This window comes from Epinephelus fuscoguttatus, linkage group LG13 (genome assembly GCF_011397635.1).
Source record: "Epinephelus fuscoguttatus linkage group LG13, E.fuscoguttatus.final_Chr_v1".
NCBI lineage: Eukaryota > Metazoa > Chordata > Actinopteri > Perciformes > Serranidae > Epinephelus > Epinephelus fuscoguttatus.
In genome coordinates this window covers 27,074,989-27,196,884 of record NC_064764.1, presented here as the reverse complement: position 1 = coordinate 27,196,884, position 121,896 = coordinate 27,074,989, and the positions used below count along the sequence as shown (strand labels likewise).

Here is a 121,896-nt window from a genome sequence, read left to right as displayed (position 1 = left end):
CCGCTATCTGACAGATACACACACATTTACAAAACATGATGTAACAGCCCCCTTGAGCTGTAATCCAGGGCGAGCATCCATTTAAAAAAAGGCCTGTTAGGAAGTTCAAAGGAAACCACAAAATATGACGATAGCTGGAGGTTGAGCTGCGCCATTAAACAGCCACCAGATCTGGGTGCTGCAGTGTGTGTGTGTGTGTGTGTGTGTGTGTGTGTGTGTGTGTGTCTGTGTCTGTGTGGCTGGGGTTATCGTTTGGGTACTTCCAGTTAAACGTCATCTAATCCATGGAGCTCTGTTTATGTGTGTGTTCATAACTGTTGTTGTTAAGTACAACCAGGGGCTCCAGTTGGCTGATTTGCATGTGTGACGATTTGTTCCTACTGATGCGTTCATACGAGGGAAACTCCCACGCTGTGTCCGGAATTGCTCACTGTCTGTTGCACTGTCAGTATAGCAGTGTGTTCCAGGGTCAGTATCCAGAATGAAGCACACAGGAGGGAAACATGCTTTTACTGGAGAGTAACTTAAGTGCTTTACTTAGAAATTTGAGGTATTTTACAGGAGTATTTCTGGCAGGACACAATGTCAAGCTCAGCTCACATCCCAGCTACATCAGCTGATCTCAAACAGCCCAATCAACTGATGGAGCAGCTGATTGACGGAGGGGAGTCAGCTGATGATCACATGATTCCTTTCTATGCAACCAGTTGGCAAATCTCATTCAGCGCACCCTTTTTAAACTGGTCTGGCCTGCCTACTGTTGCTGCTTCCTCTGCAAGCTGCTGTGCAACCTGCCTCCAAACCCAGCTCCTCCTTTTGCATGCTGTGTCTGACTAATTTTGTCAATGATGCTGCTCTGTTCTGTTTCTGGGGGGCTTTGCTGCTGCTCTCCCTGCCTTAGGCTTTCCATGTAGGCGCATGGAAGGGCAGGAAGGTTTTCTGCATAGGCCCGAGGAAAGGCAGAGAGGCCCCAGAACAGAGCCGTACCACCAAATCTAATACTACAAATGGAAATAAAGTTTTCTTGGACTACAGTGTTCCTGACTGAACTTAATATAATGCTACCAACTGCATAGGTAACTATTAGAGCCCTGACACGCCAAGCCTACAGTCAGCTGTTGTTTAATTTCAGGCCATCAGTGAACACACTGTTGGCCCTTGTAGGCTGTTTTTTCCGATTCAGCATGTTGATTGGTGTTGGACCTGGGGGAGCCCATCAGTGAATGAAATCACTCTGATTTGGCAGTTCAACTCAGCACAGGAGAAGAGGAACGGGCGGGAAAGCAAAGAAGAAGAAGAAGAAGAAGAAGAAGAAGAAGCCAAATGAAGAAGCCAGAAGAAGAAGTGAAAAGGGTGTCAGATCAAAACAGTCTTATGAAGTTGATTTTTTTTTTGTGTGTGTGTGTTGTTAATGTGCTAACTGGCTAACTAGCATCTTGGATCCATCCTGTCAGTCTCTCGGTTTCCCTTTTTCAATGATGAATACAGACTTCTGCCACCTGTTGCTACGGAGAGTTATTTCCTGTCATGCAGGCGCAGAATGTACATGCTAGGTGACTGTTGACTGTAGTCTTTGTGGTGTGTTTAATTGCAACTGTTTGGCCGAGACATAGGTGATGAACAGCTGGCCTTCATCACCTCTAGTCCTTTGATGTCAGTGTGGTGTGTCTGGGTGCTAAAGAACTATTTCACTACTGAAAAGATGGTCTGTTCATAAACATGGTCTGTCTATACAGTAAAGATAAGAAAGTACAGTCACTGTAAAGCTTCTGCGGTGATGTGCTCAGCTTAAGTTTTCCACTTCAGGTTATTGCTAATGTGTGTTTCAAGGAATATGAAAGAGTCAGTGGTGGTGATGTAGCCTCCATTTATCTGTATTGATCTTTTTTGGATTTGGCATGCAGCAAAAATCAATAGTGAGTTCCTGGGTTTTGGCTGTGTTAAGCATGAGGTCACTGCTTGTGAACCAAGTGACCTCACTGCCATACTGGGTTTCATCATAACTGAAGATGAGGCCTGTTAGCTGTGTAATTAACTGTCCTATAACATAAACTGTCTGTTACCTCTCTCAATGACAGCTTACCTGCTCCGTCGCTGGCTTATTTGCATTAGTTTAGCTTGGCTTGTTATCAGCTGGTAACTAGCTTCTAACAGTCCAGACCACTCTGCTGAAGGAAGGATGGTGAGGCATTCACCAACAATGGATTTATTGCAGTCTTAACCACGAAACAACAAACATGACCTTCTCATGAGGTTAAGGTGGAGCTTATCTTCACACTTAATGCTTCTGACTATCATCACTCTGCTGCATGCAGTCTTCACCACAACGCCCCCATGACAGAGATACTTCCCTCCACACATAACAAAGCACATGTAACACCCTCGCAAGTTGCCCACAAGACTACTGCCCGTGAAGGGGTAAAAGGGTGACATTTCAGCTGTTGCTGCAGATTAGACCTGCTCAGATTGCTCTGTACTAATAAGAATGAAAAAGTCAGCTGCGGGTTTGAGCTTCCCAGCAGTGAAAACAAATATTTTAAATCAGGCTTATGTCAACCTGCTACCTTAAAATGCTGCTTTAAATCTAACAAATAATAATTCACTGTAGATTTCACGCTCTGCATGTTTAGTACTTTTAGTTTTGATACTTCACAAGTACCCTAGCTATACATTGATGATAATATTTCTGTCTTTTACTCCAGTGGAATTTTGAATGCAGGAAAAACCCACAGTTTTTTTAGTTACAGCAAGAGTGTTTCACACACACACAGCTACTTTAGACAAAACACATTAGATAAAATACAGAAACAACTCAGCAACTGTTTCAGTGATAATAGGTCCACCAGAGTAAAGGCATAAACTGACAAGATTTGTTCAGGTGTTATCTAGAATAGAAATATAGTTCTGTCCTCTATGGAGGGGGGCTGTCTCCTTAGGCCTCCCTGTGGAAGGGACACAGGCAGGGTTGAGCTGGGAACAAAATCCAGCCCTGGCTATGTTCTCCTGGACCGACGCCATTGCTACCTGCCATCTAAATGGTTCAGCATGGACACTGTCAGTATCGCTTGTAACTGGCTAGCTGAATTAGCAGTATCACCTGCTGAGAAGTTTTTATGTTGCTCATCCTCATCATTGGGCAATGAACTCCTCTTCTTGCCCCTGGCCTGTAATGTTACTCTATTGATAGCCTGCTGCTGCTTGTTCAGACTCTGTCCTACTCTTCATTTGGAACTGGAGGCCTGTTAATGATAGCAGTGCAGCTAGCAGGAATATGCGTGGCACCAGCATCTGTGATGTTATTTTTGAATTATAACAGGTAGCATAAAACATTTCATAGTATCTGCCCAGACATTTTTTTTCTCTGACCTTTTCTGCTCCATCTTTTCGCATTTTTGATCCTTTAATTTCCATTTATTTTGTACTGTACATTCAAACTCCACTATTTCAGTCTTGATTCGATTATTTCTGCTTGACTTTTGACATTACATGGACGCATAAACGAAAGGATGGGGGAACGTGATTGCCAGTACCACTGCACCTACAGCAAAGGCAGTGTTATGATAGCTTTACTGGTAGTGTAATGAATGTCTTCTGCATGTGGTTTAGGCAGATAGGAGGCAGGGTCAGCATGGCATGGTACCTGAAGGGTGTCATGAGGGGCAAGAGCAGGAAGTCCAGGCACATGTCTCACATCTAATGCAACACGTTACGGGCTTGCTAGCCTTAGCTGATGACATTTTATGAGCCTGGTTAAACGAAGCAGCATAACAGTAGGCTACTGACACTTTTGGGACCATATAACCTCTAGTCAGATGAGCGGTTTCAACATCATGTGGGCTGCAGCCGGCAGGCCTCTCTTTTATTCCCCTACATTTTTTTTTTTTTTTTTTTTTAAATATTGCGGGTGGTGGCCTTGTGCCAAACCTGTGACATTGTGGCCCACAGGTTTGGCACAAGGCCACAGGTTGGGCCGGCCCATCTGGCATTTGACAGTCAATTACCAGCCCAAGCAGGGGACACAAACACACCATTACGTTGTTTTGTCAAAATGTCTAGTGAAAAGCATTATACTCTGTGCCGGAGTCAGCAACCTTTACTACCAAAATAGCCATTTTCGGCCGAAAAAGCTCTCAAATAATCTGCCTGGAGCCGCAGAACATATTTGAGCCTTATAATGAAGGTAACAGTAAGTCTAAATTCGCCTATCAACATTAGTAATAGACGTTAATAAGCATTTATTAATATTTTTTACCACAAGGTGGCGACTTTGCAGTGGGCTATTTATGATTGTTTGCTTTTAGCACCAGCCCTGCAGAGTTAAAGTACCAAACGATTATGTCCATGCACCGTTAAATTCACAGTCAACAGGCCATATGATGCACATTTGGTTGATGAAATGTAAAAACATTTTTTCACTCTGTGTATAGGCTACATATTGTTACAACTGAGAATGCAAGAGTCACTTCAGGCCTTTGACAATGAAAAATGGAAACTAAAATGTTAAAAAAAATGTTTGCCAAAGTCACAGGGAGCCACTGGAGAGGGGTGAAAGAGCTGCACGTGGCTCCGGAGCCACAGATTGCCCACCCCAGATCTTTACAATGGACAAAACATATTGTAGTGTATAACCAAGGGTCACTAACTGAGAGCCAGCTACAATCATGCATTGGATACCAGATTAAAGAAGTGAACAGATTAGTGTCCCATATGTTGGGTTTGTTTATTTTGTTAATTTATTTCCAACTACACATTGTCCTTTACATAGAAATCCCTAAAACAGAGTAATGAATGAGTGATTGTTATTGGACTCAGACGTGCTGGGCTCATGAACACCTCCTGTAAAACATTCTGCATATTCAAAATGCATTGTCAGTATGCTAAAAACCAGTGCAGTTCCCATCGAGGGTGCGCTTTTCACACACAAGTGACAGACTGTGGAACAACATTTGCATATTTTAGAGCTCGGCTGATGTCCTTTCTTTGCAGCCTGAGTGGTTGATCAGAAAGGTTTGGACTACAAAACAGCCATATCAGCAGATCAATACAAGCCACTTAATGTAATCATTAGAGAGGGTTATGACCACGTCCGAGAATAGATCTGTGCTGCTGGTTCCTGACACTGTCTGATTTGTAGCAGTTACACATTGTGCACAAGCCAGATGTAACAGGATCCAAAATGTGTAGTCATTTTAACAGGAACATGAATCTGGTTAAATCCTGAAGACAAGCACAGACACCTTCTTTAAAGCCGCAGTGGAAGTGAAGCTGCTGGAAATCACTGCTTTTAAAGACTTTTAATTTATGGGCGGCACAATAAGGAGAACGACAAGCACAAAAGGAAGAGAACAATAGTGCTACTGTTCAGAGACAAATAATGGATAACGGCTGGCATCGTGCAGATCCAGGCCTGTAGTCTGAGCTGGTGTCAACAGATACAGTCAGTGCTGTGGTGCCATCTAGTGTGGAAAAATTAAATGTTGATCACAGTCAGCTGAACTGATGTCTGGTCATGGGAAGCAGGCTGTGTGTAAATCCCAAATCTGTTTGACAGAAAGAAAAAAAGATGAATACGGATTTAAATTCAAGTTTTCTTGTGTACTGATTGGTCTGGCAAATCCATCTACTACCAAACTAGATAAAAAAATGAGTTAATTAGCAATGTCATTATCATCCCATAAAGGCTTGCTTATCCAACATGGCCATCTGTAACTGCCACCAACATCTGCCAAAAGAAAAATGCTCATCATCTGTACAGCTGTCGCTTCCATTAATTTGGCAGTACATCCAATGACCTCATGTAGCCTCACAAGCTCAAGACCTCCACATCCAGCATCTTAACCTGCAAGATCATCCGAGACCAGCCACATGTCAGAAACCATCTTGTTGTCCTCACCAGGATCTTGACCCGACAGTAGGTCGTCATCATAACCGACTTGTGAGATTGTGAGATTGGTTGGACATACTGCCAGATTCACAGACACGACATTGGAGATGGCGTCTGTCCATCCATTCATTTTCATCCACTTATCCGGAGTTGGGTTGCGGGGCCAGCAGGCCAAGCAAAGCACCCCAGACGTCCCTCTCCCCAGCAATGCTTTCCAGCATTTCCCCAAGGCGTTCCCAGGCCAGATGAGATATGTAATCCCTCCAGTGTGTTCTGGGTCTGCGCCGGGGCCTCCTACCAGTGGGACATGCTCAGAACACCTCTAACAGGAGGCGCCCAGGAGGCATCCTGATCAGATACCTGAACCACCTCAACTGACCCCTTTCAAAGCGAAGGAGCAGCAGCTCTACTCTGAGTTCCCTCCGGATGTCCGAGCTCCTTAAGGCTAGTTCACGTTACACGATTTTCACGCCAATTTTGACGTGGCAGAGGATCTTGAGAGCCACTTTGGGTGGGAGGTGAGTCGGCAGATAGTCCACCACGACGAGTACTCAGGTGTGAAAAAGCCTACGAGATAGTCGCCCCTTCTTCTGTGACTGGGACTGGATATCTGGCATGCTAGAGAACTGGAGAAGTCTGACACGACTGACAAAGAGCATCAGCCAGTGAGAGGCGGGCTACTTCCCACATCAGGAGGATGGAAGAAATGTGAGGAGGACAAGTTGGCAAGCAACAACAATGGGAGCATCCACAGGATCACGGGAGAGCGCATTGTGTTTGGACCTAGGCCCTGGAGGCAGATCTGATTCAACACTGGAAAGAATATTCATGCCTTTATGACATGTCGTCTCCAAGTTAAAAAACATAGTTTGGTGACGTCACCGCATTATCTGGGGCTCTGTCGACGAGGGCTAGGTGGAGAAATCTTGTGGTGTGCACACAGGTCGTAATGTAGTTGGTGAGACTCCTGATGACAGAAACACACGTCACCAGGTATGAACACTCAACAGATTACCATAGTCTCCGTGATGCAAAATCTGGGTGAAAATCGTGAAAATCACGGAGGAAACTCATTTCAGCCACTTGTATCCACAATCTTACTCTTCCAGTCACTCATGGCCATAACTGAGGATCTGGACATACATGGACCAGTAAATCAAATGAAATAAACATGAAGTTCAAAGGCAACAGCTCTGATGGAGACTTTTTAAAAGATGGAAGCAAAAACAAAAGAGCACGAGCATGTTGGCAGGCCATTTTTAGCATTTAATGGCAGCTTGACAGAGATTAATTAGATAGATAAGGGCGGCTGTAGCTCAGAAGGTAGCGCGAGAAGCTCAGGGATTCGATCCCCAGCTCCTCCAGTCCACATGTCAAGGTGTCCTTAAGCAAGATACTGAACCACACATTGTTCCTGATGGCTGCTCCATTGGTGTGTGACTGTGTTAAAAACCGAGTAGCAGGTGGCACCTTGTATGGTAGCCTCGGCCACCAGTGTGTGAACATGAGTGTGAATAGGTGAATGTGACTCGCAGTGTAAAAAGCGCTCTGAGTGGTCGGAAGACAAGAAAGTAGCCATACAAGCACAGCTCCATAAGATGGATAGATATAAAATGCTGATGTTTCCCATCTTTGTTTAGCGTGTTAGCATTAAACACAGACAACTGAAGGCTGATGGGAAGGTCTTTATATTTGTAAGTCACATTTGTTGTTTTAACACATGCTGATTTTAATGACATTGATCAAATCCCCATTATACCGCCTACTCTCTCTGCCTGGCTCCGCACCACCAATTAGCCAATAAACTCTAATGTGCTCATTTTCTTAATATATTTCTGACAATCTTTACACTATTATTAACTCTGTGAATAAGCTGCTCAAAAGAAGTGATCCTCGCCAGCTCATCACTCCATAAGGCTGATTTTCTCTTTTGACACCCAATGTCTCAGCACCTCTGTTCCCTGTGATGAGGGCTAGTTTCACCCGGGAACATACTTTTGAGGTCAGGTTAGTCTCCATTGGTAAGATGCTCATTATACATAATGCTAGATCCCAAGTAAGGTCTGAGCAGAAGTTTCATTTCATGTTCATAAAACATAAAGACCAACGTAATGTGCTCACTTTAATCTTTTATTGAACAAGCGACTTATCAAAACAGTATCAAAGATTTTACAAAGCTTCAAAAGCACCATTCAGTGTGTGCAGACACCCGTTCAATTCACATTACTTGAATTTATACAACCAAAGAATACACAGTTATGAGATCAACATGCAAACATGTATTTAAAAATATATATATGTATATATATATAACACAAATATATTCATATTAAACAGCATCTCTTTGTCTAAATATAAATGAAAGGCAAAAGGATACACTCTGTACAGTATGTTTCATACTCAGTGCTGGTGAGTAACAGTTAGTTGCCTATAGGTGGCATAAGAGAGCTAATACTTGGAGTGTGAATGTGGCACCTAAAGTCTAAAGAGGTGGAAAGAAAGATTTAAAAACAAGATTTTGACACACAAGGAAAATATAATATGAAACACAAGTTACAGCATTTGAAAGAGCCAAGTCTAATCCTATATTTACAGTACTGTACGTTTGTAGTATCAACGCATAAATGCCAGTGTTTATAGTCTTTTGTTTTTGCTGAACAGTTGAAGATCTGTCCGTCCCATAAAGCAGTGAAACAAGACGATGGTCAAGTAACCTTCCAGTGTGTTGAACAATAAGTGTTCACTTCACCGGTTGTGGTTGGTTTGGAGTCAAAGCGTGCGAGCGTTTCAGCCTCAGATCATGAAGGAGTGAGTTTGTTTGTAGTGCTTGATCTGTGGAGAGCAGAGAGACATACAATGAATCATTTCCTTTAATTAGCCGGGGACCAGTGTTATCAGCAACTTATCAACAGAATTTAATGGCAACCCAGCGAGCAAAACAAGCCCCGGCACGATAACAATCCCTCTGATCACTCACGTTGCGGACGGGCGGAGGAGGAGGGGGAGGAGGGCTGTAGGACTTGGTGCTGAAAGACAAAGGGTGGCCGTTCAGTGTGAGCTCATTACGAGCCAATAACACGCAGCTACAGGCAAAGCAAGAGTCAGACTGACAAGTGAGTTCTTCTCACCTTTTAGTTTTCTTGTCCTCTGTTCAAAGACAAAGAAGAAAAGTCAGTGTTAAAATACCAAAGAAGTTGTACATGTGTCTCTTTATCTGTTGGCAGCGCTGTGTAGTAATTAGTACATTTACTCAAGTATGCATTAAGACTCTTGTCTCTGTCCACCTGATGAATGCAAGTCCAATATTCAATCTCTTCTCGCTCTCCTGAGGGGAATGTTTGTCTCTTTAGCAGCTAAATGCTCCACTATGTTCAGCAGCTAGTCCCTAATGTTGTCTGTCTGCTGTATGGTGCTGAGCAGGTTGTGTACAGTGGATTTATCAGAGCTTTCTTACTGGATGAGAACAGTTGACTGAACCAGAACAGTTAGAGCTGAGGGAAACTCCAGTGATGGATGATCATTACTGGACATTTAAAAAAAACTCAACAGCAATGTCTCTTTCCAGAAATCATGACCTGCTTACTCAAGATAATCCACAGACCTTGTTGTGAGCAGTTTCATGCAGGGCAGTAGCCACTATATATATTGAGGGGGAAATTTTGATGTCGTGAATGGTTATTGTTTTGAAAACAAGAAACGTATCTCATGTGTTAGTGAATTTGTACATATTTTACTATAGAATTTCAATGGCAGGAAGTAAGGGTGTATGTTTGTGGGGGTGCAGATTTGGTCTCCCCCAATGTTGACTCCATGGCTACAGCCTTGGTTTCATGTGGGAACTATTTTCTTTCTACCAAACTACACCCGCCAACCATATAACTGTGCAGAAGAAGTATGAAATCCACTGCTAGCTCATCTACCACCACTGAGCTAGCTGATGTTTCAGCTCAGCCAAGAGACAGATTAATGTTTACATTTCCTGCTGTCATGAGCGAGAGCCTCTCGTCCATGAGTAGATGCACGCATCTGTCTGTGCAGTGATACGGTTGGTGGGGTCCTAATTAAACTGCTCACAACAAGGTCTGTGGATTATCTTGAGTAACCAGGTCATGATTTGTGAAAAGAGACATTGCTGTTGAGTTTCTAAAATGTCTGTTTTTTTCTTTTTAAATTTTTTTTTTTTTAAAAAAAAAGGTGGCCTTGAGTTTCATTTTATTGGAGAGAAGGCACAGACATCTCTGTGTACAACAACTCCAACACTCAACAACTCACACCAAAACAATCTAGACCAGGGGTGTCAAACATACGGCCCAGGGGGCAGAAGCAACCCACCAAACGGTCCAATCAGGCCCACTGGATGACTTTGCATATCTAATAGTAATACACTTGTGAAGGCTAAGAGATATCAGGTTTTAGAACCAAGTTTAACAGTGAGTAACTTTCTTCATGCTGCCTCAGAGGTTTTTCCCACCCTGAGCAAAATAAAGTTCTCTGAAAAAGCAATGCATACTTCATATATACATCATATTTTAAAGATATTGAACACTGTGCAAAATATTGTCAATTAACAGCTTCAGTACAAAAGAATCTGTATTAGTCTTGTGTCTTAAAACAATATTGGTGGAACCCCATTGCTACACAGGAGAGGAAATGTATAGAAAAATGAACATGTGATGACAGCGAGTAATAGACTCAGTGTGGAAATACTGAGACACATTGTTGAAATTGCATTAATTCTTCTCACGATATCACAGGCTGTTTGTTATCTGTTTTGTAAATGGATTAGCATTTTTAAAATGTACTTTATTAAACTAAAAAAGGGAAATATTTGGTGGTGTTTGTTAGTTGTAGGATATTATGCAATGGTTTTACTAGTCCGGCCCACCTGCGATCAAACTGAACTGTATGTGGCCTGTGGACTAAGTTTGACACCCCTGACCTAGACTGATAAATAACACTACATGTGAGAGGAAAAATATGTATTTTTGATTTGGGGGTGAACTGTCCCTTTAAGTCCCTTTAAGTAAAGGATCTGAATACACAGGCCAACACTCTCTCCAGCATTCACTGTGTTTCTCACTTAATATTTGAGACTTTTGCATGGAGGCTTATACTTAAGCCACACACATAATCCAATGCGTTCTTTAACAATGTTAAAAAACCTGACAGGTTTCTTAAAAGAATATTAGGCCTGTATTTGTATCGATGTCATGTCTGTAGTCCTCAAAGACCATTCTGTTATACAAATTAAAAAACATTTCCTCCGGTGTAAAATTACTTTGAATTCTAAAACTGTCTCGCAAGATGCGTCTTCATTCAAAGTCAAAACTCTAATTTTCACTGCAGAAGAAGGTCATACTTAAAGTACTGGCAGGATACAAGAGAGGTTGAGATCTATGAAAATGCTTTTAAAAAAAACAACAGGTTTTTACCTCTATTTTTCATACAATGTTTTTCAGATTAAAGTGTATTTATAAATGCAATCAGCTCAAATGTAAAATCAAAGCTTACATGACAGACAAAAACTGAGGCCTCTCTTTTACACACACTCTCACAGCCACATTACTCACTCTTGCAGCAGCCTCGGCGTCGGCAGACACACACACAGATGCAGCAGAAAAGGACGAGCGCCAGAAAACCTGCAGCGCCTGCTATCAGAATCGTCAAATTCACAGGATCTAGACAAAGGGAAAAAGAGGATTTCCTCAGTCTCTGATGTTCACATGTCATGCTCCACCTCAACAAAGACGAGTTGTACCAAAACTACTTACACTCAAGAACTTTGAGTTGTTTGGCCACACAGCTTTTGGGCGCCCCCACGCTGTTGGAGGACTCACAGCGGTACATCCCTGCGTCTGTTTTGGACACGCTCCTAAACTTCTGCTCCAGACAAAGACAAGGTGAGAGTTGAGTTACAGAGATCAACAGCAGTGTGCCTGCACATGTTTATATCTCTTTAAAGACTCCTGAGTGCATTTAAAGGAACAGAGTGTAAGATTTAAGGGGATATAGCTGTGGCTGACACGTCTCCAGTTGGCTGACATGAAAACATAAATGATCCCATCTAGAGCCAGTGTTTGGTTTGTCTGTTCTGGGCTACTGTAGAAACATGGCGGTGCAAAATGGCAGACTCTGTTGATGGGGGGCCTGCTCCCGATGTAGATATAAACAGCTCATTCTTAGGTGACAGAAACACAAAATTCTTACTTTCAGGTGTTTATACACTAAAGAAAACACACTTGTTATATTTAATTTCTACCAATATATCCCCCTAACTGGACACACTGGACCTTTAAGTGTAATTTAGTGTGTACTCACCAGTGTGCCCTTGTTTGTGTCGACGCTGTATGGTGTATCGACTGAGGTGGTCAGAGCCCTGTTGTCTTTGTACCAGCGGTAGGTAGCAGGAGGCACACTGAGTTTGTCCTTACAGTGCAGCTCCAGGCCAGAGCCCACAAACACAGAGCTCGGCACCTCGCAGGACGGGATGTGCGGAGGCACTATGGAGGCAGAGATGAAAAACAGTTCAAGTTACATAAAAACGTATGCTAAAATAGAGGATTTGTAATTTCTGGGAATACAAGTCCACCTGAAAACAGTTTGCTGATGCATTTTGTTGTCTAATGATCAATTTAATGCATCAAAGCACCAATTTTGAATTTTCAGGACTGTTTTAATGTTTATTGGAAACAGTTTTAAGTCTACACTGTTCATATCAGAATATAAAGTACTACCAGTAGAAAAATTATAAAAAGAAATGTCACTCTTGAATTTATTTAACAATTTAAAGGAGGAGTAGGCTCTCCCATCCAAGTACTGACCCGGCCCAATTTGCTTAGCTTCCCAGATCGGATGAGAGTGTATGAGTGAGTGTATTCAGGGTAAGCGAGGGGTGGGCGATATAATATTACAGTATGTTACATAATCAATAAATATCACAATCCAAACCATTTATGAACAAAACAAAGTGGAAATTCTTTTTGTAGACTAATCTAGCAAGTTTAATATTTCACGGATTAGAAAAATCATCATGCTAATGCAAGAATCATTTTTTTAAAGTCTAATGTTGCCATAAAGCAGACTCATCAACAAAAACTGAACAGTTCTTTACAGCTTTGTATCTCTCCACAGAATCTGAAATTTGATTTTGATCTTGTAACTAAATCCTGCCCACATACACTCAAAACTACAGCATCTAAAGAGGTATTATCACTAACTTTTTAAATGAAGCATTCAGGGTTCCAACATGCTTTTCTGGACAAAACTAAGCAAGCATTCATCCTCATGTACGGACATTTATATATTCCAAAAAAACATAATGATTTCCCATCATACCGAGCACATTGAGGGTCACAGTAGCCTCTCCGAGGTTGACATGGTCCTCGCTGGCAGTCACCTCACAGCGGTATTCTCCTGAGTCTTTCTGAGTAACGGAGTGTATCGTCAGCGTTGCTCCTTCTATCTTTGCCCGTCCTGTGTAAGACCCTGTTAGTGGAAGGTGACAAAGGATGGATAAAGCTTAACTAAATAAGAATAAATCAAAAAAGTGATTATGAAGAGATGATGGGGAGAAAGGCGGCAGCATATCAGCCACTTCAGTTCAGAGAAGTCAAAGGAATTCACGCAGTGAGAAGATCTGTGACTCACCAGTAAACTTGTGATTAAAGTACACAAACGTCACCCCCTTTCCTTTCTTCTTCCACTCGATTCGTGGGTTCTGATCTTTCTCCGTCCTGAACTCGCAGGTGAGTACAGCATCTGGAAGTGGATAATTAATATATATACACACTGTTGTTTTTGCAGGTATTTTTTCTCATTATCTGATGCTAAAATTGTCACATCTCTGTCACAGCTGTGTCCTCATGAAAACTGTTCAGCAGTAATTAACACTGGAGGTGTTGATAAGGTTTAAGGAACAACTCTTCTGTACAGTGACTGCCATAGGTGTAGATTTCAGGGGCAACTCAGGGGACACATCCCCCTTAATATTTAGAACATGTGCACCGCCCCTCCACCACTAAAAACCAACACATTCTCACTACGATCTCGTCACATGTCTACGTTTGATCATGGACCTTCCATGTCCAGATACGATGCGCAAGGTACCCTGGGTGTGTTGGTTGTTAACATTCTGGGCCACTGTGTCAGTTTCTGCCTGTTACATGCATTGTCGTCTTTCAAAATAAACTTCCTTTTTCACTGGAAATTTACCGTTTACATACAGTCTCTTTCAAAATAAATGCACTAGGTCAGTACAACAATGCCAATTGATGTTTTTTTTCTCCAACATCAAACACACATGGTTAGGTTTAGGGAAAAAGAACAGGGTTTGGCTTTAGAATCCTACAGGACACGAACACCACTCTCCTGGGTGAAAGTCTGTTTGTTTGACCCATGCACCACCCCCACACCTGCCCCACTCAGACTTTCCCCACCATATTTTGTTCTTGTCCCGCTGTCTTTCCTCCTGATGCCACCAGCTGCTGTTAAATTATAATGGCAACCAGCCGTGTAACATGCAGACGTTTAAAGAGATTGTCTGACGCTGCAAGTCACTGCCCAAGCGCCAGATTTCGACAACTTAGGAGTGAGACCGGGTTGAAACATGAAGTATTAAAGGACTTTCATTTTGAAAAATGTTAAGACATTTACACCATAAACCGATGGATAAAAAAAAAACAAAAAAAAAACGCCTGAATAAAAGAAATTAAGTGTTTGATGCTCCGAACCCTGCCAAACTTGCGCCCTTGGTGACTGCTGCCAGCACCCCCATCTGTTTTTCATTTATTTGTCTATTATTTTGACTTGTTTTGGAATGACAAGCAAAACCAAAAAGCAGATATCTGAAGTAATATCTCATTTCCTGTCTCATCTCTGCTGAAAAATTGTTACTAAATGTGCACATTAATCACTCCTTCGCTGCTCCTTCTTAATACATAAATTAATAAAGCTGTTATCTAATGTTACTGTTCAGATGCACAAATTCATAATGAGAATGTCAACTTCTCTTTAATGGTTATATTTACACACAAGTTTGTAATCAGAGGTTGTTTTTTATTCCCATCACTTGGAACTGGATGGCAAACTGCATCTGAAAATATGGTTTAAATTAGTGAAGGAGGTATGTTGAAGCTAAAATGCGGTGTTAAGTCGCGCTTTAATTAAAGTGAATCAAACCATTAAAGATAAGACAAAATATTTGAGAGCAAAACCTTAAGCTTAAATCACATGAGACAATTTTGTTCCTTAAAGTTGTGGTCATTTTAAAAGATGACTAAATGACACTGCACAGTCTCACCTGTGTGCTCGTGGACCTCCACTTTAGGTTTACTGCTGCTCACTGACACTGACAGACAGACAGGACCTTCGGGGGAGAGGATCAATCAGTTAATACACTTTCATCTTTTATCCAACTTCTGCTCACATTATTAAACAGAACACGAATTACATCTCGCTGTATTTGACTTATCAAATATATTAATAGTTTCTGGCCATGTTGGAGCTTTATGGACTCCAGTGTAATCAGAGGGACCAGAAAAAACACACAGACGCGTAAACAGGATAAAAAGCCTGAGAATGAGTCACAGCCTGCACATACCAGACATGGATTCAAAGCAGACAGAAAAAGAAAAAGTACAAAATTAATTTCCCACCACAGAATATGTGCATATTTGCTTTCTTTCTGTCTGTATGTGCGCACAATCACACGGACATATAGAGTGTCTGTCTCCTGGTGGTGCCAGGAGCGGTGGTGTGTAGGAATGCAGGTGATGGATGACTCTCCGACAAGCTGCTTTATCCTGACCCTATCCCGATAACCTCTTTTAGTGATCTGTCCCTTTGGCTCATGCACACACACACACACACACACACACACACACACACACACACACAATCAAACCTACATTCCCCAACAAAAATGCACACATATTTAACATATTTAAAATGATAACACACCCAAAATCTTTTAATTTCAGTGACTGCAGTCTGCTTAAATTCATGCCTATCAAATGGATTTCAATGGCAAATTTTCACATAATTAAAAAATATTTCTGTGCTTTGTGAAAATCTGCCATAAATCTACTGTAACTAACTGCTGTTCCCTGCGAAGGACAAAACTACTTTTAACAAGACAACAGGCAGCAAATGACAGTAAGAAGATTAATTCTCTGCATGGAATCCCTTCAGGAGTTTGACAAATATACGTCTTGTTTGGTATTATGAAGAGAATATCTGGGAGCGGTGAGTGTGTGTGTGTTTCTGCTGCACACATGCATGGAAAGCATGCTTTTCTTGCGCAGACAAAGTAGCTCTTTGTGACAGTAACCTTACCCTGCTCAGCTGGCACCACACACACACACACACACACAGATATCTGCGCTGCACACTTGTGAGGATCTACACTGATTGAACCTTTAACCCTCTGCCGAACCTAAACAGCAGACATGAATCTTTGCCATGAACTAACCTGCAGTATGTCAATGGAAAACCTGTTTGAACACACACGCAATAAATGTCTAGCTCATATTATTTAATGTGCATATTGTCACTGATGTTTTAAATGAAGTGAATCAGGGCTTAAAATCTATTTTAAATTCAGTATGACTGTCATTACCATGTACTGGACACTAATGAAAACAAACACATTTCTTCCGCCTTGTCCTTACAGAGGATAAGGATTTCAATCTTTTCATCTCTGTGAGGAGATTCGGTCCTCGCAATTAAATACAAGAAAGATCAAAACCAACGTCAAAGCTGCAATTATCAACATAACGCATGTTGTTTGGAGAGCAGCCTCTGCCCCTTAGAAATCCCACTGCAACTTCAAATGCATTTTTTCTAGATAGCAAGTGGTCGTTTTCATCTCGGTCCAAACAACAGGGTCAGTCAGGGGCCATCTTCAAACTGAAAACGTTGGGATCTCAGACTCCTCCACGGGGCCACGAGATGCATTTCATCAGCCCTGTGGATCTCCGGTTCAACAGCATCAGAGCGGGTTCAATGTAAACACAAAGCTGAGTCACAACCACTCCCTGCACAATCTCAGGCTCTGACGCAGTCCCTGAACACAGGGACTAAACTCCACACAAACTAAAGATCAATAAAACATAAACTAAAATAAAAACACAAGTCTGCTTCTTGTGGAGTTATTAAAATACATATATGGCTGATTTGTTGCACAAGGCCAAACACACCACTGTTCTTTAATTGAGGAGTCAATTATTAAAAATCACATCACTATTCCATCATAATTTTCTGCCGCTGATTCATTCAACAAATGATGAAATCATTCAGTATTAAGGTTAATTTTGAAGGTTATTGTGCACCTTTCTCAATTATGTATGCTTTGACTCTTATTAATGGTGCACTGAGTTGTATTAAGATATTTTGGGGCAACACATTCTCACTCTGACCTGGTCACATATTGACGTTTGGTTTCCACGTCCACATACGACGTGCAAGGTACCCTGGGTGCGTTGGTTGTTGAAGTTCTGAGACACTCTGTCAAGTTCTGCCTGTTACATGCATTGTCTTCTTTCAAAATACACTTCTGCTTTCATAGGAAATTTAATGTTACGCACAGTCTCTTTCAAAATAAACGCATTACGTCGGTACAAGTTTTTTCCCCTTCAACAACAAACACACACGGTTGGGTTTAGGAAAAAACAACATGGTTTGGCTTAAGAATCTTCCGAGACGTGAACACCGCTCTCTCGGGTGAAAGTCATGGTTTGTTGAACCCATCCACTCCACTTGGACTTTCACTACCTGAACTTTCGTCCTTGTCCCGTTTCCCCCTGACGCCACCTGGCGCCGATGAACTATAACAGCATCCTGCCACATATCATTCTGACATTAAGAGACACCTTTTTTCATTGGTTTCTGATGCCGCACTGCCCAGGTGCCACATTTTGACAACTTCAGAGTGAGCCTGGGCTCTTTGGGGTGTATTGCAGTCTTTTTTTCCACAAAGAGGAGAGTCCAAGTAAATTGTTAAAATTATGGATGTATGTTTTTTAAAAAGTGAAAAATTAAGTTGAACCCCCCTCCCTACACAAATAATTTCCATACAGTCCCTAACTGTTTCCTTTGGCATAGGATTTACATTTACTCCTTTTCTTCTATGCAAACCTGTAGAAACTTTACTTTTTTTCTCTTTAATTTTACTGAGATCGAGAAAAAATTTCAGTGAAATAAAATATGAGACATCAGAATCCCTACTTGTGCAAATATAGGAAAATATCATAGGAGCATCCTGTTAAAACACACCACAAACTGGATGTAGAGGCTCTTCACATCATAAACTGGCCTCTTCCTCTGAAAACTTCATCCATATATCTAGTAGCCTACTGCAGCTTATTTTTATGTTAATAACTTCAGCAAATTGTTTCATATAAGTTTCTATAACCAGGGAAAAAATAACTCACTGAGCATCAGAGTGATGAGAAGAGGCAGCGCCAACATCTTCACGGTGTTCATGTCCAGTCACGCTGAGTTGAGGTCCGTCCTGAGGTCTGTGTGTGTGTGTGTGTGTGTGTGGGTGGGTGGGTGTGTGTCCGCTCAGTTTTACTCCAAACTCTGCAGCTTCTTCAAGTTTCATCTGCGGCACGCGCGCACTCTCGCGTTTCCTGGACAACTGGCGAGGGGCGCGCGCTGGGGTGAGACTACAGCGGGCTCTCAGCAGGCAGAGCAAGCAGGAAACACGAGCCCGTTTTATTTTGACTCGGGTGTTTTCTCTGATCTGCCATGTCAGTATACAGTGTCATTTAAACAGTGTTCAAATGCCTCTAATATTACCTAGTTCATTCATTTATTTATTTGGACACTGTAAACCTTAAAAATGTCACAATAAAGTCAAACACATATTTACATTGTGTGCAAACAGACCAAAGATGCAGGGCTCCAGGTGTAAATTCAGCATCACACAAACATTTAACTGGAGGTGTAGTGTAACTAAGTTTATTTATTTAGGGTAACAGACATTTTTTAATTTCAATATAGTTTAAATTCACGTTCAGAAACACTGAGACGACCTGAAAGAAGTCCCTCATAGTGATAAACCTACAGAGAATTATCACCTGAATCTGCAGCTTCCTTCGGCTTCACAGAGCTTTATAAAGAGTCAGCTCTCAGCTCATTGTTTCTGTCCAACCACAACTTAAATGTTTTGATTTATTCTAACTCTTGTTTTTAAAAAAGAAACTCTAAAACCATGCTATACGCTTAGCAGCAAGACACCTCACACAGTTAGCCACAAGCTGGTGAAACTAGTGAAGCATTTAGCAGCTCAAGAGACAGATATTTCCTTCAGGAGTTGGTGGAGACCAAAAACAGAGCTAAAACAGAGTCAATAGTGGACTTACAGTCATCAGGTGGACAGACACTCTACTCCACATGAAGTCATAAAGTTGCTCCATGAGTGCTGGATGAGTACATTAGCAACTGTTTGCTAACAACTTGTTTGTGCTGCCGCCAAGAGGCCAAAGAAAAAGAAAATCAGTGATTAAACATAAAATCAAGAATAATTTTGAGGTACTTGTACTTTACTCAACTCGATTGACAGAAAAAATGTTGACATTTTAGGTTTTTGCAAACAACGGATATTTAACATTTGTAGATTTTTTTGTAGCGGATGCACTGAAATCTGGAAAAGATCATGTTGTGGCTTCAAACACGAGTGCAAACCCAAGTGTGAAAAAGCAGGGATGGGTCGGTGAAAGACAGGTTCGGTGCCACAAACAGAGGTGGAAGCACCACAAAGGGTTGCCAAAACACAACCAGTGCTATTTTAAATTGGTCTCAAACAGTGGTCTGCAACTTGGTAAACCACACCCAAGTTCAATGGCTCCAACACATCTGGCAATTTACAGAATTTGTCAGTAACAGACACCCAGGTTCAGTGCCACAAATCCTAGTCAAAACTCCACAAAGGGTCTCCAAATGAACAGCCAGCGTTGTTTAATTGTTGGTTTCGAACAGTGGTCTAAAACTTGGCAGGTGTCTCGCCTAAGTGTAACTCCGTCAACCAGCCTCTCCACCCCACAATGTCTAACTCAGATTGTATAAACGTCACTATAGAAGCGTTGATATGATACGCAAGAAATGTGCAAATGTCACAAATCTGTGGTGTTAAGAAACGTACAACGTCAAATACAAACAGTCTCCTTTGGTGACTGGGCAGCTTTACTCGAGTTTTTCTGCTTTTTACCTCCACTCCACACATTTCAAAGTCAAATCTGGTACTTTCCACTTATCTGACAGCTATAGTTACTAGTTAGATTAGCGATTAAGAGTTTATAATTTATTGTATTTATTTAACTAGAAAAAACAAGAGCCAGTGTAATGGGTTAAAAAGTGTATAGTTAAAAAGTGTGTAATGGGTTAAAAAGCTCATGGTCAAGGTTAATGTGATTAAAAATGGTTTAAAAAAAAGTATAAAAAACAGTCCATGTGAAATGATTAAAAACATGATAGTCATGATTAAAGTCTGAACTTTAAAAAAAAAAAAAAAGATAAAAAGTATTTAAAAGGATAAAAACAGATACCCCATAATTTTTCTGGGTTTAATTCAAGTAAATGTAATTTCATCATAACGGTCTCTTCCTAAAAATGTTACTCAGGTTGTTTCCTTTGTTTCAATCTGTTGATGTTGTTTGTGGTATATTGCATGAGTACACCGACAGTACTTCGAGCTTATTGTCACTTTTATTGTTTTTGTGCCTAGCTAATGCTGTTGTTGCACATGGGAACCGTAGAAATATGGCGCCCGCGCCAGCGTATGAACGTAACTTTATTAGGAACGTGGCCTGATGTACATACGCCATCTTGCCGTTAAAGGAGCAGGCTGTGATATGTGTTTTCTTAATTTGTGCTGAAAACAATCGGTTTCATGCAGTTAATGTTTCATTCTTGGTATTTTATGATGTTTTATGAATGTTAAAGCTGAGCAAATGTATAACAAAGGTTTAAATATTTTGATATTGTGGTAACAGCTACAGTGATAACACTAAATTGTCACTTACTATACATTGGTATGAAATGGTTATGTTTATGATTTGTGTTAGAGATTATTTTCTGTATCGGAAAAAAGAGACATAAGACATTTATTTGATACAACATATAAACAAATGGTTAAAACTGTAATAGAACGGTGAAGTTCAAATAGCTGAAGTCTGTCAACAGTCAGGTTGTTTCAATAAGTGCATAATATTTATTTGCCTTATTAGACAGAATAAATACTGTGGTGAAGCTGCTAACACGCTCTTCGTGTGTCTGTTGTTTTCAACGAACAGGATTAAATTCTCACACACGCCCACCTGGTCAACGCTAGGCCACGGGGGCAACAACAGCAAACCCAAGTGTACAGGACACAGTGATGAGTTAGTGGCTTGCAGTTGGTGATAAATCTCAATGCACCATGAGTCCAGAGTATGCAAACACTGGGTGGGTGCATTCATATATAATACACCTCCAATAACAAATAAAATACATGATAAGACACATAGGTCTAAACTAATAAGTTGTTTCATTCTACTGTTGTGTCGCCTAGTCAAGGTTGAGCATTTAAAACTAGAAAATATGGAAGGTTCTGCGTCAAAAAAGGTTGCCAAACTTTAATATTTTGCAAAACCATCTTGAAAATCTTTGCAATCTTTTGTTGAAAAAAATTTATTCAGCTTTTTAGGAACAGATAAGTGCAGTCTCAGACAATTTTTAAAAACCGTGTAATTGTCCGTCTGAATTCAAAAGATGAAAATCACCATGGTGAGAGTCGTGAGTGTAACAGGAGGTGCAGAGATGTGACAGCTGCTGGCTGAGCTACTGTGTCCTTGGCTATTAGGTTTCTCACCACCAGCAGCAACACAACAGCTCATTGTCGCTCACTCTGCTTAATGTGCACACATGCTTACATTTGTGACCACATGCACACACAAAGACACACACACGGGGGCCATACATGCAGACACGTGTGCAGCCGCATAAAAGGGAAATACAAAGTCGCAAAATCTCTGCTGCAGCACCTGTTCACCATCAGCAATCCCAGCTGCTCCGCTGCGGGCGGGATGCACTGATGTCATGTTACACACAGTAACACACACACATAACAACACAGCACAGCACCCACTGCTCACTTTACACATACATGTTTCACATTAACAATCTCCCCCACACAGTGAACCTTGTATGAACCAAACATACATGAAGCACTGACACTGATCTTTGGTAGCAGCCATGTTACAGATCGAGCATCACTGAAACAACTGTCTCACATTTTACTGCACAGAGATTAACGAAACACTGTGGCTGTTGGTGAAGACTGTCAGTCAACCAGGTCATGGTAATCTTAAGTGCTATATTGTAGGCAACTGGAGTAAGCAGGTCCAGTAGCCTACGATATAGCACTTAAAAACCCAGTGGCAGCTTTAAACCTCAGTGTGATGTGCTAATCAGTGGAGTTCTCTTTAAAGTAGCACTTAAATGTTCAAAAACTGGGATTTTGCACAATATAGGGCAAAATCACCAAGTGCATTGTAAATACAATTCAGAGGAAACCCAATCTACAGACTTTAACAATGACTGTAAGTTTCACTGGGGGTTTTAAGTGTTAATGGTAGGAGATGTTGCTGACCTATCTGTCTGGCAGTGTCTTCATTTAGATGTACTTGTTTGCATGTGACAAGGCTGATGAATTCCAGCAGGACTCAAATGTAGACAAACACACACAAGGGAGGGAGAGAGAATGAAGGGACATTTTCTGAAGGTTGCAACAGGAAAAGAGTCCAAACAGTCCAATAAAGGGGACAACAGGTTTGGGTTTGAGTAGCAGGAAAGCAAAAGCATCTTTGAAGAGCTGGCTGTGATTAAGTAGAAAAGGGGTCGGTTTTACGCTGCAGGGCTGATGAGGGAAAGTGGGAACAGGTGAGCAAGTGAAGGAGAGAGTCAGGTCACTGGGGCAGGTTGGAACGACTGAGGGCATCTGGTGGCTGGATGAGGAATGGCAAGTCTGGAGATGCAAAATTCATAACGCTGGAGAAGTGGCTAGAGACAGAGACCCAGGGGCGGACTGAGTCAAATGAAAACAGGTTAATTAGATTAAATAAAGGTTTGATTAAATTTGTGTAACACCTGATTTAAATGTTAATCTAGCTGCTGTCAGTTCTGTTTTGCTGATGTCACCCAAAGCAAAACGTGTGTAGCAAGTGACACAAATGTAATTTTTCTCTGGGGACATTTGTTGCACATCATCCTCTCTTTTCTTACATTTCATTTCTGCCTGTCTACTGAATGGACTTTTTTGTCAAAATGTGTGCTGTGAAAAAAGACCTATATCAAATAAAGGCAAAAAACAACAACCAAGGAAGCTACTAAAGATCGAGCAGCAGCCATCTTCCCTACCAGCCAATCACAGCTCAGAACAACACAGATTTTCAGAGGGACTCGAACAGCAAGTTGCCAGATTTAAAGGTGAAATGGCTGCAAGATTATAGATCCCCAAAACTGGATAAACAGAGTGAAGAAATATTCATTCTGATTCAGTGAACCCTGGTTTCTGTGGAGATATGCTGATATAAGGAAATACACTGAAACACAATAAACCAATTAATTTTTATAGCTCATGTGTTGCTGTTCACAACGAGTTTAAAGTGCATTTCCTCTTGGCCACAGTCTGCACCTCTCCATAGTTTATTTACAGCAGCATTAAAGAGAGACAGAAAATACTTAATAGTTTCTCAAGGTTATCAGTTGTGCCAGGCATGAAGTGTTTTGCTAAAGAAACCACTTAAATACCGGCAATTATTTCCTGTAGTTTAACAGGTCAGGGTCAAGATGTAGAATATCTGAGTAACTGGAAGGTTACTATTTCAACTTACACAAATGTCTAACATATAAAAAGGGTCAAACATTTTCTGTTAGCACTTCATATTTCACCTTCTGTGCTTTTTATATTTCATATTTTCCGTTACTTTTTACTTTTAAGCACCTTAAACACACACACAAAGAAAAATCTGTATCTGCACTGGTATCTGTACATACACTGACTGTCCACTTTATTAGGTACATCTGTTGAACTGCTCATGAATGCAAATAGCTAATCAGCCAATCACGTGGCAGGAACTCACTGCATTTAGTCATGTAGACATGGTCAAGACGACCTGCTGAAGTTCAAACTGAGCATCAGAATGAGGAAGAAAGGTGATTTAAGTGACTTTGAACGTGGCATGGTTGTTGGTGCCAGATGGGCTGGTCTGTCAGAAACTGCTGATCTACTGGGATTTTCACACACAACCATCTCTAGGGTTTACAGAGGATGGTCCCAAAAAGAGGAAATATCCAGTGAGCCAAAATGCCTTGTTGATGCCAGAGGTCAGAGGAGAATGGCCAGACTGGTTCAAGATGATAGAAAGGCAACAGTAACTCAAATAAGCACTGGTTACAACCAAGGTCTGCAGAAGACCATCTCTGAACCAACAACACGTCCAACCTTGAAGCAGATGGGCTACAGCAGCAGAAGACCACACCAGGTGCCACTCCTGTCAGCTAACAACAGGAAACTGAGGCTACAGTTCACACAGGCTCACCAAAACTGGACAATAGAAGATTGGAAACACGTTGCCTGGTCTGATGAGTCTGGATTTCTGCTGCCACATTCAGATGGTAGGGTCAGAATTTGGTGTGAACAACATGAAAGCATGGATCCATCCTGCCTTGTATCAAGGGTTCAGACTGGTGCTGGTGGTGTAATGGTGTGGGGATATTTTCTTGGCACACTTTGGGCCCCTTAGTACCAACTGAGCATGGTTTAAACACCACAGCCTACCTGAGTATTGTTGCTGACCGTGTCCATCCCTTTATGACCACAGTGTACCCATCTTCTGATGGCTACTTCCAGCAGGATAACGCACCATGTCACAAAGCTCAGATCATCTCAAACTGGTTTCTTGAACATGACAATGAGTTCACTGTACTCCAATGGCCTCCACAGTCACCAGATCTCAATCCAATAGAGCACCTTTGGGATGCGGTGGAACGGGAGATTCACATCATGGATGTGCAGCCGACAAATCAGCAGCAACTGTGTGATGTTATCATCAACATCTCTGAGGAATGTTTCCAGCACCTTGTTGAATCTATGACACCAAGAATTAAGGCAGTTCTGAAGGCAAAAGGGGTTCAACCTGGTACTAGCAAGGTGTACCTAATAAAAAGGCTAATGAGTGTGTATTTATCTTCAGTTGCATCCATATAATCCATATTAAACAGAGTGAATGAACAGGTGAATGTGAGAATACAAACATATATACTGTGAGTCTGTCATAGAGTTGTTTTGATATGTCTTGATCAACAGTTCTGATTCAGATATGATTGTTTACTTTCCTGGTCATTAATTTCTTTGGAGGAGCCTTGAATGTGACCTTTCTACCCACTGATTTATGACCGACTTCATGCCAAGAGGAAACAAAAAGAAAAAACATGTTCTTTAGTCGAGATAAGGTAACGGGAAGGTCCCGTTTTATGACTTACTGAAAGACAGTAGAAATAAAAGGGGTAGGACTTATGGTGTTCATAAAGATTAGGTGTACCATAAGCAATCACTGATAAATAGCAGTCGCACACGGAAGAAGGAACACATTAACAGGTGGAAATAACTCACAGACACAAGGTGTATCTGACAGTAAATCACAGTCTACAATCTGAAACACAGATTCAGTCAAACAGATCAGGATGAAGACGCTGGCATTGCTCTCACTGAGCCTGGCAGGTAAGAGATTTCTTTTACATTTTTCTACGAGTGTGTTCTCCAAAAGACTGATTCCTACTTCTCTTTTTTATTGTGTCTGAAGTTAAAACATATCTGCCTGTGATTTGGTCTATGAGCGTTATCACTTCCTTTGAGAGAGTCTAGTTAATTATCAACGCTGTGTTTATCTCATATCATGTACAGGTTAGTCTGTTTTCTGTAATAGTTCAGGATTTGGAAATGCTTTACATGGCACATTAACTCATTCAAACTTTACCTGTTTTAGCAAGAAGTAATATAAATTAAAGTAAATAATGAGCAAAATTTGAGGCAATTGTGTACGGATTCAATATGCATGCATGGATTACTGAACAAGCCCACCTGGCACAGACAGGCCAGAGAATTCGGAGTCCAGCCTCCATTTGATAGGGGTAGGCTGAGCAATACCAAGATATCAATACTACAGATACTACAATTCCATTTAAAGTGTCAATACGATCAATATCAAAAAAGGGATCAGTATATCTCTTCTACGCTACGCCAATTTGTACTTCTAGAGTGAAACTGTCTACATAAACAATGTTACGAACGCATCAAGTGCTTGAACTCTTTGTTTTTCACTGCTGTTGCCCTGTTATGCACACTCACTGGGGGGGGGGGGGGGGGTCCTTACTTGTATAATTCAACACATAATTGCAGCAATGGCTGAATAAACAGAAAAAAACAGGAGAAAGAGAATTTGGGGCTGTTACAGAAAATAAGCCTCAGAATCCAGACCCCAGACACAGAGACAAAGTTCACTGGCAGAGTCTTTTCAGAGAGGTTCAGGCAAGGAATATCAAGGTATACTGTAATGAAATTAAATCAAAGTCAAACCGGATCTTCAGCATTGGTTAATTTTACATCTTCAAACTGTAACTGGTTAGCTTTTACTCTAGTAGACTGATTATTCACCTCGTAAATCAGCACACACTGCTGACCCCTGCATGAAAGTATGGTTCGTTATCGTCAATTCTGGCCGTGTTTTATGTGGCATCAGATCAAAACCAAATTTTGTGGTATTGTCTACCATCTGCAGTGACTGCTGTTGACATTTCTTGTTGGAAAGTCTATGAAATGACAACACAAAGACACCGAAAGATCACAAAAAGACTCAAAATAACCACAAAGAGAAGCAAAATGACCATAAAATATGCAGAGTGACCACGAAATGAGCACAAAGAGACACACAGCCTGACAGTCTGAATGTCTTGCTCCTATCTAGGAGGGCTTTTATATGTCTGTTGTCTCATAATCTGTCTGTGGATGCAGGTAAGGGAATCTGTCTAACTTCAACTATTTTGTCTTTTATTGTCTCTTTGCAGTGGCTCTGGGGATGCCACCATTTGCTCAAGACATGGCACAAAACCCTGTGTTGACTGAAGAAAACCAGAGCCCTGTCAAGGGAGACTGGGTTCCTGTGCAGGGTCATGTGGTGGTGGAGGAACCCGCACCACAAATGAAGCCAAGCTCCAAGGAGCAGCAGGAAAAACTGGCTGCAGTGCCAGTGGACATGAAGCCGAGCGTGGTGGAGCTAGAGAGCAAAGTGAAGCCACAAGTAGAAGAGAAGCAAGAGGTTGAAGTAAAGACAGAGGATAAACCGGAGCCAGAGGTGAAAGTGGAGCCTGAAGTGAAGGTGGAGCCAGAGGTGAAGATGGAGCCTGAAGTGAAGGTGGAGCCAGAGGTGAAGATGGAGCCTGAAGTGAAGGTGGAGCCTGAAGTGAAGGTGAAGCCAGAGGTGAAGATGGAGCCTGAAGTGAAGGTGGAGCCTGAAGTGAAGATGGAGCCTGAAGTGAAGGTGGAGCCTGAAGTGAAGGTGGAGCCTGAGGTGAAAGCAGAGCCAGAAGTGAAGGTGGAGCCAGAAGTCATGGCTGAATTCAAGGTTGACATGAAGCCAGAGGTTGAGATGGAGCCAGAGCTCAAAGATGATCCCGACTTTATGGTGGAGTCAGAGGTTAAGGTGGAGCCAGATGTTCTAGAGGTGTTTCAGAGGCGAATGAACCTTGAGGCAGAGACTGAAGCAAGTCAGGACATTGAAGAGAGGCACATCGACATGGAGGGAGAATATGAAATGGTGGCTGTGCCAATCATGGACTTGGAGCCAATGGATGACGATGATGACACAGAACTGTCAGAAGTAGAAAAGTCTTTGAGGGCAGCATTTCAGAATCAAGTCCCTGTCAATCAACCTCTGCCAGAGGAAGAGGAGGGGTTCATACGGGAGAGGACCTATGTTTTGAATGAAGAGCCAATCATGGAGCTGGAGACACTGGATGACGACAACGTGCCTGTAGAGAAACTGAGCAATTCAGTGCTGTTAGGAGCGAAGGGAAACCCTGAATTGGTGGGTGAGCCAATCATGGAGCTGGAGCCACTGGATGACGACAACGTGCCTGCAGAGAAACAGAGCAATTCAGTGCTGTCAGGAGCAAAGGGAAACCCTGAAGTGGTGGGTGAGCCAATCATGGAGTTGGTACCACTGGAGGACGACGACTCAGAGCTGTCAGAAGTGGAAAAGTCTATGAGGGCGTCATTTCAGAATCAAGATCCTGTCTATCAACCTCTGCCAGAGGAGGAGGGGCTCATAAAGGAAAAGATGTATGTTTTAGATGAAGAACCAATCGAGGGGCTAGACCCTGAAGAGCCTCTTTTATATCAACAGATCATACCAGATGCTGCTCTCATGGACGAAGGGCCAGCTTTGGACAGTTTGGGGCAGCCGATGCTACCTTTAGAGGAGTATTACCCAAATGAAGAGGCTAGGGTATGGATGGGGCAGGACGAAATGCAAAACTTTCGCATGATGGAGGGGCCGGACTATGTGATGATGGAGGAACCAGGGAAAGAGTCAATCAGAGAGAAAGAGCCAGCAATGGAGGGCGGTCCTGTGCATTAGATCAGAGATCAGATTGGTACAGCACCTCAAAGAGAAAGAAGGTGTTTGCTGACGCAATCACCAAAGCAAGGTTAAGTGTAAATAAAATAGTATGAATATACAAACATACAGTATGGACATGAGGAATGATTACAGTGACCAACAATAAGTGTTTATAGGTGCATGTGATTTTTGTTTGAAGATAAGTTCGGAAAAAAAAAAAATGTGAACGTATCCTGTAAAGAGAAACAAGTTTGAAATGCTGTAATTCAATAGTGTTAAAATGGATGTAGTGTTGGTGTCATTTCAGCATTTATATGCACCAATTTGTGCCTTTTCTGCTTTAATGTATGGTGTCGATGTCTTTTATTTTTACCAAAATAAAAGTCTTCTGCTACTTTGATCTTTTTATTGGGGGGACAAATGCACATGTTATATATCCTCCTGGTACCCGAATGTTTGTTTGGTATGCATTTTTAATTTCTCATAGCTATTTGGGACCAATAGGACCTTATAAGTATAAAAAAAACTAAGCATCAACAATTATTAAGTCCCAATGTCGTCAAATGAGACAATAATAAATAAACAGCATCTTAGCCTGCTGCCATATCAAACTACAAACATTCTCTAAACAGTTTACACACAAATTTGTCCTGCTCACATTTCATGACTGAGACCCACTGAATAAAGCAGTGTCACGTTTTTCCAACGCTGCTCATCGCAGAAGGGCTGCTAACCACCGTGGCTGAGGTGAAAATGTGAATAACACTATGTATAGCCATTGTCTGGTTTGTTCATACTGGGCTACTGTAGAAACACAATGGTGCAACATGGTGACCTTTGTAAACAAGGCCCAACATCCTGGGTAGATATAAACGGCTCCTTCAAAGGCGACAAAACCACAACAGTTGATATTTTCAGGTGATGAAACACTAAAGAAAACATACCTAGTAAATTACATTTAATCTCTGCCACTACACACTGGACCTTTAAATATGCAAATGAGACATGTGCTTTTTAAATAGATCTCCAGAACAGAAGTATAAACTAAAATAAAAACCTAAATATTTGGGTGTTTTCTGTTCGCTAGTCCAAAATTCTTTTTGTCTTAAGTGTTTTATTCCTCTTTCGGCATGAAAAAATATGAAGTTCATTTTTTAAAACATTTTTTTAACAGTTTTTCACATATCCACTTGGGTGGACAGAACAACAAAGTTGCAACAAAGTCAGTGGTGCATGATGCCCAGCTCAGTGGACAGATGATTAATTGTAATTTCCTCACAACATAAAATTAATACTTGGAAAATTTAACAACAGTATCAATCATTAGATGTTACTTGATTTTTTCTGATGTTATTTACCTGCCAGGGTCTCCTATTATAGAAGGATTGGCAAAATATTCCTGAGCTGCACAACACTTCTTCCTTCCTGTCGGCCATCTTGGTTTTGAAAGCTTTGTGTTGCACTGACAACACCTGGCCAGTAGGTGGCAGTGTATGGCATGATGCACAAAGGTCCACTGTGGTGAGTTAAATGCAACTATAGCATCAGAACCGATGCACATACAAGAAAATGGCTTTTAAATAGCTGTCCACTGTAGTGACCACTATGTGTGAAAGGGTTAAACTGACCCACCCAGACAGTGATCAAGTATAACAGGAAATATTTGTAAGAGTTATTCTCAAAGAGTGACTAAAGGCAATAAAGACTGGAGTAATAAAATAAATGCTGCAATTCCACCTTTTGGCCACAGGGTGGAGCTGTTGCCACGGTGTGATACTCCAGGGGAAGTGTTACCAGTTCAGAGCCAAAGAGGGCTGCAGATGCTGAGGTATGAACATGTTCTCCACTATCTCATAGATGCACTGTGGCATTTTTTCCAATTAGACTACTTCAGCCATACACAGACAATGTTGTGCATAATCACCACTGTGACTGCTCCTCTCTGTTTCACTGCAGTTCTTCTGCCAGGAACATTTCCCTGGTGGCCACCTGGCCTCCATCGCAAGCCCAGTTGCAGTAGAGCGGGCCTCACACACACTCCTGGATCAGAGGACTACGATATCTGGAGGTGTGTATGTTCAGTCAGGGAATAAAGCGTAACTACCCACTCACTTATCACATCATGAGAGTGGTTAATTTCATTGTCGTGTTTGTATCTGGAGAGTGAATCAAATAAACGACTCCTCCATCTGATTTCACCTCGTTAATCTCCTATCATCTGTCAGACCAGTCGCTTTATCTGGTTGGATGGCTCCCACTGAGCTTATGCTGATTGGCTGTCAGGGGAGCCCAATAACGCAGCAGACGTGGAGAACTGTGTGGAAGTGGTGCCACGTGGTCGGAGTCAGCTTGTTCTTTAAAGCTTAACTGAACAGATAGTTTTGAACTTTCAAGTTGCACTAAATATAAACTTTGCCCCTTGTGCCCCTGGGTTTCTCATCTGCTGATTGGTTGGTATATTAAATTGCACTTAATTAAAGGGGACCCTTTTTCAAAACTTATACATGTTATTCCTATGTTCTAAGATGGTCCAAAAAGTAAAGTAAAAATGAACAACTCTCCTAAATCCAAAAGCTAGAGTGCTAAAACTCAAATGTGTGATGTCATAGGGTTTAAAGTCTGGAGCTGCTCCACAGACTTACATTTGGAAAGATGTTACAGACGACACTGAGGTTCATTTTCTGTTTCAGAGCTGAGAACACTACAATAAGAAAACAAAAACTATGTGTGTCCACAAAATCAGTGAAATGATGATGACGAGCTGCAGACAACAGGCTCTTACCGCACCTCTGCAAACAGCTCACCTCCATCAGGTAAACTTCTTTTATCTGCAATGCTGTGAAAATACACATGGAGCAAAAATAACAGGGGACTTTAGCTGTGGATCAGCCCACTTCTTTTAAACGTCACTCAAGATAAGCCATCACCAGTTTAAGGTCGCATTCACACTGGCGCTATTTGGTCCGCTTTAAACAAACCTCCTCCCATGAAGAGTTTGGATGATGTGGAGTGATGTGAACACTCATTCAAACTCTGTTGCGGACCAAACGAGCAAACCCTGGTCTGTTGTGGAGAAAAGTTTGACATGACAAGAAATGAGAAGCTTTGCTAATATATGAGAAAGAAGAAGATAAAGAAGAAAATCAGCATATCACGTGTACTTCAGTTGACAGTAATAATTTTTGAATGATATCAAACCATGTCTCTGAATGTGATGATGTGCATGATGTAAAAACACCCCTAAGTGTCCTCTGTTTCCCTGTATGTGCTTTGTTGATCTGGGGGTTTAACCAGCTGTTTTTGAGATTTAGGTGATGAGTGTTACCAGGAACAGTGACACAACCATCAGTCCGTTGGGTGTATCTAAACCTCCAGTCCACCCAGCACCCATATATGGCCAACCAGCCTCACCCAACTCATGGAGTCCAGGAATTCTGGCTTATTTCACCAGATCAGGGAGCAGTTGTTGGAGATTGATCTCCTCTATTGCCAAAAATCTGTCATGATGATATAAAACACTCACACCCACATTTCAGATTTTGTGTTCACTGTCTGCAACATTGCTGCCTGGATCTTTATGTTCCTCTGCCGGTGTGGTATCTAGCCTCGATGGATTCCAATCCTCGCCTTCCCATTTTAAATTACAGCAGCTTAGCGCCCATTAACTGATGTATTTACACACTCACGCTGCACATGCAGCTACCGTAAAGCCTGCCAGGACTCACATGTTGCTGTGTGTGACGGTGACTCATTTTCCACTGGCCTACACAACCTTTCCCTGCCCTTTGGACGTGGAGGTGAGGATTACCACCTCTAAGGTGATGACTGGCAGCTCTTTATCCTTCTATTTTAATTGCCGTCAGCTCCATATATATTGACATCCACTACTGCGCAAACTTACTAATATGAAAAAAATTACAGTCCTAAGCTATTGTTTGAGAAACACAATATTTGACACATGTGAGTGTTGCAGATTCTCTATTGTCCCCTTCCTGGAAAAGTGACTTTTGCTGGATTTAAGAGATCACAGCTGAATGTGTATCTCCAGTCTATAACTGGCTTTGCTGTACATCATGTGGACACATTACAAAATCATATTTTTAGACTCCTATAAACATATTTGGATCTGGTTAGTCATCATCAGGTGGGTATATACATTGAAACAGATGAATGAGAAATTAATTAAACCAGAAAGCAAAGCAAAACAAGAACATCTGTGGAGACCTGTTGGAAAATGTCTTTACCCACTAAGGGTAACTCTAGTATTTCCAACCTGGCCCCTATTATCCCATGTTCTTGTGTGTAAGTGACTAATGGGAACAACAGTTTTTAAAATTAGTCCAGTATTGAGTGAGACCATTTCAGCTGCAGTAGTGAAACAGGCTGCAATGCAATCGCTTGGGGCATTAATTTATGTCCACTAAAAGTGCTTGTTTTTGCCACTGACAGGCTCAGATTTTTATTCTAAATATCTGACAACATTATGGAAAGAATCCCTACAGAGAAGGTCCTTTTTGATGAGGTAGGATCCTTTTTGTTTAACCAGAAACTGCCCCAAAGTCGCTGTCGCCAAACCCACCAGACTCCATTTAAATAAACAGTTATTTCAGCATGTATAGAGTCAGTATGTTTTCACATCTAACTGGGTGAATTAAGAGTTTATTTCAACCAACTCAGAGCTGGTGATAGTTGGGCAAGTGGAAAGACGAACCAAGATTGCTTTTGTGACGTTTGGTTTGTTTCTGTTGACTTTAAAAGAAGGCCCATTATGATTATAAAATAACTGTTTTTTTAAATGGAGTCTGGTGGGCTTGGTGATAGTGATCTTACCTTTTAATCTAAGTGTCTCTCTGTGTAGGGCTCCTTTCCATGATGTTGTCAGACGCTTTTAATCGGAGCCTTTTAGTGGCAAAAGCAAGCATTTTTAGTGGATGTGGGGCCAGTGAGGGCCCTTCCCCCCTAAACCAAATCCTGCCGAGGGCCCCCATAAATCTCGGGCCAGCCCTGCATCTGTGCAATACATCATTAATCCACAATGACTGACAAATAAAATAGCAAGCGCTGGACTCCTGGTGTTGAGATCCTGATGCTCTGGAAATCCCCTAATACCTTGACTGCTTATTGTGATGTTGCTGTTTAGATGAGAGTGACTCAGAGTTGCTGTTTGCCATCTGTCAGTACAAGTCATTTTCAAGCTTCATGCAGCCCAACCAGTTGTCAGCTTGTTTGTTTGTGTGTGAGTGAATGTTCATGCACCGAGGCTGTGAATCCTCCTGACAGAGCCCCACAACACGGCTTACAAACACTCTAAATATCACTGTATCCATCCGCAGGCATAAACTTTACATTACAGACTGGAATCTGGTACAAAAGAGACTGTAAACAATGTTCACATCACAGCCTTTTATAGTGTAGATATGTACCAGCACTATCTGAGTGCTTTTCTTCATATTGGTGTTCATGGCAGCTCTAAACAGACAAATAACAGGCAAATTAAGTTCCTCAGTTGTATGTAGTCACATATTAAAAGCCATTGTCAAGAACAAATAGCTAAAATCAAAGGTGGGAATGTACGTAAGAGATCATTTTCAACTTAACTACAAATCACGTTTACTATATTGTATTTCCTCTACCAATTTTTATTGTGTTCTATAAACTTTTAGATTTTTCAGTAAGTCTATGTAATAAATTTCATATTGCAGGGAAATCTGTACAAACCAATAGTTTATTAAATCCAAGAAGAAAAAAATTAAGAACCTATTAATGTTTGTTAAAGGACAAAATTCAGCCCACTTTCTACAAATGATATACTTGACCTTATACCTCATTCTACTTAACTTAGACCTGTTGTCCTCGTTTGTGGACACTTTTTGTCCCATCTAGTGGTAGTAAGAGCACAATACACTAATCCATGTAAAAAACAAAATGGCAGCCATCTCTGCCAAGTCAGTCTGCAGCCGATTCTAACACAAAAGTGGTCATGGAATGTCTTGTGCTTCTCTGTTTATAGACTTGTCTAAAGCTTTTGACACAGTTGACCATTTGTTACCTTTAAAGAAACCTTCCCATTTTGGCTTGATTCTGTCGGCCGCCTATGGTTTGAAAACTACCTCTCCAATCGACTACAAGGCGTAAAAATTGGTGGGTGGGTTTTGTAAATATTACAAAAGGTGTCCCACAGGGCTCAGTGTTAGGGACAATATTGTTCTCAATTTACATAAATGATATAAGAATGTCATTTTCTCACAGTGCTCCTTACACATGGAATAATCTGCAAAAGACCTTAAACTTGGACACTGCCACCTTCATGGCTGTTTAAATGCCTTATTTCTGATCTTATTTTAATTGAGTGTAAATGCTTTTAAGTTTTCATCTACACCTCAAAATGTTTATCATCCTGTATTTCGACTTTAGCGATCATTCATTGCTATTATCATTTTGTATGATTTCATATCTGTTTTAATTGATATGCATGATGGTTCTTTGTTTTCTTATGGATTGTTTTTAATGTCTTTGTTCACACTCGGCATCATTGAAAAAATTTCCAGAGTCTTCTATGAATGTTTGAATGAATGAATGAATGAATGAATGAATTAATAATTATATATTCTGTCTCTGTATCACAGCTTTGCAACATCCTGCACCCTGGTTCAAATCATTGCGAGAACTTTTGTTGCATCTCTTGCCCTCATTTCCTGTTATCTCTCCACCATCACTATTTAATAAAGAGATCAAGTTGCCCAGAAAAATAAGAAAGATATTGATGTTTGATAAAACATAATGAGCCTGCAAAGTTCCTTTTTTTCTTTAATTTACAAAGTGAATTATAAAGTCAAGCCCCCCTCACCGCCCCAGTAACTTTCATACAGTCCCTGGAATAGTTTTCCAGTTCACAGCTTCTTTTTCTGTGGTTTATTTACTAACAAACTTAAGTCCAGTGTGTTTATGAGCAACACAGCGAGTAGGAGAGGGTCAAGAGATGGCACGTGCCAGGGAGTGAAGAGGGGAAGGATAAACGCTTGATAAAGGTATTAAAGTTGGGCGTGTTAATTCCAGGTCAGGCCTGTGAAAACAGTTTTCTCACTCTCCTTCTGATTGCATTAGAAATTAACACTTTTCCCTGTGAAGCCTGCCAGGTGGCACATATCCATCTCACACATCCACAACAAACCTCATACAGATCTCCCTCCCAGGGTAAACATAACTATGCAAATATGTTGGCACCACACACATCGTATAAAAACATGTTGTTCTCCAATGTTTGCATGTCCCTACAGCTTTACCTGAGACCCCTGCTTATACCAGATGTCTGGTTCATTGAGCACGACAGGATGGAGCATTCTGCAGATGTTGTGAAGAATCTTCAGAGGAAACAAAATGCTGGATCCGCAGTAGTGTACAGTAATAGAGAATATACACACAGTCAACAAAAGCTGATGGTAAAGTTCTGGGAGGGGTCAACACTGCTCATCTCTCTGTCAGAGATTATAAATCTGTTTCTCTGCTTCTGTCTGTCCAAATACCAGCCTTGCTCAGGGGTGTGTCACAGCTTCGACAAACACAGCAGAGAGAAATTCAGACACGAGAACTGAAGAAGAAGAAGAAGAGACGACTGCTTCACGCAGGTATGTTTCAGCAATATATTTAAAGTTTTTTGTCGTTTTTTGTTCAACTTTTTAAAAACTTTTTCAGTGAATGAGTAAAATAAGGAGAAAATCAGTGTATTGCATATACCTCAGATGACATTAATCATTTTTAAGTAACATCACAGTGTTCCCTTTACATTTGCATGGAGCTGAATGTGATGTGCATCAGTGGTTATGAGCGATCCAACACGTCCTCTGTATCCCTGTGTTTGACCTGAGGCTTTAACCAGCTGTGTTGCTGGACTCCAGACTGGAGTCCAGTGTCAGCCAAAGAGACTAGTGAACTAAATCTAGTCCGTTCTGAATCCATTCCAACTGTTGCCGAGCCAAAAATAAGTCACAAACATACAAATCATTTAACAATGCACACTAAAAATAAAGCACAAGCCAGAGAAACAATGCAAATGTTTGTTATAATCCAGATAATTAAACAGTAAAGATACGCAACCTGACCACACAGCTTACATGCCTTACCGAATACAAATGTATTTCTAATAATGTGAGTCAATGATTATTTTAACACATATTCATACTTGGTAAAATGTAATAGGGGGATAGCTTACATATATTTATATCAAGCAGTTTAATGTGTTTGCTCTTCACGTTTTAAGAGGTGTAAAGTTAGCAACAACATTAGATAGTAAATTTTCTGGATGTAGGATTTGGGGGGATATATTGGCAGAAATGGTACATAATATTCATAGCTATGCTTTCATTAGTTTAAACTCACCTGAAAATATGAATCATTGTGTTTTTGTTACCTCAGAGCGAGCATCTCAAAAAGTATCGTAGAAAAGTTCTTTTTTTTTCATTAATTTAATTCAAAAAGTGAAAATTTTGTGTCTTCTAGATTCATTAAATTCATTTGTTTGTTTTAATTTTGATGATTACGACTTACAGCTCATGAAAATCAAAAATCCAGTATCTCTAAATATTAGAATACAATTTATAATACAGAAATGTTGACCTTCTGAAAAGTTTTTTCATTGAAGCAGTCAATATTTGGTGGGGCTCCTTTTGCACAAATTACTGCATCAGTGCGGTGTGACATGGAGGCCATCATCATCGTGAGACTGCTGAGGCGTTAAGGAAGCCCAGGTAGCTTTGATAGCAGCCTTCAGCTCATCTGTATTGTTGGGTCTGGTGTCTCTCATCTTCCTCTTGATGATACCCCATAAATTCTCAATGGAGTTCAAGACAGGAGACCCGAGGGGGGTCTTGTTGCTGTTCCTTAGGCTTTTCATGTGGGCGCATGGAAGGGCAGGGAGGTTTCCTTTCTCTGCTTTGGACTTTCCTTGTTTGCATGTGGAAGGGCAGAGAGGTGTTCTCATTCCACCTTTGGCTTTCCACATGGGCACATGGAAGAGGCTTCCTGCATAGGCCTAGGAAAGGCAGATTAGGCCCCAGAACAGAGCCATACCGCCAAATATTATACGCAAATGGAAATAAAGTTTTTGTTAAGTGTTCCTGACTGAAATGTAGTTAAACTAGTTTCCCTTCAACAGTATTCAGTGATAATGGAGAGACTGTCCACAGTTGGTCAACGTATCCAACAGAAGCATTCTGGAAAGAAAAAGGAGGTGGGTGACAAAAAGGATGGGAAACTACAGGTGAAGCAGCGGACCACAGATGAAGGTAACTTTGAATTCTCAAGAATACGTGTACCTCTGAATTTTTCACTGCCATCACTTGTCTAGTTTCTGTATTGCATTTTTTATTTGTTACACTGATGAGTTTTTTAAGTCTGCAGCCCTGTAATCTTCATGTAACACTGTCCTCTTCAGCATTAACAGACCAGAAAGTGATGGCAGGAGAGGCTTCGGACAGGAGGAACATCTGGGAGCCGAGTGTTTACTACGCGCTGGGGAATGAGTCTTTCTCTTTTGCTGGTCATGACATCAGCATCCGAGAGTCCATGGATACTTTCGGCGCTCTGATCTGGCCCGGGGTATGCCCTGCTACTGTGTCACTGTGTGTATCTGCACATTCTCTGATCTCCTCTGTTGTTGTGACAATGATTCATTTATTTTGTAGGCAATCGCTTTGAGTCAGTTCTTGGAGAACAACCAGCAACAAGTGAACCTGATGGACAAAGCGGTGCTGGAGATAGGAGCTGGGACTGGCCTGCTCTCAATAGTGGCCAGTCTGCTTGGTAAGTCTATGATAATTTGTACTTAACACAATATGTACAGTATGTATGAAACTATACTGTATCTGCAAGAATTTCATAAGTCACCAGCATGCCCTTTGCCAACATTACTGCAGCAATAATAGCTAGTTGTATAGGGGGGAAAAAAACTTATCAAATTAGCATTTCTCATGACCTATAGAAGTTACTGTTTTGAATTTCCTACTTAAGACATTCAGTACTTGCAGTCTATTTGACTGAGGCTGAAGGGAAAGCCATTGAAGGTTTATTGCATAAATATGCACTGAATATTTTACGAGTATCTGTTCATCTTTTGTACAAAATGAACATTTTGGCCTGCTGGTGGAACTCGAGGAAACCTCACCAGGTCACTGACACACTGGGATTCATTGTCTGAGGACTGTGACTGTCCACCCACACTAAAATGTCTGCATTGTAAACAGGCCAGTAGCTGTAAAGATATCTTGACAAACAAGTGATTATTGGACTGATAGTGTCATCCTTTGGTTTCCTCCATTAATCATGCAGTGGGAAAAATATAATTTTATTCCAAATGACATACAACATAACTTGAATCATTGCAATGATATCGAACTGATTCCTCTGTTGTCTATTTGTTCCCTTGTCTGTATCAACTAAAAGAAATCCATAAAGTTACAATTATTCTTCCTACATTTCAACACAAGCATTACTGATGTTAAAACCAGACCAAGGTTTGAAAGGTACAGACAATTTTAGGGCTGACGTCACAATGACATCATTTTATTAGCTATAGGGAAAACATGACTCGCCACCACAGGGCTGTAGGCTACATAGGAGTCTTAAAATGTTGTCTTGTTGCGTTATTGGGAGCCAGAATAGAAGGAGTCATGGCTGAAAACTTCAGCTGCCTTGGTGTTCTCTTCTCTTTTTCAGGGGCATGGGTGACAGCTACTGATCTACCAGAGATCTTACCTAATCTGACCTTTAACCTCATGCGGAACACCAAGGGCCGGTCCCGCTACACCCCCCAGGTGGCTGCCCTGACCTGGGCACAGGACCTGAAGCGAGACTTCCCCTACCTGTCCTACAACTACGACTATGTACTCGCAGCTGACGTGATCTATCCCCATGGCTGCCTCGAGGAACTGCTGGAAACCATGCTTTACTTTTGTCGGCCGGGGAGTCAGACAACGTTGCTGTTGGCCAACAAGATCCGGTTCGACTCAGACTTGAAGTTCACAGAGTGCTTTGAGAGCAGTTTTAACGCCACGCTGCTTGCTGAGCTCCCACAGCAGGAGGTGAGGATATACAAGGCCACAGCGAAGGAGTGATGGAGGAGCTTCAGGGGGTGGAGATTCCTGAGATGTTAAAGGTCCAGTGTGGTGGATTTAGGGGGATATATTGGGAGAAATGGAATATAATACGTCTGTTTTCTTTACTGTGTAATCACCTGAAATTAAAAATCGTTGTCTTTACTATGAGCTATTTAGTATATCTACACAGGGAGCAGGTCCTCATCCGTGGAATCCGCAAAGTTGCACCGCCATGTTTCTACAGTGGCCCAGAACAGACAAACCAAACACTGGCTCTAGACAAGACCATTTGTGTTTTTGCATCGGACATCGTAGTAAGCAGCCAGAGGACTTTGTGGATCAGAAAAAAGGTGAGCACTCACTGGCAGGTGCTCATCGCAGGGAGGCCAAACGATGACGGTCTCATGCCAAAGTTGTCGAACTCCAGCGCTTGGACAGTGACTTGCAATGTCAGAAACCAACCAAAAAAGCCGTCCTTTAACATCGGCATGATACACGGCCGGTTGCTGTTATAGTCTAATGACCCCCAGTGGCATCAGGGGGAAACACAGCAAGACAAGGGTGAAAGTAAAGGCGTCGAAAGTCCGAGTAGGACAAGAGAAGGGGTGGTGGATGGGTCAATCAAACACCGACTTTCATCCGAGAGAGCGGCGTTCGTATCCTGTAAGATTACAAAGCCAAACCTTCTTCCTTTTTCCTAAACCTAACTGTGTGCGTTAGTTGAAGGAAAAAAAATGTCAATATGCAGTGTTGTACCGATGTAGTGCGAAAATGGAAGTGTATCTTGAAAGAAGAGAACCTGACACGGCGTCCCAGAGCATCAACACCCAACACACCCAGGGTACCTTGCCCTCAGATGTGGATGTGGAAAGTTCATGACCAAACTGTCAATATGTGACAAGGTCGGAGTGAGAATGTGTTGGCCAAACAGCATCAGTGAAACACTGATTTGTAATTCAAATCACCAGGTCTGTTTGTTTTTGAGAGGAGGAGATATCTGCGGATAATTCGGCTCCTGGTAAAAACCTCCTGAACAAGGAACACTGAAGGAATTTTAACCACGAGACGTTTCAGCTGGTTGCAATCTGCAATCCTCACCACTACATGCCACTAAATCCCCCAAAATCTTACACACTGGACCTTTAAATGAATATTGTTAAAATTTCAAGGGAAAAAGCAAATTCCATTTTCTTCTCACTGATTTAAATCAATGTCGAGAAAAATCTGGTTTTGACCTGTTTACACAACATTCCTGGACTGTGCTGTGACTGTAACGCAGAAATAAAGCTCAAATTTCCATTTCAATAAGCTATTTTATTTGCCAACACTCTTTTATACAGATGATATCTCTGACTTTAGTCAGCGTCTGCTTAACAATTTGTATTTAAAAGTAAATCAGTTTGCTGTAAACATCTCCCTATATTCAGATTTGTCTCATAACATCTAGACTACATGAGCTTTCATCAAAGGTGCTCTGCTCTTGGCTATTTGTGCAAAGAGTCAATTATGAACTATTAAATAAACACATGAGAAAATGTTTTCCAAAAGCATAAAAACCTTTGTGTTTCTGGTGTCGCAGCTTTCAGTATCCCAACAGCAGTGGGTCATTTAGCTGTTTATAGTAAAAACTAAGGGACAGTAAACTCATTAAGAAAGAAGCACTTTCCATTGCATGGTATGCACATATGCAAAAGAGGGAAATCAATATTCTACATGTTCAACATGTGACTGTCACTCAGCACCTATGTAAAAATGTGTTATTTAAAATGCATTTTAAATCTAAAAGCATTACAATCATTTAACACATGGATGCACAAAGAGAAGAGAGTAGGAGGATTGAAAAGGGGACAGAGAAAGAGAAGATAAAGAGAATGAAACAGAAGATATAATGTCAGTAAATTTCTTTTTTTAAAACCTAAACCTATGTTTAAGTTCATTCCAGATTGAAAGTCCACCTGCAGTCTTTTCTGGTTGTTTCCTGTGTTAACCGATAAAAGTTTAGAGTCTCAAACTGATTTAACTCTGCGATCAGAAAGTTCAGAAGAGACTTGTGTCTGTCCTGAGCATTTGAGTCCTCGTGCAGCACAAGTCTGTGCTCTGTGTGGTTGATATATCTTCAAAGGTGTTTCAGCGGCTCTACGATAAGCAGCAGGTTGATGACTTTGGCTGCTCTAGTATGGACTCCCTGCGGAGGTCGTTTGGGATGCTGCCCTCAGGTCCCCAAACGTTGAGTTCTCCATAAATGCCCATTTCGATCATCTCCTCTTGCCAGGGGATGGGGATGTTGCCCGAGGAAAACTCATCGAAAAAGGTCTTGTCTGGATCTTCCAAGGTCACTCCCTTCACTGAGGAGAAAGCCCCAACGTCGTCTAGACTTTTAGCGTACACCACTTTAGGGTCGGGGACAAAAGGAGGAGGCAGAATACCTGAAGAGGAGAGAAATGGAAATTAAGAATTAAAGCCATTTTCAGAGTCTAAAGCTCTGCTTCTCAAACCACAGTTAATGCACCACCAGTGGTACCCAATCTCCCTCTAGTGGTACACGGAGGAAAATCTGAAATATTTTTGAAAATTTAATTAATTAATTTAAAAACATAATACCATAGAAATACTCCCCGATTTCAAATTAAAATACTAAAAAATCCCTCAAATGTAATTTAAAATAAAAGCTGCAAGCAGTAATACCCTCACACTCTTGTGTACATCGGGGGTACTGGCGGGACGCCGGTTGACAAGGCTGTGCACGCAGGAGTGAGATGGTTTGTCCCACTGGAAATGAACTATTACAAATTTTGTAATATAAGTAAGATAAGACTTGTGTTATCTCAAAATTGGATTCAGTTGGAGCAGCAGTGGTACGCGGTGTAAAACATTTGGGAACCACTGGTCTGAAGGAAATAAGAAATAAAATGCCAATGTTTATTTCCAGGTGTAGAAGTTATACTTAACCCTGAACATTTACAGAAAAATAGACGGTACCTGCATTCAGTTTCCTCCAGTTGATGTCATTGAAAAATGGGTGCGCTCTGATCTCATCACAGCAGTTGTTCTTAAAACCCATCCTCTGAGAAACCTCTTTGGCCAGCAGCCCCGCACAGAGCGACTTTGCGTGCTCACTGAACAACTCTGAATATTCCACCTCCCGTGTCAGCATGCGCTCTTTCATCTCCTCGCGATCGACCTAAACACAAGGCAGGTATCCTTCATTTTTGAATATAAAGTTTAGCATAAAGCTGAAAGTTTAATTAAAAACAAAGTGACTGACTTTTTCCCCTCTATTTCTGAATGGATTCTTGGCAGCAATAAACTCAAACAGTGTCACTCCCAGAGTGAAGTAGTCAACCGATGTGTCATACTTCTCTCCTTTCAGCATCTCTGGAGCCATGTATCCTGCAAGACCCAAAGTCAAATGTTTGGATGTACATATCTAAACATGAATATTACACCTCTACATATGAAATCAATTGCATAGTATCAACTTTGTAGATACAGATGAGACTCACCTGGGGTCCCAGCATATCCTTTGGTCAGTGTTTTGCCTTCTTTGAGCTCCACAGCGAGACCAAGGTCAGATATACGCACGTTTCCTGGTTGACAACATATCTTAATTAGTGATTAATTTAGCACAAATATTGGTCGTTTTTTTCTTGTGTTCAGTTAACGATGTATTACCATCATTGTCTAGCAGTACGTTCTCTGGTTTAAGATCTCTGTAGATGATTCTTTTCTGGTGGAGGTGCTCCATGCCCTGGATGATCTGAGCGATGTAGAAACAGGCTCTGGGCTCATCAAACCCCGGTTTGTTCTCATCCACCAGGTAGATGTGGTACCTTTAGGGAACAGAGGACAGGTGAGCGACCTGCATACATGTGCAGTATTGTATATATGCAACTTATAGAAGTTGTTGTTACATGGGTTTTACATGTTAATTTTCCTGCTTTTCTGATTGAACTCTCTTTTTGCAGACATTTAAAACTGATTTTGAAGAAATAAATGGATTTTTAAAATGATAAACCTCTCCTACAGTGATTAATTGTTTTCTGACAGTGTGACTTCAAGTGTCTGGTGCAGTTTGAGGGTTGTTTTTGTGAATTCTGCCTCATGTCTCGGGGGAACAACAGCTCAAATTTGCATAAAACCTGCAGTCCAGCGTGTTTTCAACAGCTGGTTCTGAGCAGCTCATGAATATTACTGAGATTCTGTAACTGACAAACATGCAGCTGCAGCCATGTGCCTGTTTACAGACACAGAACCGTTCAGCTGTTAAAGCAACCAGATGTGTATATTATTAGGTAAATGTGTCCTGCTGTAAAGACAATGTAGTTTGGGGGAACCACTGGGGATGAATTGTGGATTGTTAAATGTGGTCAAGGGTGTAGGTTTAGTGTCAAAATTTTGGGGGGACACATGAAAAGGGAGGTTGGGGATCCTCCACCAGAACATTTTGAGCGTCAAACACTTAATTCTTTTGTGTTTTGGTGAATTTTACGCACCACTTTGTGCCTTTTCTGCAACACTTTATGTCTTTAATTTGCTCAAAGTTAAGGTCCTCTGCTACTTTCATGCACATGTTCTAAATTTTGAGGTGTCCCCTGTGTCCCCCGTCAAAATCTACGACTGCAAATGTGTTCCTATCTGGTGACTTATATCACAGCATCTGTCACATCAGTCTTTTGGTCGACTGCACACCTGCTGTTGGCAGCAGAGATGCTGAGAAGTGCTGCTGTCTGTCAAATTAAAAAGGCTCTAAATAACACCGCATCACAGCGGGGATAAAGAACATGAGTGAGCCTGTGTGACATCTGTTCATGTTTGCACTCTAAGAATGTGACGTTACTTGAGGTCTCCTCCGTTCATGATGGTCATGACCAGGCAAAGTTCCTCCTTTGTCTGGAAGGCGTACGCTAATGACACAATGAAGCGACTGTGAACCTTCTCGAGAATCCTCTTCTCCACCATCGCCCCCTACAGGAAGAAATTAGGAAAGACTGCTTTTGAAAAACAATGGCACACAGACATTTTTTTTCAACAGAGAAACTTAGAACTACAGACCTCTCCTCTACTGGGTTGAAGACGAATATTCTGATATACATGCCATTTGAAAGAGATATGAAAATGACCTCAAACAAGTCAAGGGCAAGATGTAAGTGTGCCAAGAAGTTCCATTCAGAAGAGCTTTCCAGTAAAGCTCCCAGTAATCACTCTATCCCTGTCTCAGTGTTTAAAACTGCAGGCTCAAGCCAAACGAGACAGTGGCAGAGACAAAGATGATTAGCACCATCGCAGTCTGCTCAGCGCGGGGCACTTTCTCTGGAACGTGAAGCTGGCAAAATGCCTTCATTAATCAAATCACTGCATGCATCGCAATTAAAAGAGCTCTGTGTTTCCCTGAAATGTCATGCGAGGAAATGCGGCAGTACTGTACTCATGCTGCGGCACATTCTGTAAACTGGGGCTGGGTTTATGACTGACCTTTAGATAATAAAAGTAAAGGCATCAAGGTGTCAGACACTGAAAAATATTGCATTTCAAACAATAAAGTGCCCAAAACTCTTTTACTGCTCCAACATGTTTGGGTACAGTGTAAATGCAGCCCTCGTTTTAAAGCTATGCCCATTAAAATTAAGCAAACCGCACGGTGAGCAAAGGAGCTCATTATCAAGAGTGGCAGTTGTTCTCTCACCTCATAGCCTTTCCTCTTCTTCAGCCTCTTCTTGTTGAGTTTCTTACAGGCGTACAGTTTTCCCGTTGCTTTCATCTGACAGGCAGACACCTCCCCGAACCCACCTTTCCCCAGCACACGGAAGTCCAGGAACCAGTCTGCGTCCATGGGCTGCATCTCAAGCCACTTCCACTGCAGGTACCTCTTCAGATACAAGCTCTCCAGGAAGAAAGTGTAGGGGGCCTCGCGCAGATAGTCCAATGTCGTGGCCAAGGCTGCGGTGAACAAATCATCGCCTGCAGCCGCCTGGTTCTCCTTCACCTTGGCTATGATGTCCTCAGACAGGAACGGGCAGTAGTGTTTGGCAGAGGGGTCCATGTAACGCTGGACAATCTTGGAGGCCTTCTTCTCCCTGTCAGAATCCTCCGCCAGGTCATACCCCTCGATGTCTTTCCACAAACGGCAAGACCCGTGATAATCTGTGTTTGCATCCAAGAATTCCCTAAAGAGGCGTTTGCCGATAGGTTGTTGCACACAGACAGTGTCAAAGGTCAGATCCAGGGTATCCCTCAGGCCCTCGCACACTGTGATGTGGGGCAGCTTGAGGCGAGAGTGGTACTTCTTGTCCCGAGCTGCAGCCGCATTAGAGCCGTCGATACTTCCACGGGCATTGATGTAAGCGGAGTTCGCTACCACTGTGGTCAGTCCTCCAATATCCATGTTGAGGGCAGGTGACTGTTAGGCAACGCAGAGAGGAGACATTGCAAAGAAAACAAATAGGGTAAACGCTGCTCACTAACGTGCACTGGCGAGGTGGTGAAAGGATGAAGCGAGGGTGAGAAAAGCGGATCCGGATCAGAGAGGAGTGGGAGAGGCAGCATGAGAGAGGGACGGGAACCTGAGACTGGTGTCTCAACTAGATCCCCGCACACTTTGAGCACTGCGTCACACTCATTTACACACGCGCACACAAACACACACACACCTGAGTCAACACCTTTCGGTAATCCATTAACACCCTAATGCCCCAGACAAAGTGTGCGAGCACATGCTGGAACAGAAGAACACAGGCAGCGTATGCAGCTGGAGTTTTCACTACTCAGTCAGCTAGCAAATCACAATTAGCAGCAGGACACTGGTGTAGACTAATCAAATGGTGGCTGCGTGGTAAAAGAGAACCTCGGGTTTGAATAAGCAGTCATGTTTGTGATCAACTCGGACAAAATACATTAGGATATTTTTTTTTCTTCGATACACCAGATAGTGTTTGAATCCATATAATAGATTATATTAAATCCTTATCTAAATAAAACACTCGTAAAGTAGGAAATATTAAAGGATAGGTTCAAAGTTTTTACTTATATCTCAACACAATCCTGATACACTAATACATACAGTGAAAAGATTACTGGTTGCAGGAAACGTTCCTCCTGTCTTTGTCCTCCAAAGTCCTGGCTGTGTGTAAAATTACATTCTCAAGTCTGGTGAAAGACAACATGAGGCTATAGCAGTCTGAGTGTTATTTTGGCCTTTATAACATCAAATGACTTTGTGTCACGGTCCTGCTGCTTAGCAAGGAAGCAGTCTGTGGAAGAACAAAGAGGGAATCTTGCTCTATAGGACAAACTTTAGGAGATAATCCTTCATTTAAAGTGACGGTTCACCCCAGAATCAGAAGTACATATTTGTCCTCTTACCTGTAGTGCTATTTATCAGTCTGGACTGTTTTGGTGTGAGTTGCAGAGTGTTGGAAATGTTGGCCTTCTCTCTAATATAATAGAACTTAAGCCCTGTTCCGCCCTTCATTTTCAGTATGGTACCTTTGGAACCAACAGTAACCCCTCAGACATGGTACCTAGACCCTAGTGTTTCCACTGCAAACAGTACTCTTAAATGTGGGCAGGGTTGTTGTCACTCACTGCTCTGTCCAGCACTCAGTGTTTCCTCCTTCATCAGTCTGCACCTCCTTTATCGTCCACAGAACGAGGCTGCATGCCGACATTTTCAGAACAAAATAAAACAGGCTGCAGTGTGTCTCTCTCTCCATGGGATATTTAAAAATAGCAGGTTTGTGAATTTAGTCCTTCTCAGGCAAGCTCAGGGGTTTAGTGTTGCTGGAGCCCACAGGAACAACGCTCTGTAACAGTTTTTTTTTCTTCTAGTGAGGATTTGAATATATGCAGTTCGCATAACCCGGCCAAAATTGATGTATATAAACACTTGTAGATCCATTCATTACTAAAAGTGTATGTCATATAAAAACTAAAGTAATGGTCAAAGTTGTCACAGTGATATTTAAGGTGTGCTGATGGATTCAAGTTAACGTTCCACCTTAAAAGTTGCCGGCAGTCGGCCCAGTGAAAGTAAATTTTTACTTCAACAACTGCTGCTTCAAGAGGCAGCAAAACATCCTTTCATTTTAGTACCAAGTCTGTGTGCTAGGTACCCCAACAGAGGGGGGACCAAAAATGGGGACGGTACAGAACATCCACAACTTTTCACAGTGGAAACTGAAAAAAAAAAAAAAGTACTGAAATGAACCGTACTGTACTGCTTGGTGGAGAACAAGGCTCAGCTGGCACTCGACTCGTGGTGCTCAAAGTGCCAATAAAATATATTTTAAAACTCCACAGCAATGTCTCTGAAAGAAAGTAGCTCCTACATGAAACCTCTTACAACCAGGTCTGTGGATGATCTCAAGTAACCAGGTCATGATTTCTGAAGAGAGACAGTGCTGCTGAGTTTTTTTAAATGTGGGATTTCTTTGTGGCACTTTGAGCACCACAAGCTGAGTACCATCTAATTCTATTATAGTGGAGAGAAAGCAGACATCTCTATGCCTGATATCACCAACACTCTGCAACTCACACCAAAATTATTTATAAATAGCACTAAAGAGAAAAAATATGTCTTTTTAACTAAATCAGACTGCTGAACCCTCATATAGCTACAGTTGAAGTTAACATTTAATTTTACACAGGACTGAGTGTTTTGTCCCCCATAACTTACACTGACAGAGTTCTAGAAAGGGATTTTATAGCAGCTAGTATAAACAGGAGGAATGATTACAGCCACCTATAATCCTTTCATCGTATGTTTTGATTTTGAGCCTGGGAAAAAATGTGAACTATTCCTTTAAAATGTTCAGATTCTAAGGGACAAAAGGGACCCTAAAAGTTGGGCTCTGATATGTTTCCCTGCCTTTGTCAGACTTATAAAGCAAAGACACTTCATAAATCTTCCAAATTATCCAGTGCCTGTAGCATGTGCTTCATTTTGGCCCTTATCCGTTCTCCATGTCAAAAACATCTGGGCTGCTCAGTCTTTCAAAAAAGGGCCCACTCTTTTAACTCTATCCATACATTTCAATTAAAAGCTGACAGACGTGAAACAATGGTAGAGTAATTTAAGTGGGTAAAGAAGCTAATAATCAGTTGCTCTCACCTCACAGCAATCCTCCTCTAGAGTGTCTAGCATGTTTCCTGTGGCTCTCCTCTGACAAACCTCTTCAGCCCCACCTTCCTCAGCACACTCATGTCAGGGAGAAGTCCCTTCTTAAAAGAACCACGAGACTCAAGTCAGTCGAGGTCTTAAAGGTAAAAAATACTCTTTTACAAGGTCCTTAAGCAGATTAAATGTTTGAGGAGTACACCTACTGTGATGAATAAAACCTTACCTCATCATGCCCTGACAAATAAAAAAAAACGACCTTCTTGTTTCTGCATGAAACCCACATAAATTATAGATACAAAATTATTAAAACAATCTATATTTTAATTTGCAAACTTATATTAGATTACAGAAAAGGTTTTTGGAAGAGTCAGTACATGTGTTGCTAAGTTTTAAAAGGGAGATCTTTGAAGGGAGTACAATAAAGACCTATGCAACCACACATTTTGTTACATCAATAATTTTTGAAGGTCTATCTTACCACTGGCCTCTAAAGGATACTATAAGCTACAATCGTTGTAGGATCCATATACGTAATTCACAAACAAAGCTTATTTACCTATCAGGAGCCTGGGTTATAAAAAAGTCTTTACCTTGCTGGTGCCATTATTTTGTAAACACTACCAAGGCGTCGACAGGGCGGTGACGGAGAATTCTTCAACTCCAGAATACAAAAAAACAAAACAAATAACTAGCAAACAAGATCAGGAAAGCAGCTGCCTACAGAACAGAAGGAAGCCAGCCCAACACAATGGAGGATAAGAAACTAGTTCAAATTATTGCCCAGAACACAAAACAGAAAGTATCAACACATCTGATGGAGCCCCATCCTCCGATGCCGTTGCAACTGCATTAGGCCATCAGAAACCACGGTGTTGCGCTAACACGGCATGTGAAAGCAGACACTTTGGCCATCTTGGAACATTTTGATCATCATTATCATGTCTGCCATTTGTAATTGCAAAATAATAGGAATAACTATTCAAACAGGTACATTATACATTCTCCAACAGCAGTAGGTTTTACAGAGGTTGTTTTTTTTAGTGGGATGGCTTATTGAGAAGTGGATTAAACATACAAAGACTTCAGCATGGTGGCCGGGCCACAGACTACAGTTCCCTTAGACAACACCTCCCCCAGAGCTGTGGTGCAGGTGCACGTGATTCAGGAGCAGAAAAAAGGTGGGTGCAACATACACCTCTGTTCTTTCAATATTCATCTACACCCCTGAGAAAGCCAGACAGAAATACAGGCATGGGAGACAGGGGAAAAGGTTGAAGAAGCACACACAAAAGGGGACTAAATTCCCACGGTGAAGGTGGTTTGAAGGACTGTGCTTGTTGGAGTGGCGAGGCGCAGACAGGTTAGTCTTCGTCGTCGTTCTCGTCGTACTCGTCCTCGTCGTCGTCGTCTCCCATATAAGACACTGGAGTCTCCACGCGAGACCCGCTGTAGTGAGAGTCATTGGAGCTGGAGGCCATGGTGCCGTCAGTGCAGCCATCACTACAAGGAGAAGAGGAGTGAATTGGATTATTTGTTTTAAAAGGTGACTGAGTGGTAGAACAATTCCTGCTTTCTGTCACAGCATTAGTTTAAACCTCTCACCTGCTTGCAGGGTAACGGGCTCCATTTGCTGAGGACCCTCCAGTGATATAGACGTTACTGATGGGACCCTTAGCCATCTCTGGGGGGAAAAAAAAGAAGCCTCCATCAGCAAAGAAATATGACTTTGATGATTCATGAAGTCAACACTCTCCTCCACAAACACTGTATGAGTCAGCAGGGAGCGATTTTATCCAACAACTTATGTAAGTCTATGTGAAGTTTTAGTTTCTGTCAGGGATGCCAGAAGTTAATCATTAATCAGTTAGCAGAAGAAAGTATTTTTTGATGGGTTATTCATATAATCGTTCTATGGGTCAATTTTGCTACTCTTCAGTTTACTACACTGCACGGCACCTGGGTCTGTTGGGAGCTAGCTGGTGGCACTGCTCAGTCGGCGATTACCACGAATAACGGCACCATGGTGAGTAAATTAAGCTGCTTACTCCCCAGGGCTATCTGGGAAAAGACCGCAGGGTGGCAACCATGTTTCCACAGCGATGCCATCCCGCCCCCAGAGCAACATTACCAGCAGTAATCACAAATAAGTGCTGCCACTAGCTAATCTTATCCAACCTGGGTGGTGCGCAGTGCAGAGCGGCAAAGGCTCAATTTAGCTAACCAATGGAGATTGGAGATTGGGCAGTGGGCCCTTTGTTTCCGCATGTCAACTTGGTGAGCCAGCTGAAAATACAAAAGGCGAGACATTGACAACTAAAACCAATACAAGCCCACCACCTCTAAATGGACAGCGCTTTGAAATGTGGCGCTACAGCTCACTGAGTCACTGAAGTGACCGACTAAAAGCAAATGCCTGTTTTATTTTATGTTGTGTTTTTTTCAACATGGAACATACAAAGAAGGATCCCAGACACTAAAATAGTTATCATCTCCTCCACAGATATTCATCCACTCACACATCTTGCATGAAATCACCTTTTTGCAAATCATTGAAAAGTCAGCGGGACAATTTAATCTGTATTTTCGCAAAAGTTGATATCTTTTAACTTTTGATTTCTTCCCTTTGTTTTTTTAATTTGCGCACAGAAAATGTTAAGGGGAAAACAGATTAAAATCACTATCGGGTCAAAACCACCATCAAAAAAGTTTAAAAGTAGAGCACTTGATTGTGCTGAGCTATCAAGTCAGTCAGACACAGTTTATAAAATCAAAACAGGCTTGCTGGCAAGAAAACAATTACAAACAACTGGTACAAATCTGAGCCTCCAAGTCTTAAACAATGGATGGACATAATCAAGGAGATCTGTATAATGGAAAAGATGACTTCACTGAGGTCTAGAGGAGCAATTTTACCCAGAAAATAGGAGAAATGGGGACAGCTTCACTGTGAATGTAAACTCTATCATTTCAATGTATTTACTCTTCTTATGTCATCTTTCCAGACACCTGCCTTACTGCTCTGCCTACTGGGACATAGGCACGTTGAAAGTGGTCATCCATACAAAAGGAGAGGCACGGCAAAAGCTGTATCATAGCTTGCAGACATACTGAGATGTAGGAAACTAAACTAAAGTAAAGTAAAAGCATTCCACCTGTAGACTGTAATACAACCTGCTGCTTCTTTTACTGTTAAAACTAATCCGCTGAGCAAAAACAGCTCAGCAAAATGTACAAGACCACTTTCAGCAAGCACTGGTGCTGTCTGAGCTGAGCTTCATGTAGTTTCTTTGCAATATAAAACTTTGTATGTTCACCAAGTCAAGTGTTTTTTTTTTTTATAAGAAGCAGAGAAATGTCTGCATGTGGTTGGCATCAACCGAATCTTAACAGCAACTGACAAAAACTTGAAAAACAAATGTGTGGCACTGACCTATAACATAGGGCTCCAGAGCTTTGGGCACCAGGCTACGTGCAACCTTCAGATCCTCTGGAGAACACTTTCCCACCTCCAAACCGCAGGCCATGCCCATACGCTTCAGCACCTCGATGTCATCGTGGATCTCAAACATGCTGTCGAAATTGAACAAATACTCGAACCTGCAGGTGAGAAAGAGGAAGAACGAGACATAAGAAATGGTGAAACATCACTTTTTTTTACCAAACAAAAAATTCCCCATCTATTCTGAATGTGGTTTGAGGTAATTGTGCAATTTAGAAACAGATCCACAGTGTTTTAAGGAGTAGCACAGTGCAGGATGGTGGCAACAATATATATCCTGAAGCATGGATGACGAGAGAAATTAAATACTCCAATGGCTTTCAAGAACTGGCATGTTAAAGCCCAGACACACCAAAAAGACTTGTGGGGACAAAGAACAACTGTTGCATTGCTTCAAGCCACTTGTGTCTCAGCCAAAAAGTTGCTCTGAAAACTGGAGGACCAACAGGACGGATTCAAGGCGCTAGTTAGCCAGTTAGCACATTAACAAGACAACCTGTTGCTGAAAGAACAACAGATATTTACTGTGTGCTTGCAAACAATAACTCAAACCATTACTGCTAAGAAGCTAAATGGCTAATAAACACAGTCTTATCTAATGTGACAGTGTTGTTGGATGTGATCTGTCTTCAGTTGGCTGAGAAAACATTACACACCACATGGTTCTCCAGACTTTGTGGATAAACCTGAAACAATTCAAGGCTATAAAAAGCCTTACAGGTTACAATTTCATCACATTTGGAGAGGAGTGGCACTTTAGATGCATGTGTTTGTTGCAGATTACACAATGACAGTTTAGATATGACCCCATGCTGATGAGACTCATTTAATACATTCTCTTTTTTTTTACCATCAAAGGCACGTAATCATAATAGCCAATGTCATGGTCGCACAGAAGGTTAAGTTCAGACTGCAACATTAAAGCCATGCCCTGCAGTTCCATGGGCAGCATACAGTCCTTATTAATGGTACACACAGAGTTTGGAGGGCCGGTAGCAAGGCAGGACTATTTTCATCCTACATTAGCCTTAATTATTTTAGATGCCACAGGGAAGGTCTCACATTCAAAGTTAGCTGCTGATCAGCTACATACTGAACTGTTGAGTCATCTTCTCAAGAAACTGTCTGTTTATCCTGCTCATCTTGACACCCAACCTTAATAATGTGGCACTCAAGATTTCCAAATAACTTTTGGTTTAGTTGCCAAGGGCTAGAAAACTATTAACCTGCAAATAATACATTTTACAAAACTAAACAGACACTAAATACAACTATGTGACAGCTCCAAGTCAGTCTGTTCAAACCTGACATTCATCTCTGCATACGTCTCAAGTGACCAATTCTGATCAGATCTCACTTCCCCACACCATATGCAAATTAAAATGCACATCATTTCTGTTTGCAAAGACCAAATGTGTTGTTTTTAACCAGTGGGAGGTTCGTCATGCTAGACGCACAGTAGACTACCGCTACAGTGTGTCTGTGTCGGTGACAGTTGGTGGGGTTCCACACGCACAAAAACACAAATGGTGACATGCCTAACTATTAGCATCACATAGCTAACACCACCTTATCACAGACTGTATAAAAAGATGGTCGACATGGCAGCTGCCCAAAAGTGAAGCTTCAATGTCTCAATGGCCCCTTGTTCACTGGCTGCAGTATATAGGTCATAAACCAGCCCCCCTCCATATCAGTGGAGGGGACATGGGCCAGACTGAAAACTCAAAGTACATGTCAAATTAATTTTTCCCCAAAGATGGTTACTTTGCCCTGATGTTTGTTCAAGTTTGGTTTAATAAGTTAGTTGATGCTATAAAAATGGAGTTTGACGGCTTTGTGTGCCAAGCAGTGCACTCGCTTTTAATAACGCTGCTCAAGATTGGCTGGAGCGGTGTATGGGCAGGAACCTGTTAGATCAGAAATCACTACAGCATACACTTTAAATGGCTGGCTCCAAATGCCAGTTCAAGATGGCAGCAGCTGTATCCAGGCTATTCTGGCTTCGTTTTTGTACAGTGGGAGGAAGTGGCGACATGTCGTCCATCTTAATAAACAGTCCACGTACCTAACGCTTATTGGGGGGGTTTAAGGACAGAGTCAAGTTGTTTTGGTGTCGTGTGTTTATTGAGTCCGTTTAACAGCTGATTCTGTGTCAGCTCGTGCTAACTGGGCAGACGCTGACCTGGCCGTTTGTCTGGAGTGTGCAGGCAATCTCAGGTAAGACTCAATGTTGTATATAGCAGCTTTAAATTAAAACCTGGCTCAAGGGGAAATAGTCTAATTCATCCCTGCAATATATACTGTTCTTTTGCAACTGATCAAAAAAAAAAACAAAACAACATGAGCCTTGAAGGTAAACTTTACACATAAAAGTGCTGAAACTGAAGGCTAGCACAACCACATACTTGTCGCTGGAGATGCTGCAATCGATGACAGTTTTCTTGCTGGTGTTGACAATAATGAAGGGGAGGTGGATGATGGAGTTGGGAGGTGGAGGTCTGTTTGCCTGCTGCTCTGTCTGTCTGTTCCGCTGGACCAGGTTCCTAAAAGCTATTTGCTGTAAGACAAGACCAAACAAAGATTGAGACTTTGAGGCAGCTGCAGAGATCTCAGATTAACAGCACATTCAATATTTCAAAAACAAAAAATTTCTGATATTCTTCAGCATGGTTTAGCTGGATTTATAAAACTGTATGAGTAGTCGAGCTAGAAATGTCTCCAGCGAAGCAACTGGTTTGTAGTTCAGAACAGAATTTCTCCCACTGATTAAACCATCACCATCACACTTAGTAGACGTGATGTACATTATCAAGCTGTGTGGTGCATTTATTATGTTTTCGAAGTAATGGAATAGAGACACTGTGATGTAATACAATACAACACCTCAGCAAACACATTTTCAGTGGGTGTTGGTCCCCGCAAGGGTCGTATTGGGAAGAGTGTGTCCGGTTTGTGGACCTCAAAACTGCATTTCCGCTCTTTGCAGATGATGTGGTTCTATTGGTTTCATCACACTGTGACCTACAGTATGCACTGGGGCAGTTTGCAGCAGAGTGTGAGGCAGTTGGGATGGGAGTCAGCACCTGAGAGTCTGAGGACATGGTTCTCTGCCAGAAAACAGTGGATTGCACCCTCTGGGTTGGGAGAGTTGCCGCTCCAGAGATACCAGATACAAGCAGCCTATACTAGTGTCCTCTATATGGTAGAGATAGGGTGAGGAGCTCAGACATCCAGAGGGAACTTGGAGTAGAGCTCCTAAGCATGAAAATGGGCAGGCTGAGGTGGTTCGGGCATCTGATCAGGATGCCTCCTGGGCACTTTTGATAGAGGTTTTCCAGGCACGTCCCACTGGTAGGAGGCCCCAGGGTAAACCCTGAACATGCTGGAGGGATTGCATATCTCATCTGGCCTGGTAACGCCTCAGGATCTTCCAGGAGGAACTGGAAAATGTTGCCGGGAAGAGGGATATTTGGAATACCTTGCTCGGCCTGCTGTCCCCGCAACCAGGCCCCAGATAAGTAGATGTAAATGGATGAATAAATCTCAGCCATTAATTATATCTTTACAAAGATAATAAAGCTCAGTTCTGACTGTCACCGTCAGAGAGGTACTTTGAGTAATACCTCACTTACAGCGTCAATCAAAACTAAACTATTATCTTTATAAAGGCAGATTTTATTGACCTGGCATCCAGACAAATCTGCTCCGTCATGTTTTATTTGCTCTGGCAGATGCATGTGTTCCCCCTCCTGTTGAGACAGATTCCCAGCTGGCCATTCACAGACATTTATCTAATGTGGGGCATGTTTTAAGCGATGACTGACAACTTGTGGAGCCTTCACACTTTATGTAATATATGTGATAACCTTTCTTTTGGCTTGCACATCTTCTACTTGCACCTACATGAATGGTGAGCACAAACCTAGCTTAGTTACGAGGAGCACTGTTGAGGCATTTTGAGGAACTTTCTGCAAAAGCTCCATCTTCAAATTCTGATGGTCAACACGCCAACAAAAAGAAGGGGAAAAAAAAAAACAACACGCCAACACTCATTCACAGACGTGAGCCCCTTCCACACATGCACTGCAAACATAAAATTATCCAGACATTACCTGGAGAAGCTGTGTGAAAGAACGCAAATGCAGGGTTTCCCACACATTGCCTGATTTGTGGCAGCCCACCATGATAATATCATCTGCCACCAAGCAATGATTTTGGACCATTTTTTAGGAGCGCTACTGGTGTGTATATATATGTACTGGTCAGTTATTCATTGCCCCTCGTTCTAGACCAAAGGTAGTACTTCCAGTAGACGAGAATGCTTGTGACACAGACAATGTCCTGTTGTGTGCTACATGCGTGAAAGAGAATCTACAGGCAATGTCCTGGCCTGATTCTCCGACATTGTCTGGAGTTCATATGAGAAAACAGCTATATTGATGCTACATCATCAGAGTTTATCTGTGCGTGCTGTAGTCTGTTTACATTTGTCCGTTACTTAGCACTATATCAAGTTTTGTCATTCTGAATGGTTGTAGGTCTATCCAATTGTGTCCAGAGGCATTTTGGTCTACAGCCACTGATAAGGTCCCTTGAAAACTGAAAATGAACTAAGATGTTCCAGACTAACTCACATTTAGGAATTGGTCTGATGATGCAAAGCTAAGAATTTATGTCAGAGCTGTTGTATTGGGTTGCGGGTGTACATAATTAAATGGCCACTGAATGTATATCCATGCACTCACAAGCTCCATAAGGAAGAGGAATGAATGAACAATCACCTTCAGCAGAACTGACATCACAGCTATGAGGCTATGTGTTTGGACTGCACAGATAAAGACAAGTACAAAGAGTTCATTCCCACCTGCAGTATGAGCTCCTGAAGCTGTGATTGTTTCTGCTTAATCCTCTCCAGCCGCCTTTGTCTCTCCACCTGCAGGTACAATAAAGGAAGAACGATTAACAGGTGAAAAGGCAAGACATTGCCGACCCAGGCTATTCTTCTTTACAGGTTTCTACCTCTAGGTTTTGGCACTCTTGTGCTGAGTTGGTGGGAAGGCCAATCCATTTGATTTCCTTCTTCTCTTTAGAGATAATGTTCATGGCCATGAGCACATTAAGTGCATCGTACACACGCCGCCGAATGTTCTTCTGGTCATAGACATGCTAAAATGGAAAAACAACATTCAAAATATTGACAACAAATTCTAAATTGTTAAAAGATAATCATAAAATCTAGCACTATATTATATGCCCTTTTTAAGATATATATTTCTGCATCATTATGAGAAGATGTCATATAGCTGCGACACTCACTGCGTCATTGGGTGACATGTGGTTGTCCGCAGAGCTGAATTCTGCGACCAGTTCATCTGCCACTTCATTGTAGGTGGTTACTCCTTTCTTCTGCACCTTCTCACACACTTTCATGGAGAAATGCCTCAAGCCCTTCCCATTCTTTTCCCCTTTCTTACCACGTTTTCTACAAACAGAAGAGATCAAGTTACTCAATTTTCACATCAAACACAATAATCAGTATGTCAGACTTACATATTTTATTACCTTTTGTACCGATATTCACAATGATGTTTAAAGCTTAGGAAATTAAGGACCCTTTGACTTACCCTGATGACCACGGAGAGGCGTCCGATGGCTGACTCTGAGTGAGAAACTGGGAACTGGGTGTATGTGGACTGTTAACCAAAATGGTATTGGATACCGTGGGCCTCTGGGGTGTTCCTATCACCTACAAAGGGAAAGAGCAAAAGAAAGGATATAATAATGAAAGCATAGTGGTTACTGACTTGGGGCTCGCTCGTGTTCAGAGACCAGCGGAGTCATTGGTTGATGTGAACACCAAGGAATTTGTCTGATTCTGTACCTCTCAGGAATCACTGGAGTGTAGTTAGATGTGGTCATCCCTTGCCCTCCTGAAGTCCACAATGATTTATTTTCTCTTATCGACATTAAGAGACAAGTGGCTGTCCTTGACGAGTCCACTCACATTGTTCCTTGTAGGCTACAGCCCCTTTTTATCACTCTCAATACAAACTAGAATTAGAGTTTGGTCCTTTTAATTTGTTCAGCCATTTGTTGAAGAATGACAGGCAGAGCAGAAGCAGGAAAGCTGTATTACAATAACTTAATTTAATTTGTGACTCAAGTTCCTTTTAATTCACATTATCTATTTTATACACATTTATTGCTTCACTAAGGTGATATCTAAGCTGATTTCCGTTATGTATACATTCCATGTATATAATGGGATGATGGGTGTAATCCTGCTGACTGTAGAGTTGATAAGCTTAGGATCAACTGCCTCCACCTACCCTCCGCCCGGTCACCTCACAATGATAATGGAGGGGCTTACACAACAGTAAGACACAGCACAGAAACCCAGCGAGCAAATCTACACACAAATACATCTGCTGCTCACTGACAGTTTACACAGCTGAACTTTTTTTTATATCTATTGAGAGATCTTACACTATCATACAAATGTAGGTCATGGCATTATTAGACCATACAGTGTGGTAATTGTGCGGAGAATCACTCACCATGTGTGGCACATGTTGCATGTGTGCAGCAACGTTCACATTGGATGGTCCAAGTGTTTTGGGTAGTAGCTGTTTGGCCACGGGGGCAGCTGTAGGCTGGACAGTAACCAAAGATAGGACACCTAATGGGAGACATGAGAAGACCAGTAATGAGTAGAGCTCTTGACTAATACTCCATTGCCCCCTGTCGTCCAACTACGAGCACATGGGCCTTCATGTGTGAAAAGCAGTGTTTCCTATGTGGAACAGGCAATCACTTAATTCAGACTGTATGTAACGACCACTACTATTGTCAGACAAACCCAATCTGACCAGTGGTAGACTCAGGACTGAATCTTAATTACCAGTGATAGCATCTTTTTGCCCGACTCAGTAAAGACAAAGGCAAGGCAAGGCAAGGCAAGTTTATTTGTATAGCACAATTCAACACAAGGTAATTCAAAGTGCTTTACAGAGACATTAAAAGCAACAAGACACAATTTAAAACAATAAAAACAGTCAATTAAAAAGGGAAATAGAAATTGAGAATGATAGTGATAATAATAAAATACAGTAACATAAAATAAAAACAGGCTCAATACACTGAACGCCTAGGTAAAATAGTACAAATGATATTCAGTTAGAGAGGTAAATTATTAGACTTTACTTTAAAGGCATTAAATTAGATAAAAACATGAAACCATCATATATTTTTGCAGTTAAATGAAATGTAAAATGGCAGAGTAGGGTACAGTGATGCTTATATATGAAAATACTGGGGATGTCCTAATGTGATCTGAAAGATGAGTATCAGGGCCTATCCAGGCATTTTTTTGTTAAGTGATCTGGATGGGGAATACTGAACTGTATAAGCCCGATCCAATCCTGTGTTTTACATCAGCTGTTACACCTGTTTCTAATTGCGAAACTTTTAATGCACAGCAACGCAGAGCATAGCCATCATCAACCCTCCTCTGAGATCCTTGTGTGTGTGAGAACATGGTCTGAGCCCCACCCGCGGGAAAACACCACAGGCTATAAACGATAGCAAAATGCAGTATGATATTATTTCTGTTATTTACCAAATTTAGTGTGACTCAATCAGTGTGAGTCTCTTGATTTTTGCTGTTATCTATGGTGCATGTGTTTTACTACCCTGCTCAGAGGAGAAACGGGACAGTTGCTGAGCTTCCAACAACCAAACTCACCATGCCACTGCAAGTGTAACAAAAGCACCGCAAGCAAAAAGCCAATAAAATTAATTTATTAATGTAGCTTAATCCACAAAAAAAGATGCACAGATGACAAAAATTGAACACAGTTAATTTAGATAACTTTAGCAAAAGATGCACCAATGCTGCAAACACTGGAGAATACTCTCTTAAATGGACAGAGAATTTCCCTCAAGAAAGCGATGAGGCCACAAAGATTTAAGAGGGTATTTATTATTTTATACCTCATCTGTAAAGCATGGGCTATATATCAGTTTGACTTTAATAACTTTAAAGTACTTGAAGAGTGCTCTGTGCAGCGGTATTATCTAGGAAAACAGAGGTGTCAAATCGGGACTCTGTATCAACAGAACTCAATATTAAATGACTCGGATAGAGGTCCTGGCCTCCTGGGCAAAAAAACTTTATCAGGGCATCCCTAGAAAATACTGAGTGTAATTGCTGTATTACTATTATTTACCTTTGCTCGGGCTCAGATTCTGATCGATGAAAACCTTCAGTTCTCCATTTGTTTCTATCAGACCAGCCTGCCAAAGACCAGAAAGACAATATACTTCATTCACTTCAAAAATCACAACATTAAAGATACTACATGAGTCTAGTTAAACAAAAAGAGTAAGGAGGAAGAAATTGAGGTTATGAGCTACGTCTTAAGTTATAGCAACTTGGAGGGGAACACCACCTAAATGAAGAATTCCAATGTTATTTCCATGTCCTAGGAAAGTTCAATATCTGTGAACATGAGCTTCTCTCTTTAGAAACCAAAAACCAGAGAAGACAGTCTCAATCTTCAGAAGTCATGGAGTATAAAGTCTGGAGCTGCTCCATAGACAATGAAGAGGAGACTGATTTTGTGGAACCACAGAAAGTGTATTTTCCTTGATTATATACCCAAAGTAGTTTCATTCTATTGTGGTGTTTTATGTAGTGAAACAGAAAATGTACCCATACACTCAGAACATTCCCCTGGGTGCTCTCAGCGTTTTCTGCAACATCTTTCCCAAATCAGTGTCTATGGAGAAGATCCAGACTTTATACTCTGTGACATCACAGATTTGAGTTTTGGCACTGTAGTTGTCTTATATTTCAGGCATGGCACAGCAAATTTCGTTGTACTCCTTGTGCAATGACAATAAAGTCTATTCTATTCTTTTGGGTTTGGGAGAAAGTTGTTAATTTCTACTTATATTTTCGGATTGTCTAAGACCAGGGGTGTCAAACATAGGGCCCAGGGGACTGAACCAGCCCACCAAAGGGTCCAATCCAGCCCTCTGGCTAACTTTGCACACCTACTATTGATGCACATGTGGAGGCTGAGAGGTTTCAGGAGCAATTAAAACAGCGAGCAGATGCTTCTAGTAAAATACTGCCTCAGAGGTTTTTTCACTCTGACCTGGATACAGCTTTCTGAAATAACAATAAGTAAAACAAGGTATTGAACATTGTGCAAAATATTATCAACCAGTACAAAAGAATCTGTATCGGACTTCTATCATAAAATAATATGGTGGAACCCTGCTGCTGAGGCACTGATAAAACTTGAGATTGTAAGGCAGGGGATGACTTAACCTGCTTCTTTCATAGCTTCCACTTTAGTGGAAAACACACAAAAAAAAAGTCAAATGTAATGAAAGTGAGTGGTAGATTAACTGAAAGTGGAAAAACTAGGGTATACCGTTGAATTTACACATAATTTTTCTTTCTTTTTGGTTTGGTAAATGGATGAATGCTTTTGGAATGAAAGAAAAATTTGAAGGGGTTAATATTTATAGGGTATTATGTAATGGTTTCTGGCTCACTTGAGATCAAATTGGGCTGTATGTGTCCCCTGAACTTTAACTAGTCTGAAACACCTGTCTTAGTCCACAGGAAAAACCTGTATGAATTTGAAGACGGGTGTAGCTCCCCTTTAACACATATACCTCCAGCTAAGGTGCCTACTAAAGTAAACAACCTTATTCCAGTAAAAACCATGTTTACAGTTACTTACATCTTTAGCCATGATCCCAAAGGACCGGGGGAGTTGAGCTTCAGGCTAAAAAGAAAATTTTCTTCTCTTTATCACTTTTCAGACCCCTGAGGACAGAAAGGGGGCAAAATATTAAATGACAAGTTTCTGGGTTAATCCATACATCACATTTTTTGTGTCATATTTCCTGGATTTAAATATATTTTACTCTACTTTGGGTGTGAAATTAAAGTAAACTTATTTGTGAGGCCCATGTGAAGTGCTTGCTGTCAGCACACTGTTCAAAGCTACATCACTAACGTTAGCTTGAGTTGCGGTTGTTCTTCTTATAAGATATAACTGACGGGAAATGTGTATATTTCAGACCAATCTCGCTTGTATGAACCATTGAGGGGTATTTCCGAATGCATGGTTTACACAGAAAGCCACATTAAACCACCCCTTGATCCTCACAACTTTTACTACGCTAAGTGTGCACAAGGCCTACTTCAGGTACCGAGCACGTCCGGAGGAGAAGCATCGTCGAACTTCTGCTAACGTTACAGGTCACGCAAACATGCTAACTTTATCGGACCGGCGCAAAACTATTAATGTGACAAAAGTGATAACATCACACGACCACAGATATCACTCTTGCATGCGGCAGTAACATCATTCATACCACACGACGATAGCAATGAACAACCTTTTGTTGAATGCAGCTAGCTAACTGTTCCTGCTAACAGTTAGCGTTAGATCCAGCTTGCTGGCGTTAGCTAGCTAGTTAGCTTATGCACGTTTTGAAAGGATTCACACAAAATTTTTCGATTATTTGGCTCCGTGCTGCAGATTACAGACAAAGTTAAGCACGGGTTAACATTTAAGAAACGTGTGCGCGTTTCGCACGGTGAAAGAAGTTAATATGGTGATTTTGTGCACTTACGAGTGCACTCTCCTGTTTCTTCGACGGCTGTTGTTGTTGGCATTTGAGAATGGAGGAAGAGGAGGTCTAAATCCCTACCAAACAGGAAACAAACTAAGCAATGTCGAAGTACTTTTAGATAATTCTGCAGTTATTTCCACGGGTAAAATATTTTATTAGTGTCGAGTATTTAACTCCTGAGTTTATTTTTTAGTCAACTTTCTGTGTTTGGCGTTGCAGAGTGAGTAATGCCTGGATTTCCCTGTTAGGTCGAGTGACGTTATTGAAGCTGTATTAAAAAGTGATCGTTTTCATATGGAGAAAGATCATCCACTGAAAAAGTAAACAAATAAAGTTACCAATGACACAAAAGAAATGTGTGTTTTATTCAGACTGCAAACGTTATGAGACATTTCAAACTCACACCCAATATACTTCTGATATAATTGTCACTTTGTGGTGATTATATTATTAATGTTTAAATGTGGTTCACTGACAGAGATGGGTCTCTTACTGTTAGATACATGTCAGCTGCACATTAGTCAACAACAGTGAGCTTACATTCACAAACACTCAGACTACTTTTATTATAAATTTACTAAAACACACCTAACTAGCCTGATTATTTTATTGTGATTAAACATCAACCTAAAGTTACGATGTATAACTTTGGCTTAATTTAACGTTACTGGTGTGATTTGCTCAACCGTTAAACACTTATATATGACGTTACAGGACACCAACGTCCGTTTAAACATTTACAAAAATCAAACCGTTTAATATCAGACGAGTTGAGTATATTAATGTAGCCACTTCAATTATAATAACCGTTAACTGCTGTGTTAAACTGACCAAAGCCCTATTGATGACCCCGTTATCGTTTGCTACACACGGTAAGCTAGCTACTTGTCAATTGATATGTTAAAGTTAACGCACAAAGTACGGCAGCGACTATTATTTTGCTAGTTAGCAATGTCACCGGAGTGTTTTAGCAACGAGCTAACCAGTGATTACGGTTAGAAAGCTAAGACCACCAGTGCTTTGTTAGCCAACTGCCAATACGCTAGCTAGTAGCTAGCGGGCGAGCTAATCCACAGCTGTCATCGACAACACTGCCCGAATTAGCTTCAATTTTACTATGTTAGCTTCGTGTGTGTTGCCAGGGTATTTCAAAGACATTTAAAAACATAATACATGGTAAAATAGATATTTAAGGTCAAGAACTTTCTCATGCGGCGGCTGCATGGCGAGCCACAAGTGTTAAATGCGGCTTACCGGTGCACTTCACAAGTTAGCAAATTGTTTGTTAGCCTTTTCTGTCCACTCTCCGCTAGCCTTGCTACAGCAGCGCGTCTCACAATCTGATCTTGGCGGTGTCTCGCTATGGCGGCGTCTGATTGGACAGCATCGGTGAGACGAAAGCAGAGCAGTCAAAGTAGTTCATGCCCACAACCTGCATCTCCTGGGATTGGTGGAGAGCAGCCAGCCTCAAATACACACACACCGCCATCTGCTGTACAGGAGTGTATCTCACTTGGGCACTACTCATTATCTTTTCTCTAAAGCTGGTACTTTGAAGACAGCTCTGAACACAGGTACGTTTTGCTTGCTCTCACAAATGCACCGAGGACACATTAGATAAATTAGAAAATGGTCAGGGATGATCACACATGGATTAAATAAAAATTGGCTCTCCCCTGCAACAAAGAGCCACCTTGTTAACTTTGTAGTGTGTGAATGGCATGAGAAAACTCCCAAACCTGTGTATGCAGTCAAGGTTAGACCTGTACCTGCATAAAAGCCACTTTATTTGTCTTCTCAAGCCTTAACTTTTATTATGGTGGCCTCCATATTGTGTGTTTCAATCACCCAGGGGGAGTTTACATTCTTTTTATTTCATTTATGTAACAGGAACAGAGCACAATTACTTTGCTGCACATCTGTAGTCCCTGGGCAGGAAACTTATAATAATTTATCTGCTAAAAACACAATTATATATTTTAAAAAAATCACACACACAATTACCAAATAGAACATATTAACGACACAACAGATTCAGCAGTAACAACACAACATCAAGTCATCACAACAACAATACAACTACAACACGAAGACACCACAACAATAGGATATAACAAGATTTCATAATGTTAGATCAAGTGTTTGAGTTCATTATTGTGATGGTTGTAGCCATGATTTCATCTTAACTCTTTAAAACCTGAGCAAATTATTCCTTTAAAGAACACACGACAAAGGCAACGAGCAACTTCACAAGAAAGGATCCAAAAATTAGCAAGAAATTAGCAGAAGTTACAGAAAATTTCCTGACAAATAGTTGAAAAAAGGTAATAAAAAACAAACAAACAAAGATGGAAATAGCCTGAAAAAGTGCTGAATATACAGAGAGAAAGAGTTTTTTTGTAATCTAATTTAAATACTACAGTTATAATAATTATAAAAACATTTCTCTAGGCTTTTATCCCTAGTTTTTTGATGTTGTTGTTTTTTGGTTTCACTGTTTTCTTGTAATAAGCGTGACATTTCTTGCCAAGTTGCTTTCAAAAAAAACCAAACCAATTTGCTGAGATTTGAAAGGTTTAAATGCTTGTGAAAGGCACCTGAACACAGCACAAGAAAACAAATGTCTCTCTAGGTTTCAGAGGGTTCAGTTTAAAACCAGCAAACCTGTTGCACCGTCTTATCTCCCTTGGTGCTGAGTTCCAATAGTTTGTAGCTCTAACAGAGAAGACTGATCTACCAAACTCAGTAGATCTGTGTTGTACTGCACAGTCGCCTCTGTTGGTTGGCCAAGATGTCCTCCCACTGTCTGAGCGCAGTTGTATAAACTCTTTTAATGGAGGAGCAGCCGGATCATTAATCACTTTGTACACTAGACTAGCATCAGTAAGACACACAAAGCTGTCAAAGGTCAATAGATTATGCTTTTGGTTGATGTTAAATCATTGAGTGCATGTATATTTTGCCATGTCTAAGGGGAGCTGGTTTCAATTATACCTACTATCATACATATAAATTACACATGGTGGGTTTTAGGGCATTTTACACTCATATTTAATTCAACACAGGCAGGAAAAAAATCATTTATTCATTAAATTAAAACATAATAGATGGAGTAAGCATTTCTACACCAGAATAAAATTCCTGTCAATGTGGTGAAGGCTTCAAAAGAGCCATAAACCAAATGGTGGAAGACAGAATTAACAGAAACATAATTGATCATTTAAATGAACAGAGAAATACTGAAAATAAAATTGGACTGGACTGTATTGACGTTGCTAGCACTTTTTATACTATAGCACTTTAAATGTGCCTCTCCTTCACATGTGCACACCGATGGCAGCAAGACCTCATGCAAGGTACTCTGCAGTTAAGGTTCAAAGGCAGTTTACAAGTGGACAGGAGGAGCCTGGGATCAAACCACCAGCCCTGCAATTAATGGATGATCTGCTCTGTGTCTTGCCAAAAGAAAAAAAGATTCACAAACTTCTCAAGCTGTCAAACACTTTTGAGAGGTGGTAACATGCACTGGGAGAATGGCCTCTGTGTTTTTCAAATTATGGCTACCCCTTGACTGCATGGCAGGATACAAAATGGTTTATATCCTTAATTAGTGTAGACAACATCAGATATGAGCTGGGAGGTAAAATTCAGTTCAAGCGGTGTGTCAAGTTGCAATCAGATCTGATACAGAGTAAATCCAAGAAGGTCTGCAGGATCAAAAATTAAAAATAAATAAAAAAAGAGCCCAATGCAAAAATCCTTGGTACATCAATAAACCTAAATGATCCAAATCCTAACCTGCTCTACACAACCTCTTCTCCCCTCAAACATGCCAAACAGTAATCAGCCACCTTCTTTCCAACTGTCACACAGGGTTGCAACGATGTACCAGTTTCAGGGTAAACTGTGATATTAAAAGTGATGGTTATTGTATGGTGTACATTACAATAGTGAAAAAAAATGCAACTGGACAGAAAATCTCAACTTTATTTAAATTATATTCAAAAGGGAGACTTTTTACACACACTTCATTTTTTTTTTTTTTTAAAGTGCATTTATTTCACACCAGACCACAGCAACCAGACAGAACAAACTACAGACACCAGACGCCTGGCCTGAAAAGGGGATGGACGAAGCATAGCTTTTAAATTTCCATCCCCCATTTACATACATACATAAAGACACCATCAAGACATACATAACAACAAATGAATAAATAAAAAAAAAAACAAGCAAGCAAGCAAGCAAACAAACAAAAACATTGCGAACTCCTTCAACAGTCCTACATTTGTCCTATATTTATTTATTTATTTATTTATTTATTTAATTTAATTTAACCACCCCCATCTCCCCTACTGTACAAATCAAACATCTGTTGTTTAAACTTTCTTTTAAACTCACTTTGGCTTTTACTATTTCTAATGCTTTCGGCCAAACTATTCCACATAATTACTCCACAAACTGAGACACTCATAGATTTAAGGGTTGTTCTTGTGAGCTGCTGTGCCAGTTTATGTTTACCCCGAAGGTCATATCTCTTGGCACTTTCCCTTTCACAGAAAAGTCCTTGGATGATAACATTGTTTTAAAGTCTGAAATGTAGTGGTAAAATGTTTGTTTAACCAGAAATCCATCTGTTTTAATTCCTTTGAGGGTAATTCTGACAGATAATAATAATAATTCTGTAATACCTTGATACCATGAAACCACAATATTTTCTGAGATGGTCATCATACCATGAAAATCGCTACCGCCAGATACTGCCCTTCAAGTTTTAATAGCCCGCTTTAGTATTTTAGGTTATTCAGTGTAGCTTTAAAGTCATTGTAATTACTGTACAATTTGAAAGTAAACAGCTGTATTAAATTTGGCCAGTTTTGCTGCAAAGACAATGTTCCTTTGAGAAGTAATAACCTTTGTTTTGTCTTTAATAATTTGACAATTTCCTTTCATGATGCCTGCTGAATCTCTCTTGCATTGTATTTAAGGTCGTCATGGAGCTCATAAATAGGGATCTAGTAAATGCAGGTGCGCTTGAAGTGTACAGTAAGTTGTCTGCCACATGTGCTGCCTTATTAGATTGACAATGAGATTCACAGAGTAATTTAATGAAAAGTCAAACATCCCTCAAATCACCAGCTTCTATTCTTTACTAGTATTTTCAAATAGTAGGGTATTTACAACTTACAAATATACTCAGTGGTCAGTTTATTAGGTACACCTAGCTAGAACTAAAGCAGTCTAATACAACAGTTCTAAATAAATCCTATCTTCATGAAGGTTGTGGTGCTGCTGAATTATTTTGAATTATACTGAGAAGTGTTACTATTAGTTACTCAACCCTCTCTGATTTGAGTGGGTTGGACATATTAGAGACATCTCTCTGTATAACGCAATAAAGTTCAAGAGCACCACAAAACTATAACCTCTTAAATGACAGCAAAGTCGAATCTGCCTCTCCAAAAAATTTTTAACAAAAACTAAACATTATAACCTAAAAACTATGCAGTAACATAACAACATTTTTAGTGTTCAGCTTTTGTTTTTTGTGAGGTGTTGATTCAACTTAATAATAATTTTGTATGATGTATTTTGTGGGGATATTAGATTGTATCAGACTTAATATTAGAAACATCTCACAGTATAACAAAATACAATTCAACAGCCCCACAAACTGCTGAGTACAGTCAGAGTAACACCCATGAATGTGTTTCACAATGTATGAATGACAGCAGTTTTCCCTCCACATCCTCTGAGTGAACTCAAAAAAGAAAGACTGACACCCACCCACAGATACTCTATCAGTTATCTATATACCCTTCACACTTGTTGAAGGGTGTATTCATTTTCACATGAGATAAAACTCAGCTGAGCGGGAGTCAGCCCAACAGGCGTGCATACAGCATATCACATTTTTCTCATAAGATGAGCTGTTGTGGGTTTTTTCTCATGTCATATGGAGACTCAAGTTCCGCATTGTTCGCCAGTGAAGGGGGCAGAAAATGAGCAGCTGGGACCCCCTGTCCCTCATACGCTTTGTGTGAGGTGTACACTTGTTCTATGCCTGAAAACTGTCTCGCCCCAGATTCACTGAGTGGTAATATGATTCAACACATTAGTTTAGGCACATGCATTAAATACAGAACTAAAACAATAAAGATCTCAAACTATAGACCTGACACAGGGGGGCCCTTCAAGGCAGGGCCTCAAGATTAGTTAACAGAATAGGGCCCATCTTGCCCTTTTTTTTGCATCAGTTGATTATGCCTCTCCACATACATATGCAAAATAAATAACCATGAACCAGCTGACACACAGCAAATCTGGAGTTGTGGGGCCCCCTGGAATGCCCACTTTGCTTCGGCATTAAGTTGTTTGTCTGAGAGGGATTCACTTTTAGTTTTTGGTCCCTTGGAAGTGTTGTTCTTATGGAGCTGGAGTGCACTTATTATAAGTCGATTTGGACGTTGATTAACTGTTTGCTAATGTGTGTGTTATGAGGACACTTGGTTTGGTGTGTGGTGAGGAAAGGACTGATGTCATGTTTTATAGTGTTTGGGATGGTATCTCTGTGGGTGTTGTTTAAGTGTTGTTTGCAGTTTTTGGGTGGGGGGGGAGTCCTGTGGTATATATGGTGTGACTACATGATGTAACAAAAAGTGTAAAAAAAATCTCACGTTCTCTCATACATACATGCACATGGATGCATTTTGGCAAATAATTACAAAAAATGCAGGTGACAGCAGAGCAGCTGCTGCAGACCTCATCTTTCCACTGAAATCTACAACAGCGGCTCGACTACTTCCGCGCATGCGCAGAATGAGCGTCAGTCGGGCTACCAAACTGGTCAAACAGCGGGTGTGAAAATGGTAGGTAACCAAAATAAACACAAACCCGGGCATTGGCTTTGGTGCCATTAAGGCTTACATTGAAGAATATTGTTGTAGTATTAAAGTACATGCCGTGTCGCGTTTTGACAAGCCTACAATGACTAGTTACTTGTGTTCGCTGCTATTACAGGGAAGGTCAGTTGATATTTTGAGAGTAGCTAGCTAGCTACACGTCCCTTTTTGGCAGTCTGTAACTTCGGCTGTGAACAGGTCAGTCGGTGGACCACAAAGACAGACAGACACGGGGTAGTTTGAGTGAAATCCCGGCTTATCCATAACCATACTGACAGTGTGTTCCCGTGTTACTGTCCCCTATAGTTACTGTCAGTGATACATTCTGGCTAACTTAGCTAACGTTAGCCAGTAGAAGTTATTAGCTGGTGCTGTGTAGACAATGCTAACCTAACGTTACCCATCTGGTCGCACAATAATCCGTGCAGTGTGAACAGCAGCCAGTGTAGACATTTGACTTCATGTGGTGTTATTAAGAATAATCGATGGCGGTTGGTGGAGTCATTAGTAGCTTGGTGAACTCACAGTTTTAGTCTCCGGTTTCAGGAAATGCTGCTCTTCTTCAGTGAAGTGCAAGTGCTCAGATACTGCAGCTGCTGTGAGGAGGTGTCATGGTGATTTTATCACTGGATGATATCGATTATGGCGGGGATATAAGATTATCTTCATTATCAGTCACTCTGCTGTTTATTACTCATTAAGTAAATAGCAAAAGGGCCACAACACAGTTTTGAAAAGCCCTAAGGTGGTGTCTTCAAATGGGTTGTTTGTGAAATCAGCAGTCCCAAACTCAGATATATTGATATTGCTATCATAGAAGAGTAAGGAAAAAAGCAAATCCTAACATGTGAGCAGCTGACCAGTGAAGTTGGGGTATTTGTTTTCTTTAAAAAAATGACTTAAACCACTAATTGATTATCAAAGTTGTTGCAGATTCATTACAGTCAATCAACTAATTGATGATCAACCAAGCATGACATCTATACAGGGTTAGGAAACTAGAAATGGTCTGGAATTTGGTTACAGTATGACTTAAGTTCAGACAACTTTAAATCAACAGTCTCAGACTCAGAGATGTTAATTTACTTTCATAGAAGAGTAAGGAAATAAGCAAATCCTAACGCTTGAGCAGCTGACCACTGGAGTTTTGACATGTGTTTTCTTTAAAAAATGACTTAATCGATTATCAAATTTGTTGCAGATTAATTTCAGTCAACTAACTGATCATCAACCAAGAATGATATCTATATAGGGCTAGGAAACCAGAAATGGCCTGGAATTAGGTTCAAGTATGACACTGTCTTCACTTCAGTTCAGACAACTTTATTTGTGCCACAAGGGCAATTAATTTGCAGCTTTACCCAGTCCCTACCATACATACAACATTCAAGAACTCAAAGCTAACTGTTGTTCATCACTGGTCTTTAATCGTGGCATTACAGTTTAATGATACATATTCTGATCTTATTTTGCTGGCGGACACTAGCCAGAGTTTAGATTAGCACCAGCCATCAGCCAAACACTGGTAAAATGTGCACATGGTTGCTAGATTTGCTTCACTCGCCATCTTAAAAAAAACAATGGTAATCTGTTGAGTGGCTGGTAGATTTTGGAGTCCACCAGCTCCAATGGCAGGTGGACAAAATAGTTCATTTCCAACCCTGACACTAGCCGAGTAAAATGTACATTGGACGCCTCTTCATTCTTGCATCTATAACCAATTTCATGTGCACACATCTTGTAAAAGTGCAGATTTTCATACCGCTGAAAATATCAGTATAGAAATCATGCTTATAGTCATGTGACATTTGATTTTTTCTTTTTTTAATATTGCCATGTATTTTTGGCAGGGTGCTTGTGTTACACTCCAGACTTGTTGCACCTCTAGGTCTGGGTGATGGCATCCCATTTCCCTGCTCATGTTACATCTATGACTGTAGTTATCTGAGGGGCCCTCCCGGGTACAGCATATGCTTTGAGAATCCACAACATCCTCCTTCAGAAAAGCCCATGTTGCTTTTGGATAGAACATAATTAACCAGCACAGCGTCTTGGCTCACCACCTATGATGTGTGTGTGTTAGTGTGACAGACTAACCTTTTGAAATATGAGTGTTTCTGAGCGCTTTGCTGTCCTTACTGTTGCCTGAATGCCTGTAGATGTGTGCGTCTCGCTGTGTGTTTTTGTCTGTGTTTCCGTCTGTGTCTGTGTGTTGCTGTCAGTGTTCACTGGTCTGATCGCTCCCGTGTCTGACAGCCCATGTCCTGTACTTACACAGCATAAGCTGAAGTCTTCGCAGAGGGACAAGGTACGGCAGTTCATGTCCTTCACACAGGCTGGGGAGAAGACAGCTGTGTACTGCCTCACACAGAATGATTGGAAACTAGAAGTTGCTACCGACAACTACTTTCAGAATCCAGATCTCTATTGTAAGGAATCCATGAAAACATCAGTAGACCGGAAAAAGCTGGAGCAGCTCTACAATCGCTACAAAGGTTAGTGGGAACATCTATGTTTTACGCTGTAACTTGAAATATTTACTACAACAGAGTTGTTCCAGAAAGGACTGTGTTCTTTGAACATTAAGAGACACTACTTCTTTGCAACAACTGTCAGTGTAACTGTTTTTTTGCCTTCATAGATCCCCAGGATGAGAATAAGATTGGTATCGATGGGATCCAGCAGTTTTGTGATGACCTCTCGCTGGATCCAGCCAGCATCACCGTGCTGGTTGTCGCGTGGAAGTTTCGTGCGGCCACTCAGTGCGAGTTCACCAAGAAGGAATTTCTGGATGGAATGACAGAGTTGGGGTGAGTGTTGACATCAACAGCGTGAGACACGCTCCAAAGTGGGACATAAACACTGTGCCTGAAGTATCTTCGCATGGTGGTTCTCTTAGTGTAGCTCCAGAGAGGGAAGGTTGTCTATATATAGAGCCACTCAACCACAGCTTGGGTATTCTGTGTCTTCGTGGAATGACTCAGTGGAAGAGCTGCAGTGTTTTGACTTCAGAGGTTCATGTGTCAGAGTTAACTTCGGTCAGTTTGTCATTAGCATCAGGACGGTCATATTGCAACTGATTTAGGTGGTCGGTGTGTGTCAGGGCTGTAATCAATCAAGAAAAATCTTGGTTGAATTAAATTCTACCTTCTTTTCCACCAATCAGTTGATTGAGGGGGGAATTCTGCATGTTGTGTGTCTACTAAGGCTTTTTTTCCTGTCACAGAGCTCAACATTAACACTTTCTGGGGCAAATGTGTTCGGGCAAGTGGACTGCCTTGAGCGAAAAATAAATGTGACACTGGCTGTAATATTATCTGAAAATAAACTGTGTACTGTATCATTGGGAGTGTTCAGCTGAGCTGTACACGTGAGACTGTCTCACCACTAAGCACTGAACTGGACTGATGAGAAAAACCTGACAAACTGGACACTATAGAAGTTAACCCTGGGGTTGATGATGTCATATGCAGCGTAACATTACTAACATTAAATATCTCTGCAATGCTGCATGTGAGAGAGACTTACTATATTTAATCCAGTAGCTAACTTGAGCCACTGTGCTGCTTCAACAAGGGCTCCAGTGTGACTCTATTCCTTTCAAAAGCTTTATAATCTGGCCTTCAAAAGCAACGTCTTTTTTGACTCATTATAAACTGAGTTAAGTCCAGAGTGATCCATTATCCATTTTTTCTGACTAAAAACAAGAGTTGAAAAATGTCTAACTTTGGTTAAAACACTGTGCTGGTCAGTGCCACCAGCTGACCAATCACAGTGGAGAAGGGGCGGGACAAATACCACAAAGACTGGCTGTCACACAGGACATTTACAAGTACCGGAAAACAACAACTGCCATTTTCAGATGGGACAAGAAATGCTTTGGTGGACACACAGCTTTATTAAAGTAACACAAGCGAATGTCCAACCAATGAGAATTTGGTCAGACAAGAGCATATCAACCAACCAATCGACCAAACAACCAGAATATGAAAGCTCAAGTGTGTATTTAATCAGAGTTTGCATATTCATTGCTCAAACTGTCTATTTTTCTAGGTGTGACAGCCCTGAAAAACTGAAGGCCCTTTTGCCAAGATTAGAGCAGGAGCTCAAAGACAGCGGGAAGTTCAAGGACTTCTACCAGTTCACCTTTAACTTCGCCAAAAATCCTGGACAGAAGGGTCTAGGTAAGAGTGACAGTGACAACTTGCTGACTGGTATCACTGAATTACAAACTGTTGGGACTAAGTGTTGTGTTTTGTGTCTGTGTGCAGACTTGGACATGGCCGTAGCCTACTGGAACCTGGTTCTGTCAGGACGATTTAAGTTCCTTGATCTTTGGAACAGATTCCTTTTGGTGAGTCAGAGAAGTGAAACTAAAGATGCACCAATTAAATATGTTGAATCGGTATCAGCAAATGTGCTGACCGTAAAATGCAGATCAAGTATTGGCCATGATGTATCGGCCATGGACATGACCTCGATCATTTTGCCGACCTCGATATTGCGCGTTGTGTTAATGTGCTTGTTTTTACACATACGAATGTCCCCAACATGATGCCAGAATAACCGGCAGGGTTTTCCCAACCATTATCAGACTTGGGCGCAGCAATTCTCCCTTTTTTTTTGTCTCTACACGCCCGCCTACTTATGCAAGTTTGAAAAATGCACTGGTATTAGATCTGTTCTTGGTATCACAAGATGCCTGGGTTGGAACTGATATCACGTGAGAGAAAGTTGGATGGGTGCTTCCCTCATTGAAATGTATTTGCCCCAGTGATGGGAAACTTGGCTAAGGCTGTGCCAGCTTTCATTACATCGACCTCGGGGGGATCAGCAAGTGCAACCAGATGGTGTTTGGTTGGAATGAAAACCTGCAGACGCATGGACTTCAGAACACATGCTGCCCCACTGGACTTTAAGTTTACACTTTATACTGAGTTTTAAAGGCAAAAAGAGTTTGTGTGGTGACAGAAGTAGCTGTGAATATGTTTATACCAATATGTTGACCAGCACTTGTCATTTACAGGAACACCATAAACGATCCATCCCAAAGGACACATGGAACCTATTGTTGGACTTTGGTAACATGATTGCAGATGACATGTCAAACTATGATGAGGAAGGTGAGTGTGACAAATTTCCTTCAGGGGCTGAATCCAAATGTTCAGATTCCAAATCCAAATGAATCCAAATGTTTGTTTCCCAGAAGTCTGCGACTGTTGAGGGCCGTCCGAATGCACAATTCATCCAGTTCACAAGGGGCCTCAAGCGAACTTTTTGCAGTTTAAGGCCTTTGCACACTGAGTCTGATTTTTTCATTTGAAATTGTTTCACACCTAAAAATAATTACGACCACACATTGTGTCAGTCACGTTTGCACACTGAGTCTGAAACTTTTGACCAAAGACTCGCAACAGGCACCGTTCTGCAATGTTCTAAAACCCTGCCAGGGGGCATAAGCACATACAGCGAGTAGCAGCAGCACCCACCGTCCAACACAAGCACACCGTGAGGACAGAAACAGAGGGCTCGGCAGGGACGGAGCACCTTCCACAGTACAACCATTTTGACTTGACCGGTGGATACAAGCTGATTGCCTTTTGAAACAGGTGACGTGCTTTACAGTCTAAAACAGCCGGCGGCGATTTGACCAATTGAGTTGCAGCTGACACCATCAGCCGGCTTTAGTCGAGCTCAGACAGCTACTTCACACCACTGCAACTTTTCTCTGCAACTTTCTAAATCGGTTTTGTCTCATCGCGAATCATTGGTCTGAACTGGGCCTAAAGATCATCAACTTTCGTGGCCCGTCTATCAGCAGCTTTTACAACATTGCAGTCTTGCCCCCTCGCAGATTTGACGAGGTGACGGTAAACACGTCACAGTGCATGCAACTGAAGGGCTCAGTCCACAAGTCAAGAGGATGGACATTTGGATTCAGCCAGATTTAGCATTGCTCCATCTGCTGTCTCTGTAATGCTGTGAATATGGATGTATTTAAATCACTGTGACACTAATGAGATCTTGTTGGTGTGTCTTCCTCAGGAGCATGGCCAGTCCTTATAGATGATTTTGTGGAATTCGCGCGACCAATTGTAACGGGATCAAAACGTAAAACTCTCTAAATCCAATCCCAACTCTGGAAAGCCAGAACCTTGTTTCTTTTACAGTGACTTCATAGTTTTTTTTAAGACTTGTACAAAAAAAGTGAAAATCGTAGACTGCAGAGAGAAAACAGAAGCACTTGAAACTGTCAGGAAACCACCTTTCAGGGAGCTGAGTAAAAAACTATGAGAACAACCGGCCACATCTCTTGTCCTCGGGAGACTGAGGTGTCATACAGACATTGCCAGAGTCGCCGTTGTCTCTCCTGTTGTGTTCTCAGCATCCTGGACGCCCCTCTGCTCTGCTCCAGGAGGAGCACTACCTGTCAGGCCACAGCCCTGTAAGTGGGCATGGACACAGCGCTGAGAGGAGGTTCGCTGGCTGTGTGTACTCTAAAAGGACTGGAGAGGAGAAAACTGTGTGTTTTAAGTCAGCTTTGTTTTGTTATATGAAGCTCTGAGTGACTGTGCAAAGTTCCCATGTCTTACTCTAACTTGGAGACAGAGTGCTTACTACACCAGCACCAACAGAACTGTTGCAGTTTTTACTGTACATACTGTATCTATTGGGACAGTTTACAAAGAGAGCTATATGAAGAATAATATAAATACATTCAATTTATAAATGCAACAGATGATTCTTTTATGTACAGTAAATGCTAAGATCTCTAACGGGATGCCTCAATATTGTGGATGATATGCTGTTGGTTTAATTGCTAGGTGGATCTGTCAAGTCATGGAATTGTGAGCTTCTCATTGAAAGCATGTTAAACACATTTTACGTCACCTTGGGCTGGTTTCACAAATACACAAGTAAAGGCAGTGCTTTAATTTAGATATATTGGTTCGTGGTGTTCATTTGTCAGGTTAATCTCAGTCGGGAGTGGGTCTTGAATCCTACGTGTGACGTAATCCACAGCATTTTGTTTTCAAAGGATGATTTTCTTTCTAACTGTCGGGCAAAGTGTTTTGTTTTTAGCCCTCCCGAAACGTTAACGATGCTAAAGCATTTAAGTGAAATTTAAAGTTAAGACATTACAGACCCTTAGGATTGCATGGCACATATCTGTATGTTATGGCAGTGCGAAGTTCAAAAGCCAGGACACTAACGAGGGCAACAACACGACGACAAAGTAAGCCTTAAGAATAAATATCTGTCTGTTCAATATTTATATTTCTGTTCACGCCCATCTGTCCAGTGTTACTGAAGGTAGTGAAAATTAGAATATATTGTTAATAAGTCATGTAAGTAGCCTAAGTATATTGTTCATTTAAGAAAGATGAATAAAGCATGTGTTTTTTCATAATCATACATGCAAATAGTTCTTTCATTGGTGATGAGACAGATGAGGGAAACAGTAAATATCACTTACAGCACAAAGCTGCTTAGACAAGAGCGTATTTGATAAAGCACAGTTATGATCGAGCCAGAGTGTAAAAAAGATTCATAACCACACTGATATGAATTTGTCAAAGCTTTAATATTACATTTTTAGAATATTAAACCATGTTGATTGTTAATAATATACAGTATTTAACAAGAGTTATTGTCAGTACTTAGCTGTGATAATTTGGTTAATTTGATAATGGTGCTTTGTAAAGCAACCCCACCAGGGAATAGTTACCCACTGTTCATTATGTTTTTGTTATTCCCTAGTTGGCAACTTTACAATTTAACATGAGTGAAGCTGTATGTGATGATGATGAGCTGATCAGAATGTCTGTAGTATGATCGTAAAGTTTAACATGTTTATTCAACATCCTACTTCATTATACAAGGCGGGTCAAGTGACTTTGAAATCAGGGATGCACGATATTGGATTTTTTGCCGATATCCAACATGCCAACATGTAACAACTCATTTGACCGATGACAATATCAATACCCACTTTTTTCTCTCTTATGTCTCTTCTGTAGTGGAAATATATTAATTCATTCATTGTGTAGTATAAGGAAAAGCATGTTGACTGATTCTGATTGATTTCGATTCAATTCATTTTAAAGCTAATATCAGCCGATACTTAAGACACGCCGACATTATCGTGCATCCCTATTTAAAATAATATTTCTGCCGTCATATATCTGCATGCTGTGCTATCCTTTGCAAAAGACCACGACCTCTTTGTAGCCAACATAAAAGTTTCTTTTTTAAGTATATTTAAACTAAGGAGAATCGAAGTTAATGTTCAATTCGATTACAATTGGAATCTGATTGATGACCTTTGTTTGTGTCTCTCCCTAGTTTCTTTTCATCCTATTATTGCTACCAAGGCATAAAAGGCCCCCAAAACACTTAACTTTATGATATGTATGTTTTATTCTTTTGAGAATGACATATAAAGAACTCAAGCTGTGGCTGTATGGAGTCAGAAAAGTGACAGTAAATTTTGGCATTGTAAAAAAAATTTAACTGAAAAACAAGTGGCAACCTCCAGGGCTGAAAAAAGAAGCTAATATGGAGGTGCCAAAAACTGCACAGTCACTTGAGGCTGGTTTCAGAAGCAAGTCATTCCCCATAGACCTCCGTGTTAAAATGCTCAACTTTACAGCAGAAATAAACATGTTTACAGACTGGTACAAACAACTATAGCTATTTTGTTCCTTCATGACAACTGTATGGAGGGTGAATTTTTATATTACTCATCCCTTTGCATTTTATTAAGGCTTAAAATTACGCATAATTAAGGACAAGCCGCTTTGAGTGACAGGCTGTCTGCTGATAGTGTCCTCGGCTTCTCAGTCCTCAGTCCGGCTCTAGCATCTCTTCCAAATATGGTCACTTCTGGCTCCAAAAAACCAAGATGGCAACAGGCAAAATGCCAAACTCAAGGCCTCAAAACAGGAGTCCACCAACCAGTGGGTGACGTCAGCTATGTCCATTATTCTTACTGTCTATGCTGAAAAATAAAACCGACATTAAAAATTAATCTTCTCATTTTTTCTTCATGTCAGTTTTTTGGCGCTGGTGTTAGCGCTTGTTTCAGTGGACCTGACTTTTACCAGCATGGTTTTATGTACTAAAAAAAAAACATCAAAGAGAAACAGACTCAACAGACGTGCTGTTTGGGAGTTTCAGGTGAACTCATGGAAGATATTTACATATGACAAATGTGTAGTGTCTTAAGTCAGAGGCTTCAGAGTGGACTGTGTGGGGCCAGAAGTGTGACATGCTCCTCAGTATGCAGATCATATGTAAATCACACTGTTGTTGTCTCTCTACTCAAACTCCTCCTTTCCATGTGGTGACAGGAAGTTAAAACAGAAAAGTGGAGGGAAAAATCAGCATAATGAAATCTCAAAATCGTCACTGGAAGTTACATCAGAATGAAAAAATATCAAAATGAAATAATTTTAATGCCTGTTTTGCTTTTTTTGGATGCCAATGTCTCCTTTTTCAATGTCAAATTTTATTTTGGATGCCAAAACTTTATGTCTCTGTTCTCGCCCCACACAGCTGCAGCTACCATTTAAGGGTAGCTTCACATTTCTTAAAGCCTTACAGAAAAATAGTCAGGTGCCAAAGGACTGTGGGCTTTGTTCCCCCACACCTCCATTGGAAGCTCATCAGAAAGGGATGTTTTAGTGGTCAGTATGAACGGGAGGAATAATAACAACAAGTAAAACCAGTTTCAGTTTACATATGGGCACCTTACTGTTGTTCCCAAACACAGACATGAATGGCCTTATTCTTTACGGACAACAAGGATATGTCCACAGCAAAGCTTCAACAATAAATGTCTTGATTGTCAACAGCAGCAGACCATGAGAAGAGGCAAACCAGGCAAATGACTGGGCAGACCCCGCTCCCCAAAAAACCCTAAATTGGTCCCCTACTGACTAATGTATGACCTCGATGGGCTTCTTTACCTGGGGTCCCCCAGAGTCTAAGATCACCACTGGTTTTCAACTGTTAATTTAATTACCAACTAATTTGGTAATCAATTTGAGTATTCTTATTGAGCCAAAGGTGAAATTACATACATCATGTTGTAGTGTCAGCACTCATTTCATTTTACAGGAAAGAATTTTGAAATGATAAGTTCACAGATGCAGGAAAACTCGAACATGTAAACAGGACAAAATATAGGTGTACTACATGCGTATAAAGTAAATAAAGGGCAAAGAAAATTAAAAAAACAAACAAAAAAACAAAAACAAAGTCCAGATACAGGACTTCCTCAACTCCATCTATAATCTGTGATTTTTTTTTTTTTTTAAGAAAAAAGTCAAAATTCTCCAATTCCAGTTCCTTAAATGTGAATATATTCTTGTTTCTTTGCTCCTCTATGACAGTTAACTGAATATCTTTGGGTTGTTGACAAAACAAAACATGTCAGGACGTCACCTCTGGCTTTTGTAAACACTGATTGACATCTTTCATAATTGACAACAACTAAGTGATTGAGCAACAAAATAATCAGCAGACTAATCGACAATGGAAATAATCATTATTTGCAGCCCTAGTCCTCGGAATAATTTCTGGTAATTTGGTGGATGTAATAATCATAAAATGAGCTTTTTGTTCTACAGTGTGACTGTTTGAGGGGAAACATTAAATGGACATTTATTTTATTTTCATTTTCTTATTTTATTTTATTTTATTTCAATTTTTTTTAATCTCATTTTACTTTATTATTTTATTTTTTTATTTATATTTATTTATTTTATTTTATTTTATTTTTTGGCCTCTTGAGAGTAGCAAAAACAATTATTAATTCTAGTAATTTTAAAGGTCCAGTGTTTAAGATTTAGGTATCTATTGGCAGAAATTGAATACTATTAATAAGTGGGTTTTTCTTAGTGCACAATCACCTGAAACAAACAGTCATTATATTTTAATTCCCTTAGATGAGCCATTTATATCTATATACGGAGCAGGACATCTTACACCATGTTGTTTCTACAGTAGCCCAGAACAGAGCCAAACGCTGGCTCTAGACAGGGCCATTCATAGTTCTTCTGCATGCTTTGCACTGAGGAAAATTTTCAGTTGAATCTGCAACCTCTCCACTAGATGACACTAAATCCTACACACTAGAGCTCTCAGTTAGAGTAGTAAGGACATTGTCTGACATTAGGACAGCTTTGAAATACTCTGCAGATCATGCAGAGAGATTAAATTTACAGAAAATATGTTTAACTGCTAAAACAATTTGTACTTTTTTGGTTGTTGGTTAATTATTTCTTAGGGAGGACTACGGTGGAGAAATTTGGACTGGTGAGGAATTAATGCCCCACAGAAACCTTTATTTAGATAAATCATTGACAGTACTATGGGGACATACACGCAAACATCACTGTTTCTCTTCCTCCAATTGTTTTGCATGCAGATAAAGCACCTGGGGATGTTACCTGGGTGTTATTTAAAGTAGCCCCTCCTCCCGGTGAAAAGTGTAAGGTGAGTCATTTGAAACTCAGACCGCTTTTGTTATTTACCTTGACAGCAGCCAGCAGTTCTTTCCCAAGGAGGAGAAATGAAATAGGCTCCTCCGTGCAGGCCGTTTACAGCCTCGGTGGACTTCACCTGCAGCACATGACACACAATGGAAATGGAAATGAAAGGAGACATTTTTCAGCCTCTTACGTGTTCTAATGACAGTGAAAGGTGAGCTTTGTGTTGATGTGGTGTTTACTCTGACTTTATGGCCTTGTTTTAGTCGTGGTGGTTACATGTGTATTCTTCTAGCAGTTCTTTGCAACAGCCTCTTCCTTCAGTAGCTTGCTGCACTTAATGTTTCACTTCACAAATGTGTAAAGCTGTAATGAAAAGCCAACCATCAAGCTCAGTGATATATAAATGCTAAGAATAGTTTTGTGGAAAATATGAAATTTTCAAGGTTATTTTTGAGCTTGAGTTTTGCTCCTTGCTACTAATCCCACTTGAAAGTAATTTAAAACTGGCTAATCATCCAGCTTGGGTATTTGATCTCCCTGCTACAGAAACCCAACCCAGCGGAGGCTGTTGTAGTGTCTGTCATCGGGGAATAGGAGTGAGAAAGAAGGGTGGGGAGGAAAAGTGACCCCAGCTGTCAGTTGTTCCTTTTCTCATTCATCTGTACCACACTGTGTGGATTTGCCTCGGCAGGATTGACCCCTATGGCTTTGAGAGACGTCACGATTTCGAATCCTACAAGGAGATGATGAATGAGTATGTGGCCGTCCTCAACAGAAGGTCGATGAGATGGTCCAAGCTCCTTCAAGAGAAGCCGCACGTGGAAAAGAACCTGACAGGTAGGACGTAATAAACACGCATTCAAACAAACCACCATTTCCTCTTGCTGTCTTTTCTGTGCCGCCTGTGGTGATGTGATGTATTTATGAAATCTGTTTTGGAAGTGAAAAGGTATGTGCGTAAAGGTGTGCCCAATGAGCACCGTGCCAGGATTTGGATGGCAGCCAGTGGTGCAGAGAAACAACTGGAGAGCAACCCAGGTTATTACCAGTCTCTGCTGGCCATGGAGCACGACGCCAAGCTGAAGGAGACCATTCACACAGGTACAACAAAAAGATATCAAGATATCTTGACATGTCAAAGGAATGATGCCTGAATTCCATGTAGCTACTTCAGTTGCAGGGTCCCGGTATTGCCGGCTCACTGTCACACTGTCGTGGTTTACTGGGACACGTGAATGGAACCATCCAGTAGAGTCTTCGTCAATGTTATTAGTGACACCTGAGCTTTTGCTACTGTGATAAGCCAGTATGTGTGCAGTTAAAAAGCCATACGGCTCATTTCCACACAGTTTTGTTTTGTGTCCATATGTCTGTAACACAAGGAAATGCATCTCTTGATGGTTGGATAGAAATGTCTCTGGCCTCCTTGAGACCACAAACCCTACCAGGTGGTATTAGCCCTGGACAACACAGCTCCCGGGTTCACAGGGACACGTAAACCTCTCCACCATGCTTAGGTGGCGATTCTCAGAGGAAAGTCTGGCCGAAATGAGTTTCCTCCATAGGGTGTCTGGGCTCAGCCTTAGACATAGGGTAAAGAGCTTGGACATCCACAGGGAGCTCGGACTAGAGCCCCTGCTCCTTCATGTCGAAAGGGGCCAGTTGAGGTGGTTCGGGCATCTGATCAGGGTGCCTCCTGGGAGAGGTGTTTCAGGCACGTCCCACTGGTAGGAGGCCCCGGGGCAGACCCAGAACATGCTGGAGGGATTACATATCTCATCTGGCCTGGGAACACCTTGGGGTCCCCCAGGAGGAGCTGGAAAGCATTGCTGGGGAGAGGGACGTCTGGTGTGCTTTGTTTGGCCTGCTGCCCCCACGACCCAGCCCCAGATAAGCGGATGAAAATGGATGGATATTAGCTAATTCATTTTTATGCTAACTTAGTGTATACAGTGTGTCCAAAATCTGCCTCAAAAGTTGAGTTTTTTTCAAAGGACTCGAGGCTTCCAGGCCGAGAAAAGAAAAGGTGGAAGGAGGAGTTTCACAAACGCATTGAAGATCACAGAGCCACTGGAGACTTTCGAGTTGACTCTAACGGCATTGGCCGACATACGTATACTCAGAGCTAGTTTTGTGTAAACAGGACAATATAGTATCTCCCAACTCCCCTGCAAAAAAAAAAAAAAAAAAAAAATCCACAGCTCAGCTCCTATCAACACACAGGCCCTTATCAATGCGCAATTCTTGCCTTGTTTATTGACAGACATGCACAGGACCTTTCCTGACAACGTCCTCTTCCGGAGTCAAGCAGAACCAAGCCTGCAGAAGGCTCTGTACAACGTGCTGCTGGCCTATGGACACCACAATAAGGAAGTGGGATACTGTCAGGTGAAGGAAACACTTTCTCCTCTTCTCACTTGTCTGTTGATATGAAGAACTTTACATAAGGAACAGGACTGACTAGTTCTTGATTCATTTAAATACTGTGTAGAATTTTCCCCAAATCTAGCTTTCACTGACCCTGTTAGCTTCCTGCACTGGTTAATCGTTTAATTTAAAGTCATGCTTTAATGTATACTGAAGTCATAACTTCCTCTTTGAACTAAAAAAGGAAATCAATGGGTTTATATGGGCTGTTCATATGTCCAGCATAAATTCTGCTGTGTATCTGGCTTCATGTGTTTGTAAACCTACAGTATGTCTGTGGACTCACCAGTTAGATAATCTCTGTCTCTGTTCATATCAGGGCATGAACTTCATCGCAGGCTACCTCATGATCATCACAAAAGATGAAGAGAAGTCCTTCTGGCTCATGGACGCACTGTTGGGCAGAATGCTGCCAGGTAAAGATTCTATTTTAAATAGTTACACACACAAGTCCCTGCACCCTCCCAAATGTGTTTTAAATTAGTCTGATTAGAGATCTGCTCAGGTCCTAGGTGAGTGTATGACGAGGTAAGCAAAGTCAGTGTCCAGCCCTCACAGCTGCGACATAACTATCAGGGTAGTGAGGGAGATGTCAAAGTCCTTAGAAGACGCCTAATGAGGAAATTTAAGTGGAAACACCTGTGTCAGCAAACCAAGGCTTAAATAAAGCATTCAAGCTAAGAAAAAGCTTAAATGTACTAAAAATTAATAACATAGCCAGTGAATGTAGCAGTGCTCAGTTACAGAGGAGATGATCATGGTCATAATCTGGCAGCATGCAGTTTACAAACTGCATGCTGCCAGATTATTATATTTAGGCAAATTCTGTTAACTATTTAGATTGTAACCAGTTTTAAATATCTTAAAATCTCCTCTAAATGATTTTGATTACATTAAATGAGATGAAAGATGTGTAGACTCCTTAGAAAAGATGTGATGAGTCCTGCTTTGCTCTAATAAAAGCTATGACATCAGCATACCGAAAGAGAACAGACTTTACAGACCTGAGAGTGACACAGCACAGTAATTTAACCCTGCATACAATAAAGGTCTGAATATGTTCCTGTTTATAGGGGAAGAAAGATAAGCTCTTACCTTTGCTACATTTGTAATGACATTTAAATGTATTAGCCTATGCTCGACAGTGCTCCTCTTTTTTGTACTTCTTAACCGTTTTATCACGGCCTTCTTGGGTCACTGATATCAGATTTTTTTGAGGGAATTAAGGCAGTTTAAATATTTGTCACAATGACTATATGATTGTGCATCAGCTGCAACAATGTAAATAAACAATGCTTGCTCTAGACCCTAGTTGTTATACAAAAGACTGAAGTGTAGTGGACCCAGTTTAGAGCCTTGTGGCACTCCACGTAGAAAATTCAATTCAAATCCTGGACTAGTACAACAATCTGAAACATTTAGATTTGACCTTAGAGATAGAAATAAGACCAGTTCACAACAGTGCTTAATATACCGACCAATACCTATCACAAATTCACTCAGATGAAAAGTAAACTCACCTACTTTGTGGATATTGTAGACTTCTACAGCCCGGCCATGTTGGGCCTGAAGACAGATCAGGAGGTTCTCGGGGAGCTGGTGAAGGCTAAAGCTCCTGCAGTAGGACAGCTCATGGACCAGTATCCTGGTATATGGACACTGGTGGTGTCTCGTTGGTTCATCTGCCTCTATATTGACATACTCCCCATTGAGGTAAGGAACAGTTGGTAAAAAAAACAATGAGAAATTCATGATGTTGCACATGCCATTTTACAGGTGCTTCTCTTGTTCCTTTTGCTTGCAGACAGTTCTGCGGGTCTGGGATTGTCTTTTCTACGAGGGCTCCAAGGTTCTTTTCCGTGTTGCTCTGACTCTCATAATTCACCACCAGCCGGAGATCCTGAGAGCTCGCTCTTTGACCGATGTGTGCGAGTGCTTCAAACAAATCACCAGTGGAGCTTTCACTCTGGACTGCCACACCTTTATGCAGGTGCGATGAGAAAAGTCAGAAACTCTGGCTGTTGCTACATGTGCTCAGAACAGGAGGAGTGGGTTGCTGGCGAGAGGAACGTCTGGGGTGCTGTGCTTGGCCTGCTGCTCCCGCGACCCCGTGTTAACATGAAGCTTATTATGTTATGTTATCTTAATATGAGGGAGATTAAAGGCTGCATGTGAACACATCTTGGTGTGTACTCATTTTTAAAGAAATCTTGAACCTTAATCAATTTGGTGACATTCTCTCAAACTTGCTTTTTACAGAAAATCTTTACAGAACCTGGGAGCCTGTCAATGACAACTATAAATAAACTGAGGGAGAAATGCCGACAGCGAATACTGGAGGAAGAATATGGACGGCCGTGAAGTTTTGGATCCACTATGTATCCCTTTGGCTTTCATTCAGTGTAAGGACGTTAACACTGTACTATCAGGAACAATTAACTATTACCAAATGGACATACTGGTGGGGTTTTTTGTTTGTTTGTTTGGTTGCCTCTGTTAAAAACAGCTATTTTACACTCCAGTACCAGTGAACTGGATATCTGAAGGATGTGCTGAAGCTTCCTCACTAATGTAGATTTTGTATTTTTTACCTTGTCTTTTGTTCATGGTCCCATATTCTGCTGCTAGATACTTCAAGACCAAAGTATTTCAATCTGCCATGCTTTTAATTACTTGCACTATAGTAGTGTTTCTTTGTTGTAGTATGGTCATTTGTTTTGTTGTTGTGGAGAACGGAGAAAAAAAAGGGAATTGTTGCTCACCTGAAACACTATTGTAACCATCCATTTCTCTTTCTGAAGTAAAATCAGATGTCCTAATTTACAGAACTTTGTGTTTCACTTTTTATTGTTAACAGAAACCTAATAATTTGACCTAATCTTTTCCTGATGTGGCTGACCTCAAAACAGCCTCTGCCAAACAAAGGTAAAGAGAAGTGGTGATTTCAGTGTTCAGTGTTGCTCTCAAGCAACAGTTAAGTCAGGCGCTCCAAACCTGTGGCTGTATATTAAGTTTATAAATCCAGTAACAAAAGCTACTCATTTCTGAGCTCAGACAAAAGGCTTTTCAAACTCAGTTGTCCCAGTTGTTAACAGCTAGAAACCCAGAGCCTCCTCAAATCTGCACAAAGTTTTAAAAGAGCAGGGTACATTTGTACAGGAGTAAAAATATATTAAGACTCACATTTAGAGTCACAATTCTGGGCAATAATAACTTGTACATTATCATTTCAATGATGAATGATGAGACAACAGGCCCCTCAACAGACATGACCTGTTGTTTCATTTTGTATATCACTGTGACGCATTTAATGTCCCTATGGTATCATATCTCTTTTTAGTAGTTTAGCATCTCTTAAGCTGATGACATCCATGATATGCATCTGCACACACTGCGATGCCACACAGCTGGTTCATTATCAGCATCTGTGGCAATCAGCAGTGATGTGGTGGTTCACTTTTACTCTGTGATCTGTAGCCTATAGTTCGGCTTTAGCTTCTATCTTTGTCTTTTTAACCTGTTGTTGCTGCTGAGTCAGTTTGACATCCTGGATATATCCTTCAAACACAGACTGTAGACCCCTCTGTCTGCTTCTCTCTGGAACACAGGGATGTCCACTACCCTCTCTGGACTCTGATTGGCTACTCCTCTGACATCAGCCATGCAAATTGAGTCCATGAACAGATGTAAATTTCACATTTCCTGCTTCTACTCAGATACTGAAGTGAATGTGCTTCTTGTAACAGGATCCAGGTGCCCGAGGGCATTTCTAACAGTCATACACCTTTGGACAACTTTCCCCCACCCTGCCCTACAGACAGACAGACTGATGAGCCCAGAAGTGATCAAACTATAAAGAAATAGAACACTGTAGTTCAGAGTCCTGCAGGCTTTCATTTCAGTCTACAAAACCTGCACGTTAAAGTCTATCCACAGCTCAAAACTTAAACTGCTGTTCAACTATTTTTAAAAGTCGGGCTTCTTTACACAATAATGTAATTTAGTCTTTGATAAAGACAAAAAAAAAAACAAAACGCATAATACCACAGTTATCCTCGAATACTGTACCGACTCTTCTAAGAAGTCCAAACAAACCAGGAACAGGTTCAGCAACTGATGAACTGTTTGAAGGCAAAACAAAAGTCAAACAGTCTCGTTCATTCACTTTTATTGACCTCTCCTTTAGAAAACAGTTCAAACAAATCCATTAAAACCTTATTAAATCACTACATGAATATTTAGATGCGGGAGAAAAAAACAACATAAAAAAACAAATATCTGCAGTTTCTCCTACGACATTGAACAATGCATATTTATGGTAGTAACAGTACATGAAGGCTACGTGAGACACAAAATGTCCCAGACATGGCAGCACACAGTGTCAGTGAGTGAATGAGTGAGTACCTCTACGGCATTGGCTTTACTTTAATCCCATCTATGTCACAGCTGGGAAGGCACTGATGAACACTGACCAGAGCATTTTGGCCACTTTAATCATTACATGGGGCTGTTTGTCAGAACTTTAGTGCAACTTCTCCCTTCAGCTACCAAAACCCAGAGTGGGCCCATATTCAGGGGAAAAGAAAACAAACAAAACCACCCAGTGGAGTAAAACACTTCAACATGATTACACTCTTACAGTGATGTCCTGAGCTTTTTCATCCACATAAACCAACAGCTGTGTGTTTGTGTTTTTAAGCAACTCCTGTTGCCTGTGAGAACTGTAACAGCAGAATCCAAAAAAGTGGCTATTATTATTCTAAAGGAATATTTTACCCATAAAATGATCATTTGTTTATCAGCTACTTATCCTATGTTACAATGAATTCTTGAAGAAAACGTTGCTCTCCTTACATGTCTCCATGGTGGGTGAAGAATCCAAAAACAGAGAAAATTTCTGAGGAATTGGAGCTACTCGTCCATGCGTGAGACTGTTTGTGTTTGTTTTGAATAGTAATGAGCATACGACTGGATAAATGAGGTTTTGATTATACTGCACCAGTTGTGCGAGAGTCTGTAAATGGATATTCAGATACAGTTTTGCTCCTGTTAAACATCAACCCATGTGACTTCAATTCATTAAGAATTTTTTGGATTCTCCGTTCATCATGAAGACGTAAGAGAAAAACAATGTTTCCTCACAAATTCAACATAACATGAGGCGAGTAACTGATATACAAATGATAATTTGTGGGTAAATTATTCCTTTAAAGGAAGAGTTTGACATTTTAGGAAATTCACATTTGTGCCCAGAGTTAGATGAGAAGATTGATACCATTCTCATTGTACTGCTAGGAAACTGTTAGCTTAGCATTAAGACGGGAAACGGGGAGAAATAGCTAGCCTACCTCTATCTTAAGGTAACAAATCTTCTTACCAGCACCACTAAAGCTCACTTATCAACACATGTATTTTTCGGTACAAAAACTGAAATGTGAAAGCATCACATTTTATTTGTCTGCAGAGACTCTGCCCTCTGCCTGTATATATACATTTTGGGCATGTAGCCCTCAGTCAGTAGCAGCATGCAGGTGAGGCTGGGACTGCATTAAAAAGCAGTGATCAGGAGCTGTGAAAATCATGGACAGAGCGACAAAATAACGGAACAAAGCCGGGGTTGGCCCTCACTTTTGACTTTCACCGGAAACACTGTTAACAAAATTTAGCTGGCAATCCTTGCATTGTATGATGAGATTCAGAGCTACCTGTGGCTTCATATTAAGCAAATATGACAGTGGTATCAATCCTCATGCGACTCTTTGCAAAGAAGCAAAGAAGCCTACTTCCTAAAATGTTGAATTATTCCTTTAAATAAGGTGAAAAAGCCAAAACACAATTTTCTTACACAGCTGACGACTGCATCTTCAGTCTCCATACAAAATTAGTTGAGTACCTTTCAGAGGGAACGGGACATATCACCATTAATCCCAGTGAACAAATCAATTCCTAAATGCATCTTAACTACTTGGGAGACTCCTCACATGTCCTTTATCAGATTGGGTTACTGTGTTTTTAGTATGTTATATAAAATCTGCATGCTTGGGCTAAATGTAGAGTTGCAATAAAAAAAGTCAGATGATGACTGTCTGCAGTAGATTAAGTTTATCACGCAGAAAAATTCCCTTTATAACAACAACAGACCTCACTGACGACTAAAAATGGTCGCCCTAAAGCAGATCAACGATAAGAAAAGCTACAGTAGCAATTCCCTCAAATCCCATAAATCCCTCAAAATTCCTTTCACAGAAATCATAAATAGTACAATACAATTTGAGACTCTCATGGACCCTCTGATCAACATCCATCCCCTGCTTTATGTCGTACCTGTAGGTTCTTCTGTCATTTCATTACTATCTCCAAACAAAGCCCCCCTTGTTTATGAATGAGCGGGTCAGTTTAGAAAGAGCGTATCAACCTCCACAAAGTGATAATGACTAGTGTTACTGATGAGGGCGGAGAACAGCACACACACAGGCAGGGAGGGTGGAGGATGGAGGGATAGAGGGGGGACAAAGGGAGGAGTGTTAAGTCTCATAAAACAGTGGTTAATCTGAAGGATGGGACAGCGCGCTCTGGCCTCTGGGAACATGAGAGTAGCAAGTGACCTCAGATGGTTTGGTAGCCAGCGTGGCTCCTCTTCCTGCCAATGAGGTACGCCAAGAGCACGATGAGGACGAGACCTGCTAAAGCTGCTCCGACTATGATGGGGATCAACATGTCGTCTTCGTCCAGCTGGCACTCCTCAGCTGAAAGCAGGGAAACACCACAGAGGGCAAATTAGGGCGAGAACACCAATTTATTTTGATCACATTGTATTAGACGGAGGTGTTTACCTGCTCCAAACTGATCTCCAGTGAGGCCGAAGGGCTGCACCTGCACCTGGAAGGTGTTGATGGACAAATCCTCAGCCACATTCAGAGTCTGCTCCTCACGGCACATGTATGAGTAACCGTAGGTGCCCCGCAGGTAGTCCAGACTGCGGTTATGGGCTACAACGGGCTCTATAGCGAGGACAGAACAGGGAGTGATTACAGTAAGTATGCTTCAGTAAGTTAGAACTGAGGTGCCACCTCTCCCTCACTGAGCCGAGAACACTTGCTTATTAATCTGATAAAAGGTAGTTAGCATGAACACTGGGAGGTAAAGTTCACTCACCTTTCATGTCTGGCAAGGCTGCAGACAGAGACACTTCACTCAGGTGGTACTTATGGGACGTAGAATTCTGGAGAGAAGCGACAAGAACTCAGTGACACTGCAGTAAAGTACGTTTAGCTCAAGCCCCTGCTGCCATCTAGTGGCTATTTCAGGAAATACACGGAGATCATATACACAGTAATGAGGGCAGATACAATAACTTACCAGGGTGAAGAAAAAGGTGAGGTTGGTCTTGTCTGCATCCGTCGTGAGCTGCAGGGAGGCGCTGTCTGTGTCACATGATCCAGAGGACTTTGTCATATTGGGCCGAAGGTTCATAACATCCTGCACAGTCTGTGAATTAAAAGGACATCACATTTAGCATTTACAACCTGTTAATGTGTCTGTGTTTTTATCTCCGACAGAATTCATTCAGCTGTTTGAGGGTTTATAATTAGGCACCTTGTTCTGGGAGACAGAGTTGAAGGTGATGTTGAGCTGCAGACCCATGGATGCCAGTAGACAGGTAGTACCGTTGATGTTCTTAACCAGGTAGTTTCCTTTCTCAGGTCTGCCGGGGTCTTTGTGCGGTGCGGCGGTGGTTTGGGCAGTTGTGGGCGGGGCAACAGTAGCGAAACCCTGGTGCAGGACGGCAGCTGTGAAAGACAGTCAGTTATGAGTCTAGAGCCCACATGAACTGCAAATCTGACATTATTAGGATATTACCCAGGGATCTGGATGTCAAAACGTAAATGTCTGAATCAGTTGGATTGGATATTTAACAGACCCTACCCTGCAAGCTCCCTAGTTCAAAGTCCATGTAATGTGCAACTGAGCCTGCGTGTGAATAGAGTGGGTAAATTCCTGGAGAACTGACAGCGTGTGAGCAAGCATGTTGATGATGTTTCTATCATGCAACTCACGTGAAACCGCAAGAGATCAAACATAAAAGGGTGAAGAAGAAAAAACATTTACATTTAGTCAGCAACAAAAATTTCTGACTGGACAGATGACAAGATTTGGGAACTTCTGTCAGTATTAGCCAACAGTGAAATCATCAGACAAATTTAAGGAACGACAAGAGACCATTGTGTAATATGCGTCATGTCCTGCCTCCTGCATGTTCTGCCCCAGGCGCCACCCTTCGCCTAAACCAAAAAGAGTACTTCCAACATATTTAAAATTATACATAAAGAAGTACAGGGTTTCTGTATGGTTCAGTAAGTTAAATTTAAGACTATTAAAGACCTTTTTAATATCACAAAGAATGCAAAAACCTGTTTCACAATCACATTGGACAAAGTATAAAACCTGTCAGGTCATTATGGCCTTTGATTAAGCCATTTCAGAGTCCATTTTAGGAAACTGATTCAGCACTTCCAAGCCATATTTAACAATAATTCCTAATGATATAATCCATTAAATTAAGGCCACCTGGACCTAAATCAGTGGCAGAAAATGGAAACAGAGTTTTAACTAAAATGGTTTTAACATAAATAAAGACACTGAATTGTCAAAGAAGTAACTGTTTTAGGTACAGGCCTATTTTAATTACAGCATTTCACTTGATGTGACGTGATGAGACAAGACTCACATTTGAATTTAACATTCAGATTGTCCTTTCCACTTGGTTGTGTCTAAAAGATGTTAGGACTGTACTATTTTTATCAGTGTTAAAACAAGTACTCAGGACCTTCACTCGGCAATAACACAATGAGATGAGGTTTGTATCGACATCTGAACACACCAGGGTGGAGCCTGACTTTGATCTGAAGAAAAAAATGTATTATTATTATTATTATTATTAAAAACATATTTTTTCAGTGAAGTTTAGTGCTTCATTCTGTCTGTGAACATGTGAATGGTTTGAACTGGTGTGAACCACTATGGGGTGCTGCTTCCTTCTCAAACACACACACAGTGCATGAAAAGGAAAATTCCTCTGTGCGAGAGGCAAAAGCCCTCATGGTATGTACCACACTGTTACAGGTTTTGCTTTGTCACTAATGCATAATACTTACGGGTAGCAGGTTATTAGCAGCACAACCAGATGGCTATTCTAATAACTGTGGCTGCCAGCTAAGTACAGTGGGGTAAGAAGCAGGGGACTGTTACAGGGAATGTCATTGTTCAGGTGATAAAATGTCAGGAAATATTAAAAAGCCCAATTTGACATGTTTATTTTGAAAAGCTTGTCTTGTCTAACAACAGCTAAAAACCCAAATATATTCATTTCACCATCTTACAGGGGTTAGAGCAGCAGCATTTGAGAAGCTAAATTTGGCACCTTTGAAAAATAAACAGACTTATCAAACAAATAATAGTTGAACTTTTATTAAGTACAAGATTTGCCTCTGAAATATATAATATAGTTATAGTAAAGAGTACTGGTCTGACACCACTGCATTTAGAAAACAAATTTAACAGCTGTCTTCACATTAACCCTGTATGGAAAAGATATCATTTCTATCACTGGTGTATGACATGGCGCAGGTTAAACCCTTTGTCATACATAATGATGGTGTTGAAATTAGGTACTGTACATGTTGTCTTTTTACTGGTGGGACTTTCCATTGGTTCCAGTATTGCCAAATTGCTGACAATTTGCGGTGGCTGCACAGTGCCCTTTGCTGTGTAGGGTACTGCTGTAGAATAGCAAAGAAGAACTGATTTCTGCCGTTTTATCCGGGTGTGTAACTACTTTAGGGAGTATCGGACACATTTCTTTTACTGGTAGTGGTATCAGAACAGCTCCAGTTATCTCTACTTCACCTGTTTGACTGTGCACAGTCTGACGGTAGAAGGCAGTTTTGACACTCATTTGCTGAAGATAGAAACATTAAATCTCAGTTTCAGACACGGACATATGAGCGTGATTTTGTGACATTACACTAGTTTTGAAGTCAACCACACTCCAGGATATCAGGTACTGTAATATCCTTTGATTCACCAAAACTTGGCTGAATCCTACAGCACTGTTCAACCAGGAGACTCTTTTTCTATGCCGATCTGACAGAGCAAAGGAGAGGAGGCGTGTGCGCATAATGATGAATAAAGACTGGTGTAACAGTGGGAATGTGAGGTGCTGTCCCATTCCCGCTGTGGATAGCTGCTATATAAACCACAGATTACCGGAGCAATCCAGAGACACAGACAATTATCAAGCAGCATCCAATCATGTAAAAAGATGCAAAAAAAGATGTGTGATGCAGAAACTTGAACTACCAGCTCCCAAACACTGAAAATTGTCTCTTCAGTGACATAAGAGACGTCTTATGACCAGCAGTTTAACTTCTGCACTGAGGGAGAAGGAGTAGATGTAATTTTTATACTGTTTAACCAGGGTAACTGAACTGTTGTATCTAAAAACCATTTCAAACACAAAATACTATTCAAAGCACAGTGTTTTTACATACCTTCAAAACCTTTAAAATACTTTAAAAACGTGCAAAACTTGAGTTTAATGTACGTATTACTTTCCACCACTATTAACAGAACTGAATCAGCCTCAAGGCTTTAAACCAAAACCAGGAAGCACGACCACATCACACCAGTTTTAGCCTCTTCACATTGGCTCCCTGTTTGTTTTAGGGTTGACTTTAAAATCTTATTGATTACTTTTAAGGCTCTTTGTGGCCTGGCTCCAGATTACATGTCAGACCTGTTTGTCCCTGATGAACCTTTACGTAGTCTGAGATCCTTGGGCAGTAGTCTACTGTTTGTTCCAGAGTCCAGACTGAAGACTAAAGAGGATGAGCTTTTGCAATCAGGGCCCTGAGGCTCTGGAATGACCTGCCCAACGATGTAAGGCTGTCTGAGTCACTGGCGTCTTTTAAGAGTGTTTTCACATATGGTCATTTTTAAACAAATCAAAATCACTCCTCTTAAAGTGCGCCAAAAAGTGGACCAACATTGTCAGCTCATCTGAAAAAGGACTCAGTTCTCTTTCCGGTCAACTTCTGCTCTCATGGGGCCTCAGTCCTCTTCCTTTTCACACTACAGCCTATATATAATATGTGTTGACATAGCTTATTTTTGTACTTTGATGTGGCATTGCAGTGCAGTTATGAAGCCCCTCACTTTCACATGAACTTTAAATTGGAGGAAAACCTTAGTGTTTCTGTGCTGTAGACTGTTGTCATTTGATGTGTTCTACGTTCCACATCTGGAGACGTCCAGTATCTTCTGTGGACCAAACTACTCCTCGTCCTGTGTCCTTTTAAGCTTTACAGCCCAGTGTGGGTTCATCTGTTTCTTCAAGCGTCCCAGTGCAATAGCATGTGATATAGAAGGCTAAATACAATGCACACAAGGCACAGGTTAAGCAAACTGCACCATGGACTTGAGGTGGGCATAGTCTGGTTCACTTCAGAGGGGTCTGACTTCTCTTGGTGTTCACATATGTGCAAAAAATGCTGAGTCACCGCTCTGAATCTGCCTAGAGGGCTGAAATGGGCCAAGTCTGAAAACACCCTAAGTCTCTCCTACAAACGTACTTCAAATGAGAGAGCATATCCTGACTTTATCTGAGCTGTGTGTCTATTTTATTACCATCTTAATGATGTAATTTCCCATTTATTATCATGATTTTAGTTTCCTTATTTTATCTTTTACTTAGAGGGCATTTATGACATGTTGTTTTATTCTCCTTGTGTGAGATTGTTGAGATGTGTTTATATTTATTGTACAGCACTGTTTTGAAAGGTGCTATATAAATATAGTTTCTCCATTTTGATGATGGATTATCAAAGAAACTGATGCAGACACCATTTACTCTTATTTCTCTGCTCCCTTTTCCCCCTAGTCTCCTCCATTTACTTTTAATAAGACAAAGGATATTTGATAAGGAAGTAAACTGAGATTTATCCTGTGTTACATTGACTCCATGACTGTTAACACTCAGTTTCAGTTCAGCTCAGGAGGGACGTGAACGCAGCATTTAACTCCTGAGACAGCATTTGTAAGTTAAAACGCTGATTCTGACGTAAACAATCCACATTATCTGTTATGTATAGGCCTGATAATGTTGCCCCTACTATATACTACATTCAATTTGAATCATTACTGTTAAAATATTACAAAAGGTTGCTTTTTAACGAGCTAACGTCAGTCGTGCTAGTTGAGGGCAGGTTATCAGTGACCTTCGGTAACGTTGTTTTGCTCGCCAGGTAACTGTAACGTTAGCTAAAGCAACCGATACTCACCTAAAATCAGCTGTATCGTTACTCCCACACACCATGACTGGACACTGCTGCTCTGCTTCATGTTTCTCTGGTTCCTCTCCGGGCTGCTCCTCAAAAAGAAATCACGGCAACACACGAACACAGGACGCGGCTAGTTAGCTAGCTTAGCAGATGTTGTGCTAGCTATGCTAACGTTAGCGTAACAACAGCAGCAGCGAAGGGAAAATAAAAGTCAAACGCAGTGATTTGTTGAGGTGAAAAAGCGCTGCTCTCGGTAACTAAAGCCACCAGCGTCTCTGGTAACAAGTTTAAACTTTTCTATATCTGTATACGCTAGCTGTGAGGTTATTTTAGCTCGCCTATACACACTTTATCACCGCAGCTACAGCAGAGACTGACATCAGGGTCATGTGACACAGGCTTTAAGAAACACCCAGAAAGTCACGTGGTCAACAGCAGCGACACAGCATGCTTATTATTTATTTATTTAACAGTTAAAGGATACATTCATGGTTTTTAAAAGGCTAAATATGATACTAGCATGCCTATATTCAGCTGTGGAGAGTACATTTAGTCATATACCGTGCCTAAGTACTGTCTAAAGGTTCTTTACTTGAGTATTTAGCTACTTTATACTTAAGCTCCACTAAAATCTGGAGGAAAATATTGTATTTTTTACCTCGTGTGCACTAATTGCATTTGGATCAACTATTTCCAAAGAAGAAAACATTTGATATGCTAATAAAATACAAAACACTATCAAATTTTCAACCAGTGGCTCCCAAACGTTTTGTCTTGTTGCTTAAAATCAGCATGCAGTTGGGTCTTCTTGTCACCTTACGGATAGAAGAAGGAGAAGAAGAAGAAGAAGAAGAAGAAGAAAGGTCTAAATACGATACAATACGATTTAAAAGGCTAAATATGATACTAAAATGCCTATATTCAGTTGTGAGGAATGCATTTACGTAATGTGCGTAAGTACAGTTTTAATGTACTTTAATATTTTACTTTACTTAAACTCCACGAAAATATGGAGGAAAATATTCTAATCCTTACCCCAGTAGTCACAAATTACTTTTAGATTAACATTTTCCATTTTAAAAAAAAACATTTGAGAAGCTAATAAAATACAAAACACTATTAAATCATCTTGTTTATAGTCAGTGTGCAGCTGGGTCACCTTGTTACCTAACAGATAGAGGTAGAAGAGGAATACATACTTTATTAATCCCAGAGGGTCTGTTGTCATATACACACAGGCCTGAAATACACACACATGCACAAACAGGACCTGTACATGCATTAAAGTGTCAGTGCAAGGGGGCTGCCTTGAACAGGTGCCCTGAGCACTTGGAGGTTTGTTGCCTTGTTGTGCCTCTGCAGTGTCCACGAGGTGAACTGGCACCTCTCCAGCTACCAGTCCACACTCCATACTTGGTCCTTATGGGGACTTGAACTGTTGACCCTCTGGTTCCAAGCTAAGCCAAGTCCCTATGGACTGAGCTACGGCTGCCCCAAATAGGTATACTTATGAGCTGTTAGTAAGCTGCAATCTGCGTGGCTGAAAAATTAAGCCAATGTGGAAGTGCCCAAAAACTGCAGTTCTTTAAACGGCTGCTTGAGGCTGGATCCAGAAGCTGGTCAATCCCCAGAGACCCCCATGTTGAAATGCTCAACTTTACAACAGAAATAAACATGTTTACAGCCTGGTAAAGAAACAGTTTTGGTCTCGATAGCTATTTCCCCCTTTCATGACAACAGTACAGGGGATGAATTTTTACAGAACTCACAGATTTACATTTTATTAACACATAATTGAGGGTGGAGCCACTTTGACTGACCGGCTGTCTACTGATAGTGTCCTCACCTTCTCAGATCCACTCCTCGCCTCCACGGTTCCAACCTCCCACCCAAATATGGTCACTTCTGGCTCCAAAAAGTCAGGATGAAGATGGCCGAAATGTTGAATTTGAGGCTTCAAAATGGGAGTCCACAAACCAGTGAGTGACATCATGGTACCCACATCCATTACTTTTACAGCCTATGGTTGTCAGCAGCTCCACCAAGGGGACCTTTCTCCTCTAACCTTCTCACATGGTTTCCTCAGGGTGGCTGGTAGATTCTGGAATTCACCAGCCACAATAGCAGGTGGACAGAACATTAATTTCCAATCCTAGGTTTCATACAAATAACTATTCATGGCCCAAAAGATAAAGTTTTCCAATATTTCCCAAAAAATCAAAGTTTAGAGAAAAGTCCAAACAATGTAAAGACATTTGTGTATCATTTGTATGTACCTATTGATCAGCTCATGATCCCATCAGATTTATCTTGTGGCCCTGAAGGTCAAAAGGCTGGGACAAGACTGACTGCAGTGGGTGCTGCAGAGATGATTTGTGTTTGTAGGCCTATGTGGAAGTTAGCATCGCTCTGGTTGCATCATCAAAAAGCCCATTGTATTTCATCAAGTGCATTTATTGGACATCTATTTAGTATTTTCTACTTTCCAGATTAAGATTTTACATTAAACAATATATGATCATTTGTACATTATTGGAAGGTATATAAGATAAAATACAAATGTATTATATCAAAACACAATTGTTTATTTATCTGTTTATGTGTTAGTTTTGTTGCTGGAGCTGTGACCCTCACAGGACAGTGCCACCCACCTGATTTCACTAACTAACAGGGTCCAGAAGCTTGAAATGTGAGCATCTAATTAAAGGTCCCTGAGGTCAGACCTCATTTAGAGGTCCCTGAACATCTCACACACTAGTGTCATAATGAAGTCTCCTCTTTAACCTGCCCTCACTTATCTGCCTGCTGGTTCAATAGTCTCCATGCGTGTCACAGATCAGTGTGATTATGCAACTTCAGACCGATGCAACTCTATGTAAAGACGCAGGGGTCTCATGTCTGTAACCTCTTCCTTTACACAGACACACACTAACATTTAAGCATCATAGGGTCAACTTATCTTCTGACCTTTCGAACACACAGTTACTTAAACAGACTGTAAGCATCTGCAAATGTCAGATCAATCCGTCTGCAGCCTGCTGATGGGCTCTTAACGTTTTTCTAGTTGTTAACCAACAGTCACATTTTGTACCTCATAATCTGTACAATCAGATTTTTACTCTCTGCTTGATAAGATGTGGTTGCCACATTTTTAGATAAATGCAGACCAGTGACATAGGCTGCATTTTTAAAGTTTGTTCATCTGAGCAAGTATCTCAAACACTGATGCAATACATCTGTAAATGTCCAGGCTACAAAGGAACAAAATATATCTAGAGTCCGATTACTTCATGTTACAGATTGTTTATAACACACTGTAATGTAGCTGTAAGCAGATATAAGGACATTATTGTGTTTAGTATTGTATTTGTCGACAGCTATAACACATATAAAAAGCTGGTCTATGACTATTTAATAAAAGCCTGGTAACACAGTATAAAATATATTTACCATTGACAGTATGTTATGACTACCTTATAAAACATTTATTAATTATTTGTTTATTTGTTTCAGAACTGCTACAGACTCGAAAGAAGTTCCTGAAAGGATAATATATGTTTAAGAACTCATGATGAAACACTTAGTGTTTCTCAAATGGGGAGCATGTGCACCCCTAGTGGTACTTTGGAGATTTGCAGAGGGTAGATTTTTTTAAAATGTTAATTTAAAATAGATCACAATAATTATATCACTAAACTGTCGGTGTAACTTATTAAAAAGAAGCAATTTAGTGTTTAAGTGTTATTTCATAATGACAAAAAATTGGTTTAACATGAATTTAATAGTAAATTCTGAACATTTTAAATGTAGCATTTAGGTGTTTTTCACTTACACGGTTGTGGTTTAGTAAATCAGACACTGATGGTGTAGTACTGTACCGTACTGTATTTTACCTCTTTACATTAAAGGGGAACTATGCCCATCTTCACAATTCATACATGTTATTCCTATGATCTAAGACAGTCCAGAAACAAGTTAACATGAACAACTCTTTCCAAAATCCAAAAAACTATACATATTCCTTCTGTTTAGCCCAGTTCAGACCGAAGATTCACGGCGATGTTGAAACAGGCAGCTACTTGTGAGGTGCTGGTTCACACGTGTGCAACTGGAAGAGGCGATGCATCATCTCTATGCAACAACACTCTGTACTTCCGTTCTGATTTCCTAGACTGGCCTCACTCCAAAGTCGTTGAAATCCAGTGCTTGGGCAGTGACTTGCAGTGTCAGAAACCAATGAAAAAAGGTGCTCTTTAATGTGAGAATGATAAATGGTGCCTGGCAGCATCAGGGGGAAACGTGGCGGGACAAGAACCAAAGTTAAGATGCCAAAAGTCCAAGTAGGGTGGGCAGGAGTGGTGGTGGATGGGTCCAGCAAACACTTACTTTCATCCAAGATAGCGGTGTTCACATCCTGTAAGATTCTAAAGCCAAACCCTGTTTTTTTTTCCCCAAACACAACCACGTGTGTTTGTTGTTGAAGGAGAAAAAAACAATCAATTCGCAGTGTTGTACTGATGTGGTGCGTTTATTTTGAAAAGACTGTATGTAAATGTGTATCTTGAAAGAAGACAATGCATGTAACAGGCAGAACTTGACACATGTCCCAGAATGTCACCAACCAACACACCCAGGTATCTTGCACATCGTATGTGGACATGGAACATCCATGACCAAACACCGATATGTGACGAGGTCAGAGTGAGAATGTGTTGTATTCCCTGCTTTTCAGACTTCTTTTGTGGCTGAATATAATTTGTAGCTTCTTAAAATATGAGATAGTGATAGTGAGATACTGGCTACAGCTGCATTTGTAGTAGTGAAGGGAAAACAAAACAAGCATCAGATGGACTATATTCATCATAGATACGCCAAAATAATCAGGGATGGTCAGTATTTCTATTACTTGTATTTAAAATACGTATTTCAATTACATTTGAGTATTTTGTAATTTGTATTTGATAAGGCCGATAAAAAGCAAATGTAATTTGTAACAAAATACTTTTGAGTGGAGTAATTTTGTATTTAAAATACTCAAAATACTTTCTCCACGAATCAAAAAACAAAAATAATAGGCTATACATTCTTATAATATTGGATGTAACAATATTTTTCACTTTTTTTTTTTTTTTTTTAAATATTTTTATCTATATGTTTTTTAAACTTGGGCCATTCAATGTGCCCTTCAATGACCCAGTGGTCTGTTTTACTGGATTGTGCATAACATAGGAAATTGTATGTTGCTGTGGTTGATGTTTGGGATGAGTATGCTACAAATGAATTGCCTCTCGTGGGATCAATAAAGTTGTCTGAATCTAAATCTTAATCAATAAATAATATTTTAGGGTAGCCTACAACAAATTGTGAGAAAACAAGCGCAGATTGTCTATAGCTGCGACCAAATTTGCTACTATCACACCGTTAATGGATGAATCATGGTTGTTCTTTCTGGCATAGTTCTCTAATTGCAGCATGTAAATTTTGAGCGTTTTTGGTCAAGGACTTTTTGAGTTATTCACAAAAAGAGAAAGAAAAAAAAAAAAGAGAAAGAAAAAAAGTATTTTCTGTATTTCAAAATACAAAACACATATATTTTATTTTGATACATTTTCTGGCACCAGTATTTTGTATTTTATTTTGATACATTTATTCGAGGGGTATTTTGTATTTTGTATCAAAATACATTTTGATGTATTTTTGCCCATCTCTGACAATAATATGAGTAAGGAGCGCCAAATGATCAGTCAGTGACCCACCATACAACACCTGCCCACCGTGAGGATGGAAACAGAGGCCTCAGCAGGGACAGAGCGCCTGCACAGCAAGCGAACACACCATCTGCAGTCATTTTGACTTGACCAGCGGACTTCACTACAACCTGCTTGGCTGTTGAAACAGGTGACGTGATTTACGCTGTAAAACCAGGGGCTGGCGATTTGACCAGCTGAGTTGCAGGTGACACCATCAGCTGGCTTGAGTCGAGCTCAGACGGCCAATTCACACCACTGCAACTTTTCTGTGCAACCCTCTAAAACGGTTTCATCTCGTCGCGAATCTTTGGTCTGGACTGGGCTTTTCAACAGAATAAAGCTCATTTGGGTATAAAAAAAGAAAACAAACATTTTGTCTGTACATAAAATCAGTCTCTTATTCATGGAGCAGCTGCAGACTTAATAACCTATGACATCACAAGTTTAAAACTTACTTCTCTGGTTTCACAAATATTGATTAAACTTTCCTAGGTCGTGGAAATAACATATTGGAATTCTTAATCTAGGTGGTGTTCCCCTTTAACATTTTTTTCAACCACAAATATGTGCTTATCAGGGGTGCCATTGCATTACAGTGTGTCATAAAGCATTTATTAACTGATTACATACAGCATGTTAAACAGGTGGAATAACTGTGTCGGCGACTTAAAGAAAAGTGTGACCTGCTGTTCACATAAACTTGTTATATAATCCAGGCTCTAGATTCTAGAGGCATCTCAGAGGCAGAGCAGGGCATCATTGATGTTGAGATTAGCCTGGAGGGACAGATTGTGTCAGGGTGTTTTTTGGGGGGGAAACGGTTGAGCACAACACAGTCAGTGAGAGTTACTGTGGGTGTTGAAGGCTGTACAATGCTTTGAAGTTCACACAGTCAACGTCTCAGTCCATTGGCAGGTAGTCAGTTCAGCCACTTCCTCTGATCACCCAGTGAAGCAACCAGCAACAACCAGAGGAGAGAAAGAAAGACAGAAAGAAAGAAAAGCTTGTTTCAGACAGGCAGAGAGACGAGGAGCGAGAGTCATGAATTCACTGAGGACAGGTGTGTTGGTGCTGTTTGTGCTCGTGGTGCCTGTTTCCTCTAAAGGTAAGTTATATAAATACACAACAGCTGTTTTGGGAATGAGTTTGGGCTGAAGTGTTTGCATAAGTGATCAAGGACACCTGGCACTGTGAAAGAGTCTGTGGGTGTCGAGAGACTGATGCTGAATTAATTTAAAACTAAACTCTGATGCTTTTTGACACAGAAATCTTTGTTATCTTCCGTTACGCAGGCCATCGCTCCTCGGGTACATGACAGCTGAGAGAACAGGCTGCACTCGATCTTGTAAATGACTTCAAATTACTTGTTCATCAACTTTTAGGAGACATAATATCTTACAGAGAGATATAAATATCTGATGTCTGTTTAGCAAAAGCACAAGAGAGTCACAGATGAGATAGTGAAGTTTCCTCTTCACAGCATTATCTAATGGAAAAAGTTGAGCTATTTGAGTTTTTGTCACAAGGTAAAGACAATAAGACATAAATTAATACTTTCCATTCAATGCTATCTGAATAGATGAGTATATTTTCCAACTCAACACAAATTGAAATTAATGAACAAGCTTGCAGTCCATTGCCGACGCACAAATTGAAATCAGAAGAAGGTGTTTAATGCTCTTAAATTTTACATTCTGCAGAAGGGCTTTGGTTATTTTATTCTTCTTACATAAACTGTAATAAATCCATATGTGACTGACTGTAATTCAGCAGCGTCAACACAAAGTAAACAATAATATTTTTTCTTTCCTCTTTGTTTAGCTTGAGAAGTTTTTTCAGTAGAGGAGGAAGTTTATGTGCATTTGATGTTTCCCACACTCTCCCTTTTATGTTGTAGTTAAGGAGAGCTGTGGAAAAAAAACATTTTCAAAATGATCAAAAAACACTTTCAAGTGCTGTCGTGTATTTCAGTCAGACTCATCACGATGAAGGCATTACCAGAGAGCGCGCATGAATAAATAATCTCCCTCGTGCGAAAACACTGAAGGTGAATTTCTGCTGTTGCAACTTGTTAAGATGAAACATCAGAACTTCCTCAGCGGAGAAACAAAGTCTGTATTGTGTGAAGGATGGCTGCTGTCATAACACCTGGCTGCATACTTGTAACCTTCTGAAGGCCTTTATTCCTCAGTTCCTTCCACCTGGTTTGAACGTTATCACTCTGACATTTCTCCATTTAATGCGTGTAGATTTCCTGTTTGTGCATGAGAGTGTATTTTGGGCTTGTGTGTATATGACAACAGTGAAAAAAAATGTAATTACCTCTCAGGGATTAATAAACTATATCTTCTTCTTCTTCTTCATTAAGGAGTGGGTATCAGAGTTATAGATATAGGTTAGGAGGCTCCTGCTACACTGACTAGCATAACTAGAAGGCCTTTATCAGCCATTTAGCACCCGTGTTTGTTGTAATGCGACGACATGAGTTCACGTCATCATTGGAAGGTGTGGGGGAGGGTGGATGGTGTGACATCTAGGCCACACAGCTGCTTAAGTGCAGACCAGTGTTTGAGATGAACAAATAACAACACCACCTGTTTATTAGTGAGACACTGAGGCATTTCTGGCAGCATTTGTGCCTGCAAATGGGGGCAGTTTAAGCTAAAACATGGTCTTTTCTCAACCATAACCACGTCATTTTTGTACCTAAACAGCTGAATTTGTCATCAGAGGGTGTGGGGGATGGTGGATGGCGTGACATCTAGGCTAGATGGTTGCTAAGCTGCAAACCGCTGCAGACCAGTATTTGAGACCAACAAACAACAACACAGCTTATTTACTAGTGAGACATTGAGGGGTTTCCAGCTGCATTTGTTCCCACAAATGGAGGCGTTAGAAGTCAAAACATGATCTTTTTTTGCGCCTAAGCATAACCATACATTTACAACAGCCTGTTTGAATTGTAAAGAAACGTAAAGTATTGCCAACAGCTGATAACAAGGTGATAACAGCGTCCTGAACATGCTCGTCGATGCAGCAGGAGCCCTCTAACCTATTTCTACAACACTGTTAACCACTTACCAACAATGGGTTCAGGAGTCGGCAACCTTTACTGTTAAAAGAGCCATTGTAGGCCAAAAAAAGAAAAAAACAATCTGTCTGCATTCATTATATGATTTACTACAAGGTGGCTACTCTGCAGTGGGCTATTTAGAATAGAATAGAAAGAACTTCATTCATCCCTGAAGGGAGTTCAACAATCCAGCAGCTTATAAAAAACAACAACCACATTTCCCCGCATCAACAACAATACGGTGATATTAAAATAGACATAAAATGAAATAAGTTAAAAATAAGTGCATAAATAGAAATTAGAAATCAAATTAAAATTAAACTGAAATTGCTCATTCCACAGTCCAGCTGTGGCTAATGTGGTGTGTGTGACTGGATTCAGGAGGTGTTAAACAGTCTTATTGCCGTACTTAATTTCACACCATTATTAAATCCTCTGTTTTCCTTCAAGACATTTCCCTTTTTGGATTTTAAAGCCATAGCTTGCCTTGCTAGAAGACTCCATGTTAGCCACCGCTACTGAAGTTCAGCAAATTTAGAGGAAAAGGCACCAGGTCGTAGACATATGACGCACGTTTTGTCGATGAAATGTTAAGACATTTTTTAATTTGATGTATAGGCTACATATTTTTACAGTTGTAGAATGCAGTAATCACTTTAGGCCATCAACAATGATATATGAAAATATTAAGAATGTTAAAAAATAACTGTTATAGAAGGTCTAAAGAGCCACATGCGGCTCCTGGTCTATGTCATAGAGTCATAACATTTAAAATGGGTGCTCCTGTTTACTGACGATAACATGCTTTATATTGAGAAATAAAGAAAAAACAACAAACAAAAATCAGGAAATGTGTGTTTACTATAACAATAAAGAGAGGCAAGGCAGCTGTATTTGTACAGCACATTTCATACACAAGGGCGATTCAAAGTGCTTTACAGAGCAATAAAATATAAACCTGACAGAAAAGAGTAAGGAGAAAAAAAACACAAAAGGTAAAATTGATTACTAAATGATTTACAATTTTAAAAAATCACCATTAAAAATAGCAAAAGTACGGATAAGAAATAAGAGATTATTAGGATTATTTAAATTGATTTAAAATTGAGTTTTAAAACAAGATTGCAGTCATTACAGGGTGGAGGAGGCAATGTAAAAAAGTAATGTTTTTAGCTGCGACTTCAAAGTGTTCAGAGTCGGGCTTTTCTAACATCATCTGGAAGGTTATTCCAGGTTTGTGCTGCATGATAACAAAGCGCTGCTTCACCACGTTTTGTTTTAACTCTTGGGACGGTCAGTAGGCCGGCTCCAGATGTCCTCAGGGTCCGAGAAGGTTCATATATTTGGGTGCTGAGCCATAGAGTGATGTTTTGAAATCAGTTCTCCGTGTGACAGGTAGGCAGTGTGAGGATTTTAGAGCTGGAGTAAAGCGGTCATATCTCCTAGTTTTTCTCAGGACCTTAACAACAGCATTCTGAATAAACTGCTGCAGAACAGCTCGTTTTGAAAGTCTTACACACAGACCACTGCAGTAATCTAATATATTGGAAATAAAGGCATGTGTGAGCCTTTCAAGGTTTTGATTTGACATTATACCTCTGACTCTAGCAATGTTTTTTAAATGGTACTAGGCAGATGACGTTATGGATGTGGAAATTTAAATGTGAGTCTAATATAACACCAAGGTTTCTTGTGTGACTCTTAGTTATAAGGGGTGAGAGTGATTAAATACAGCACGTATTTTCCATAAATAACAAACTCAACCACTGAACACACATTTTCCTCCTTGTGTTTCATCTTTAAAGCTTAAAGTGTGGAAAGATCTTATTTCACACTGTCTGACTACAAAACAAATTGATTGTGTATCAGCTTGTTTTAGCTTTTGTGCATCATTTTACACATTCCCTCAAATCTTAATCTGACACTCTGGTATTTTTTTTGACACTTTAAGATCTCCAGTATAATCTGAAATATAATTTAGTAGATTTAAACAATGTTTGGCTTTTCTAGAAGTAAAATAAAGAGTTTGACAGTTAGTCTTTGCACCCCAAGTCTGTATTTTTTTTGTCTGCGTTTCTTTAATTCTTAATCCAATAATAAATCTGTCAGTGTGCAGTCTTCATCTTGTATTATGTCCTCCTCCTTATCATAATTCACCTCAATATTACTATCTGACCTTCTGAAGTGTTATCTGACTTATGAAATGATACTGAAATGTTGAGCCCTGTTTCTCCGTGTTCTCCGTATAGCCGCAGGTCACGCCACATTTTTTCTTCGCTGCTTTTTGGTCAAACAACTCTCTAAAAAAATGCAGAAAATCAAGCTTGTGCCGAAAACTTTAAGGACAGACGTCAGTGTGTAAAAAGGATCAACACAACGTGAGGTCTTTATTTTTAAACATGTGGCAAATCCGGAAGACTTGGTGTGCAATGGCCTTTAGAGTCAGATGAGAAGATTTGACACCACTCTGATGTCTGTGTGTGATGATATGAGCTGGAGCTGGGTAGTTTATCTTAGCATAAAGTCTGGAAACAGGAGAAAGAAGCTCTGTTCAAAAGTCCAAAGTTGTCAAAATCCAGCACTTGCTCAGTGACTTCCAGCATCAAACACCAATGAAAAAAGCTGTGCTGGGACAAAAAATAAAAGTTAAGGTGGCAGAAGTAAGTGCGTACAGGATTACGGCTGCTGGCGTCACTAACCCAGGGTACCATGCATGTCATATGTCAACGTGGAAAGTCCATAACCAAAAGTTGATATGTGACAAGGTAGGAGAGAAAGTGTTGGATAAAATCTACCTACCAGCAGCAGCTCACTAATTACTACATTATATGTCATTAGTTTCATCCACACACAAACTGAGGTGTTTGTTGGAGGAGCCAGGGTGGCTGTTTCTCCTGTTGTTGTTTATAGTCTTTATGCTAAGCTAAGCTAACTGGCTGCTGTAGCTAGATCTAGAACATTTTCATTTTATGAAACAGTGCAACCATAGAAAAGTAGACTTGGGTTTATGTTTGTGCTGAGCTATGCTAACCTGGTTGCTCCATATTTAAGGTACAGACACAAAAGTGGGCTGTTGATCTAATTATCTCACACTGTCACACCTGCCCTGTTTGGTTTGGTTCAACTGAGCTCAAGTTCAACCAACTGCAGTCACATGACACATTGTTTGGGTTAAACATGAGCATGTTACAGTCCTGGAGGATTATTAATGTACATCTCCTCCTGTACTGCCTTAATATGCACATTCAGCACATCCAATGCATCAAAACATTGTTTTCTAGTTGGAGCCGCGCCTCGTTTTCAAACTGTATGCTTTGACTAAAATGAACAATGACAGCAATATAGTCCACGATGAGCAGCGCTAAAATCAACCTGCGCAAACCACTGTTTACTTGACCCCCCGAGTCCAGTTTGTTTCATTGGTGTGAACACTGTCGTACCTGGATCCACGGCCGGGCCCATGTGAAAAGGCGTCTGAAAAGTGACATTTTGAGAACTTAAACAACAGTGAGTCTTTGACCAGCTCGGCCTCACTTCCCTCTCAGTGACAGAAATTACACAATTTGTTTTTGAAGTCTAAAAATAATCTAAAAAGAAACTCAATATCCTGAGGCAACTTTAGGTGATTTAGATTTGACAAGGAAGTTTCAGCTTCAATGAATCACCACGACTGGGGACTATCTAACAACATGGCGTCTGTTCCGACCGCACAGTGAGATAAACGGGCCTCGCCAAGACCACAGAGCAGCCCATCATCGAGCTGACAGGAAGACATTTATCTACTGAACTGCACATATGTAGTTTCCTGTTGCAGGGAGGGTCTTACTCAACGCTTTCATGAGCCCCACTAACCGGCTATTTTCCATCTCATGTAGCTGAACGGGTACCCTGTAGGTCATGTCAGACACACACACACACACACACACTGAGGCCTTATGCCCTACTTTTATAGTTTGTTTCTTAAGTCAGAAGAGAAGCACTTGAAACCTTACAGTAATTTAAAGGAATAATATCACAACAAATAAGAAGTACTAAATTAAATTAAATTAAAAAAGTAGTAACTTTCAAATAAAATTTGCTAAATGAAAAACTATTTTATTATTATTTTAATATTACTGGAACAAGTATTAAATACTCCATTAGAGTTTTTTTTTTTTTTAATTTTTGTTCTTTGATATCGGATCAGTCAAGATACATGATTTTTACCTGACGACGGCAGTGATATATGTCTGATAATATTTATATTATTGGATTAATAAATTATTCTTATTTACACCCAATGGTGAAAGAAGTATTCAGAGAATCCTTCTACACACAGCGAGTAAAAATAATATTATAACAAATAACACTTAAAATAAATTACATTATTATTGTTTATGTATCGTATGTGACAATATATTATACATAAACAATATATATATATTATACAGTGTATCACAATATTATTATTCCCAAGAATTAGATAGAATAAGTATTAAATATTTTGCATACAGTATCGCATACTGTACAACACTGATATGTAAATTTTTGTAAATTTTTTTTATTACTTTACAATACTTGTTTCTATATCACTTCATTGGACACTTTGTTTTGCATTGTACATATTTACACAAAGATAATGTACAGTCTATTGATATATTTTGATATGATGTATGTAATGTATCTCACATCTAAATAGTTTTTTGTTTGTTTCTTTTTGTTCTATTTCATTTACATAACTCAATTTATCTTTTGTTAATTTTCTTCTGCAATCAACGTTTTATTTAAGCAAAAAGAAATAACTATTAGAAGGAAAGTTTGTCTAACAGTTTGTATTTATTGTAAAGAAACTGGTTAATACATGGTTTTCTAATTTTGTTTATTAATATCAGTGAAGATAAATGATTATTATTATACAACATCAGTGATATCTGTCTTATGTTTAGTATTAGTATTAATATATTATTATTCATACTAACACCAAGTATTCAAAGAAGTCAGAGCCTTTACTAAAGCAAAAGTGTAACACTATTAAAATACTTAATTCCAAAAGTCCTGCATTTAAAATGACTCCTCAGTAAAATACAGAAGTAACATCAGCAAATTAAAATATTAAATATAAAAGTACTTATGTTGTGAGAGATTTAAAAATCTGCCATTGCAGTAAAGATGCCACTTATTTACTGTATTACTCTGTCTGTAGCTTGAAACAGGAAAGATACCATACACAGAAAGCAAGAATAAAACAGGTCGCTGCATTAGAATTGTGAAAAATTACATTACAGAAAATACTAAACAGCTTTAATATTCTTACAGCTCCCAGATTGTTTTTTATCCACTTTTAAAAGGACTCAATCGGGGCATCGGTGGCTTAGTGGTAGAGCAGGCACCCCATGTACAAGGCTGTTGCCACAGCGGCCCGGGTTCGACTCCAGCCTGTGGCCCTTTGCTGCATGTCACTCTCTCTCTCTCTCTCCCCCTCCCCCTTTCACACTTCACTATCCTATCAATTAAAGGCAAAAAATGGCCATAAAAATATCTTTAAAAAAAGGATTCAATTATGGATTAAAATGACTCATAATGCAAATTTTGTGCACTGAACAATGCATAAACTTAAGTTTTGAAAGCAAAACCTTAATCTGCAATGTAGTAACTTTAGGTGTCAAATAAATGTAGCGGAGTTAAAAAAAAAAACTGAAAAATTCAAGTAAAGCCTAAATATTGCAATTAAGTAAAGTACTTAAGTGAATATAATAGCTCCACTGCTGTAACTAGGCTACATACAAGTTATTAGATTTACTATTAACTATCTGTTTCTACGTCCCATAAATCAATGACAATAGGCCTTTTTCACAGAAGACATATGTGACATGTTTAAGTAAAGCACAGGCTAAAATGTCGTCATGTTTTACTGGGAGATTTAAATTAAAAGAAGCCATCATTAATGTTATTAGTGACACATGTTCTTTCATGATAAGCCAAAATACCGGCTGTGAAAAAGGCCTGAAAGCATTCTCTTGCACTGTCCTTATTTTTGCACAGAAATAATTTTTGGAAAAAGAATATTCCAATAATACGTACAATGTTTCAAGCTTTTGTTAAAATACCATTTTTTTTAATTAGTTTATTTATTTTAAATTGTTCTTATTCTTTTAACATCTCATGCTGCCCTTTGTGCTGCACTAATGTGAATTTCCCTAAGGATGAATATAATCATATTTGATATTATCTTTTAAAATATAAATCTGAAAGATAATGTAACTGCTATCAAATAAAAGTGGTGGATTTAAAAACACTTCTCCCTGAAATTAATTTAGGAAAATTCTCACAAAACAGAAATGTTGAGACCCCTCAGAAATATACTGTATAATATTTATAATATTTCTCTCTTTGTCCTGCAGAGATATTTTTCACTCACCCGGTCATCTGCTACTTTCTGGATGCAATCCTGGTTGTTTACTGCATCGTGGCCACGGCGCTTTTCTTCAAAGAAAAGGTGAGTTACAGCACAGGAAGTGGAGCCTCAAGACTGCGGCCCTATGTAACTGAAGTAATTAATCAAGTAATTGTTCAGTTGACAGACAGAATGCTACCTGATGATTTTTTCTTTTTCTTTAACAATTTTTATTGATTTTACATTAAACAGTATACATTCGTTTACAGCATACATACACGTCATTGCATATAGGAAAATAATAGCATAGTAGCTGTAACACTCACTAGTTATTTCTTGTTCAGCAAGTAGAAATAACAGAGGATTTCTGGTTAAGGTTTCTCAGGTGTAAAGATTTGCGAGCAATGAATGAATGAATGACTTTATTTTGAGCAATATAGAAAATAAAAACAAAACAAACATGCTCAAAAAGGAGTAGGAAGAAGTGTACACTTGTGTAATCTGACCCCTCTTCTCAGTATTCACATTCCATTTAAAAAAAAGGAAATTGTCGATAGCTATCCCAAACTAATTTCACAACCATTAATATAGATAAATAAACAACAGCCTTAGATATTAAATATATAAACCCTATCTGAACCGAGCCCAGATAAATAAATTATATGATATCCAGGTGTGTACAGCATGAGGGGGACAATCACTATTATGGTGTTTTATTACAGGAAACTAGCTGTTTGCGTTCAGATTAGCTGAACATGAAAAAGTAAAGAAATACTGATGGACATGTTTTATAAAGATATGTACAGTTGTGTTCGAGGTTCAAAAAATGTACAAAAAAAAATAAAATAAAGGGCCCATCTGTACACTGGGAAAGAGTATATTTTAAATAAAGATACTGAGAAACCTTTTGTTGCCAAAGAAAGTAGGAAAGTAGGTTGTTTTTAACCATATAGCAACCATTATTTATGGCTTATTTAATGTTCCCAGCTGATTTTGTGATCCAGTAACAATCCCAGAAATTTATTTTCACAAGCTTTTTTTATATAAACATTATCTATCTTAAAGGAGCTATATGTAAGAAATCTAAAGCAAATAGTCATAAAATCATCCTTATATCTCACAGAGACTAAGGAATAATGTTCATATAACATACTGATCTCACCGACAACAATAGTACAGCCAGAATATTCGCATTTAAAAAAAAAATTTACAGTCCGCAAATCATGTTTATGTTTTGAATTTGTGTTTTGGCCTGTTGCACCACCCACCGCCGTCTACCAGTCACACAGTCAGTAGAATCTCAGCATCAGTTACAGTTACTACTGAGCTACAGCAGCACGGCAAGTAGCATTAGCAGTGTCCCGGTACATAGCATTAGCAGTCGGCTCCTCCTCAGATCAAGGACGCAGCAACGTGACTCTGGGCAAACAAATCAGTCTCCAATGTGCCGCTGTCCAGCAACCTCGACTCTGTAGGAGAGGGGGGGGGCGGACATGACTTGCAGCAGTATTTTGAATTTGAGTGCAGTAACCGTTTTGGCCACATTCTTACATACAGCGCCTTTCATTTTCACTTGCGCATCAGTTTTTCAATTTCCAAATAACATCATTTTGGTTTTTGTCAAAACTGAATTAGCAACAGTTTGTTTCTGTCAAACCGTTTTTTAAGTTTATTCAGTTCTGTTGTGATTTCAGTCACAAGCAGCTGTAAATTCTCTCCGGAGCATGAAATAGTTTTATTATCTGCTAAAAATAATAATAATAATAATAATGATGTTTTCTTTTAACATAAGTTATCAATATAAAATAGAAACAGCAGTGGTCCCAATACTGACCTCTGGGGTACACCACAAATAATGTTGCAACACGCAGAGATGATATTCACCCATTTGAAAAAATTGCTGCCTGTTTTTTTTAAAATACATTTTTAATGTTCTTTATCGTTTAATCTGACAGTTCTTTTTGAGATTATTCAACTAATAATCTATACAATGACATAATCACATAATGCCCATCACAATTTCCCTGTGTGGAATGGGACATCTTTAAATTGCTTGTTTTGTTGAAACAACAGTCCAAAACCCCAATGTTTAATCTATAAAAATAGAGAGGCAACAAGTCCTCACATTAAAGAAGGTAAACCCTGAAAATATTTGACTTTTTTGCTAAAAATATTAAACAGCTCTAACTGGAAGACATAAATTTGGACTCTTGTAATTAATGATGATAATTTGTTATGATTAATCAATCACCTTTCACTTGCTTAAAATAATGTTTTTAAGATATTTTTTCTTCCTGTCTGTAGTTTTCTCACGTCCCGTCTGCTGCAGCACCTGTAAGTTGACACATTTTCCATTTCTTCACTGTTAATTCATTGATATTTAAACTTAATCTATTTGTACATGTGTCACTACTTGAATATGTGCATTTCACACTCTTACTGTATGTATTTCTCATTGATTAAACAGGCAGATGACGGAGGCATTTACCAGGTAAGAACCATCACACCACTCGACGTGTTTAACTCTGCTGTTAGGTATTTAGTTATAACGTTATATTTCCTCTCCAGGAGCTCGACAGGATGAAGGATGATGATCCTTACCAGGTGCTCCAGCCAGTAAAAGCAAAAGTAAGTCACTTAATACCTGTAAAGGTCTCATTCTCACCTGTTCTGGTGTCTTCACTGTCAGTCACTGTGTTGTATTTTATCTTTTCTAGAAAAAAGGCAAGAAGAAGAAGAAAAAATCTGAGGTAAGATGCTCAACTCCAGCACAACAATCAGAGGTGTAAAGAAAATAAACTCTATTATTATGGTTCAAGATAAAAAGAAACATAAGCGAAATGGTTTAAATGCATAAGTATAAATGTTTTGCTCCACTTAGTTTTTCTGAAACGTGGTCGCAGCTCAGCTCCCCGTGGCAAAAACTCTTTGATGTCTCGCCAAAATCCACATACAGGTCTTACATTAAATCAGCAATAACAACAATCTCAATCTGAATTTAAATTCATTCTCACAGCCTTTATTTTATTTAAAAAAAAAACAGGTGTTACTATTAACATTTACGATGGCTCTGTGCTGTGAGTCCCAGTAAGTCCTGACAGTGAGCAGTGGCGATCCTAGACTCTAGTGGGCCCAGGCAAAGAAGCCCATGGAGGCCAAGTTTTCTACCTCTGGAACAGACAAAGACCTCTGCCCAAGGACCTCAAACTACATCCTGGTGTGTACGGTATTGTCAGGGGTCGAGTGCAGACCCAAATACAGCACACTGAGGCAGGGAGACAGCAATACACACACACACACCAATATACAGCAGTTCTGGGGTTTGTGGGTTTAGCTTGCTTGTAGTCTCTGCGGTGGGTGAGTGACACAAGAGCAGGCAGGCAACACTCGAGAGCAGTCTGAGAGCTGGAGACTGTACTGTGAGTGCAGGTGGGTTTCTCGTGAGGCTGGTAGTGGAGTGAAGACTGAAGTACTGAGCCGAACAAGGAGAGCTGAGGGAAGCAGGTTTGGTGTAGCACTGTGCAGCCACAGAGCCGAGCAGACGGGAACCAGGAAGGGAGCAAGCAGGACTGGGAGTCGAAGACGGAAGGTTGAGGTGATTACCAGGGCAGAGACGACAGAGGCAGGTCAGGAACAAGCAGGGTCGGTACTGGGGAATCAAGCCAAGAGTGAATGCTGGAAAGTCGTAGAGCAATCTGGCACTGAGGGGAAGGCAGCACAGGTGAGTGGAGCTGGCTTAATGAGAGGGGCATGGCTGGCAGGGTACAGGTGAATGGAAATTTACCAGGAGCAGGTTAGGGAGATAAGCAGACTGTGACAGGTATTAAGAGGTCAGAGATACAGCTGGTAGAGAGACCATGAAGAGCCTTAAAAGTAATCAGTAAAATGTTAAAATCTATTCTAAAACATACTTGGAGCCACCTACAATGTTTTATCTCGGCGGTGGATGACTGACACAGGAAATGTAACACACCTGCATAAGATTAAACATTAACTTTGATTAATATGATAACAAGGTGTCACTTCTGGCACAGGATGTGGGTGCTCCATCACTTCTGCTCTTTAGTTTCCTCTGTGAAACTGATCTGTGGTCAGCAAGAATGAAAACACGTAAACTTCCCCAATGATGTCACCAGATAAAAAACTGCTGGTCTGAACTTTGTGTCCCTTCTGTACAGGCGACTGCAGCCGAGGAGGAAGATAGAGATCCCTATGAGACTTTGATGCCCAACGGCTCAGCTGCACCTCCTGTGTCTCCACAATGAACTCAGGGGCAGGCCCGTCCGCAGAAATGACCGGGCCCCTGAACAGGTCCAGCGAAAGGGCCCTCACCAGATCTACTTATATCAATGCATGCGTGTGTGCTCTTTCTCCTAGTAAACACATACTGTGACGCCAGCTACCTCTTGGCTAGCTGTAACATTAGCTCTCTGGCTATCATTCACCTCTTCGCCTCTTCGTTAGCTGTAACGTTAGCTCTCTGGCTATCATTCACATTCAACCTGGCTGGGTTTTCAGAGCTGACTGAAAACAGTTTGTCACAACATTATTATTTGGGTTTAAAGGCCTTTCCAGCTCTCTTTTTCTCTGCCATAGCGAGGAAATTCACTCCAACATAAGCTAATAGTTAGTTTAGATCAGTGGTTCCCAACTGGGTCAAGATTTCTCCTTCATCATTAATTCAAAGTCCACAGATTTTAATGTCTTCAGGGCACAGACTGTATAAAGATGGCCGACATGTTTGGTCTCCACTTACCCCCACTGTGCAGAAGTGACGCTAAAATATCCCGGATAAGACCGCTGCCATCTTGCTCTGGTGACGTCATCAGTAGTAGTAGTAATGGGCCGTTCCATATAGATCTTACTGCTAGTAAGACGGTAGGAAAGACAGGAAGCTGCACAAAATTACACAGTGACACGTTGGTCAAGACACGCCTCTTGGAGGCGGTTCTACCAGTAGCAGTCTTGTATGAACTCGGAGGATTACGAGTTTCAAAAGACGAAAGCGAAGTTGGCTGCGCCCTATTTACCATAAGTCTTCATTTTCATTACTCGTACACATTATATATGGGAATATATTATGGTAATGCTTTATGATGTGTTGTTGTGCGTGGAATGTCGTGTGTGTGTTGTTTACCTGTCGGTGTTGGTGAAAGTAGCTAGCAGTGTTGCTAATGATAAAGGCTCCACTACTGCAATAGCGATGACTGCTTTCTTGGAGGCATCCATCTTTGTTTACGTTTAGGTGGTAAATGGTACAAACGCAATCGGGAATGCATACCGCCAATTTAAACAGGAAGTTACGACATTTTACAACATCATCTTGAGTCTCATCCCTAGTAGCAACGTAAATGGATCACAGCATTACCCCCACTGTGCAGAAGTGAACTAAAATATCCTGGATACGACTGCTGCCATCTTGCTCTGGTGACGTCATTCGGAGCCACAGTACAGTAGCGTTTCCGCGATATCAAGTTTCCCGCCCATACACCCGTTCGACCAATCGCAAGCAGTGACACTGAATGTGCGCCCACTGATTGGTTCACACAGTTGTCAATCGTATTGTAGAAATCCGTGTTTGTAGCATTGAATAAATAATTATAACCAAACCTATCAGAAAAACTTATAGGGGCTTATAGGTTTATGTTTTACACTTTGGGGAGCTGTCATGTCGTCCATCTTTATGTGTAGTCTATGATTAAAACTCATACTTGCATTTAGCCATGTTGTTGAGCTAGTTTTCTGTCTCTGTTAAGCAGCTGTCCATTAGTCACTCACTCTACAGCAGGAAATGGCACTTCAGAATAAAAGCTCTGTGCCGGAAATTGACTGTACTTCAAAATAAAGTGTGTTTTTTAACAAATTTGACATATTTGTGAGTCATTTGTGGACCCATCATTTGGAAACTACTGCCTTAGACCATTAGTTTAAATTTCTCGGGTCATGCGGCCAGCTGCTCTCTTTTTTTCTTTCTGTTGTTGTTGTTGTTGTTGTTGTTTTTTACCAGTTGCCCCAAATGTCTTTAAAAAAAAGAGTATTTTCAGGTGAGGGGGTTCTCATTATGAAACAGGCCACATTTTACTGAAGTAATAATATATACAATGTTTATTTAGGGAAAACAGGGTTGCATTCACTAGATTTTACTCCCTAGAGGGCGCTGTTAACAAATGTTGGTACTGAAATTTTCAGTATTGGGTTCAGAGGTTTAGTCAGTGGCAAAAGTCCCAGCTGGGGAAACTTTTCACATGCTTTTCAGGAGTTGGTTGTCACATGTATTTTTCTTTTTGAAAAATGTACTTAAAGGAATGATTTTTCCTGTTTTTGTTTTCTCAATGTGTTAAGTTGTTGTATTTCAATAAAAAAAATCTCAATGAAATTAAACAATTTAGGTCTGCCTCCATTTTTTATCTTCCCTTTTAAAATAACAGAGACAACCAACCCCATAGTGTTTGACCACAGATCCAACAATGGGGATGGTTGTAACATCTGCACAACTGATTTGACAGTCCATATATTCTAAACATAATAAGCTTAAAGAGAGTCAGGTCACTGCATTCATGCCTGACCTTTTAGGCATCTGTTACACCTTACAAGGGAATCCATTAAGGACATGATTTTTGTGTGATGAGCGACAATGCTAACCACTGCACCACCTTTTTTTCCCACTATTTTTTTATATTTCATAACCCAAATGATGATGCATCGATCATGAAAATAAGTGTTAAATGGACAGTTCATCCCAAAATCAAAATACATATTTTTCATCTTACCTGTAGTGCTATGTAGCAGCAGTTTCATGTAGGGATTTTTTTTTTCTACTAAACCTCATCCAACAACCGTATCACTGTGCAGAAGGAAACGTGCATCTACTGCTAGCTCAGCTAACTGATGTTGACTGACACAAGCTTCTCATCCATGTAGCTCATTCAGTAGATGCACGCTTCCTTCTGCGCAGTGATACGGTTGGCGAAACTTCTCACAATGGATTATCTTGAGTAACCAGGTCATGATTTCTGGAAAGAGACATTGCTGTTGAGTTTACAAATGCATTTTTTGGCCCTTAGAGCACCACAGGCTGAGTGCCATCCAGGTCCATTATGCTGGAGAGAAAGCAGACATCTCTATGGCTGATAACTCCAACACTCGGCAACTCACACCACATCAATCCATCCATCTTCAACCCCTTATCCGAAGCCGGGTCATGGGGGCAGCAGGCTGAGTTAAGCATTTAAGACGTCCCTCTCCCCAGCAACACTCTCCAGCTCCTCCTGGGGGACCCCAAGGCATTCCCAGACCAGACGAGATATGTAATCCCTCCAGCGTGTTCTGGGTCTGCCCCGGGGCCTCCTACCAGTGGGATGTGCCTGGAACACCTTTAACAGGAGGAACTCAGGAGGCATCCTGATCAGATGCCTGAACCACCTCACCTGACCCCTTTCGACTGAATCAATCTAGATTGATAAATACCACCATGAAGTTTTCATTTTGGGGTAAACTGTCACTTTAACGCAACTATTAACTCTTCAATTTTGCATTTACAAACTAGTAGCTGTATGAAGCTCTTATTAAGCACAGCGGTTGCAAACATGCTAATGCTAACAATGCATACAGATGTGTAGCAGGCATATTTACTATGCTAACTATGTTATTTAAGCTTGTTAGCATGCTAACACACTAATGCTCGGAACATTACTGATGCTGCTGAGAGGGCATCGATCAAGATGGCCTTCAAGGGGTGATCTGTGAACCACACAAGCTACATAGACACAGGCCAGGGTCTGGCAGAGGGGCCCCAAACACCTGATGACCCCAGGTTACATCACTGATCATGTATCTAGGTTGCAGGTTAAGGTGTGTAAAATCACATTAGGTGCAGCAGATGCTGATGGGAGCGTCATTAGTTTTTAGTTGTGAATTACAATTTAGAACTCATGGTGGTCCTGTGTGATGCTGGATGCTGTCAATCATCTCACTTATGTTTCATGTGTAACTGGATGCCAATAAAAGACCAAGCACATGTCAAAACACTTGGAAAATGGTTTAATGATGTTTACAACAAAAGAGAACTGTACATTTACAGTAAAAGATTATCTTTATATGTGTATAAAAACAAAACAAACAAAAATACAGCAGACAAATGCATCAAAATCTACTATGTATCCTGATTCACATACTTAAAAATCCTACACAATCTTTCAGTTCTACGCCACCGTGACTGGAGGCAGTTTTTTTTTTTTTTTTGGTTTTGTTTTTTTTGTTTGTTTGTTTGTTTTTTTTTTCCTTGTAGTCAGATCAGAGCAGTGCCCCTCAGTTTTATTGTCCGTGGTGTAAATCAGGACTCGTTACCTCAGAGTCCCGGACAGACAATTATTATCATCAGACTGCAGAATAAGAAAAAGGGAAATAAATCGGGGGACACATTCCTTTAGATGAGCCCAAGCTTTCCAACGTGAGTAGTAAATGTTTTACAGAATGCAGTTCTTGAGATACACAGACGTAATATGTACATGGTTGGCGTTTTTTTTTCTTGTTTTTTTTTTTCTTGTTTTTTTTCCTCTGTTTGTTGAAAGCCATGGTCACTTGGGCTGTGAACTGATAACCACACACGACACACCCAAAAACATACAAAAATACTATATCTTTAACCTACCAAGAGTAAGACAGTTCTGCAATTAGTTCCATGCTGTGACAGAAAAAAGAGATTACAACAAACAAACGAGAAACAGACGCTTTTTTTTCACGCAAGTTTTTCTCAGAAATATACCAAAATATACATCTAAGCTTTGGAATTACTGAGGCTAGGACTAAAGCCAGTGCTGGGTTTGTCTCTTAATACACATGCTGCAGGGTGGAAGGGAGAGAAGTAACAGAGAAAGAGACACAGGACAGAGAGATATCTTTGGTATCTGCATTTGTCAAAAGTTAAATATTTGGATTTTTGCTTTGGGATAGCGCTTGCGAGGTCCTACAACCTCACTTGGAGTAAAGCATTAAACAAAGTGTCACTGAAGCCCGTCGGCCAGAGGTCTGAGCCGGAGGGACACAGTCCATGCAGAGTGAAGGACCATGATGCATAGTGTCACAGCTGATCAGAGTCTGTAGTGAAGAGACGATGTCGAGAGGAGAGAGCAGAGGAAGGGAGAGGTGAGGAGGAGGAAGAGGAGGAGGGGCACAGCAGTGAGGTTTAGCAACCGCAGGATGTGTATTCCTGGAGACAACAGGGTAAATGTCCTGGGACTATACAGTGTACAGATGAGGAGGAAGAGACAGACACACTGTGAGAGGCAGGAACAGCATTTTCACCACAGTCCTTGAGAGAGCGGAAGAGTGGAGAGGGGAGGGGAAAGTAGGGGAGAGGGGGGACATCCTAGCAACAGCGCTCAAGACAGACAAAACATACAGAGTCCTGAGCATGTACAGTGTGCACAGGATTAACCCTCAGTGTGTATTAACAAACATCACCCAGCTACCACCAGATTGGTTCGTGTCTGTCGGAGAAGCCCGCTCAGCCCCCTGGTCAACCCCCACCCCTCCTCTCCAATCCCCGCCCACAGGCACTGAAACCGCCGCGTCGACAGGACGCCGGAGTGTAGTCCGGGGCGGATACACATTCGCATGCAATAAAAAGCAAAGAAAAACTCTTTACAGATGAATCTGGGGGGACTCGGGTGAGAGCGTGCAGCCCGGGATTTGATGCTGAGCAGTGAGGCGGGGATGGGCCGAGAGACGGGTGTCGTTTCATATACAATCAAGTTAGAAGTCTTTGGTTAATGTTGGTACCACAGGAAAGCAAGAGCGGGCTGCGACAGTGCACCGTCACGTGGGAAGATGCCTACATACCTGCACCGAGTCAGTGAAAATAAAAATAAAAATAGGATTGTCAAACTTAAAAGTGTTCAAACATGGAGATTTTATCTATTTATACAAATAAGTAACTTTTAAATGAAAGTAAAGGGAATACACAAGAAAATCTCAAGTTACAACAAATCACTTCTGTTCATGCTGAAAAACAGTGCAGCATAAAAACATCAAACTGTGAAGGAAATAAAAAACAGCAGACATTCATGAGCACTGGTATGTATTCTGTCTCCCCCTAGTGGCGGCTGCTGCCACAACCCATCACTAAGTACAGGTATGAACGGGCTTCCCCCACTGACACAAGTTTGTGTATTTTCTTTCTTTTTTTGTGATTTTTTAAAATATTTTTTTATCTCATAAGTAGATTAAAGCAGGTTTCACTCAGTCTTGAGTTAGAAATGAGGTATACAACAGCTCCTTTTGCCTTAACTGATGCTCCACACTTTGTCAACATTACAAAAACCAGCAAACCAGTGTGGTGGGTCGACAAAACTACAACTCGATGCATGGCGGATCCACAAGAGCATCTTGAAAAAATCTCCGGATCACATAATTGAACTAAAGCGTTAAAGCAAAGCCAGATCGTCATCAGTTGACAGTTGGGATCATTTGTAGAGATCAAACAGTCGTAATTTGACCACAAACTGTACATTTTAGTTTATAAACCATAAACTGGCTTACTTTAAAGGGATAGTCCAGCATTTTTTAAGTGGGATTGAATGAGGTAATCATCCATAGTCAGTGTGTTAACTACAGTAAATGTCAGTCA

General features: G+C 40.6%; 9 protein-coding genes across 16 annotated transcripts; 5 read left to right on the top strand and 4 right to left on the bottom strand.

The window, feature by feature from the left end:
* Positions 1-8,005: 8,005 nt before the first annotated feature.
* Positions 8,006-18,449, bottom strand: jam2b (junctional adhesion molecule 2b). Its single transcript, XM_049594569.1, has 10 exons — positions 18,313-18,449; positions 15,183-15,248; positions 13,532-13,642; positions 13,220-13,369; positions 12,203-12,384; positions 11,656-11,764; positions 11,455-11,562; positions 9,013-9,031; positions 8,862-8,910; positions 8,006-8,716 (listed from the first exon to the last, which is right to left on the bottom strand). The coding sequence occupies exons 1-10, from the start codon at positions 18,362-18,364 to the stop codon at positions 8,678-8,680; spliced, it is 885 nt and encodes a 294-aa protein (XP_049450526.1). The 5' UTR covers positions 18,365-18,449; the 3' UTR covers positions 8,006-8,677.
* Positions 18,450-25,487: 7,038 nt separating this feature from the next.
* On the top strand, positions 25,488-28,936 carry LOC125899873 (cytadherence high molecular weight protein 1-like). Of its 6 annotated transcripts, none has more exons than XM_049594526.1 (3): positions 25,488-25,646; positions 26,990-27,390; positions 27,445-28,936. In XM_049594526.1, exons 1-3 carry the CDS (start codon positions 25,610-25,612, stop codon positions 28,558-28,560), a joined length of 1,554 nt encoding a protein of 517 aa, XP_049450483.1. In that variant the 5' UTR covers positions 25,488-25,609; the 3' UTR covers positions 28,561-28,936. The 6 variants fall into 6 exon arrangements, with proteins under 6 accessions (XP_049450483.1, XP_049450482.1, XP_049450479.1 ...); XM_049594525.1 differs by having other exon boundaries at positions 27,427-28,936; XM_049594522.1 differs by having other exon boundaries at positions 25,489-25,646; positions 26,990-27,276; positions 27,313-28,936.
* Positions 28,937-35,877: 6,941 nt separating this feature from the next.
* mettl21cb (methyltransferase 21C, AARS1 lysine b) lies at positions 35,878-41,076 on the top strand. The gene is made up of 6 exons (XM_049594576.1): positions 35,878-35,981; positions 36,069-36,167; positions 37,694-37,823; positions 37,973-38,136; positions 38,223-38,340; positions 39,253-41,076. The coding sequence occupies exons 3-6, from the start codon at positions 37,706-37,708 to the stop codon at positions 39,648-39,650; spliced, it is 798 nt and encodes a 265-aa protein (XP_049450533.1). The 5' UTR covers positions 35,878-35,981; positions 36,069-36,167; positions 37,694-37,705; the 3' UTR covers positions 39,651-41,076.
* Positions 41,077-41,137: 61 nt separating this feature from the next.
* Positions 41,138-48,927, bottom strand: LOC125899870 (rhodopsin kinase GRK1-like). Its single transcript, XM_049594518.1, has 8 exons — positions 48,739-48,927; positions 45,316-46,029; positions 44,470-44,597; positions 43,305-43,462; positions 43,136-43,219; positions 42,898-43,022; positions 42,612-42,813; positions 41,138-42,058 (listed from the first exon to the last, which is right to left on the bottom strand). The coding sequence occupies exons 1-8, from the start codon at positions 48,769-48,771 to the stop codon at positions 41,769-41,771; spliced, it is 1,734 nt and encodes a 577-aa protein (XP_049450475.1). The 5' UTR covers positions 48,772-48,927; the 3' UTR covers positions 41,138-41,768.
* A 193-nt stretch (positions 48,928-49,120) lies between these two features.
* Positions 49,121-64,297, bottom strand: LOC125899883 (transcription factor Dp-1-like). Of its 3 annotated transcripts, none has more exons than XM_049594540.1 (12): positions 64,163-64,297; positions 62,008-62,093; positions 60,478-60,544; positions 58,807-58,928; positions 57,874-57,995; positions 57,566-57,731; positions 57,269-57,415; positions 57,114-57,182; positions 54,655-54,806; positions 52,178-52,344; positions 50,350-50,428; positions 49,121-50,247 (listed from the first exon to the last, which is right to left on the bottom strand). In XM_049594540.1, exons 2-12 carry the CDS (start codon positions 62,017-62,019, stop codon positions 50,109-50,111), a joined length of 1,242 nt encoding a protein of 413 aa, XP_049450497.1. In that variant the 5' UTR covers positions 62,020-62,093; positions 64,163-64,297; the 3' UTR covers positions 49,121-50,108. The 3 variants fall into 3 exon arrangements, with proteins under 3 accessions (XP_049450497.1, XP_049450499.1, XP_049450496.1); XM_049594542.1 differs by lacking the exon at positions 64,163-64,297 and adding an exon at positions 62,672-62,690; XM_049594539.1 differs by lacking the exon at positions 64,163-64,297 and adding an exon at positions 62,909-63,030 and having other exon boundaries at positions 49,122-50,247.
* Positions 64,298-71,767: 7,470 nt separating this feature from the next.
* Positions 71,768-76,751, top strand: LOC125899895 (DCN1-like protein 1). The gene is made up of 6 exons (XM_049594567.1): positions 71,768-72,305; positions 72,452-72,620; positions 73,864-73,994; positions 74,082-74,164; positions 74,837-74,933; positions 75,856-76,751. The coding sequence occupies exons 1-6, from the start codon at positions 71,960-71,962 to the stop codon at positions 75,933-75,935; spliced, it is 906 nt and encodes a 301-aa protein (XP_049450524.1). The 5' UTR covers positions 71,768-71,959; the 3' UTR covers positions 75,936-76,751.
* A 4,475-nt stretch (positions 76,752-81,226) lies between these two features.
* On the top strand, positions 81,227-86,557 carry LOC125899891 (growth hormone-regulated TBC protein 1-A-like). Its single transcript, XM_049594560.1, has 8 exons — positions 81,227-81,519; positions 82,000-82,145; positions 82,251-82,409; positions 83,572-83,696; positions 84,055-84,151; positions 85,276-85,448; positions 85,540-85,725; positions 85,995-86,557. The coding sequence occupies exons 1-8, from the start codon at positions 81,458-81,460 to the stop codon at positions 86,094-86,096; spliced, it is 1,050 nt and encodes a 349-aa protein (XP_049450517.1). The 5' UTR covers positions 81,227-81,457; the 3' UTR covers positions 86,097-86,557.
* Positions 86,558-87,886: 1,329 nt separating this feature from the next.
* Positions 87,887-96,459, bottom strand: lamp1b (lysosomal associated membrane protein 1b). Its single transcript, XM_049594577.1, has 6 exons — positions 96,074-96,459; positions 91,332-91,525; positions 91,095-91,223; positions 90,891-90,957; positions 90,569-90,736; positions 87,887-90,481 (listed from the first exon to the last, which is right to left on the bottom strand). Exons 1-6 carry the CDS (start codon positions 96,132-96,134, stop codon positions 90,342-90,344), a joined length of 759 nt encoding a protein of 252 aa, XP_049450534.1. The 5' UTR covers positions 96,135-96,459; the 3' UTR covers positions 87,887-90,341.
* A 6,190-nt stretch (positions 96,460-102,649) lies between these two features.
* LOC125899914 (T-cell surface glycoprotein CD3 zeta chain-like) lies at positions 102,650-117,653 on the top strand. The gene is made up of 7 exons (XM_049594589.1): positions 102,650-102,928; positions 111,277-111,371; positions 113,574-113,603; positions 113,737-113,760; positions 113,838-113,897; positions 113,987-114,019; positions 115,448-117,653. Exons 1-7 carry the CDS (start codon positions 102,865-102,867, stop codon positions 115,532-115,534), a joined length of 393 nt encoding a protein of 130 aa, XP_049450546.1. The 5' UTR covers positions 102,650-102,864; the 3' UTR covers positions 115,535-117,653.
* The last annotated feature ends 4,243 nt before the right edge of the window (positions 117,654-121,896 follow it).

Excerpts from the sequence above, each read along its gene's own strand:
- LOC125899891 (XM_049594560.1), top strand. The coding sequence starts at position 81,458 with ATGGAAATGGAAATGAAAGGAGACATTTTTCAGCCTCTTACGTGTTCT. Across the intron at positions 82,146-82,250 it reads CGTGGAAAAGAACCTGACAG|TGAAAAGGTATGTGCGTAAA; the intron begins GTAGGACGTAAT and ends CTGTTTTGGAAG. Across the intron at positions 85,449-85,539 it reads TTGACATACTCCCCATTGAG|ACAGTTCTGCGGGTCTGGGA; the intron begins GTAAGGAACAGT and ends TTTTGCTTGCAG.
- LOC125899895 (XM_049594567.1), top strand. The coding sequence starts at position 71,960 with ATGCCTGTAGATGTGTGCGTCTCGCTGTGTGTTTTTGTCTGTGTTTCC. Across the intron at positions 72,306-72,451 it reads GCTCTACAATCGCTACAAAG|ATCCCCAGGATGAGAATAAG; the intron begins GTTAGTGGGAAC and ends TTGCCTTCATAG. Across the intron at positions 73,995-74,081 it reads TCCTGGACAGAAGGGTCTAG|ACTTGGACATGGCCGTAGCC; the intron begins GTAAGAGTGACA and ends GTCTGTGTGCAG.
- LOC125899873 (XM_049594521.1), top strand. The coding sequence starts at position 25,610 with ATGAAGACGCTGGCATTGCTCTCACTGAGCCTGGCAG. Across the intron at positions 25,647-26,989 it reads GCTCTCACTGAGCCTGGCAG|TGGCTCTGGGGATGCCACCA; the intron begins GTAAGAGATTTC and ends GTCTCTTTGCAG.
- LOC125899870 (XM_049594518.1), bottom strand. The coding sequence starts at position 48,771 with ATGCTAGACACTCTAGAGGAGGATTGCTGTGAG. Across the intron at positions 43,220-43,304 it reads CGTACTGCTAGACAATGATG|GAAACGTGCGTATATCTGAC; the intron begins GTAATACATCGT and ends GTTGTCAACCAG. Across the intron at positions 43,023-43,135 it reads AGGATATGCTGGGACCCCAG|GATACATGGCTCCAGAGATG; the intron begins GTGAGTCTCATC and ends TGGGTCTTGCAG.
- LOC125899883 (XM_049594540.1), bottom strand. Across the intron at positions 52,345-54,654 it reads TGCAGCATCTCCAGCGACAA|GTTCGAGTATTTGTTCAATT; the intron begins GTATGTGGTTGT and ends TCTCACCTGCAG. Across the intron at positions 50,248-50,349 it reads GCCCGTTACCCTGCAAGCAG|TGATGGCTGCACTGACGGCA; the intron begins GTGAGAGGTTTA and ends TTCTCCTTGTAG.
- LOC125899914 (XM_049594589.1), top strand. The coding sequence starts at position 102,865 with ATGAATTCACTGAGGACAGGTGTGTTGGTGCTGTTTGTGCTCGTGGTG. Across the intron at positions 102,929-111,276 it reads GGTGCCTGTTTCCTCTAAAG|AGATATTTTTCACTCACCCG; the intron begins GTAAGTTATATA and ends TTTGTCCTGCAG. Across the intron at positions 113,761-113,837 it reads ATGACGGAGGCATTTACCAG|GAGCTCGACAGGATGAAGGA; the intron begins GTAAGAACCATC and ends TTTCCTCTCCAG.
- mettl21cb (XM_049594576.1), top strand. The coding sequence starts at position 37,706 with ATGGAGAGACTGTCCACAGTTGGTCAACGTATCCAACAGAAGCATTCT. Across the intron at positions 37,824-37,972 it reads GCAGCGGACCACAGATGAAG|CATTAACAGACCAGAAAGTG; the intron begins GTAACTTTGAAT and ends TGTCCTCTTCAG. Across the intron at positions 38,137-38,222 it reads GCGCTCTGATCTGGCCCGGG|GCAATCGCTTTGAGTCAGTT; the intron begins GTATGCCCTGCT and ends TTTATTTTGTAG.
- jam2b (XM_049594569.1), bottom strand. The coding sequence starts at position 18,364 with ATGAACACCGTGAAGATGTTGGCGCTGCCTCTTCTCATCACTCTGATG. Across the intron at positions 13,370-13,531 it reads CTTTAATCACAAGTTTACTG|GGTCTTACACAGGACGGGCA; the intron begins GTGAGTCACAGA and ends TTCCACTAACAG. Across the intron at positions 11,765-12,202 it reads ACACAAACAAGGGCACACTG|AAGTTTAGGAGCGTGTCCAA; the intron begins GTGAGTACACAC and ends TGTCTGGAGCAG.
- lamp1b (XM_049594577.1), bottom strand. The coding sequence starts at position 96,134 with ATGAAGCAGAGCAGCAGTGTCCAGTCATGGTGTGTGGGAGTAACGATA. Across the intron at positions 91,224-91,331 it reads ACTCTGTCTCCCAGAACAAG|ACTGTGCAGGATGTTATGAA; the intron begins GTGCCTAATTAT and ends TTTAATTCACAG. Across the intron at positions 90,482-90,568 it reads TGGAGATCAGTTTGGAGCAG|CTGAGGAGTGCCAGCTGGAC; the intron begins GTAAACACCTCC and ends CCCTGCTTTCAG.